General features: G+C 48.2%; 12 protein-coding genes across 12 annotated transcripts; 7 read left to right on the top strand and 5 right to left on the bottom strand.

Annotated features, from left to right (window-relative positions):
- Positions 1–17,858: 17,858 nt before the first annotated feature.
- LOC128270035 (uncharacterized) lies at positions 17,859–39,416 on the bottom strand. The gene is made up of 5 exons (XM_053007437.1): positions 39,304–39,416; positions 19,314–19,495; positions 18,950–19,172; positions 18,209–18,598; positions 17,859–18,132 (listed from the first exon to the last, which is right to left on the bottom strand). The coding sequence occupies exons 1-5, from the start codon at positions 39,414–39,416 to the stop codon at positions 17,859–17,861; spliced, it is 1,182 nt and encodes a 393-aa protein (XP_052863397.1).
- Positions 39,417–55,179: 15,763 nt separating this feature from the next.
- On the top strand, positions 55,180–56,909 carry LOC128273022 (protein farnesyltransferase subunit beta). Its single transcript, XM_053010926.1, has 3 exons — positions 55,180–55,364; positions 55,458–56,395; positions 56,475–56,909. The coding sequence occupies exons 1-3, from the start codon at positions 55,263–55,265 to the stop codon at positions 56,860–56,862; spliced, it is 1,428 nt and encodes a 475-aa protein (XP_052866886.1). The 5' UTR covers positions 55,180–55,262; the 3' UTR covers positions 56,863–56,909.
- A 2,369-nt stretch (positions 56,910–59,278) lies between these two features.
- LOC128274472 (cyclin G) lies at positions 59,279–82,798 on the top strand. Its single transcript, XM_053012687.1, has 6 exons — positions 59,279–59,857; positions 65,485–66,110; positions 73,533–73,775; positions 75,444–75,818; positions 75,945–76,165; positions 76,270–82,798. The coding sequence occupies exons 2-6, from the start codon at positions 65,505–65,507 to the stop codon at positions 76,355–76,357; spliced, it is 1,533 nt and encodes a 510-aa protein (XP_052868647.1). The 5' UTR covers positions 59,279–59,857; positions 65,485–65,504; the 3' UTR covers positions 76,358–82,798.
- Positions 82,799–85,709: 2,911 nt separating this feature from the next.
- Positions 85,710–92,420, top strand: LOC128272107 (F-box only protein 11). The gene is made up of 6 exons (XM_053009842.1): positions 85,710–85,800; positions 87,833–90,301; positions 90,378–90,622; positions 90,710–90,890; positions 91,054–92,128; positions 92,208–92,420. The coding sequence occupies exons 1-6, from the start codon at positions 85,710–85,712 to the stop codon at positions 92,335–92,337; spliced, it is 4,191 nt and encodes a 1,396-aa protein (XP_052865802.1). The 3' UTR covers positions 92,338–92,420.
- A 6,306-nt stretch (positions 92,421–98,726) lies between these two features.
- Positions 98,727–100,359, bottom strand: LOC128270034 (adipocyte plasma membrane-associated protein Hemomucin-like). The gene is made up of 2 exons (XM_053007436.1): positions 99,854–100,359; positions 98,727–99,775 (listed from the first exon to the last, which is right to left on the bottom strand). The coding sequence occupies exons 1-2, from the start codon at positions 100,161–100,163 to the stop codon at positions 98,727–98,729; spliced, it is 1,359 nt and encodes a 452-aa protein (XP_052863396.1). The 5' UTR covers positions 100,164–100,359.
- A 1,292-nt stretch (positions 100,360–101,651) lies between these two features.
- Positions 101,652–104,858, top strand: LOC128272498 (exocyst complex component 2). The gene is made up of 5 exons (XM_053010320.1): positions 101,652–101,777; positions 101,839–102,668; positions 102,743–104,388; positions 104,467–104,523; positions 104,586–104,858. Exons 1-5 carry the CDS (start codon positions 101,669–101,671, stop codon positions 104,659–104,661), a joined length of 2,718 nt encoding a protein of 905 aa, XP_052866280.1. The 5' UTR covers positions 101,652–101,668; the 3' UTR covers positions 104,662–104,858.
- A 367-nt stretch (positions 104,859–105,225) lies between these two features.
- LOC128272464 (nicastrin) lies at positions 105,226–107,914 on the top strand. Its single transcript, XM_053010279.1, has 4 exons — positions 105,226–105,280; positions 105,348–105,443; positions 105,539–107,483; positions 107,777–107,914. Exons 1-4 carry the CDS (start codon positions 105,259–105,261, stop codon positions 107,802–107,804), a joined length of 2,091 nt encoding a protein of 696 aa, XP_052866239.1. The 5' UTR covers positions 105,226–105,258; the 3' UTR covers positions 107,805–107,914.
- A 248-nt stretch (positions 107,915–108,162) lies between these two features.
- Positions 108,163–109,386, bottom strand: LOC128273932 (RIB43A-like with coiled-coils protein 2). Its single transcript, XM_053012005.1, has 2 exons — positions 109,264–109,386; positions 108,163–109,185 (listed from the first exon to the last, which is right to left on the bottom strand). Exons 1-2 carry the CDS (start codon positions 109,384–109,386, stop codon positions 108,163–108,165), a joined length of 1,146 nt encoding a protein of 381 aa, XP_052867965.1.
- A 221-nt stretch (positions 109,387–109,607) lies between these two features.
- On the bottom strand, positions 109,608–111,113 carry LOC128272530 (histone deacetylase 11). Its single transcript, XM_053010354.1, has 3 exons — positions 110,734–111,113; positions 110,188–110,660; positions 109,608–110,119 (listed from the first exon to the last, which is right to left on the bottom strand). The coding sequence occupies exons 1-3, from the start codon at positions 111,058–111,060 to the stop codon at positions 109,849–109,851; spliced, it is 1,071 nt and encodes a 356-aa protein (XP_052866314.1). The 5' UTR covers positions 111,061–111,113; the 3' UTR covers positions 109,608–109,848.
- A 219-nt stretch (positions 111,114–111,332) lies between these two features.
- Positions 111,333–113,359, bottom strand: LOC128275227 (adenylyltransferase and sulfurtransferase MOCS3). Its single transcript, XM_053013651.1, has 3 exons — positions 113,259–113,359; positions 112,912–113,208; positions 111,333–112,622 (listed from the first exon to the last, which is right to left on the bottom strand). The coding sequence occupies exons 2-3, from the start codon at positions 113,053–113,055 to the stop codon at positions 111,411–111,413; spliced, it is 1,356 nt and encodes a 451-aa protein (XP_052869611.1). The 5' UTR covers positions 113,056–113,208; positions 113,259–113,359; the 3' UTR covers positions 111,333–111,410.
- LOC128275228 (50S ribosomal protein L1) lies at positions 113,114–114,868 on the top strand. Its single transcript, XM_053013652.1, has 3 exons — positions 113,114–113,756; positions 113,822–114,440; positions 114,510–114,868. The coding sequence occupies exons 1-3, from the start codon at positions 113,560–113,562 to the stop codon at positions 114,771–114,773; spliced, it is 1,080 nt and encodes a 359-aa protein (XP_052869612.1). The 5' UTR covers positions 113,114–113,559; the 3' UTR covers positions 114,774–114,868.
- A 2,560-nt stretch (positions 114,869–117,428) lies between these two features.
- Positions 117,429–134,860, top strand: LOC128273569 (uncharacterized). The gene is made up of 11 exons (XM_053011563.1): positions 117,429–118,031; positions 118,097–118,251; positions 118,316–118,555; positions 118,625–118,803; positions 129,246–129,364; positions 129,434–130,496; positions 130,581–130,738; positions 130,803–130,959; positions 131,021–131,512; positions 131,575–131,896; positions 131,953–134,860. Exons 1-11 carry the CDS (start codon positions 117,429–117,431, stop codon positions 134,858–134,860), a joined length of 6,396 nt encoding a protein of 2,131 aa, XP_052867523.1.
- Positions 134,861–139,673: the final 4,813 nt, after the last annotated feature.

Genomic DNA, 139,673 nt, shown 5'->3' with positions numbered 1-139,673 from the left:
TGCCGTTTATGGCGGGCATTTTCCACGGCCAACTTTACCGTGTTGCGGTTGCTCAGAGGATGAAAAAAACAGAACACTCCACGCACAGTGAAACACGGCCACCAAAGTCCATTTGTCAACAATCAGGCCGCGCGCGGATCGAACCGTAACTGACAAAAACAAATGCTCGGCTTGAGAAGGGACGCGAACGGTGCGCGTCGTACTCACGCACACTCCCGCCCGGTTTGTGTTCTTTGAATGAAAACAGGCTGCCAACGGCCAACAGCTGCCGCCAGCATAAGCATAGCGTGTCGTGCTCACGCATCATGCTCGCGCGCATATTAAGCGCAAACACGCACACACACCCAAGCAACCACTAATGTGCCCATGCAGCAAAATATGCTTGCTGCTTCAGAGTGTACAATTTGTTATCCCTTTCGGCGACCTGGTCCCGCATGAAATTGGCTCACGTAGCGTAAAGTTTTCACCTCGCCTCGGGACACCATTTTATCCCCGGGGACTGGTGGGATTTTCCGGTAAGAATCCGGTGGTCGGAACGGGGACGGAAACGAAAATCCAACTGGATTTATTGGTCGTCAGCGCGAGCCCGCAACGAAAAATTCATCATTTATGTTGCAGCATGAATTCAGCAGAGAGCTCAGAGCTGAACAGCGGAAAGTGAAAAATGGTGCGGTGTGCATTGGGCCCAACTGGCACATACACGCCGCCGTGAAACGTAAAGCTGATGGCCTCGCCGATGCGGTGGCTTTAAAGTTGCTCAGTTTTTACCGGTTCGCCCAGGTCCAAAAATATCATTCCTACAACCTGAAAGAGTCAAAAGAGTGGCGGCAGCCCAACTCCGTTTGATGCGATTTTGAAATAGAAAGGTGAGGCAAGACCTTCGCGTCTTCGCGGAAACGAGGGTGCAAAATTTGGGTAAAAGGATGGATTGGTGCACGCCCACGCAACGCACGGCCAGGAAGTTCCGTTCCGTCGAAGAAGCGATTTTGGCGCCCCGATTTTGTGCAGTAATATTCACGGAAGGATGTTGCGATTCTTACCAAACGTGAAAAATGTTCGCCGTATTTTACACATCTTCCCGGCGCCGGCGTGTTTCGCTGGAACTCGATGGCTGCCGAATGCCCAGGCCCGACACAGCCAATTTGTTTTTCACTCGAGGAGAAGCACTTTTAAAGGTCTTAAAGTGGCCGACGAAAATACGGTGCCGGTGCTTGGTTACCTTGGGTGGGGGGGACACTGAACTTCAATATTTGCTCTTCCCGACGACGGAGCAGGTGGCCTTCTTTGATGTGATGGTTTTCTACCGTCCGGTGGAGCTCACGGAAAAGGTAAGTACATTTGGGGTGACTTAACCGGAAGAATGGGGCACCGTTTGGAAGGAGCTTTTATCAACAAATATTATTTTTGGCCAGGCAAAAAGCTACAAAAGTCGTTTCTATGTTTGTTTCCCACTGCCAGCTTGTCATCTTTCTTCGTTCCATTTTTTTTCAAGGGCACATCTGTCAATCGTTGGAAACATTTTTTCGATAATAAAGAGAATCGTAAGGAAGAAATCGCATTCTCCTTCGCTCGGAATCGCCAACGGTGATTCTGATTACCGTCGGAGCACGTCGGCTGCATTTTTAACCTTCAGCGACACTGTCAGGAATGATCGTCGTGCCGAGAGTAGCGTGAATAAATTCCATAACTCGAAAAGCGAGAGACGAGAGGCGTTGTCGAGCAAGCCGTTTTCCAGTGCAAAGGACATTCCGTCCCGTACCGTGAACAGAACAGCATCCTGAGCGGACTGCAATTTGAACAGCTTCCGCACGATCGGACCCCAACGGGTGGCCAACGACAGTTTATTTGGTTGAAGCAACAAACCCACGTCCGGCGCAATGCACCAGCGCTGTCGTCCTGCCGCTTCCGCTTCCCGACGTACGATCGGCTTTAGGTATCGATTTTACCATCCGTAAACATACGTGCTGATATGTGGAGAAAACGGCGCAACGTTTACCGGGAATCCTTCGCTCCGTTACTTTTCTGAGGCGCTCTACCATTTCACCAGAACTCAATTAGAATTGGCGATTTGCGAGCGTTGCTGAAGGTGGACGATGCAGGATGCTGGCACATCCTTCAGAAGGCGACATCCGTGCCGTCGGACGTGTTGTTGGTTTAACATAAAAAAATGTTGCTTTCAGTCACTTAACGATGAACGTTTTTTATTTGATCGAGAAACGATACTTTTTCAAAACGGGAGCTTTTTGCACGAGATAAGTTTTCGCTCGTTCGGTTGACCCACCGAGTCGGCCTGCGGCAATGAACTTTTATGTTTTACGCGTGTAGCAATACTTCGAGAAATTTGTTAAATATTCGTAAATACCGTCCACAGTGCTCAAAGCTATCATACCACATCCTGAAAGCTGTGTAACCCTGTCTCCGGCCCATTATCTCCAGATCGTGCACCTAGCGGAACGTGGCACAATTAGTACCAACAATTAATTTTCCTCGTCGAAACGAAATTTCGTTTTCATGACCAACTGTACCCGTTGTTCCGTTGGTAGCATCGCGTGAGTGGGCCAAATGGAAGGAGCACCCACAACACATTGACACGCATTTCTCACAAAAATGGGCCAAAAGAAAAACAATTGCTCCATGAAAACCGGAACTGGCCATAAAATGGTCCGCGGTCAGCGACGAAAATCGACGCCAACGAACCATTAAAACGGGGCGTCCATTAAAGTACCAACGAACGACGACATGCTGTTGTTGTGTTCCTGGCCTCCGGTAATCGTTAGTCGAGTAGAAGGACCGGCACCGGCCGACGGCGGATGCTGCAGTATCGAGCAGCGGCTGTTATGAGCACGTGCCGGTGTGTATTTATATGTTGTAATGCGATTTGGTGTCCTGGTGCGGTGCGCGGTTCAAGTGCGATGATCGGTTCGGCCGGCACGACTATCGCCGCGAGCCCATCATTCGATACACGATGTTTGCTAACCTACAGACTGACTGCCCTTGGCATGTAATCAATTTGAGCGGCCGTTTAATTGACTGGCCGCGCAAACAACGAGTGTAGCGAGCGAGTTTCCATGGACCATGAATGGCTTTGAAAATGCTTCCCTGTTCGGCTAGCAGCTGGAATTGAGGAACGATTACAGTAGCTAACATTTTAAACGATAACCACTAAACTAGACGGCCGCCTCTGGACACTTTTACACACATTTACACTTTTCATGTTAAATACCCGGAACGTAACTTGCTTTAGCATTCTAGACAGAATAATAGGACCCGTAGGATCTAGTAACAAAAAGTAATTCTTATAAGAAACTGAGGAAATTAAAATTGAAGTTTGAGTTTAGGATTTTTGTATGTTGTTTCTCTTCTTCTTCACAGAATCCTTAATGAGATTATTGCAAAATAATTTTCTTCTGTGTTTCCATGTTTAAGTCCGGCTCCATGTCGGTTTGAGGGGCGAAATTGGGCGAAAGAATCTACTTCATGCACAGTTTCGCAACCCATTACGACCTTTCGTGCACGAAACGACACATTCATTTACTCCCGAAGACCGGCCCGTTCATTGCCAAACGATACATGCCACAGACTCAGGCAGTCGAGGCAAGTAACGATAATAAATTGGAAATAAATGCCGCACAGACGCGTTCGAGTGGCTTTGGCTCTCTACGTAGCCGTAGCGCGCCATTCAATAACCAATTGATGGCGAATAAATTGAATAATTATTGACATTAATAACTAATGCCCAGCTGGATCACCGGCTCACGTTGCAGTGTGCTCGCTCCCTTCAGCGTGTCCGCCGGGAACGCACCCAACCGAACCAAACCTCTATCCTATCTATCCGGAGTCGATAGGAATCTTGCCCGTGACCGGCGAGAAAGTTGCCATATTGCAGCGCGAAAGGAAGATTTCTCCTCCATTCGTGAGCGTGAATCTCTTGGGTCTTGGTGCCGTGCCGAAGCGGAACAATACGAGCGTCGAGTCTTATCTTTGCTAATTGTGCTTACACAGGTCACTGCGCATGATGTGTAGGATTTTCACAGGGCATATTTGCATTTGCGTCCCCCGGCCCGGCTCGTTGACGATTGATGGGAGCGATTGCTTAGTGAATCGATCAGTTCCGGCGACCGGCAATCCCTTGCTGGGCCCCGGTGGTAGCCTTAAAATAACAGGCCGCCTCACTCGGATGGAGCAGTCAGCCCAGCGTTAAATTTAGGATAACGCGCGATGTCACAACCAGCCATGCACAGATCGATCCGATTCGATTTGAGCGACAACATCACGGTGGAATTGAACGACCGAATGTTTGTCCACTCCAGTTCCCCAGCGGCGTGAAGGTGTGTGTCTATAATTTTAACGGCAATTTATTTAAATAGACAGAGAGAGAGAGAGAGTTTCAACCACACGGGCATCGAAAGCCACGAACTACATAAATTCTGTGTTATCCCCGTGGCCGAGAAGTTGCAAGTCGGTTCGGTTTAGCTAAAGCGCGCACATAAATCGTGCCACTATCGGGCTGGAGGGCGCCTAACAGGACACGCCAAAAGTTGCCCCCGTGCTCCCGGAATACCACCCGGTTCCAACGAATGCAAACTCAAATTTCCTTTTCACGACCATAAATAACGTGGCGCGCAACCTGCCGGCCTCACACTGGCGGAAAGAGTACCGGGGAGTTGTACCATTTTTTCGCGTTCAACGATCATCAAAGTAACGTACCATATGGAACGCGTAAGACCGCACCTGTAATAAAGCCACCACCCCACAGACCTTCGGCCGAGGCGAAGGTCCGCGGGAAGTAAGTGTCGTGTAGATATCTTAATAATAACGTTCGGCACGGTACGGCACTATCGCTTGAACCCTTCGGACCTTGGATTACACCAGACACCGGACCGTGTCCGGTGCACGGTTTTGCTCCGCACCCCGCACCGCACAGTACGAGTTTTGAGGCGATAGCAAATGGCCATCGCCGCCGTCGGCGCAATATCTACCACCGGGGGCCATTTATCATAATTTTACCCACCAACTTTACCCACCGCCACGCCAAAGTATCGCTTACAAGTGGGTCGGCTTCGCTTCCCGGGCCTGATGCAAAACTTAGACACCCCCACCCGGGTCCGGTCACGAACGTCCGGACCCCATCGGAAAGGAATAACTCTTGTCATCGGTCCCGATGCGGCCGCGGGTTCTGCGGTGTTGGGTTGCGAAAGCCATTACAATTAGTGGCGAGTGATAAAGCGCCCCCGGGTGAACGGGGCTGGATGCTAGAAGCTTGCCACGTGATATCACATTCACGATAGCTCAACTTCACACCCAGAGTCGGGCCCGGAAACCCGGCTACGTCCCCAGTAACTTGAGCTCCACCGGAAATATATCTTCAAGCGCGGAACACGTCGGACCACTATGCGCGAAACTCGGAACCATCAGCCGCGGTCGGTGGTCACCTTGTTCCGTTCTCGTTCTCGGGAGTAGCCTTTGAGTCCGGAAAGTGTCTATTAACTAATTATAACACTTTGCACCCGCACACGCAAACTTCCTACGGAACACCTGGCAGTTGGAGTCACGGTGTGTCACCCGGTGGTCCGAAAAGTACCACCAGATTCAAGGCACAGGATGGGACCTTAAATGTGCGAACAAATACGATCAAGGCTCGCACCTAGACACGGCGTGCGCGAACTGTAGACTTTCCGGACGTTCCGACACTAACTGCACCATCGATGATCAGGGTGTGATGATGTAGAGCAGCGAGAGCCCAACGCCCAGGGCACCTGATTCTAATGAAGGTGCGCCCTCGCTGACCACCTGAGCCAGCGAGCGGCTCCAACCTCCAAAAGTGACGCACAACTTCACGTCCCAGGCCCAGGTCTACGTTCGATCTCTGACTACCTCTCTCTCTTTCTCTCGCGAACTAATCGACGTGGGAGAATCGCCCGCCCGCGGGGCCTGTTGGCGATGCGCTATTAGTGCCCATTAGGTCGGCCGCCGTCACCCTCACCCTTCGAAGGTTTTCCCCACGATACTGGAGGCACTCGTAGACGGCACTTTGATTGATTGCATCGATTTCGGTGCGCGGTTAAGGCGTCGCGCGCCTGAACTGGGCAGCGCCACCTAGCGGCGATTCAAATTGCCGGTGTGCTGTGATAGCCTTGCGGCCACAACCGGGGTGTAGGGTGAAAATTGCAGGCCACACCATTCGTGCGACAGATTGCTGCAGCGGACAGATCGTCACGTGGCCGTTGCGAAATTGGATCCACGATTAGAAGCTGCCAAGTTGATTTATTTCGATTGTCACCCGCGGCGGGGAGAGAGAGGGCCCCGCTATCAGTGGTCCAGTAAAATAAATATCTAACTCAGCAGAAACAAAGGCGATAAACATAGCAAACGCTCGATTCGTTCGTTCAGCTGATGTATCGCATCGGGAGCCTCTAAATTCATAACCGTCCATCGGTTGGGTAAAATATCGACGATAAAAAGGAGTGTCGTTACCAGCCCGACGACTGGGCTAGTCCAGAACGACACCTCCCTGGTAGTGGTCCTATTTGCAGCCCAGAATCGATCGTCGAGTCGATTGGGTGCGGGCAGTTTTGCGGGCAGAGATGCTCCGGCATGTTCTGCACGCTCATCGAGAAATTGTGAAAATTTATAGCTCGTTAAAAAAGCGAATTTACAGAACCAATGGTCCGAAATCCGCCAGCTCCGCCCTATTGAATGTAAATGACGTATGAATAACATTAAAGGAACGTTCGCATCGGTTTTCCACCACCGGCGTTTTCTGTATCTCTGGGGGAATATTTTTATGTTGGGTTGCGTTTTCGACAGCATCCTTTGTAAGTTGGCACATTTTGCCATAACTTTGAAACCGAGTTTTTTTTTAATAATTTTTAATGTACATTCAGGACTGGACTGCTCATTGGTCAACCGATTTATTATTCATCGCTCAAAGCAATTGTCTACCACTTCCGTCATTAAACGGAACACTTTTCAATAACCATTAGGCGTTTGAAAATTATTCGTGTTCAATTTACTTTCCCATCACATTTCCAACAACCGTTCCCTTTTGGGGATTCGCCTCACACGAACTCCACAGTGGGTTCACCGGAAACTTTTCTTTTCACTTCAATTACACATAATCGATTGTCCCTTTCCGCTAACCCGCTAGCAGGGCCGGTTATGGCACGAAGAACCGCGCCGTCCCCTAGGTCTAGGAGTCTTCGATGGGTCTAATCATTTATTCCGCACAAACAGTTTTTACTGTCCAGCAAAACTTTACACCCGTCACCCGCCACGGGTCCGAATTCCACACTACGGCAACGGACAGCAATGGACAAGTTTCGCACGCCCCGGAAGAAACTTGTTCCTGTCCCCGCCGGCCTTTACGGGAAGCGCCTCCACCGGTGAGCTTTGCATCCCCCCTCCGAAAGGACGAAAAGCCGAACCGTTTCTGAGTGACCCAATCCGTGTTCCGTGTGTTGGTCTCGTCCGGGCTCGTCCGTTTCCAAATGGAGGCGCTCGGTTCGGGTTTCCGCCATTAAAAGACACATTTTATTGGATAACGCAGGCGGCTTACGGTGGTGGGCTGCTGGCGATTATGGAGGCAGAAGATTCGCCGCTGTGCGTCATAAGTTTGGGGCCGGATTATTGTTTTGCTTTTTCGCTATCCCTCTCCAGTGACCGCAATGCTGGTCATCGTCGGGGTTTACAGGCCCGACACAACTGGGCAGTCCGCGAGCAGAGCGCCGTGCGCCGTGGCGATCCTTGGTGGGCTGTTAACACATCGCACGGCATCGCATAAAGTTGGCGAAGAAATGGTGCTGCTGGTGCGTGAATAAATGTTTTAACAAGCCAGTTTTAGGAAACGCTAGCATAAGTGGGTTGTTATCCAGCTGTTTCGGGGTCGCTCGGGGATGGCCCGATTGTCCTATTTTACGCCGCCGTCGCCGCCGCAGACGAAAATGCTTCACCACAAACGATGTGGCTAAAAATGGAACCCAGCGAAACTGGGCCTGGGGGTTAGTGTGCTGATAAACGCGAAGTTCCACATGCCGGTACTAGCTGTTAGCGGGTTTAACGTTTCATAAGCTGACACCACGAGACAGATGGACAAACAATGGCAGTTTTAACAGCACTTTTAGTAGACTCAACATTACAGACGGTTCATGAATGGTATTTATTTTCAAAATACAGTTCTCAGAGCATTGTAGACTCTCGAGTTCCCAAAACTTATCTAAACGACTCCGAAGCGAAGAAATTACGGATTAAAATATCGGATTCGAGTATAATTTTTCATTTAACACCGCTGCTCGAGTCAGTCTCCAATTAAACGTAAACCGTATAAATCGTGTCCTTCCGAACCCAGCTTGCAACTTGCTGTGGCGAACGGCAAACCGCATTTGCGTAAAAGTCCTCGCAAGGGCAATCATTTAGGGATCGCGGTTTCAAGGATGGCGATGGCGAGTCATGAATGATAGAGTAGCGCGTTCCATGAATCACTTGCCACCGCCAATAAAATGCGAACAGCGAGCCTGCATAATTATTTAATTGCCATTCAATCACGCCAAACCCGCGCGGTTGAAGATAATACGATAAATTGCTGCCGATAGTGCACGCTGCAGGGCGGATGGCAAATGCATTTTTGTTTCAAATGTGTGTGAAATGCATTTTAATCTTCGCACCGCACTTCCGGATCGAGCGCCCAAGATTAATGGCCTGCGGCGGTGCGTTATTTTGCCCCGTCCCAGCGTCATCTGCATGTCGCCGCTTTTCCAATTGAGTCCAATAAAAGTCGAAATTAATCAAACTTCCATCAATCACTGAACGCAGCCAGAAGCGTCCTATCTTGTCGAGCTGATCGCTGGACTCCGCGTGCTGCGTGGTTCGCCCGAAACCCGAGCACTAGGTCCGGAGGTCATAAATCAACGATTACCGGGCGTCTTTTCCGGCCACGGGAGTACGTTGAAAGGATCCACAAACGACCTACCGGCGAAAGGATCTCCACGTGGTGTTGCTTCTTCATCGTTCACGGGGCTGACTCTATAATCGAAATCGAAATATGAAACTGTATCAATCAAGCGATGTCAGAACGCGAGCTATCCACTGGCCGTTCCCTGGGTTGCAGTTCACCGGAATTAGCTGGCAAACGGGCGAAGCGAAAAATTACCGCAGTTACCGCGTGCTTTGCTTGGTCATCTTAGTTCCGTTGGAAAAATCCATCCATCGGGTGGTCGCTTTTCAAACGCAACCATTCTCTCGTTATCCACTGTTCCATTAATTTACTGTTCCCACACCGAATCGGGCGTAACGGTCTCATAACGCCCCATCGTAACCGACCGCCAACACTTCCCGCAGCATTCTCGCGTTCCATCTCTGATTACGATCGATCTCAACTTTGGCCGCGAGCAAGAAATCTGAAGCTCGGGAAAGCGACACTCGGGGGCGGCCCGGGGTTCGACGACGTGGTGGGCGGGCGGCGATCCCACCGAGACAGTGGCGTCTTCTGCCATCGTCTTAATTCAATCTAGTTTAGAAACTCGACCGGTGCCGCGCATCCGACCCACAGCGCGCCGGAAGCAGTAAATTTTATAATTTCGTTAGACGGACAACCTCCGGGCGTCTCCGGTGTTCCGTTGGCCGGTGGACGTCACGAAGGACACGGTGCTGATACGGGTGCCGTGGGAAAGGGAGGGCTCTGCTGGATCTTCAGAACCCCTTTCGGGGGTTGCTCCTGCGTTTCAAATTGTTTCAATTGGCAATTGTGCGACGAAATGCTCCGTTGCCATATTTTAGACCGAAGCAGCAATCCGGGCCACTTGAAGTCAATTACCTTACCGACCGACGTCCCTTCACAGCACGCTGGCGTCCGCCGGTTCTTTGCCCGAGACAAAGAACGATGATGGTAATTATGCTCGTAAGCTACGATTCGAGGGACAGGGTCGCCAAACCGCCGCCAAATGCTCCAGAATCGCCAAAGCGGAGTGGTTCCTACTTCATTGCACTAGCAATTAGATTCAATTTACGACCGCTTACTCGATCGCGGTGTGTGTGCTATGATTTAACGCTGAACATAAGTCTTTATGTGTAACATGTGTCCACATCAAAATGACCCAATCAACGCAGCTCATGAAATCGGAACTAATGCGTGACTAATCGTCAAGATTATTATCGCATTATCAAAATTCGATAAACCATAGTTTATGATTTCGGCATCTGTTAGGCGAAAGGTAATTAAAAAATAATTGTCATTTATGACCAAAGGGGACAGGGTTCAGCACTGTCGCTTATGGTGGCAGTAAATCTGTTTCATGTTTATGGCGATGCGACACGCAACGATTTGTTTGATTCAATTAACCTAATCATATCGTCTCAATAAAAAAAATAAATGGTCCCCACATAAATACTGGGAATTCTACAGCAAAACGTTATTTAAGCACAATAATACAAATTTACGCAACATTACACACTTTCGTTACATTACATTACACACAAAAGCGAAAAATTTACCAAAAAGTTGCGCATTCGCGTACAATTCTAAACAGTCGAATACTTGTTCGTAAAAACAAATAAGTTTTGTGCTTGTGCCAAGAATGTAATATTCATCGCCATCCGCATCGTGAACTCGACGGCGGACAAAGAATCTGTTCCGAATCCAGCACGGACAACGAACGGGTAGCAGAGCTACTTAGCACAACGAATGCTTCAATTTCCATCCCTCGATATGCATCGGTCGTCCGATGCTCCGGGATCGCGCTGAAAACTGCCCGACAGCCACCGCAGCTGTGTGTGTGGCTCGTAAATTTCTGACTTCCGCGAACATACAGTGGATGGCGAAATTAACCTTAGTTCAAGAACACAAAAGATTTCTGGAAATACGAGGATGAAAAATTTGCTTTAGTCATTAAAAAATCAATCAAAAACATTAAATAAGATGTGTAAATGTTAATTTTGGTGTATTTAGGGATGATTGATACAAGAGCAAAATTTTGGTCAAACATATTTGGAACAAGCCAAATTTCCCTTCGGCGAAAATAACCTTAGTATCCGCAATACATACCATTCCGCCCAGGCAGTGTAGCCAAACATCCTGGTTTTGTTATGTGGCCTTTTCTACAGTCCTCATGTATTGTTTTGGTATAGATTGGTCCGATTAATTTAGCTAATTCTGTTAAATTGAGTGATATCTTTACGCATACTCTAAAGCTCATGAATAACCACATGTTTTCAGTGGTTGGCCGGTCTGGACAAAGATAGTTATACCCTAAAACTTTGATATTATCATCCACGAGATACTACATGACTAGTTCTGGCTTGTGGATTGCCGCACTATCCTGTGGTGCGGGGAAATCTTCACCTATAAGACTTGTTCCTTCTTGAATGATTTTTCTTTCGTCTATTTATGACCAACTTTCGAGTCAGCATGACCAGGAATGGTCAACAACTTGTAAGTTTCATGTAAATAATGCATTCCTGGAACATAATACCGTTGTAATTTGTTTCCTAATTGATGATTCAGGTCCTTATAGCAGAAAGTTTCAACTCCTTATAATGAGAGGTGAATCATACCAAAGATTCATCACTCCAAATCAGCTTTTCTCACAATAAACGAGGTTTCAAAGCATGCAGATAGTAAAATACTGTTCTTTTTTCGTATTGGCCATCGTTAGGTGCGGAATTTTGTTGAAAAGAATGCCAGATTTGTCTACATGCTATAGGCTACGTCGAATGATATGCACGGAATCGAGTTGTATACATTCTGATTTTCGTTTTTGGCCAATATTTTAGGCAGATCCGGCGGCGGATGTAGATGGTTTGTGGAGAAGATATTCAGTATACGTTTATTAACTCGTTTTGGTGTTGATTTCTTGCGGCCACAAACCTTAATATAATGATTACGACCTTCATTTGCATGCATCTTGATTATTGCTGCCGATTGCTTGCTCGCATTTGTCGAAAATTCGTGCAATATCCCTTTTATTTTTACCACTAATACTCAAATTAATAACTAATTTACGTTATTAATTGGTTAACTTGGGATATTTAAAGGGTTCTACCATATTTCAAGCTGAGAAACAGCATAATGTCTTGTGAATTCTTCACCATGCGTTTCTCAGCTTTAATTCTGCATTTGACATATTAAAACATGTAAAATATCATGTTATTATTGCTCATAAATTTAAAAAATGTACTCTAGTTGCTTTATTACTAAACAAAACGAAGGAAATTGGTTTGAAAAATAAAAACTTCAAGCTTCCAAATGAAACTAAGGTTAATTTCGCCGTGTTCAAATTGACCTATGACCACAAATGGCCGCACCAGTCTACTAGATTACATCTAAATATCATTTTATCGCCCACATTTTAGTCTTAGAACCTCAATCTAATATTCAACGTCTCAAAAGCGGCATTTAAATAGAAGATGTACTCATATTTTCACATATTATTTAAATGTTCATGAGCTAAGGTTAATTTCGCCATCCACTGTAGGCCAAACACGAAAACCAAGCAACGGAGTTGTGGTATACCGACGGACGATGGTGCTGATATGGAGCCATTGTTTGCGTCTACCAGGGAAAACCGTGGGCCGTAACACGAGACACTAGTACCCGCCAACAACCTAAGCAGGGTGGGCGAAAAGATGCATACAAATGATGCTGGCCCTGAAGGTGAGAAATGTAACCGTAGGTTGTGGATAAAGTTCCTACCGAAGACAAACCGCGGCGTAATGTCTCGCTCAACGGTAGTTGCCAACTACCAGCAAGCCTTTTTCTATGTGCTTCTATTCAGGGAACTACTCTTGCTTTCACTATTCAGCACGTTTTGTAGAACTTCTGTCATATTAACGCTTCAATAACAAACCCGCATTTTATTTAAATCGTCAGTTCAAATACGGAGTATGTTGCAATCAACTACCAAAAGGCGAACACGTTCAACCGGCGACCGGGTGTTTGCGAAATAAAATTCAGCTACAACTTTTTATGACCATAGCCACGTGTGCGCCAGGCACACTGTTCCGTCTACGGCGGTTGGCCGTTTTAAAAACATACTTCCTGCGCCACCATACTGATTTGCGTTTCCGACGCAAGCGGTTTTCTTTGCCGCACCTTGGAGAGGGGTTTTGCTTCGTCAACGGCTTCACCTTCCTATTCCATTGCATTCAATCGCACTGTTTCACGCTACCCGATACCCGATTAGCATTGTCGTGTGCTCCCCGTCGGTCCCGTATTCGCGGTGTCTAGCGGCCATCAAGTGGTATGCAAAAATGGCAAAATAATCACGTGAAACCGTGGCCATCATCGTACACGGTGCGTGCCGAGCCCGTGACGCCGTTATGCGGAGGGTTTCGTGATGTTATCCGACGGGAACTTCGAAACTGAGAGCGACTCCCAAGGCAGGGCAGGTCTCGCGGTAAGCATTTTACGACAACGCCGAGCGTAGGTATGATGATAGACCGTCAACCGACACCGGAAGTGGCACGAACAAAACGGCCTGAACCGAGCCCGTTTAAAAAAAAAGGGTTTCGGCGGTATTGTAATGGGCCACCGGGAAACCGTGCGACTGCGATCGCACCCAAATGATCAACCGGAAGGGATTCTTCACTATGATGTGTCTTCTTTTCCGGGGAAGCGTTTGTTTTCTTGCATTCCGTTGCCCAAACGCTGAAACAGGATGCCTGGAGGAAGTGATTAGAAAGGGTGCGAAAAATGGCCCAAAAGCGCGTAATAAGCTGCTAAAAAGCTGTTAAAAGGTTTCGGGATGGCAATGGGTTAAAGCCGCACCTTAGGCCGCATGTAACAATCACGGATCGATCGTACCGATTTGAAGGATCGGAGCACCATAAATGATGTCTGTCATGAACTTATCGTACCAATCCACCTTCCGTTAGGACAAAGGGTCACGCGAATTGATCCGAATGGAATAGAGTGTCCTTTCCCTACCTGTGGCCAGCATTTTCTTCTCAAGCGATCCTTCTCAATTTCCTTACATCATCATCGATCGGCAACCGGATTCAGGTGTGTCATCTGTAGCCCTTTTCCCGTGAACCCTTTCCACGGTATTACAGCTGTTGCCTACCGCTCGCATGCTGGCTAATCCGTTATTATCATCACAACAATAATGATAACAATAATCACGGCCATCATCGGCACAGCTTTCTTTCTGTTTTTTTGTTGTTGCTCCTGCCGTGTCGAATCGACGCGTAGGCGGCTTGTTGGGCGCGAAATTCTGTACCTAGTAGGACCAACGCGGATCAGGTCCCAAGGACAACCGGTTCGCCCTCGTTGTGCGGATTACAACGACGCTAGAGACGGCGATGACGACAGCCTGACAGATATTATTATCATTAGTTTCACCCAGGGATTACAGCGCCAAACGGGGCATTATCTGCATCGGTTGATTATCTGCTTCGTTAGCCATTTCTGGCGAAAAAAAGGACGAAAAAGTATCACGGAGCGAGCGTTAGGGTTTTCTGTGATTTGGCAACTCTGGGGCCCCATGTTCACGCACCGGGTCATCGATTTGCACCAGCCGTGCCCTTGGTTAGCGCGGCGGATCCTCTCTTTATCCTTCCCGCTAAGTCGACTGTAACCGGTGAATGATTCATTTACGAAATCCGAAGCTCGTGACAAAAATTGAGCGGCCAGAGCGTGGGTTTACAATCTTATTCTTGCTTTCTCTTATTTTTAAGAGGAAAGCGCTTTGATTTGAATTTGTAATGCCACTCAAGCAATCAAGCAATTTTAACGATTGCGGTTGGCTTTCATTTTTATTCTACCGCAAGTTTTGTATTTCGGAACGAAGCACATAAATCTTTGCTCGAACTTGGGACAGAAAATTCTATTAGCATTCTATTATACGACTATTTAAGCACTTTTCAAATGCTAATAAAAGCATTAGTTTAGCAATTTTATTAAATCTTTCAAAGTTTTCATAAGATTGATCACTATCTGGATTTATAATGAGCCAGAAATGATTATTCCACAGCTTAATTTTGGAGAGCATTTTACTAACCAATTTTCGTAATTTAGTAAATTGTATGTAATTGTATGTAAACACAGTGCGACGCACGCTTAAAAATAACCTAGAATCAGCTCAGACCGTTACATTTTCAATCGAAACTACTAGTTACGGTAAAGTGGGCCGACCCACTAAGAATTAATTAGCAAATATACCTGCAGATAGATGGTTCCGCGCATCGTTTGCAATCTTTGGCAGTTGCTGGTGGCGAAACGGCGTGTGAGAAATCCAGTTACGTTTTCCACCACTTCTCTGCTATGGTTTGATAGCGTCGAGTCACACACAACCACACCAAACACTCCCTGTGGGGCTAGCAAAAGATCATTCCAAACCACTCAGCAGAGCATATTTCCACATGATGATTGCCTTCCATGCTCGCCAATGCTGCCGAGAGGCTGCCAACGGAGTGAACCCGGTGATCGATCGATTGATCGATTGCACACTCCTGGGACGCACGGATTCTGCCGATTCGCGGATACACTTTGCTTTACACCGCGAAAACACTTGCAAACCGAGCACAAAGACGATTCCAACAGGTCATGACGAAATCGGCAATATTTCTATTCTTTTCTTGTTGCAGCCGAACATAAATCTCGAAAGCTGCGAGAAGTACGTCGAATGTCGGTGGTGCGCCAAAAAAGGAAAACCCTTCCAACGTAAAACGATAAACAATTCAAAATGTGCGGGGAATTTGCAGCACGATTGCGTGTGTATGAGAGTACGCGGCACACGGGATCGATCTGGAGCTTTCAACTGGATTTGGGGACTTTTTACTTCGAGGGCCGCCGGTTCTTGGCGTGCTCCCGATCTGCGTGATCTTCGCGTTTTTTTGCGACGATCCTTGTGGTGGATGCGCACCACCAACACACAAACAGGCGCGCGTTTTAGCGCTTACACATCACCATACGTTTACAACTTACGAGAGGCATCTCACAGCGAGACCGAATGTTCGATTCGGTTCTGCGCAACTTTCACTTCGAAGATTTATGAGTCGAACTTCGATGGGCCTGCTTCTTCTTCACTCGAGCTGGCGGCCAAAATGATTCAATTTTGCACTTTCATATACTCTCCGTTGTTGTTGTTATTATCATTTGAGAGATTTTGATCTCCACGATACACACCACACAAATCATGCACGATCAGCCAACAAGGCGGGGAGCTTTTGGGGCAAGCTTTGTACAATCTATTTTGATTATGTCTGTTTGATTATGTTATGAAAGGACCAGAAAGCTACCACACATGATACAAACGATTTGCAAGGACAGCTTTAGGAAACACCATCTGGTCAATCAAAACACGATTGTCAACACACCGAAGTCTTGGCTTCACGAAAGCGCAGCCGCACGAAAAACAAGCGCTCAAAACGCGATCGCGACCATCACTGGTTTTGGTTTTGGCGTCTCTGCTTGGATCTTGCGGTACGCGCAGATTGCCGTCATCAGCAGCGAAACCGTCATCATCGTCATCGGCGTGGTTTCCAGAGATCACTCACACCAACGCGCCAAACCAATACATACGCATACGTTACGAACAAATTCATTCCTATGGGCAAATTCATTCCTACGGACAAATTCATTCATTCAGTGGCGTAGTCAAATGGAAGGGTCTTAAAGCTGCATTTTAGATAATTAAAAATAAGCTCCAAATACTTTGAAATATGAAGCTGGATTTTGGAAACATACGGTATTTTGTATGTTATGAGGTATTATGTATTTTGAGGTAAACTCTTAAGTTCGTTCGAACGACTTGTGGTGACCTTTTCTTTGGATGTTTGCAAGATCGGACAAGTTTGATTATTTACGTTGTACCTTTAAGGGACCCAAAAGCCTTATTCTAAGATCTTCTTTGCAAGAACTTGTAGAGTTGTTAACACTTATTGTTAGGAACCCATAACAACCGAGAAGAAACCGCTTCTCTTAAATCGTTCTCACTTTTTACACGGAGCTTCCATTTTCATTTGAATCCACAACTTCTCGAAACTGTTTCCAAACATAATTAAATAAAGCTCTTTCGAAACCACCTCGTTCGCTTCACAAACAACATCAGCACTCTTAATGAAGCGAATAATTTTTCAACAACCCTCGGTCGCTCATCGACAACGAGAACTTTCAACCAGTCTAACGAGTAGCCCAATTCAAACTCAATTGTGCGTCGCAACACGGCACATCTCGATGCGGTTCGGTATGCAAATAAAAAGCACTTGACCGAAGCGTCCAATTTCTGCTGCACGTGTCCAGTTGCATTTTCATTGCGGAGAGAATACCGTTCGTTAGGCCCTCGCCGCGCATTAGTGCAGGAGGCCAATTAGCAACATTTTCATCCCAGATCGAACAAATTAAATACGAAACACTATACGTGCCGCTTTTTGCGGACGAAAATGGAAAAACAAGACAACCTCCGGTCACCGGTCTGTCCCAGCGTGTAGCCGGGCGTAATTATTGGCGTTCTTTTTTTCTCGGTGCCTTAGTTGGAAAATGAACGATGACCACAACCATGACCAGGCACGTAAACCGCCAATCAATGCCGAGTGGTAGAATCAGCAACACTAACCTCAACGGCCACCCGATGACAATTCGGACCGTGGCATTACGGTGCTGGGTGGTAACCGCATCATGCGCTCATGGGCAAACGCAAACCTAATGCGCCCTTCAACAAATCGGACTGTGAAACTGCACCAGATTTATCCATCGCTTGGTTCATGCCCGTATACGGCCCGATCGATGCTGCCTGGCCTGCTAATGGCCGATGGCTCGTTATCGGGTGTTGTCGTTGATAATCGAAGTATTCAATGCACTTGCCCCAGAGGCAACCGAGCCATCCGAGGGTTAGAACGGATTGTTATGGGTTCCGTACCGGACGCCGGATTTACATCCGGGAGTCACCCCAGCAGGATTCACGCGCCGAAAAGTTGTACTCACCAAATATGCCCCGTTGTTGCTTCGTCCGCCTGTTGGACGAAGGGCTGAGCATGCTCTCGCGGCGCGTCGTCCCGAGGAAGATGTTGAGATTCGACGGGGGCTGGGTGGAGACGGAGTTCCGGGCGCTTCCCGGGGTGCTCGGTGGGAATTCGCTCCATACCGCATCGACCATCGAGTCGATGCTGGACGAGCGCGGTATCGGTTTGTTGGTTTTATCACGTCTGTGTCGATGAGAGGTGAGAGGTCCATGCCGTCACTGAGGGCTGGAGTGGCGCCGATCGGATGTGTTTGACTTACCTTTCCCAGGACAGCCGGCGAGCACTGTCATCGTTGACCGTGTGCTGCAGGCTGTTGCTATTGGTTTTCGTTGTCTGGTTGATAATGCGGGCCAGCCGGTAGATGGCACTGTTTGTGCTGTTGCTTATCAGTTGCGCCGACCCACCGGTAACGCTCACGTCACTTCCGCGCTTCGGACCGGCTCCGGCACTGCCGTATCCACTGCTTCCGGCTAATCCCGCACTGCCCGCTAGGTTACAACTTTGCCCTGCGGTACTGCCGAAGAAGCCTCCACCGACCGTGGACGGTGTTCCACTGTTGGCTACATTATTGAAATTGACAAAATTTAACGACGAAAGGCCAAAGGATTTCGACGTCGGTATCGGTGGATACGTCCCGGGCGAGGTGATACTAGCAGAGAAGGATCGAAAATGAGAGCAGAAGCAAACAGAAGTAGATGTTTACATTACGGATCCAACTAAATCAAATTGAATTAACGACATTTCGATGGTTCCCGGCCCGGAAGGATGCCGTGGTGTCACTCGGCGGTGACTTTGTGACATTCAGCAAAAGTACAACCATACTAAAACTAAACACACTGGGCACGCTGTCATCCCCATGGATGGTCTACCGGCTCGAGAGATGCTCGATAAAACACCGGCATATTGCATTAGTCCCACTGCAGAACTTCTTGCTCTACCAAGGCGCGGCCATTATTTACTCGGCGCGGGGAAACAAAAAGAGAGAAGAAAAAAGTCTCACCTGATAACAACCGAACCATCGCCGCTGGACCGTTTCTCATCGAACTCGTAGATGTGCGGTTCCGACGGTCCGAGGACGGAGCTTCCGGCGGCGAAGATGCTGCTCCCGCCGGACGACTTCCTACGGTAGTCGAACGTGTTGTCGTCAGCCGTTAGGAGGATTTTCGGGCTGCTACTGATCGGGGTGGTGCTAGTGGCGAGCTTCGACTCATACAGGAAGTTATCTGCAGAAGACCGACGGAAACAGAAGGAAGGGAACGACTTTAGCGCCTATACGCCAATCATCCACGCTAGTCGTTCGGAAATTAGTTGCTGGCGGGCTGTGTGAATATTTCATTCCGCTCCAGTGTCGGAAAAGTACTCACTGGAGGATGCCTTGAAGGGAGTGTTTTCCGGTGGTTGCGGCTTGCTGAATGCTCCGGCGCCGGGGAAGTTGAACAGGGGCAGGGTGAGGGAACGCGAGAGCCGTGCCCGCTTCTCCAAGGCGCGGCTGCCGCAAACCGAGGGCCGAGCTCCACCGACGGGTTCGCCGACATTTTGTAGGGTCCTGAGGGGTTGAAGAAGAAGCCAATGCGGTGTTAGCGAAAGTGCGGTCCGACCATTAACCTACATTTCGGCTAAGATGTTTGTTTGTTTCAAATCATTGCTAGGCCCACTTATGCTACCGCACGCCGCCAACGCTGGCAAAAGTTTGTTCCTCATTAGCGATTAACGGCCCGGCAATCATGTCGACCGTTGATAAGTGGGATGTATCTGCCGGAATTCATTCCATTAGGTCCCAATTGAGCAACTTCAAACCAACACTGGGTCGTTCAGGTCCAGGACCGAAGCACACTCTCTAAGCCCATGGCTTAGGGTGTGCTGACTCTTGTCCATAACTCGGACAACGCGTCGCTACGGCACTAGCGCGGCAGTGATTAACGCTAATTAATTTCATCAACCCCTGGCCACTTGACGGTCTTACGTGGTCACGGCGGTGGTGACCATCGCGATCCGACAGGAGCGCCCTAGTTCGAACGGCGAATACCCAAACGTGGGTCAATTAATCGCACAGATTATACACCATTGGCAACAAATTGAAACTTTATCGATTACAACTTCCCAGCGACTACCGAAGATCACGAACCTAACAAAACATTGCCACATCGACTCACGTCACGTGGGCACTCTCGCTGTCAAAGTTATGTGTGCGAGCCGCTTTGGCATTGCTCTGCTCAATCGGGCAGCTCACCCTTTCAATGAACTGATAAATTATGGACCATCGCGGGTGAAGGTTCGCAGAAAGGCTTCGTTCTGAACATCCCAGCGTATCCTTACCGTATTTTTCCGGATTCTGCGCCAAAGATAGCTCCATCGATTCGCCATCTACTCCGAGAAAGATCAAGGATGAGCTGACGATAAATCGATTTTGTAGATCATCGAATTAGTGGTTCGAGGGTCGATTTTCTCGCGACACAATTTCAAGGTGATTGAATTGTCCCACTTTTCATGAACCGTTAACCTTAACACATTTATGGACTCAACCCGTATCACACGAAACGGTCACTGTCCGAATGGGAACGAAATGTGTGAAAATTGTTTCCGAAATTTGAATCCCGAAATACCTCGAAGCATCCTTTTTGGTGTGCCAACCTCGGAAGAAGCGAGTTAATTGATTTTGTCATTTATTAGCACTGTCGTTGATTCCCAGACCCCTAGATCAAAAGGCTTGCGTTCCTGTCAACAAATTAGCTTACTAGTGACAGCATAGTCTCCCTGGCAACAACAGGAGATATTGATTTTGTCCTCTAGGAAAGGTCACCCATCGCTGCAGACATACGGACATTCTAGCTAACAAAAATTGAATCCTTCCTTGGAATCCCTGGCAGGTCTGGTGCGACAGGTGTAGAAGCATTCAAATTCTCAAAATTTCAAGCCACTGCATGGGTGTGTGGGCTTAGGCAGACGTCAGTGTCAGGGAAAGGTATGAAAACCGTCATCGCTTCTTCCGGTGCGTCTTCCGGATACACGATCCGAGGAATGAGACATTTCTCAAGCATGCCAAGAAGACCTACGGCGGCCCTTTTGTGTGATAACTTCCGCACACCCTCACACATGGGACTCCGGATTATTCGGAGTTGTCTCGGGGGTGAAGTTCAGTTGGTTTCGCTATCTCCATTCGGGATACCTTACGGTCATTGCCGGTGGTGGGTGGCCTACCGGGTTCAGGTCCAGAGGGAGTTTGTGAACCGAACCGAACTGCCTTCTGGTCGATGGCGTTGGCCCGACGACGGACAAGAATCTTCATTAGTCAGTTAATTGAGATATAAACAACAGAAACATTTCCCCTGTACCTGACCGTTACAACATTTCCATCGACAAGTGTTGGACTACAGGCGTAGGCTAGAGAACTCGTGTCTCCGATTCCGTTCGAGAGTGAAATAGTTTTGCTCAGTCGGCAATGACGTCGGCCATTCTCTGGTGCTAAATAGCCGGATATGAGTGATCGGGACACCGGTAGAGGTCAACGGAATTGCATGCTAGCAGGCCGTTACGGGGTTACGAGATATTCATTCATCCGTGATTCATTGACCAGAACGCCGCAGGGTATTCTGAAGTCCTTCATTTGGATGCTTTGGGGTTGGCAAAACTATTCCTCGCGATGTTGGTCCGGTGACGAGCACAGAGAGTATTTGCAGTTTGGCATTGCCTCTCATTCAAACTTGGCATGTGCTTAAATTAAGTTGTCTAACGACAAACTCGTTTTAGACAAGATCCAGGCCAATTTACTATTCTGGCGGGTGTTTTTACGTTGAGCGTAATCTTTACAGTTATTGGTCAACAGAAAGATTTTGGCATTATTTCGATTATTAGTTAATCGTAAGAATTCGGAATCGGTGGCTTCTTACAAGAGACCGTATCTTAACGCAAAAGCTTGATTATCGTACCGCTATATTCCACGATAGCCGAAGGCCACATAAATTATCAATATCCTAAAGAAGGCCCGAATGTTGTCCCAGTGTGAATGTGTGTGTGTTCGAATTTGAAACAGGGACCAAATCCATTTCTGTCTAGGAACTCCCCATGAATCGTTTTGAGTGAACACCCAAAAAGGACGATGTCAGAAGTAAACAAACACAAGCGGGAGCGGCGGCCCGAAGGAAATGTTGACACTGATGCAAAAGCAAGTTGCCGGAATGGTAGGTTCGTGTTTGAATAGGACAAACAATTTCGAACGAGAATAAAATTGATATTTGGAGCATTCGTTTCGTTTCGCCGAATCTTGCCTAAAGCATGCGTTTTGGTGGTCTACAACTTCCGCGTTTTATTTCGCATTTAATTAAGACATTCATCACGGCATTCACTAACGGTTCCTTCTTCGCTTTTCGATTTCCTTTTGGGACTGACACGATGGAATGCTGCTACTATCGATTGTTCGAGGCGCGCCTGGCTCAAGAAGAAGTTTTTCCACACCGCCCGAAGGCAAGTTAAGGACGCTACTTAAATCATTCCTCCATTTCATCTTTCCCTCGGTTCGATGCAGAAAATAGAAATTCTCAGATCAGCCCGCGGCACGCGAAAAACTTTACAGAGTGCACACACACACACACACACACACACACACACACACAGTTCCGGGTGCTATCACCAGCGCCATCGGAAGCCTGGATCTTACAATTTCAATTACGATCAGGATCGTTGAAAAATGGCTAGCCATGCTTCGTGTGCCCACCGCCACCGGCACTGCTTACGGTCGGAGTAATGAAGTTTTACCAACTCAACTCTCGTCCGTGGCTTCGATTGTCTTTCGGACCTTTGCCTGAGACCGTTAGAGAGGTAGTTAAAGGTGCAACGCGAGATTGTGCAGGGTTCCCAGATCTGCGCACTTTTAGCTCGGTCTGGCTCGGGATGCATTTAAAGCATTTTTAGAGCATCCTTATAAATTCGTCTACAGTTTCCTTTTTTGCCACTACAGCTTCATCATACTAAATTCTTTTCAGTACTTTAACCAGCTGTGACCCGGGTGTACTGCGCTGTTTTTATTCCACCAACCCACCTTGCTGGTTCTCGCAGTTAAATTATTCTGAATACGAAAGTTAAGCAAGTTTTTTGTGACCCTGCAGTGCTCTACAGTTGGGCGCGGATTGATATGCTCTTCGCTAGAGCGGAGACCGAAACAATGGGTCCGGGTGAAGCATTTTGTGCTCCTAATTGGTTTTTCAGTTTTGAATTATGGCCATTTTAATGGGTTGTGTCACGTGACAGAGAAGAAAAACACAATTTTCCAATTAAATTGGCCTCCAATGCCGTGCTATGACAGAAAATATGAAACCGATTTTACAGTTTTTGCCAAAACATTTTGTTGGCAATAATATCCTAACGAATGTAAGTGGGTTTGAATTGATGGGCATTTCGTAGTTTTGACACGGATCAAAAAACATTTATTTCCCTTTTTTAAGTAGTTTTGACATGGTTCAAAAAACATTTATTTCCCTTTTTTAAATATCCTTTTAAAGAAGGGAATATAAAACCTTTGAACACGAACACAACTACATAACGGTTTTCCTCGCTTAAACGACTGTAGAATTTGCTGCACACAGCGAATAAAGGTACAATAACCGTCAATTATGGAGATTTACTTTCCTTACCGGTGGCGGTCTCGTACCCAAATTCAATCGATGCTGAATTCGAATAATACCCGCTGAGCCGACAAATCGGGATTGTAGAAATGGATTTTTTTGTTTCGCGACGGCTCAAGTGAAATCCATTTACCGGCTTTACGGTATTCGCCAAATGTACGGACGTGAGCCATGTCTCACAGTATGTGGGTCGGACACTCAACCTGCACGAAACTGACCCTTGGGCCGTGCTTTAGTGGGCGTACCGGAAGTAGGAATATTTTTGGCCCACGGCAGCCGCTCACTGGCGAAGATCCGAAACAATGTGTTCTAAAATTAGGCAGCTCTGCCACTAGATGGAGGAACTAGGCATCGTCTGGGAGTGGTTTCGAAGTTGGCAGTGGCAAGTTTGTGCTCGCGTCCGGGACCTAATGACAGGAGTAAATATTTCATGCAACCGGAAACAGTGTGCTGCATTTGCCGAGAACCTGCCCGCCACCTGCCAGGCAGCAGGGTGCGGTTTCTGCTTTCAGAGTTCATTACCATTTCGGTTTTCCGCTTCCGCTTCCCACGCTGATCGCGTGTATGTTTCGCGACGGAAAATAAATGGATTCACCATTCATACTGGCTTGGCTAGGGAAAGCGAAAACCTGGCCTCATGAAGATCGATAGTCGGTTTCGCTAACCGGAAGAGATGCTTCCATCAATCAGACCACACACGCCAACACAAACAGGCGGCCCGGAAGCAGGCGACCGGGGCTCTGCCGGCCAGTCTCGGCCCGGGAAAGGGGGCAAGGATCGTGACGAAAAGCGAACGTAGTCAATTACGGCGAACTGAGTTTACGTTAAGAAATGAGCCATAAAAATGCGGAGCCCATGCGACGGAGTCGATGGCCTCCGGTTGGCCTAGGAAAACCACAGCACTCTGGCGGGCCCCGAGTGACAGTATGCTCCAGCGACATCCGGTAACACGGCCCGAATTGAGGAAGTATCCGACAGCACTGGCGCCACGGGATTATACCAAATTGGACCCATTTTTGAAGTGATTTTTTTACGCGCCAAGCAAATACGTGTTTTGTTATTATTTTGCGTGCCAACGTTACATCAGAGTTCGTTAGCCCCAACTTCTGTGGGCCTGACGTTTGTTGATCACGCGGCTGAACGTTTAAATTTAAGTTTTAAAGTTTAAAATTCTAATCTATTGCGCAAAGTCCAAATGAACGTAGTTACATCTAACTTTATCAACTCATCAAACAACACACATATATTTGAGGCATTTCATTGTATGCTCCATATTTAATTGTTCCCAACAACACCCAAAAAGGATGGAACGTTTTGGAAGATTCAACCGATTCAATCGCTTGGAATGTGGATACATTTATTTAAATTACTCGAAAGCACCTGTAATAAGTTAAAAACCAAAATAAAGATCATCGCCAACCTACGCGAAAGATTACTGTCTTCCGGGCGTCCGGCTGACTGGCGTGTGGGCCATTCATTTCCGGTCGCCCTCAACCAACGGCCGCTATCTGGCGTTTATCTTCGTTCGATCGAGCAGAGAGCTATCATTTCACTTTTAGCGCCGGAAAAGTGCTTCCGATCGCTCACAGGGCCCAAGGAACGGACCGCAGGCACTAAACAACGACCGGGAGCTTTGAGAATGCTAAATTGTTATTTTTGGGTACCACTGCGAGGGGGTTTCTACCTTCTAGGGCACTACCGTCGGGCCGCAGCCTGATCTTGCCTGTGTGCCTTGGTATCGTGAGGTACCAGGGCCCAGCAAACGGTGGTTACGGGTTATTTACTCACTAATTTATTGCATTATAAGCAGAACGCCGGCGGTACGGCGAAGAACTCCTCAAGGTTCGCAGCCATTCGACCGATGGTTGCGAGAAATGATTTACATTTTAAATTGGAGTTTGGTTGCCGGTCGGGGCCGGAAAGTTTGTTGTCGGCGACGAGCGACTGGTAGTGCCCGTGTACGGCAAGTTCGGTCCAGTACATCACTGAACGCTGGGCTTCTTTCTGGGAGCATTCATCTTGGAGCTTGGCGGTTCCATCTGGCCGCACGTTGTGGTTTGTCACTTGACAAATAAAAACCAATAGATTTGAAACCGTGGAACGGAACGGGGTGGATGGTTGATTGAAACGCCCCACGGTGTCCGAGGAGTGAAAGTGGGTTTGGAGTGACGCGTCTGTTCCAGTTACACAGCCGAAGTCCCGACGGAGCGAAGGGTAGTAATGAAGACGACAATTTGTCGCCACCAGGCGCCTCCACCGGGACCGGCTGGCTGGCTGCATCGACGGCCCGGGGAAACAGCAGGTCGCTCCTTCTACAGCCACGCAGCAGGATGGCGGATGAGGCCGACGATTGCTGTGGGCCCATCCGCCCATGTGCGCTGCCTCGGGTCCTAAGGCCACGTGTACGACGCCATCGATGCAGCCGACAGTCGCGACGGTCGCTGTCACTTTGACGTTGCGCTTGAAGTGTGTGCCCCTTTCTTGCGAGGCCCCGTCCTCTCCGTGCTGGTGATGGTGAGTGATGGTGGGTGGTGGGTGGAACTGGGACGGCTCACTCGAGGCCACACTCACCCAGACGAGGGCGCCCAGCTGGCCAAACCAAGGAATGACGCCTCACGCGAACTGTTGGGTGGCAACTTGAAACACACCCAGTGTTTACCCAGCCAAACGTGTAGCTGTGTGTGTGTGTGCCGCTGAGAAGAGACGTGGTCACCAGGCTCCGACCTCAACGGCTCCACGGTGTGCCGAGCGCATGATGAGCCACTTGTGCTCGTCGCCAGGGGACGTTATACATATTTTCGGTTCATTTTCTCTTCCGTTTCTTCCCATTTTCTTACCAGCTGCCGATCCGCCGAAGGCAACGGTGCGTTTGTGTGTGTCTCCCGGAGGAGAAACCAGGGGACCGGAAATTTGATCAGCACAACACATCCCCGGCGGGGTGAGCGCAGAAAAACCTTGGCCACGCTGGTGCGTTGTTGTTGTTGTGCACTGCTGCTAATAAATTTCCGCAACGCCGTTTGAGTCACCGAACGTATGGTGGTGGTGGTGGTGAGCTGCTGCGGAATCGAACTCACACCAAAGCGCACCACTGAAGGTCCACGTGGTCCGAAATGACTTCAACGTAATTGTGGCAACGGAAACTCTTCTCGTTTTTCTTACTTAGAGGCGCCGCTGTTATTGGACGGTGGTTATTTATTTTTCCTTCTCGCACTCTCTCTCTCTCTCTCTGTCTCTCTCTCTCTCCGCACGAGACACACCATGCCACGACGGTGGAAACTTTTGGCTGCAATTTCGTTTCGCCCACGTCTGGGCAACGCTCGCAGATTTAGGATGGACCGAAGGCTGCCGCTGCTTAAATGTCCCACTTGTTGGCAACCAGCAACCGATGTTGTTCAACATAGCGAATGGCTTTATTAGGTGTTGAGCAAAGGTTTTGTTTGTGCTTTGTCTGTTATTGTTTGGAGTCTAGAAACCTAACAATTTCCAGAGACTATCTGTCAGAAGCTAAATATTTTGTTTCAGAACAGCAAGAGAATCATAAATGCGGCCCAGTCCATTCTTCTAAGATAAAAAAGCAGCATAAAAAGCAGAATTTAATAAATATATTCATTTATCCTTTAAAATGGTTATGGTTTTCATTAAAAATGTAAGAATCTCAGTAAACATCGACCAAGGTAGCGGAAAGTTTTGAGCGAAAACGATCAAGTTGCCAGAGACTTCGCATCAAGCTACTCAGTGAACGATGAAAACCGGTTAGTCTGAAATCTTCCGTCCACTACAAACATCCTCAAATATGTCCTCGGCTCAAGAACGGAAAATTCGCCGAGAACAATTGTTGGAAGAACTGCAAAAGCTGTGCACCACTTCAGATCGTCACAACGGAGCCGCAGGTGATGGCGGGACCGGGATAGACAACACTTCTACGTACGTTTACACCCCAATGCGAGCCCGTGGTCGTGGTCGGCACTTGTTTCAGCCTATGCCATCGGACGCCGAGGATAGCAATGGAACCGACGGTGATATCGACGATGCCGCATCCGAAATGCCCAGTTACCGATCACGTCGGCGGCCCCAACGGTTCTCGATGATGCGACCTGCTACGGTCGACAAACTGCACGGACTGCTGGACCGCGCAAATCCAAAGGATTGCGATTCAAACGTGAAACCCAGGCAAAACTGTTCGCTGCAACCAAAATTGGAAAACTATTGTGACCGGAAAACCGCCGAACAACAGGAAGAAAAACTTATCGATGGTGAGCGTGGCACCAGAGTCGCAGAAGAAAAGCCTAAGAATACTGCATCCGAGAAGGACGGGTCGGGCAAGCATAGACCGCGCAAAACAAGGTTCCAGATGATCGCCGATGTGATGCTTCTAGTGTTGCAACTACTTGAACTGTTGCTGACCCAATCTGTCAAAGTCCTGGCCCTCTTCAAGGAATCCCTAGAGTCGATCCTGAACCTCTGCCGAGTGCACCTTCCACGATTAAGCGCTATGTGTTCGCCCAACAGTGAGGCAATACCCAACACGAAGAAAGCTGCAGCGATTGTCATCTTCTGTCTAGCTATTCCATTGGTTGTGGTACTTGTTTTGGCCTACATTGTCGTTTGGGTACTGTACGGTTTGAATCGCTTTTTGCTGGTAGAGATGAACGTAGAAGTGCCAATTTGACGTCGTTAGTTCTAAGTAACTTCTTCCTGTGTGTGGTTTGTGAGTGTAAATCAATAATAATCTCTCATCAGCTGGGTATCGGTTTCTTGCATTGATTATTAGGGTAGTTTGTAGGATGTATCTGAATATGCTTGCTAACTAATCTGATTCCTTAATGTTTTTTTCTTCGTTCTTAGTCGCTAAGATGTACTTTTTAATCAATAAGGCCCGGTCCGTTCTTCGAAGACTAAAAAATATATACCTTTTAGATTGAAAATGTTTCAATGCAACAGCACGTAACTGTTTTATGTTATGAATAACTAAGATGCTAGAGGTTTTTTATCATAACATCGTTTTAATGTTCGGTTTCCGATTGTTGTCATAGTGTGCTTCATACCTTAAACAGCAGTTTCTCAAGAAAATTTACTATCTTCAACCGATCAACGACTTGGTATTTTCTTACCCTTAGTGTTTATTGAAAATTGCAGTCTACTGCAGTTCGCAAGAGGTTGTTTTTGCTAATAAAATTTCCTCATTTTTGAGCGACCACCAGATCTTATCTCCTATTATATTCATTCGAACACCTACTCTCCTGTTCCCAACTGAGTGTGGAGTGTCGAGTGTGTGGAGTGCGAACGTGTGGATCAACATCGTCTTGACACCCGGAGAAGCTGTTGTCGATGGCCAAACAAAGCACGTATCGAATTCACAGCTGGATGTGGTAGTGAGTCCGTGTAGACCGTACTTATTACCAGCCATGGTTTGGGGTACACCATTGCCGAATGGTAAACCTTCCGAACTGCCAACCCTTCACTGCGCAGAGTAGCAGCAAAGACACATGGCACACATGCAGTACAGATCCACTTTCGTCTTCTTGAGAAAATCCCTGATCCTATCTGCGGCGAGTTCTCGAGTGTCGAGACGAGTTGTTTATCGACGGAAAATGATACTCGAGGGTGTTGTCTAGTGGTCGACGAATGACAGCAAACATTGTGAAGCATCGGTAAGTCCGGCGTAAACTAACCAGTGATGGATGTTATGTAAAACTACGTAGTTTTCCTTTTTATGAGCACATTCGTAGCGATCCGTGTAACGATCTATCCATTGATTTCGAATAAATCTTTAGCTTGTTTATTTGATATCAGAAAGGAACGAGAACGATAACGGAACATTGGAACAGCTCTTTTGATGCTCCATTGAATGTTTCAACTCGTATGAGTACAACGTGTGGAACTTGGGCACAACTGTAGAACGTCTTCAACTGTTGTACCATAAATGAATGCTAAATAAAATGAATTTTATTTTTATGGTATCCCATTATCTTATTCAGTTTAATTTTAGTGTTGAAAGTTTAAAAAAGTTTTCATTGCCTTCTTTCACTTCCGGCGGGGTCGATTGTTTGTCGGTCCCATCAGAGGAGTGTCGTTTCTTTTCTAGCTTTTCGATTAACTGTTTCTCGTTCGTGATGGCCGTTTTATAGCCTTCGTACATGTTTTTCAACTTCTGTATCTTGTGTTTCATGTGCTCGTGCTCCTCGATTGCTTGCACGTTGTGAGCGATGAAATGATCCAGTTTACTTATCTGAAACTGATAGACTTTCGCAACATTCGTCATCTGCTCGGAGTGATTCACGAAATACGCCTTCACCGGCGCTGGTAGGGATTGGTTGATCAACGCAACACGACATGATTTGCCACAAAAACTGCAACTGCTAGTGCTCTTCGAGCATTTTCGGCAGCAAACGTGACAACAAGACGAAACAAAAAAGTTTGCGTCCCCAGATTTTCTTTCCTCGTGGCACAATTCGCAGAAAACCTGCATCTTGATTGGCGCTTCCTTGCAGAACAGAACGGTGTATGACAGGCAGTGCACAGAAATTATACCATGTATAGCATTCTTGGATGGCAATTATCAAAGCATAGAAATATTTGAAGTAGAAACGTTAGCATCTCTGTACCTTTGCATCGTACCTTACCTTCTCTATCCATCGTGAAGCATGTAAATGCTACTTGGTCAGAACATTTTTCATTTCAAAAAGTACTCGCACGGAGCAGAATCTGAAGACCGTTTTACCTAAAATGTGCCCGAGACTATTCAAAATAATCTGTGAATGCATCAGTTCTTATTGTTTACACTTGTACTTGTATGTGAGCTTACCGACAAAGATTACGTTTGATTTGAGTGGTTTATAAAGGATCACATTGAGAAGTTCTCTGATTTTAGGTTTTTCGTAATCTTTCACTCCTGTTATCATTGAGTTTTAAGTTAATAAGTTAGTTTATACAGTGCGATGGATCCTTAAAATAAAATAACAAAAGTTGTTAGCGACGGAGAAAATCGATACACTGAGACAGCTGATAAGAGATTATTATTGATTTACACTCACAAAGCACACACAGGAGCAAGTTTCCGAGAACTAACGACGTCAAATTGGCACCCCATTAGGTATTACCCCGCTATTTGGAGGGCACATAGCGCTGAAAGCTAATTAATTTTATAATGTATTGATGTGAAATGTTCTACGTAACAATCGTAACTAAGTGCACTGTTTACCTGCAAATAGTAAATCTGTTTATTTTTTTCTCAAAGTTCATCATTTTATATACCTCCATGTTACATAGAACTGGACTACTGCTGTTTTTTTATATCTATTAGTTCATTCAAAGCTGCGTCGGTTGTTTTACTACCGATTGCGCGCAATAAACCAAATGCCAGAACCAGGCCATTTGAAGTTTAATTTTCTTTACAACAGCTCACCCACACATGGCATGGGGTGCCAGCAACATGTACGGAAACTGGGCCAAACCATGACTGGGACTCCACAAACCATCCATTTCCATAATCGTTTTTCACAAACCAATCAAAACTTCAGTACCTTCGCTTCACTGCAGTAGCGATTTCCAACTAGGTGAACCGAAAAAGCCCCGGTTTTGGGGGAAAACCAACCACCTCTGTGACTCAGCAACCGGTAGAGATTGCACGGGAAATTGTGCTGAGCATTGGCTGTGCACTTTCTGGTGGCGAACTGTGGAACTGTGCGATAAGTAAACCATCGGTGTATAGTACTTCTAACCCGTTCCCGGCGCACTGCGTGCCGTGTTATTTTTTACGTCTGAATGCATGAAAGCTTTCTCGTGTGGGTCACTATTTCAACTGTGAGTCGGAAAAACGAAGGCATAAACAAGTGAGTAAAGTTTTATTGGAATGGCAAAAGTGCTGATGTACGAAGTTCCACGCCTACACGCCAGAGATACCAGGCGCCTCCATTATCGGTCGCTAGTGGTCGAACGTCCGACCAGCGGTTTCATTTGTTTTCCCCTAGTCAACGGTGGGTGGGTGCCGTTTTTCTAACCCATTCGAATGTTCTTCGGCCCGATGGCATCAAAATTAAACGCACGGTTGACTATCGGAACGCTTCTTCCACGCTGAAACAGGACCACTGTTTTCCTCCATCTCATTTCACTGGCAATCTGTAATGCCGGGAATGGACGAAACTTGAGCAATTCAAAAACTATCCGTTAGCTGTGTGCGTTTATTGTTCCTATTCTTCTGTGCAAATGGTAAGCAAATGCACATGTATTTGTTATCCACTCGACGGTAGCAGGAAATCGGTGCACTTATATTGAGTCGAGGTTTTTGTCATTTGGAAAACTTCCGTAAATTGCATTGATTAAGTTTGGACATTGCATTGGAAGTCAACAAATGAAAATGTATGTTTCTAATGTACTAGTGATTATCTAGTAGCTATGAAAACCTTCGAAAATTCCAAAAACCAAATTTTATAAGCTTACAAAGTATATATTTTTAGTATATACTATTTAATACATGGAACCTCTTGGCCCATTCTATGGTAGAAAGGAGTTTACAATAACTCAATTACACTGCTAGCTCATTAGCCAATCATGTCAGATCAAAATGATTCATATCCCAGATAAATTCGTATCCCAGCACTAATCGTATGGCAATGCTGATTAATTGAGGCGTTTTAATTATTTACCTTTCATCAACACATCATCGTAGATTGACCAACCTGTTGGCCGAAAGTACAAGACAAACATTGGTCGGCAAGTGGATGCAAAACAGGACAACCAACGTCCTCAATGCACTGAAAGTGGATGCAGTGGATTACGGCACAATGTGGCATAGCACGAGCGGTTAATTAGTTTGGAACCTCACGGAGATTGATGTCGACAGTGATGAATATTATTTCTGCTACTTTTCTCGCACTTTCCGCCATGCATAATTCCGTTGGCATTTTCTCGAGTTCTCTCCGCTCGAAAGCCCGTTCGAATCAAATATTTATCAGCATTAACGGTGATGGCTCGCTTGAAGGGCAAAATACCAGTGACGAATCGTTTGAAGTACGTCTGCCCTGCCGTCCGGGCGTTGTTAAATATTTTACTTAATGTTTTCGGTCTCTTATCCTTGGTTGCTATGGTAGCTATGGTTGCATCAACCGAGCCGAAGGCACGTAAAGATAACGAGCTCTCTGGAAATTAATGAGTAAACGGGAAAAGGGTTTGGTGTGACTGGGAAACTGTGAAACCTTCTTAATTTTTGCAGCAATTCATCAGCTCGGGCTTAATTTAATAGTGAGCTACGAGCGGGCCCCATCAAAATGATTTTTACTTTTACTTTGGCCGACGGTTCAATGGACCCGTAAGTATTTGCGAGAGCGTGAATTTTTTTTTACTCCCTATTTACCCTTAATAGTATTAGCCTGACTCTCTCTCTCTCAGAGGCTGATCGCGTGACACGTTTATTTATTAATATGAAGTGAAATTAAATTGAGTCCAAAATCAGTGCAGTGAAAGCTCCATTGGCCATCACTGTCGATCGCAAAGAACCGCCTGGAACTACAAAACTTATTCATAACGAATTTGAAAATATGCAAAAGGTCATGTTCATCACCTTATTGAACCCAAAGGTGAAACGATAAATCTGTAATAAGAACAAGTTTGGCCTACCGATGTAATGTAATGTAATCGTAAGGCCTCAATTTGCTAACCATGCATAGGGCGCTCATCGTTAATAAGCACAATGTTGTCGCATCCAAACCTTACAGCACAGTTCCGGGAGCTGTCACATATCGTTAACGTTAAAAAGGTGTGCGTCTTTGGCTGGCATTTTCATCCAAGCGTCAAGGACTTTGAAGTCTCTTCGGGGAAAAACGAGTAGCGTAAATTTTAAAACGGCGCAAGCATTTCTACCATATCAATAGGCTCATGGCTTTATTTATACAACATTCACATTCAAATGCGCTACAACGCATAATTCTTTTCAATGTAGAAGCCAACATATTATGTCACTTCCAATATTATTACTTAAGATAAACAATAAGAACCTTGTGGATTCTTCAAAAGAAAATTACAATTATCGCCTACAAAAACTGAAAGTTGAAAGAACTGTTTTTCATTACTTGATTTTTTTCTCTTTCTTTACAAGCATATACGCCAAAATAAAGCAGACGAACGGTGGACCTTTGATTGTTAGTTATTTGTTGGCTTTCCGGAAAAAAAGATTCTCTGACCAACTCAAGGTTTCCAAGGGGTTGTACTCCAGACGTCAATAAATCTACCATACGACACGTTGGCGACCGGTTGCCAAACGAACGATTTGCCATCCGTGCCCAACGAACGGTGCCCCGACTGTCAGCATTGTAAACGAATAACGGTGACCGAGCAACATTCACTGGACAAATCCAATAAACGGCATTAAAACCTATTCGATTTGTGGCTGGCAAAAAAAAAAACAATCAATCGGTTCGAGAAACACCCATTTCGAGACGCCCGACTTGAGCTCCCACCGGAAGTAGGTGATTTTTCATAATCACCTCCGCGCCTCGTGACACGCTCCCGCTTCCTGCAGCTCCCGGAGCGATCGATGCGAATTGTGTAAATCATCAAGCTGTGGTCAGTAAGATGATTGCTGTTGAGCTAAGTAAAGGCCAGCGTTCAATTATCACACTAACCACCACAAAGGGGTAAGTGTCACCGGCACGCACGACATGTGAATGTTGTGGCCTTTGTAATTATTTCACTTCGTCTGCCTGCGACGTCTTTCTCAACGCGCTAACGGCCTAACGCAACGAGTGCTTCAGTACGTGGTAGTAATGGTATCGGATCACCGGTCCACAGCAAGAGCACGTCTCCAATGAATGACCTTGCGCTGTCGAAGGCTAGTAGTGCGAATCGCCTTCGAATCCTGTGCATCCTTACGGGGCGACCGAAGCGGCTGGAGAAACGATGAGAGGACGAGAAAATTGCAAATGCATGTACGACATAAATGTTCCTGGCGCTCCGTCCCCATTCGGCTCGTGTGTGAGGACGCCATGATTAGTCTATGATTGCTCGACTGCTATCGGTAGGCATTCCAGACGATTCAAGGATAATGGTAAAGGTCAGTTCGCAGCACGACACATCACCTTGATGGCGAACTGAACACTCGGTACCGCTTTAACAGCACCCACTGGAAGGAGTTATGCATGAAACCGACCGGATAAGTGAGAAGAATTACGCAATTTACAATCACCGAGTCCTGATTCAGCTGCAGTGCAAAATGTCGGCTTATAATTCTCTATACAAAAGACACACTTTTTACACATTCCTTATCCAAAATCCTTTTCTGTTTCACAACTGTTGGATAATAGTTGGAGCTGTGAAACTCGTTTCACCATTTCATTCTCACAGCGTATCCTCATAGTGCCGAATTCCTGGCTCCTTTTCCTTTCCTTAGAACAACGCTCGGTGCAGTGAACTGGAACGCTCGTTGCCCTGCGCGACAGATTACGTCGTTTGCGCCAAGATTTATGGTACTTTTGATATTAAGTTTCCTCCCGTCAGTGGTCAGCGAGACCATAACGATGGCTTCGTGTGTAGTAAAAGTTCCATGTAACTTGTCTTTATGCTCCCCGACGGAATAAGTGATTAGATGTTTGTTTGGACACACGCGTTCTGCGTAGGTGAAACCGGGAGTTCAACGGCCGATGTTCGGACCCAATTGTTCCATTGGATTTATTGACGATGTTTGTTCAGAAATAGAAAGGGCACTGATTGGTTTGTTGACTTGTGTTTCTCTATTTTAAGCACAGAACGAGTTGCGTGATCAAACTTGTTTAGGGAAGAGTATACAAACGTTGCTTTCGGTAGAAAATAGACACAAAAAGTATTTGGTTAAATAACTGACGTCAACGGACGCAACAAAAGAGAACGGTTCAAAGTAAGGTTTTGCTCTTCAATTAACTTATTTTCGTATCCTCGGTTTTTAAATGCCAGTCCAAAACCACAAATTATCGTTCAGATTGTGTTCCTTTTTATACCATGCTCAAAATTAAACTCATTACTCTCGCTTTGCGTTTCTGGTGCTTATCCTTAATTATTGTAAAAACCTCGTGCAGGCAGATGCAGGCAAGTATGACAAAATATAATTAATTACAGCAACTGATAAAATAGTTTATCGTGTAATTGACTGCTCTGCCCAGCCTTCGATCCAACGTTTCAATCACATCGAACCACACGTGGAAGCTAGCGCTGCTCCACACTGCGTTCCACACACTGCAGCACAAACTACCTAATTGCCTGTCGTTGGGCGTGCGCAGCCTGGCGTTAAAGGGACACCGAAAGCCCGCGAACTAGTTCTAAACGACGGAAGGAGCGTAACCGAGCGCAAGCCAAAGGCGCGTCCGGGAAAATTTACGACACATTGAGTGAAAAATCTTGCTCTCGTCGCGCGCCTCGCTCATTTGCCTACATTATTCATCGTCGCGTGCCCCGCACGACTTGCACGGGCCACCATAACGACACTGGCGCGAGTGAATGGATCGACACAAAAAAGTCCCCAGGCGAAATAATCCAGCCGCTTAAAATATGAGCCACCAGGGGACCGAGACATAAAGCAACGGCACAGAAAGGACATAGAAAAACAACGGATACACAAAAAGACTGACAGTAATTTGTGTGACTGACAATGTTTTTTTTCCTTCTGCTCATGTTTTCTGGTGCGGTACTCTCTCGCTCTTCCGCCTCACTTGCGTTGTTTTATTTTGGTTCACCCGCGACGAAAGAACTTGAACCGGAATGTCCTTGAAAGCTGGTCCGACACACACACACGCGCACTGCCAAAGCCAAGGCTATTCGAAGCCTCATTGTTCTTCGTGTGGGAAGGCAACGGATACAAATGATGTACATTAATCAAAGACTCGTTAGTATGTAAAGTATGCTAAGGTGTAATGTTTGAATATGGTATCATCGTACGGTTTACGCGCTCCGGCCATCTAACGCCTCCACGGATGGTAAGTATCGATATCACTTTTATTGGAAACAAAAACTCCATCGCTGGTCTTTTAGGGTTGGCGAGGTTAATGAATCCCCAAAACGGATCCTCAATACACTATTACGTCGATAGGGTGGTCGGTTGGGAAATTTCGTTTATCACTGCGCTTCACAAATTAATGCTTCACATCCCAATTAATTCCATTACACTGCATGCGTTCCCATGTTCTACAAAGGTTTACAACAGACTGGACAACGGTATTTACGATGTAAATATAGTCGCAGCGCTATCTTTGGACACCGCACGTGCAACATCCTTCCAAAAATATCAGAGTGTAGGGATAAGGTCATTTTTTTGCTAACTGCTTGTGTTCTTTAAATACCCTTTCACATGCCGCGTAATATTCAACATATTTAACTTTCGTTACAAATTGATAAGATAATTGATAAACTTTGATGACTTTACACATGAATTTTAAAATAGTTAGGAGTTCTCTTACAATTTTAAATTAGCGAACGACCAGAAAACCGATGATAGGTTTAAAAACAAATGGTAGATATAACTTAGGTTAATTTGACAGTAAAAGTATGAGAAAAGTTAAACTTTTTTTCAGAAATATCGGAATAGTTGAATATAATCAAGTTTTTCCCCAATATATTTCAAGTCCGCATTCCTCATCTAAGAATTGTAGAGTGTAGAAAAGAGTTTAGACTCTTTCGCCAGTTATGGAGTTATTAGTAATTGTTTCATAGAAGTTATCCTTTACCTTTTCTTCTGCAATCCCGAAGCATCTTAATCATTCAGTAGCTTCAATCACGGAACATCTCTTTTGATTGGTGAACGAGTGTTAATGTTTGTGAACAATTGCATGCGATTGGTATTCGAGACCCATCGCAAACTGGACCCCATCTTGCCGTCTTTCGCCTTTCAAGAGAAGGAAATCATTCCACCGTTTTCACCCGTACGTGACCCAAACTCCTTCGCCTCCGGAGCGGTGCCACGTTCGGCAGACACCTATCCGGGCTGCTCGTGCTGCATCCCAAACTCGTACAAACCACCGTGCACGTTCGCCAAACCATGGCAACGATTTATCACGATGCCTTAGCAACAACCGAGCAGCCAATGGTCCCAAAACAAACCCGACACGTATGTCGGGCCATAGCACGGAAGCGGTTGGGATTATTTTTATCCTGCCGCGCTTTCCCGGTCGATTTTCCGTTTTGTTTTCCATTGTGCGGCGTTCACGTCCTAAACGTTCCCAGGCGCCAGAACGAAACGGTAATCCGCTGTTCCTCGTGCTAACAATACCCCTTCGCTAAGAGACCACTTGCCGTGGAGGATAAGTTAATTCTATACCTACCGCCGCCAGGAGATCACCGGTTGACGTGCCTGGAAATATGATTGAAATGACCCGAGCCGAAGTCTGGCCCGCCCCCCTGGTGGTTGGAACAACGTCCTCCGTACGGGAACACCCGATGTTATGCCGTGCACCGTGGCGTGGGATAAGAGAGTGCAATAAATTATGCGAGCTTATGGCGGGATCGAAGCTTGAAGTCAGGCCGTAATACTGCCGAGTGTCAAGTAAGCACGTGGTGAAGGTGCGCAGAATGGTAATCGAAACCTGCCTAGCACTTGGCCCATGTGCATTATGCAAATGTTTAGCATCCATCCTGGAATTTTATCATATTTCTAGTGTTCTTTTCTGCATCATAATTGTTACAAAAATGTTTAGTTAATTCCATGTTACCATACCTTTCGACCATGGCATTAAGAAGCAACGACTATGCCATTTTTGAGCAACAACAATATAATAGGTTGTTGGGTTTACGGCAGCAATTGAATATTATGATCAATTTGTCGTGTTTCTGTTTTTTAATCTTAGAAGAACGGACCGGGCCGTATTTATCAGATTGTCGTGTTATTTAGTAAGAATTTCGCTGCACAACTAACGCAATTTGCTTAACAGCAACTTTAGACCTTCCGGGTTTCGTAGGGAAATGTGGCAGTTATACGAAACGTTTACTTCGGAAAAACTCTCCAGAGAAAGCTGAAGTACCCGTTAAAAGTGAAGTAAAATCTAGAAACTCGACCACTTTCAACGCCCTCTGTTTGGGTGCACTTTAGTGGTCTTCTCGTTTTTTTCTCTCGAAACCACTCTTCTGATTTCTAAGAAGAATTCCACAACAAAGACCGAAACAGGTACAAGGCACAACGAGCCTTGACGCTTCCAACCATTGGAGGCTGTCGTACCAATTAGGACGCGTCGCCAAAAATATCCATAACTTCTTAATCTGTACCTTAGCGTGGTCCAATCTTTTGCCGTCCGTCCCGTAAGGATTCTATGTAAAAGAATTTCTCGGAAGGACACCTCCGATTGGGTAGAAGCTAGCGCGAGCGGATAACAAAGTTAGCAATGTTTATAGCAACAGGAAGCTCTACTGACGGTGGACGCTCTTCCATAAAAATAATTACAAACTCTTTTGTAACAGTTTTTATTCAAGTATTAATAATCCAAACTTCGCAGGGTGCAGGTTGCAGAGATCAATCAAACAAATTGAAAGACAATTTAGATTTTTAGTCTCTTTTATGAGCTTACTAGTAATATTTTTACCTAAAACACTCACGATTCATTTGCTACTTAGTAAAGAAAGTGTGCGTATTGGAAAGTACATATTTGAAGTTCACAAAGTCAAATATTGATTGTATCAAATCAGTAAATTCCCCTAATGATTCGAACATTCGTTCGAAAAGGTCAATGTAGCATCAAGTTTAAGGCCGTTGGTTAAAGTTCCACCGGCAAACGTATACGGTACTTACAGTTTGTCTTTCCGCTGCTGTCGCTTTTTCTTGAAGGCCTTCTTGACGCGCAGCAGCAGAAACGCGGCCCGGTCAATGCTCAGCGAACTCTTCCGCGGTGGAGCATCGTCCATGGTGTCGTCTGCCGGGCCACCCGCCGGTGGATCCCGCCGCACGCACGCACCCAACGAATTCACGATTTTTACCGAGTCTTGCAACCGGAAACGGGAAGAACTTTCCCTATGCCGGCCAGTCAGCGAACCAGCCAGCTGACGTTTGAGGCCAGACGGTAACTAGCCGCGTTGTCCACCAGCAATCTGACACCACACTATCGGTGAGCCATGCTGGAAGCTCACAAACACTCATACGGCTCACTCACCTCACTGCAGGCTTCGAAAACTTTGCCTAGTTCTACGCCACATCATCCGCGGGCCAAACCCATGATGGCGGTAGGATGATTCGACGCGTTCCGTTTCGCCTCCATTTTGGCCCGGTTGGCCTTGACTCGGATTAAGCCGACCATCACACTATCAGCCGGACCGGCCACATCCTTTCATTCAATCCGCCGCTGCACTAATCGCTCTTTAATTGTGTTTTCACTGGTCCAGGGAGTCGGGCCTTGGAAGTCGTTGGCCCTTTTTTGTGCCACTGAGAACCCGGATGCTGGTAGCCCAACAAACGATCGTTAGCCGCCTCAACCGTTTATTCTTGCATTTCCGCTGTCACTGAATGGGACTTTAATTATTACGAGCTTTCGTGCCGGTCCGCTAGTCGACCATATTCTACGGGAGCGTTTCGTGCCATGGAACGAAACCCGATCACTCCGAAAGCGTTTTGTTGGTTTTACTTTTCTAAGCCACACAAAGACGCTTATCCTTGCCGATCATCTCGGCAGCGTGTCCAGAACCCCAGAACTGTCGCTGCGTGTGCGAGTTGCGTGTCATGCCCCCAGCACGTATGTGTTGGATTGCCTAACTTTCAGGCGCTGTCAAGCCGCGTTCGAACCGCTTCATTACTCGTTCAATGTTATCCTGTGAAATGAGGTAGAAGAAAAGTAGACCACACATGAGCGCATTAGGTTCAGCAGATTTGGAGGAAGAAAAACACTCCAAAACACGGAACCCCGAACACCACTAATTTCTCCCGCTCGGTGGTGCACCCGACGTAATAGGATACACGGTTTACCACCTCCGGCTTTGCTTTGCTGACGACTCCGAAACCGAAACACTCTCCCAGTGCGGCCAGATGCCACTGGGACGCAAAGGGCAAAATTTGAATAAATTTTGATGAAAATTAATGTTACCCGGCTTTGGAAGTTTTCGCTAAATTTAGCAATTTACGGACCGAATTTTCTCGCACATTCTCGCACCACAAATGGAACACGCAGCTGTAGAACGGTTTTAGCGGACGGATTCGCCAGTCAACATTGCGAGACGCGACAACACTGCTTTTGTGTGTCAGTCGGGTTTTTGTTTGTGTTCATCCGTTTCTTTCCCTCCTTCGCGCAGGAACCACACTTTATCAATTTATCCTCGATTGCTGTCATTTGGCACACCATGGGCTTCGAGCAATGACTTTCTCAAAACAAACCACCGCCCACTGCGTTAACTTCCCGCTATGGACAGTGCTCCAAATAAGTTCTCAGAAGCGAAGAATACCATATATTTCATAATTCCGATCATTTTCGCAACATGTATTTTGTGTTGCGATTGGAAAGTAATTTTAATGATACTGAAAAGCGATGGTAATTTTTTCAGCTTCCGTCAAGCAAACGGGTATGATGAAGGTAAATTAACTTTACAATAAATGGAACAAATGTGCAATTAGGTACAATTGAAGACAAATTTATGACAACTTACTAGCCTCACTGTGCTCCCACAATTGCTTACTGCTGAATTTCTCCAATGGGAATTGCCACGCTACGTTGCGTGCGGTGTTATGTCAATTGCTTGACTCCGTGTGTATGTGTCACGGATGGGGAAATAACTTTGGACATAAATTACTCGAATCCCTTCGGAATGGATGGCCAAAAGGGCAAAATAACAATTGATAGTATCCATCGGCCCAGATAGCTCTCGCGCCGTGCCATAATAATGTGCCATTTGTATTCCCTGCCGATGTTTTCCATCAAATCAATCCGATCGCCGGAACGTGGGGTGCAAACCGACAATGATCGAAATTTGATCTTCACTTTGGGCAGATTTGCGTCACTAACGGAAACACGGACGATGACTTGTCAAATTTCATTTGTCTTTGATGTTCGCTTCTGTGAGTTGCAGCTTGAAGCAGCCTCCTTGCTGTGTGTGTAAATTTAGCCCTACCGTCGGCTCGTCGATTCTTGTTCGCAAAAAACTAGGCCGTTTCTTGGAAATTTTGTCTAATCCAATTAAAGCAGAATGGGTTTCGGTGCAGTCTTGCTGCAGGTACGTATTTTTCAATCAAAACTCTTCGTAACCAGTGAGTAAACTTCTAAGGTCGGAAGCTCGTAGAAGATACTGGCAACGATCCTTATTGGGCCCTGATATGCTGGTGACAGGCAATAACCCATATTCAGGCCATTTGCTGTCAGTCCCGGGGTGGCATCCATGTTTGCGAAACGATAAGTTCGCCCTGGGCATCGTCGCTGCGCTGTGGGTAACGCAAGCAGCGCAAGTGGCCCATCCACTGGACCCAGAAGGTAAGGACGGAGCACAGCCTGACGAGGGATTGTCATCTCTATGCTAAGCGTCGCACATCACAACACCTCGCTCGATGCCGAAAAACCACCGGACAACTAACCCGGGCCAACATCCGGTCCGGACACCTTTGCGACCGACCGACCGGACCACCGGTGACAGGCTCCATCCAGCCGTCAGATAAATTATGGTCTGGAACGCCCAGGTCTGCGGCCCTCCGACCAAGGTGAAGTAAAAATTCAATTTCGAAACTTTCGAATAACCATATTTCTAGTGTTGTCACACTGCCTGGCCGGGGACCCCGTAAGGTCTCTTACGCACCGGTGGGCCGATTCTGGGCAGCGGGAAAGCAACGACGAGCACCGCATGATGGAGATCCTTTTTCCGATCGTTTACACCCAACATCAACAACGCAACTCCGGCGAAACTTGGCCGCTTGACTGCACAATCTTCTTGGGCCCGGACGGGCGCGCGAGAAGCGTTGGCCATCGTCGGGCGTGGATTGTTAATAATTCCATTATGCAAAGTAAGATCCCGAACCCGGCAGCGCCAGGGTGTATGGGTGCGCGTGTAGTGCGTGCCCGTTTTCCGAGTGTATTATAATTGTGTGACGAAAGCTTCGTTCGAAGCTTCTGATTTTCCGTCGCCCGAGCACACGTTTTATAATGGTACGAACGCCCGTAAGCAGATTTCCACCAATCAGGGCGCTCTCTGTGTACGATGTTCGCCACCTGCTCAAGGGAACTCGTTCGTTTTCGTCTAATTTAATTTATCTTACTAATGCGCCACCCTTGACAAAGGCGTGCTTGATTAATTAGCGTGAGTCTTATGCGTGTCAAAGTTGTTTTGACAGGCCTATTCATTGGTGAGACGTGTTTCATCTTCTTTTCCAATTGGGTTTTATTCGTACATTATACCGAATTCATTTGTTTATACGGGACAAACCATATTGTTTAACTTCACAAATAGTTTAAGGGATTACATGTAACTGAAGTAATTAAGTAATACAATACCAAATAGTAGTAGCATAATAAGCATAATGAACCTCGCTTCACTTCTTTTTAATTAACATCACACACATCATGGTACTTTATTACATTCCCTGAGCCCTATTTGTTATGCTCTTTAATAAGGCTCCGTAATACGGAAAACAAAAACAGTTTTTCCCTCGGCACCGAAAGCGAAACTCACAGCCATACTACGGTTTTACGGAGGAAAGCCATTAGCCTGGCGGCCTTTTCCCTAATTTACAGTGGCACTGAAAGCCTTTGTGTGATTCTTTTTATTGTTCATTATGCTCCATACGTTATTTAATATGCTGCATTAGTCAAGCTTTCGTCGGAGTCCTGCTTTCCTACGAGCTCACCGTGTTTACAATGCACTCTTACCGTCGGACCCCAAATAAAAAAGCAGAAGAGTAAGTACACAGAGAGAATAAAAAATAAATAAACGAAAAGCTTGCAGTGCGGTAGACACCAAAGTGTCACAAAGTGCAACACCGTTACTACCACCGGGTCCAGGCGAGCGAACGGTTGATGTCGGTTTCTGTTTTCTCGGCCCAGCGTATGCAGTTGACGTGTGTGTGTGTGTGTGTTTGTGTATGGGTCGGGAATTTGTTGTCGCATCATAAATCATCATGCTTCATCCGCATGGCCCACACGGTTGATGGAGCTTGACAGTCACATTAAAGCACCGCACCAGCAGTCGGTAAGCCAACGCGGGTCCGACAGCGGTCGGCAGCACCGGAATCGAGCGAACCCGTGTCGTGTCTAATTTGTCTAACGCCCGAAGCGAGGCCTCAGATTCACTCAGAGCTATGTTGACACACGGGCGAGCTTCGTTTCATATTTTCCTTCACCGTCACCTCCATTATGGATTTTGCGGAATGTCGCCATACTTTTTTGGTTCTACCCACTGATGACAAACGCGAACATTTGTGCAACAGACTACGACCGCGATTTTTGTTTTGCCATTTTATCCAACGATTAGAGTTTTAGCCGCTTTCGGTTGCGCCGCAAACACCACAAAACGACGATCAGGTAATCGGTTTTTAAACACTTTCCCATTTTCCCATACGAATCCAAAACCCTGATGAATACGTACGGTGAAAAGAAACCAAGTGCCAGGCGTGGCCACGGTGCCTGAATCCTGTTCCGAACGAGACAAATTGGACAAATTGGAATTCTATTCCTTTCTCGGCATGCTTGCCGCTGTTGGTGGGAGCATGTTGACGTACCACGTTTTCTGTCGCTACCACAAAATTGATCGGGAATGCATTAGTATTGGCACGTAAATTGGCAACCGGTAGAGGGGACGGTAAAAAATGGTATGCCATGCTCCCTCATCTGCCGATGCTTCCAAACACATGTTTCGGGCATGCTTCCGTTCACTGCTCCATCCGACCTCACCTGGATGACGGCAACCCTGACTGTCTGAACCGTTTTGTGACGTGTGACCTTGACGGGCTGTGTTTGAATGCCAAACAGCCAAGGTGACCTCCAAAACTGTACTAAAATAAAGTGCTTAAAGCTTCATCGAGCAGTCTTCGAATAATTAGGTGTTACAAGAAAATGTTACAACTAGAGGGACTACCGGTGGAAAGCGCATGTAAACACGTTGCCCCGTCACTAATACGTCATACCCTTGCCGAGGGCGTGAAAGTCGCACTCGGCGTACAGAGTATTGGAAGACATGTGCAACCGTCAATCATCAGCCAATCACGCCCGTCATAACATCAAACGAAACGTAACCCCTCGTCGAGGGCACGCACGCAGTTAGTGACGGTGAAGTGACGGTTCTCAACTCCTTTTCAACTCAGTTCAACGCAAGCTTCTGACAAGAATGGTTTGATCCACGTCCACAAGGGTGAGGCGTATGTCAAAAGCGGACTTCGCTTGCGTCCGAAGCAAACACCCGGCTCCATGGCGCTCAGGAAACGGGGTTCGCCGATACGGCTGCACTATATCTCGCATCCCGGAAGTTCGGTGCCGTCGGCACGCGTCCTTCTGCTGCGTCCTATTTTTGGCTTCCGAAGCCCCCCAAAAAACCATCGACCGAGGCCATCGACGGCGAGGGCAGATTAGCGTTTGAAGAATGGAACCCCCCTAATGGATGTTAACTGTGGATTTAGGTTACTGCGGAGCGGTGGTGACGGTACTTGTTGTTGTCGGGCTTTTGTCGCCCGAAAAGTGCCTTGAATGTTGTTTTCTGGTGGGTGGAGTAGCGATAGAATTAAGGACATGATGAGTTTCACTTCCACCGATTGTAATGCGGGCAGCAGTTGTTGTCGGTGTTTCACGTCGGGGCGTTTTTAACACTTAATAATATGAGTTGGCAAAATTTGCACCCCAACTTAAACAGTTTGATTTCGATAGACGGAGAAATGAGGTGCCGTAATTGCCACTCGACGTTGTTTCCTGTCGGTCCTTGTAGAAAATGCCATTTTTGAACACTGCAAAAAACAGTTGATGGCAGTGGAGAAAGTAAAGCGGTTCTGTCATGCCCCAGCTCTATATGCTCAAAATACAGGAAATATATTCGAGAAGCATCTAGGCTGCTTTCCAGCCCCATCGACATGAAGGGGAAGTGGCAGCAACTGCACAGTCGCTAGAATTGTTCGCACAGGCACAATAGTTTGATTTACAATTTATATACACCGCGTAACGAATGTTACGTTGGGCGAGAAACAACACTTTTAAACAATGGAGTTAACAATGAACGAGTTCATGGAATTGAACAACTGCAGATCCTGCGCCATAATTAGGGTGGCGGTAAATCAACAGAGAAAGGCCAGCAATTTTACCGCTTTGCAAAACAGCGCCGGTCGGTAGTCGCTACCTGGGACCTGGGAGGCACAAGTGCTTCCATTTGAGCGCTTCAGCAGTTTGACTGACTTGTTTGCTTGTTGGCTGAACTTTTCACCGTCTGGCTGTCACGTCCGGGTTGCCAGTCTGCGACGCGACCAGCACGCTACAGTGCACTACATTTTGGCACACGCACTCAGAAACAGTGCTCTTAACCTTCGCATGTCCTTCGCCCCGGTCGGATGCGAAATTTCAACAACATTTACCAACGAGAACACTCTGCGAAATGAGTCGGTGGGTGTGGAAACTAAAACATATTATCCTCTCAAGTTCGCAAGATCATGTTAATGTGCACCATGGCGTGTGAAAAGCTTCGCCGCGAACCCTGTTTAGGCGTGCACGGCCGACGTTCATTTGCCAAAAAGGAGCCGCCAAATAAATGCTCGTTACCGGCAGACCACTTTTGCCCAGCGAGAGCGGTGGAAATCGCGAATAAAGTTGCACGAACTTCCAGTGCCATCGTATGAAACTCCACCTTAGTGCAACGAGTGACTGAAGCTCTATCTTCCATCCGGAAACGAGTATGTTGAATCAATTTGGTTTTGATGGAACGCTGGTTTTGATGGAACGCTAATTCATAGCTTCGTGTTGATGATTCGCATGATGAGAACGCTTTATTGGCAGAAAAACTATCTAAGAAGTTTTGTTGTTCGCACAATCATATAGATATCTCTTACCAGCCCTATTTTCTTCGTCAGACACCATGCGCCTCCATCACCGACCAAAGACCACGCGTCTCCATCGAACGTCAGCTGAGTGTTTGAAACCGAAAATCCCATTCGCCCTTTATAGTGCATCTTAACAATGGACGTAATATGCAACAGTTCAAATATCAATGTATTAAAACCTAAGGCAGCCGGCAATGGTAGCGCGTTTCGGTTCAGAGAACTCAACAGATTACCTGCTCTGCAATGGTTGCGCCGGCAACCCACTATCCAAACCGACACAAGGAAGATTACATGGGTGCATCCGAGCATATCAAAGGCATACCGGTATGGCATGAAAGATGACTACATGTGTAAGCGATTGGCAGCAAGGTGCAACCGGAACAGTCGTCTCGTACTTCGGTGTGAACCCTTCGAATCGGTTCCACTGGCCAAGCAAACTGAAGAAACTGAATGCCAAACTTCCCCACTTCTCCGTAAGCTCAACGCAGGTACAAACATACCCGTTCCACATACTATGCGGTGAGATAGGACCACCAGAATGAACGACCCGTAAGTACGCTTTCCTTTTAAATGGCTTTCCCTGTGTTTGGCGCCATGTGGATCATCTCGGGAGATGGGAAACGGAATGATGTTTGAGCACATTTCATCATCATCCAACTACGATCACCATCATCATCCTTCATTTCGTTGTGTAGTCTCTGCCATCTTCTGGCACACTGCTCGTAACTCGTTCAAGTATTCCCGTTTTTATCACAGGCCAAAGAAAACGAAGGTTCCTTGCCAACCAGTTATTTTTTTTTTCTTCGTGTTCCTCAATTCAAAATGCCGGTCTGCCCAACCGGAAGAAACTCAGATCACAAGACGGAAAATAGTTATAATTTCCGGAGCAACATAAAGCTCGGGGCCCACGAGCACAGCCGAGCTCAGTTTTCCATGGTTGAAGGCGAAGCGTAGTGCTCTCAAGACGTAGACTTCGGAAGAAAGAATCGATTGTAATTATATAAGAAGGATAATCTAGTAAAGAAAATGTACTTCACGTTAGTGGTAGGGAAAGGCTTAGAGCGAAGAAATGCTTTTTTGCTACAGTCGCCCATTGAAAGAGAGCTTTGATTGCAAAGCCCGTTAGGTGGATGTCTGTTAATTGAACAAATCCTAATGATCATTTTCTGGGTTGTTCGATGAGGCATCCAATAGTGTTTAATTCGAGCCAGTCGACACGAAACCGTCTATCGTTAAGCTGGGGCTGATTCTATTTACTCGGGATGAAGTCTTCATTTATTTTAATTAAATGAGAACCAATGAGTGTCATAAACACGGTGGCACTACATTGCATTGCTCGACATTACTACAAATCACACCGATTACGCCCCCGGAAGGGACACAATTTAATACTATTTCCGTCAGTCCACCCCAACACAATGCCACAGTATTTCCTGACTTCCCGGAACTTTGTGACAAGGAACAATGTCGAACCACACTAATGTATTTCTGCCTCCTTATGGCTGGTGCTCCCTGGCCTTATTCGGTCAGGGCCACTTGTTCAACGCAAGGAGTTTCTTTGTTTTTCAGTTAACGCCATTTTTCTATTCCTTTAGTCAATATTTACCATCGCAATAGTGAAAGTACTCGGCACTTCAAGCTACAAAAAGTCCCCGAATCGGTTCGGGTCGCTATTCATCTCGCAAATGCCTTTAAATCAAGTACAGGAACAAAAAATAGTTTGACCCGATTATAGTTTTGGTGGCCGCCGGTTTGATTTACCCGACTGACGGAGGTCACCTTCATAGCTACCATTAAAGTGGGGCTCCTTCATCGTTCAGAAGACTCCCGAATGTGGCCTAATTGACCGCTATTAATTGCCTCTGGCATAAATGGGACGGTGACGGCGTTGATGGATGATAAGAATCGTCCTGACTTCATTGAATCGTCCTGTGTTTTGCATAGCACCACAAAACAATACCACTTAATTCCTATTCTTCCTATTCTTCTAATCATCCTTCTTTCTTCAATCTTCTTCTGAGAACATAATACAAAATAACTTCAATGCAGTGTCAATTTAAGCTTTTGCCATTCGTCAAATTATAGTACTAGCACTTCTCAGGGTTTTCTTTACCGATTTCACTATATCTGTAGTCCTCCTCCAACCTCAACCCTACCGATCATTCCATAATCCTTCCCTTGAACCGCTTAGCAGCGATACGATCATTGTGTGAGATAAAAGGTACATTGAAAAGAGAGAAGTAGTGTATCCCTCCGTTACGAGTGTTCTTACCTTCAGTACTTGAGAGCCGCAGCAGAGGATTAAACTTGACTTGACTGCCCATCTCTCGACTTGCACTTGAAAGGAGTGAATCGGTTTCAAACGCGTTTAGCCTCAAGAGATGCTGTTGAACGAAGAAAGCTTCGCGGCAGCTCCTTTAAAAGTAGCTTACCGTAAATCCAGCCAATCCGGGCCCCCGTTAGTTTCATTATTATCTTTCACCTACAGAAACAGCTTGCAACGGTCTCCAACCCATCTCGCAAACCACCTTAAGGACGATCCCGTTTTCGGGCTCCCGTTATACGGTGGTGAATGGTGAAAGAAACCACCTTCATGTAATGAAGGTGGCTGCTTTCACCAGAAACGATGTAACAATTTACATATAGCTACAGGCCCAACGATCATGCTTCATTAGCCATCAAATTTGGGACCAAACGGTTAATCAACTTCGCTCTAGCTGCTTGTTATCAAAACGTGCGCACAATTTTGTGAACCTTCTTCTTTACACAAAAGTAGTTTTCTACACTCACTTCCACGCAATCAGAAGATAGTAACTTCAATGAATTACTAATTCCTAAGACCTATGCTTTTTACTATACTTTAGGAGGATCCAACAATGATAATCTATTTGTCGGGATATCCAACATCTAGAAACTCATTTCTTTTATTGGAATCTTAAATATTTTAACACTACCATAAATATTGAGCATAAGAATTCTGAAACTATAACTAGCTATTAATCGCTACTAGCATTTTTTAACGAAAGGGCTTAACATTGTTTCCGTTAAACATAGATTTTATCGCTCCTCGTTACATTAACTACTTTATCTTTCCCAACACACTGTTGAACTGCACATAATCGCGATAGATTATAACCAATTTTTTCCTATAATTCTTGACTAAGCCTCATAAAAAATTCTAACAAGCTTCATTCACTTTGCTCACAAAACGAACTTTATTTTTGGCTGACTTTTTGTTTTAATAAGCAATTCAAATAAAAAACAGCTCCAAACAGCTTAATGCACACCTTCTTGAGGGCGTAAATAAGTACGCACGTTGTCCCTGATGAGTTCAATCAATTCTTTTCCTTGTGCGTGAACACATTGGTGCGTAAATTCTGACCCGCATACTAATTTGCCGAAAGAATTTACAATTCACGGCACACAAAAGCTGAACCGCGACAGCCCGATTCAACCGGGCTGGAGTTTTGCACGTGTGAAGGACTGCAAGAAAGTGAATCAAAACATCTCATGCATATTTAAACTGACGGAAATTCGGTACGGAAAAATCAGTTCGACTATCTGCGACGCGTGTCGCTCTCGAAGAAATCTCAAGTGTGTGTACGCTGTTGATCTAATTCGTTTTTTCCCCTAGATGTGATTTTTTGTGAAAATAGAATTCACCAGCACTATTCAGAAACCTAACGAGACGATGATTTTTTTGGTTAACATGATGGATCGAAATCAAGCAAACATCCCGCAGCAAGAGATCCACTTTCATCGCTTTTATCGGACGGTTCCATTCGGCCCACGAAACAGGCACCAACAGGAGACGAAGTACCACACAGTCGGAACTTTGGCCGGTTTTGTGAAAGTAAAAGTTCAGCAAAGTTATAAAAAAGGAAAAGTTTCGCTAAGCCATTGGGAAGCGTATCTCCAGCGGTTTCAAGGCGACAGGCAGGATACTAAAGCGTCGTTGTGGTCAAGTTGGGTTGCTGGTTCATATTTGTTTCTTGTGTTATTTAGTTAAGCGAACGAATTGGTGTTTTAAAACGAGCCCCTGTTTGTTCGAGCGCGATACCATGCTTCAAGATGTTTTTTGGTCAATTTTTTACAGTGACCATGAAGCAGTTTGGTCAGTGAACTCCGCTCACATTCTCGCCAGGAACCTCACTTGTGTTCCACGAACTCACGATTTTCAAGCTTGTTGCTACGGAATTAGTTTGAAAAATTTCTCAACACGAAAGGATCCCAGTTGAGCGAGTTTGAACTGGAGCGTGTTTCAACTGCCGCACCGCTATGCTGGTAACATGGGACCCTGAACTTTGAGAATGTTGAAAACCATGAATGTGAGGATCATGACGATAGAGTATTTTCAGTCTCAATCTGAGCAAACCAAACGGTAAAAATGGCTTCCGAGAATCTCGTTACGCTAACGAGATATAAACTAAACAACCCTTTTGAATGGAATCGGCATGTACAAGCGATTTTCGGGTGGTGTCGTGGTGAAGTATTAATTGCTAGCGGCACACGCGATTGTATTTTCGTTATGTTGCTTGCAAACAACACACATTTCACTCTTTCGGTCCGTTTACTTTAAACATCGTGCGGTGCGATGGTTCTCTTTTAGGTCGGCTTGCTTTCAAATATACACAATTTTGATGATCCTCTCCTAAAGTCAAAACTTAAATTTATAAAATGAATTAAATTTATTTATTATTTATTATTAAATTTATTTCCATTAAAGTTGTGTATAGTTGCTATTCTAGATTTTGTACCAATTCAACCGACCAGTGTGGAATATAATTGAACACTGTGAATAACAGCAGCAACTAATAATTTTTATGTTCCTAAACATTGCCCTATTTAATAATATCTTAGTCATCATGAACACATGAACACCTTTCAGTTGTTAACCTGCGCCTTATAGTGTCTGAGCAATGAGCAATTACAAGCAGTATCCCTCGCCTATTCAACGCGTGGATTCGAATTTTCATGGTCGCGATTAAGAGAATGATTTAACCTGCCCCTTACAGTATAGCAAAAAGCTCTTGCAGTTCATTTAATCTAAATTCGTCTACTGCTTTATTTAAGACCTGGTATAAGGATTAATTAATAGGATTTGTTGACATTAATACCATTAATCGGTCGCTGTGCCGTCAGTTGAGTTACGCTTCACTTCTCGCTACGAGTGATGTAGCTTAAGCCAAACTTAAGGATGGATTCCCTTCAGGTGCAGAAGGGCTGCGAACTCATCTAACAGCCGTTGAAACCATGGATTGTCGTGTTCTGTAGCCCGTGAACTCTACGGTCTATAGCTCAAAAACGCTTCATTAAATTGCGCAACGAATTGGTGTCACTTCGCAGGACGGACAGTTTTCATGCCATTTTGACAAACTTGGTGCTGCGTGCTAAGGAATTCAATTAAAACCCGGTACCGGAATGAAATAAAATTGAAATGTACTTCCGGCCCGAAAATGCGCAATCGTTCCGTGGTTTCGCGAACGCTTCGCCCATCAACGGAAGCTCGCGCGATAACCTTCCCCATTCGGAGGTTGCGTAAAAAATGTTAATGTAAAACTGAAAGATAGGATATTTTACCAAGCCAGGGACATGCAGCATTCCAAGCGCGACAAGCTTGTGGCGTTGGCAATTTCGAAAAGTGTCTTTAGGCCGATTCATAGAAATAAACATCCGAAGATTCCAACGATTGACTGCAAACGCGGGATTTGAGCCACCCGTTTTAAGCCCCTCCATCGATCGACATCTCTGCGAGGGTGAATTTCTATCGGTGCTCTTCTTGTTCGTGTTTAGGGTCAGGCAAGGGCACAGGATCCCCTGGTTGGTGAATTCTATGTTGCAGTGTACGAAGGACAAGAGAAAAGAAATGTGTTGCCCGAAGGGCCATTTGGTAGAACATGGCTTTGGGTCGTTATTTGATGACGGAAACGTGGAAAATTACGTTTCGACGAACTTTCACCGAATCATCGGAATACTAATGAAATGCAAACATATCATTAAAAAGCCAAAACACACACACGTACAACACCACCAAGCGAAACAAATTAGCCAACTATAAGCTTTAGTCTTTGTAAAAAAATAATTTCAAAACAGATGGCGGATGGCGAAATGTGTTTTCAGGATTTTAAAAGACTATATTAAGCTCTACGCTTCTAGTTGCTTTGTTTGATGAATAGCGTGTTCATTAACCAAAAATTAAATTAACTTTTAAACTTCTTTTCCGTGCCGACAAAAGGCAACATACAAAAGAAAAAGAAGCTCTTTGGGGACAGTTTGGGCCGCAAAGAAAAAGTAAATTGATATCCACTAGCCACCGCCATCCATTCGTCGAACCCAGTTCGTTTCCAGAGCAGACGAAGTTTAACCCGGGTTTTCTGCAGGTTACATTACTACTAGTCCCTCGGAAATACACTACTCGTCCATTTTGTCAGCCTAGGAAGCTACGCGCAACGTCCCTTCACTTTTGAAAGCATTCCACTAGTTCGTGACGAGTTTATTTTAATTGTTTGCATTCTTCGGAATTCCGGACGATGGAGCTTGTTCTGGAACGGAGCGTTTTGCGTACCTTCGGACACACCGGACTCGGTTCTGGTCACCGACTCGACGGGCGCACGTTTCGAGAAAGACCAGAAAACACGAACAACAGTGAGGAGCAGGAATCGTGCCAAGGTGTGACGACACCTTGAGGACGATGAGGGATCCTCGGTGCCGTTGCTGCTGCTATGCGTGAAAGAGAGATAGCTGGTGTTTGTTTTTCTTCGTCTCTCTTTCTTACACACTCTCGGTTACGCTGGGGAATTTTATCATGTAAATTTCTTTACACAACTCATTAGCACCGCAAAACGGTCGGGTCACAAACTGAGTGGTCATCTCTATTTCACACTGAACACGAGCCTGCACTTTACTGCTGGGGATTTTTTTGTATCAATCACTTTTTTTAGTTACCACAACTACCGGCCGTCGGTCACCGTTCCCTTTGAGGGCAATCACTAGCGACACACTCACCGGGACCGCAGAATGATTCAGGAAACACCGAGGAAGACTTCGTCCCAGGATATGAGCGATCCGGAATCTGAACGATCCGTGATTCCCTGACGGGCTGTGGCTAACGATTAATTGATTCCGTGTTACGGCGGTTCAGCGCAGTGAGCGTGAAGATGGATCAATCGGAATGTAACGTAAATAAAGTCCGGCAGAAATGAATAGCTCACCGGGCCGGAACGATGGATTTCAAATGGGATTGAATTTTCGCCACTACCCCGCACACCCCGCCGCCGCCGAGTATCCGGGAAATAAAAACCGATCTCGGTGTCCAGAGAGGGTGAAGGCCAGGTCTTGCGGTCCCCGGTCGGACGGTAGCAGAACGACACGAGTTCCGAAAACCGCTACCACCGACGGAAGACGGACACCGGAAACTTCGCCGTAGCTCGCTAATGGCGCTCGATTATCGGGGAGTTTATTGCACCCATCAACAGCTCTACCTCCGACCGCCGTCCTTGCCGCCAAACTTATCCTTATCGCTTTGACCGTATCCGACCTTCCGGTCAGGTGGTGGCTACCCGAGCTACCGGCGTTTCACGTGTGTCGAGAGTATGGACCGTTTTTTGTTTGTTCTGGGAGAGTACTGTTGAGTAGTGAAGTACGTATGAGTTACGTTCACACAAAACCGGAACAAGCTCACACCGGTTCAGAATCCGCGACGAAACTGACGATGGCCGCTTGGCCAACTCTTAGCGTAGCTGGAAATGAGCTACGCCTCGAGACACTCACGGCTGCAGAGTGGAAATGAGTTGCTCTCAGTGCGAAAACTTACGGAGCTTTAAGTATACGACAAAGCTCCCCAGAACCGAGAACTGCTTTCGCAGGATCTATTGTTCAACATGTTTCAATACGTTTTAAAAGGATAATTTATAGATTTTAACCTTTTGGAGTATGCTAACAGTTTTCAGCGAATAATTATATAGAACCCTCGAGAACTGGAAAACGCTAAAGTTCGAACTGTTTCGTACCTGCAGTTTTCCACTGTACGATCTTCTAGTTGAAAACGTTTGCCCTTATCATTAGTTTGTCTTCGCCTGTTTGTAATTTCCCAGACCTCATTGATGTTTTCTTCAGAAAATTCCAAAAGCGATTTACACAGCAATCAAACGCTCCGTATCCGAAAAGGCAACGTAGCTGAGTGTGGTACGATTTCCCTTATCTTCAATCGGTTTCCCTAATCTCAACCTTTTCATGTTGGTTTGTTTTATTTTCCACCAGCACTAGTTGGTATCTAAACTCTGACTAATTTTAGTATCACTTGGAGTAATATTTCATTTTTTACATTGCTAGTTGAAGAAAAGAGCTGCTTTTCTGTGACTCTTGAACTTTTATTCGCTCTTGTACTGAACTTGCTTCACTTTCTATTGTTCGGTCTGAACTGCCGTTCAAAGCTTCGAGCGGCTATTTTCGAACATCGATTCGAGTTCGAGATGATTAATGATTAATGATGATTCGAGATTTCCTTAACAAAAACATTATTTTCCCATACAAACTTTCATTTCATTTCGCCAGAAACTTATCGATCCATGAAGTTTCCACTGAAGTTCATGAATGTTTCCGCTAGGTGGCGCTACCATAGCAAGCTGTCACATGACAACAGCTGTCAACTTCCACTTCTAAAACGAAAAAACAAACACTTCAAAACGAAAAAGCAAAACACGCAAAGCAAAAACCGCAACAAGCAAATCATATTTAGTGATTGTGATCGTAGGTACAGCCAAATCGGAATCGGAATGGCATCTTCGGAAGAACAACCACGAAACTTGTCGCAGTTCAAACGCTACCGCCTAAATGAAAATGAGGAAGGACGCGAAACGTTTTCCTCCATCGATCAGGTGCTGAAAAGGCCGCCAAACGTGCTCGCTGCCGGTCTAGGCTAAGACGGTATTATAAAAATAGAACAATCGTGTTTTTCCGTTTCGCCGCAGATCAAAACGGAAGCATCAATCGAACGCATTTACAACCGCTACGAACAGATGGTTGCCCTCGATCCCAGCTTACCAAAACTCTATCGCAACGACCACGCACGATATTTGCAGATGTCACTCGAACACCTGTCCAGCAGCTACGAGTGTTTGGACAGCAGCCGGCCGTGGATGGTCTACTGGATTCTCAACGCCGCCAGTATTCTGAGCTTGCGCTTCGACGACGAATTGCTCGATAGGGCGGTGGACTTTCTGGTCAAATGCCGCAGCAAAGACGGTGGTTTTGGTGGAGGTCCAGGACAAGATCCACATCTGGCCACCACCTATGCGGCCGTCAATGCTTTGTGCATCATCGGCACAGAAAAGGCACTGGATGCCATCGATCGACGGTCGTTGAAACAATTCCTTGGCGCAGTCCGTGAAAATAGCGGTGCTTTCCGGATGCATGTCGGAGGCGAGCTGGACGTCCGCGGTGCTTACTGTGCCATTTCGTCCGCCAAACTGGTGTCCTTCACACCTGAAGAAGAACTAAAGCTATTCGAAGGGACGGCGGCGTGGATAGCAGAATGTCAAACGTATGAAGGGGGTTTCGGTGGAGCTCCCGACCTAGAAGCGCATGGCGGATATTCGTTCTGTGCCGCGGCCGCCCTCATGATGCTGGGAGGTGAGGAACGATGCGATCTGGATGCGCTGCTTCGCTGGACAGTCAACCGGCAGATGGCATACGAAGGTGGATTTCAGGGTCGCACGAACAAGCTGGTGGACGGATGCTACTCTTTCTGGCAAGGCGCACTGGTGCCGATCGTGCAGAGCCTTATCGCACGAAAAGAACATAATCAGGACATTCTAAACGTAAGCCTCTTCCATCGTTTAGCACTGCAGGAGTATGTGATGATCTGTTGCCAAAGACCCAACGGCGGACTAATCGACAAACCGGGAAAGTAAGTGCCTATCAAAACTATCAAACTCAAACTATTGAATTGATTTAACTATTTCCGTTTCCCTCTCGAACCATTTCAGACCGGCCGATCTCTACCATACTTGTTACGCGCTGAGCGGACTAGCCGTCGCACAACACTGCGAATCCCACAGTTTGCCCTTAGTCCTGGGAACCGATGAAAGAAATGAGGTGCTCCCTACGCACCCGGTGCACAACATACCGCCAAAGGCAGCGCTGGACGCGTGTCGCTACTTTATCCAGTTTGATCAGATGGAAACGGAATTCGAAAAAGACACGCAAGAAAGCAACCTGAAGCAGAAAGCAACCGCTCCTGCCGAAGATACGCCCGAAAACGGTTCCGAAGTTCGATCCACGTCGTCACGCATGTCCGAGGACGGTGGTAGCACTAGTAACAACAGTCAATGTACAAGCAGTCGGGCATCGGAAGACCGATCGATGGGTTCCTAAGTGCGTTCTTTCATCCTTCGTGCGGATAAAATAAAACTCGTTACTCTGTGGCCTATTTTCGGCGAAATAAAATGCGGCTCGTGCTTTTCAACTGTGTGATTGTTCTATTTTTGAATAAACCGCTATTTAAACACCCGGTTCGATAATGGTTGTTACTACCGAACAAACATTTCAAGACATTTCTTCCTTCGGAGTTGAGTAAAGGATGGGAATTAGATGCAAACATAGGATTTTTTTTTTCAAACAATAAAGGAAGATCACGAAAGTCTCCACACGAAACAACCAATCAGAAAGAGGCAACACTTGCGATTACACCAACACATTCGCATGCAAACATCTCGAACAGCACTTTAAAGCTAGCTTCAAATGCCTGAAAAACAGGTTGTACGCACAAGGTACATGCATTTGAATCCGGCTTGAACTCGCGAGCCACCAGATATGTATTGATGCAACATTGTTTACAGCCTACAATACAGCCAGTGCGTTGCACAGACCCAAGGCTTCTGGCGACATTCTTTGTTTGACTTTTGTCAAAGGCGTAGGCTGAACGCCCGTGCGCTGCGTCCTTGCGTGTGAGGACCTAACACTTTGTACCTTATCGAGCAACGCTTAGATGAGTTGTGAAATCGTTTAGTACCACTCAGTACTCTGCTCAGTAGTAAAACAGCGGACAACGTGCGACCAGTGATGGAATAATTGAAAGTGTGTCGGACGCGCGACGGGACGCGCTCCATTCTTGTATCCTGCTGGGGGCCAACCATTCACATCGCGCATCGCGTCACTCCCTGGAACTTGGAGATGACCCAGAAGCTGCTTCTTGTGCAATCACAGTAGCCGCCATCGCACCATGTACCATAGTGCATTCTGTGTCACCGTCCTGTGAGAGAAAAGCATCCATCGTCCTCAAGTCTTTCCTTCGGCTCAGCTGTGATACATTTTTCTACTCCATCGTCTAAACCGTATTACTTCGTACACTCCGTTCTGTCTTCTGTGCGTTTCAGGCACATTGATAAAGCAACATAAAGCCAGCTACCAAGCCGTAGTTGGATGATGAAATAGTTGGAGCCTTTTTGTTTATTGACGGAAGGAAACAAGCTCTCTCCGATGCTCTCTTTCCTGCGCGTTTAGACAAACACAACGCGTAGGAGTACAGCAAGCCAGAAAGGGGTTGTGTTGTGTTGTGTGCGTTTGCATCACGTACAATATAACGGATTCGTCGATCGAAACGACGCATACTTTCGCAGGGCGGGTCGGAAGTCCAATCAGAGAACCATCGGATCAGCCGAGGTGCCCGAAAAGGACAGAGCGAGAAAGCCTAAGCCTACTTCGACAGGAGAGCGAAACGAACACGAAATGCACAGCTGCTTTTGTGTTGCTCCCAAACAACAGTCGACCACGGCAATACCAAACAAACTCCGCAATCAAGCGCTGAGCGCTTGAGAGGAAAAGAGAACGCGTACGCGTTGAAGAGAGCGAGCAAAGCGAATCACAAACAGCCGAGGCGAGAGCCTGTTTTGGCTGGCTTCGAAGAAGGCGACAAACGGCAACGCAGTAGAAGCGTACAGCCCGAAGCAACAACAGCGAAAGCACAAGGATATGGAGATGGTCCGCGTAGGTGAAAGCTGATAATAGAGGACCGAAAGAAAGCCCCACAACACAACAAACATCATCTGTGATATATGCGCGCGCGCACTCTCTCGTTCAGTGCATTTCTGAAACGCGCTTCGGTCAAGAGAAGGAGAAACAAAAGCCAACCACTCGATGCCAGACGCAGCGTCGTAAGATAAGCCGGAGATCCACCAGAGGATGCATTAGGAAATAGTTTAATTTATTTGGCCGTTCTATGTAGCCCGCGAAGTGGTTTTTAATTTTTTATTTCGCCGCGATTAGTGTGTGCTGTGCATAAGTGTATGAATTTTAGCCTTGGTTTAATGTTAAGTGTGCGCTTGTGATAACACGAACGCTGTACATCGTCACTAGTCGAGCGCCTTTCGCAAACACTTTCCGGCACCAGTTTTCAAGGCACGAATTCGTGCAGCCATTTATAACAAATCCGATGTGAACGGCCAACGATTCCAAAGGTAAGCAATGCTGGGGCTGGGGAAACTGGGTAAAGGTTGATCCAATGTTCTCACAAATATTTTAAGGAGACAAAATATTTGTCTCTCAGAAGGACAGTTCTGCGCGGATGCAACCCGAATAGGAGTGTATTTGCGGAGAGAGCTGTGCAAACTGGAAGTACGCGTATGATGCAATAGGGGAGAGAGGGAGCAACAGCATCCCAGCACCAGCTGACATTGAGCGAACAGTTGAAGGTAGTAGCGATGCCCAGGAGAGGACAGAAGGACATAATAACGATGCGCACGCCTTGTGGAGATGACTGTTTACAAAATAGAAAATAGTATTCTCATCATTAACCCTCGCTTCGCTTTTATCAACATGACGTATCTTTCAGTGATTATTTGTTTTGGTTTGTTTATTTTTCTATATATCTGATATTTAGACCGTTCACGTATGCATACAGAATCTACGGCCAACGATGGGAACCCGGCAGTGAGCCAATAACCGAAAAAGATGAACAACCTCTAAACGCAACTGACGCAACATTTTCAACGACTATTTCCAAATACGAAAACTGTCTGCTCGCCCAAACAGCACCCAAAGCAATTGTAGCATCACTTCGCATCGAAACAACACACACACAAAAGTAGCGGTCGAAAACCACAGCTTTTGGAGAGTTTGCCGTGCTGTGTAGAGTTTCGTATGTCAGGCGAGCCTTGGTGTGCATGATCGCGAGAGATTTGCCTACGGAGCTCACCAACACACCGCTACTGGATTTCATGGCTGCTTCGAGTGGCCGTGCGCTCGAGCGTTGAACACGACCAACTCTCCACAAGTCCCGTCATTGTAGAATCTAATACCGAGTTGAATAGTTCTTTATTGCTGGAAACTGGGGTGAAGCAAAAGTGAGAGCCACAATCACGGAAGCATCCGGGTAAGTTAACGCTTTATTCCCCCTAAATATCGTCCCGAAAACCGTCTTGCTCTCGTAACCTGTGACAATCAAATTAGAAACTGTGAAAGTGGTGTTTCGCTAACGCAATTCGCAAACACGGTCGCGCCTGACACAAGCGTGGTCACGGGAGCGCGCCGCCATTTTGAATTGCTTAGGAGTGAAGTTAGAAGTGCGTAGCAGTGTGTGCATGGGGCTCGCCATGAGGTAGAGTTGGTATTTACGAATTTGTGTAATCAGCGCGTAAAACTGTCACCGCGACAGCTCGGCGCTATTCTAGCGATTTAAATCCTAAATATGAAATATTGCTTTGGAAAGCGAAATATTTGTCATGCGCGTTGTGTAAGGAAACTCTGTAGAGAGTTGATGTTTATGTTGCATTTTTTTTACTGGATGGGAATCGCGGAAATAAATCAGTGGAACGAATATTTAGTTAAGCAACAGTAGATAACACAGAAAAGAGACACCTTGCAACATCCAAACGAGTGGTCGTGCAATTCACAGAAGGAGCGAGAAAGTTCGTGATCTCACCGTAGGCCACTTGCTCACAGCGGATGAGCAGGTTCGAAAACCGTGTGCACTGTAACAGGATTGGACATGAAATTTCGTCAGCCAACTAACGATTGAACGCAATGTTTGTGTGAACGGGGTATGTGTGTACCACCAGCAGCTTCAACGTGCGACAACCGTAGCTGCAAGACGATGATGCGCCGAGGAACCGCGGTTGGTGACGGTGTTGGTGTGTTGCTGTTGCCAAGTGAAAACAGAAAAACGCAGAAAAGTATAAGAAAAGCGATGAAATCGGCAGAAGACACCACCAACACGCTCTTTCGTACGAAGTGTCCCAGGCAACAAAGCAACCGTTTGCTGCGGGATGGGTGGTGGTGGGATGCGCGCGTACTTATTTTTGCCCACTAACCGTTCGCGGAGCTGCGGAGCGAGCAACCCCTTCCGAATCCCTCCTATCCAGCCGCGGTTGGACGGCGCAGGTGACTGTGGTAGTGTGCGTTGGCAACGGTAGTAGTGTGGGAGGGAAATTATGCTCGGGAGAGGGTGGTGAAATAAAATCATCTGTTTCAACTCGAAACGAACGCTAATTGAAGAGCCTACCAACACTAGTGGAGAAATAAACAACGAATCGCTTATAAACACGCGAAACCTATACATCTACTCTCTGTCTCCATTGTGCAAGCTCACCCCATTTAGGAGGACAATTTAAATTATATTTAAACAGTTTCTGTTTAACTAAAAAAGTATATCTAATTTTGAATTAGTACAACTGGTATAAACAGTTAGAAATGTTCGACCTTGCAATTTTGATTTTTTTTTAAAAAGATTTGTTTTTGTTGTTTTGCGGCTTTCTGATTTCAGTATAAACTTGTGAAATCAATGCTCCCTTCAAAAGGAGGCCACGAAAAATAGGGGAAAACGGGAATAAATTAACATACAATAGTAACTCGGATGATTTCGCACTTCAGGCGAGAATGAATAAACATGACGGGAACAATAGTAACAGAGTTAGAGCGAGAGAGAGAGAGAGAGGGAATGGGAGAGGAATAGGGGAAGCAAAAGAGAGAAAGAGAGAGAGGCAGAACAAGAGAGAGAGAGAGAGAGAGAGAGAAATAAACCTGTTCTGTTCTTTTGTATTTTAGAGATTTTGAGCTGCAATAAGAAATAAACCTACATCAGTTTATAGAGTAAACCGAAAAGTGCCAATGAAAACACAGCAAATTGTTAACGAGAGAGACATGATGAGCAGTAGATAGCAAAATGAGAGAAAAGCTATGCATAAAAGGAGAGGAAGGGTATTCAAAGTAGTTCTCATACTTGTGAGGGGCCTTCTGCTCCTCACACAGCGAGAAACCGAAAGGTTTCGTCTCCCGCAAGGGGGCGCTGGAAGATTTCTCCTCCCTTATCAAAAAAAAAAAAAAAAAAAAAAATATATTTCACATACTTAAAAAAGTTCAAACTCCTATTTTTAATTACGGATAGGTGGTCTTCCCTCAAGCTTCTCTGTAAATATCTGTCACCATTAACTCAATTTCTCTTGCAGTAAATAATAAGTAACCAGTAAAAGCGCAATAGCAAGAGTAAGAGTGCACGGAAAATGGAAGAAGCATAACACAGAGCTGCTCTAGCTTATTTTATTTTGTTTTTTTTTAACGGAACGAATGAAACATGGTACCCGACATTGATAAGCTCAAATGTTCACCAGCGAAATCGATGCCCGGTATGCGTTGACCGTTGGTGGCGTGTTGACTCACGTTCCACTTCCACGGCACTCGAACCACCGCTTCGTCATGCTTCCTCGTATCGATCCACAAACCGAGGGTTAGCGTAATTTTGTTCCTTAAACCGTGGACGGCCCATTATCACCACAAACCCCCTTTTGCACGCGTTCGTGTGATGGTTCAAACGTTGTTGTGGTCATGATAACTAATGAAGCTGATGCCTATATATTAGGAAACACTGCACTCCGGGACACGGAGCTCGCAGGCCGGTGTACGTGCGTGACGCGTGACCAACCCTTAAAAGCACTTATCAGCACCACCACCACCATCAGGATCGGTAACGGGCAGTAGCTTACCGTACTTGCGGCTGTTAGTTGAACCTTTTTGAGGGTCGCATGGAAGTTTATTTGTTTGGTAGTTACGGCTAAGGCAAAGTAGGGTGTTCAAACAGTAGGCTGAGTCAAAACATGGTTAAAATTTACCATATCGTTTGTGGTAACGGAATCCCTAGCGGAAGGGTTGCAAAACTGCCAAACAACAGTTCCTATGAAGCCACAACCAAGTAGAATGAGCGCATAATTCAACACTGATAGCGACTGGCCAGCGCTTGCATTATTGTTCATGTGAGCTCTGCGCCGGGTATTGAAAGGCAGTTACAGGAGGAGCTTGGTAATGATCCGGACCGATGATAGTGATTCTGTTGTAACATGGGCCACGATGGTCACATTTGCTTACGATCGCATCTTCCAACCAACGGACACGGATGCGAAACGAAAGGGCGATTAGGGGTGCCCCAATGGGTAACCCAACTGCTAGTTTGCATAACAATTGCAACGAAAAGATTGCGTGATCAGGAGAGAGTATGGTTGTGCGCAAACATTACGATGCAGCTTTTCTGCACGACGTAGACTACACAAAGTGCAATTTTAACCATAAGCGTTTTTCCTGTGATTGCGAGATTAGAACAGCAAAATTTAATTTGACTCGGGCTCATGAAGGAGGCACAGAACTTTGTTTCTATAGTTTTACTCTTTGCTTTGCATTTTATCCCCAATGCAGTGTTTTCACCATGCATTGTGCAAGCGAAGCGAAAGGCAATGCAGTTATCTAACCATTACGACGATGCTTCAAGGACGTTGCACCCGGTCTGATCGTAACTGTTCTGGATGCGGCCGAGTATCGTATCCAGCTCGTCCGTGATCAAGTTTTGTATAGAGTCCTTGAAATCAAACAATCACCCGTCAGGCGGCGTGTCGTACGGTGTACTGACACACGAAACGGGTTATGGAAAACGCGATCGTTTCTTTCCTTTTTCGCCGACTCGGGATGTAATTGATTCAGTTTGCTTCCAGCGAGTGTAAGATAAAGGCCATCTTTTGTAAGATTATTCACGAGCTCGTGATTGACATGGAAGGATAGTTTTTTGATTACGGCCGCTGTAATATAGACATCTTTTGTAAACATTTAGGAAGAATAGTACAAAACATTTCCTTTTCCAAAAATACTCGTTCGACATTGCTTAGGTATAATTTTCTTTTACTGTGAAGGCTTATGCTTTCCTCTTTGTTAATGTGTTTGTGTAGCGGTGGTCGAGTGTTATCACACGCTCAGCTTAATGAGTCACCATTACGGTGCATGCTTGTTGTGGAATGCACAGTGCATTAGTAAGTTGCAGAGGGCACCATTGGCTGCCAGACAGAGTTCCTGTAAGATTGTTTAATGGCACCACCATTCAGACAGGCCGCCATCATATCTAACCTGACCCGTGTTAAGCGATTTGTACCCAACTGAATTCTTTCTTCCCCTCATTCTAGGTTCTTTGAAAATGGACATTTTCGTCTACCTTTATTTACCTTCTCTCAAGCACATGAATTAACCATTTGCATCCAAATTTTCCAGATTTTAAAGTAAGTGGACGGAAAAACTCGCAAACCTGATTGCGGGAAGACTGCACAGGGTAGAAGACAGACTCGTAAACAGACAGATAGTACCTAGCCGCGTGTTGGTTCACGTTGTTGGTTCCTTGGCGGTTGAGAGACAGACTTCTCGGGCTCTCCTCTTTCCGTGTTGCGTTTGTGTGTCAATAGTTGTTTGGAAAACAGATTTGCCAACACCACTCCACTCAGCGCTCTGCTGGTTTGTAGAATCCGTTCAGAAACCAGTACAGTGACCACAGTGGTAGAGTGGCGCGCCGCACTCTGATAGAGTTTTTCAAAATTTTAGTAATTGTGCAAAACACACCAACTACAAAACGGGTGAGAGTGCAGTGTCCGAGATCTTCTCTAGCACCCAGCGTCCCTCCCAGCTTCACCGCTATTGGAGATAATACAGACCCCAGGACCAAGTGAAACCCAAGTAAAGCGAAGGCTAACCATAAATATCGTACGAAGGTCTTTAAATCGATTACGTTCTGTATTCCGGGGGTGCTCGGAACAAAACACTGCTACACACCGCACGTCTTTTGCGGTCGCTATCCTTGGGATCGCGTCAAGGCAAAGACTGAACGAGATTTAATTGACCGTTGTGTACGAAGGAAGGAACATTGTTGAACCATCGAGAAGATATCCTCCGGGAGCCATAGCACCTCGCACTTGCTTTTGTCGGGTCGGGAAATCCGTTCGCGGTGCAAGGCGGTCTAAAAGTACGTTAAAAAGAGTATTAAAGTTTGTTCTCGAACACTCGCTGAACAAACTGGTGTATACTCAGACCAGCAGAGCATCTCTATCTGTTGTGTACTGCCGCAACTGCACCGCGTCCTTTCTCACAGCCAATAGAGGAGCCCCAAGCAAACGAGGAAAGTGAGGGTTTTTCTGAGTGTCACATTTCAGAAAAAGGTTGGAAGGGTAGGCAGAGACCGGTTGGTTGCGCACGATCACCACTTCTGCATTGCTTTTCCCAACGACAAAAAGCGCCAATAGTACCTATATAGATATCGTTTCGCAATTTGCACAATCTCTGAGGCAGACACGGAGCACAAACGGAACGAACAGCACACCACCACGCAGCAGGGTCCCAGTTGTTGAGCATCGATTCTTGATTGAATCTTCCCGTTCGCGAGAATCGATATTGATCAATTGGAAGACACCCGCGTGTGCCGCTGGTTAACACGATCCGTTAGTGGTGTCTCGCCCGTGCAGCAGCAATACAAGAGCAAGAAGGAGTCGGATACTTTCCAAAAGTCACCCTAAAAAGCAAACAACAACGTTCTACGACAATCGAATCTCTTGTTCTTGTTCTCCTACCAAATCTAAATCCCGTTCGGCTCGCGGGGCGTCGTGTTACACCTTCTGTGCGACGGAAAAAAATTCTCACATCGGTGGGCCCTTTTCCGGGTTTCCGTTCGGACGCGCTGTTTGCAAACGGTACATTAAACAATAGGTACTAGGCCAGCCCTCAGTATGTCTGTCCCTGTGCGCTGCTACTCTGTCGATAGCATGAACAACATCGACCAGCAGCCCATCGGCATCAGCGGCCACGGTCTACACTCTTCCATGATGATGATGGAAGAGGACGACGACGTGCCAATGATGGTGATGAGCCCAAAGACGAACGTTCATGTCTCCGGCAAGACGATGCATCACGATCAGCGGATGTCGTCAGAGGAGGGCCGGCTTGGGAGACCGGATGCTGCTGATGGAGTTTTGTTGGCGTCCCACGGCTGCCGCGGTGGTGGTAACAGCAGTCATCAGGCGGCGTACCGCTTGATGATGGATACCGCGGGTGGCCCTGGTACCGCCAATCATGACGATGGCCAGGACTTAGCTGGAGCCTCAGCTAAGTGCACCTCACCGCAGAAGCTGTCACCATCCCACACCACCACGCATGCATCATCATCATTATCATCATCCCCACCAACAACAACCACCAATCTCGGGGCAGCAGCAGCAGCAGCACCACCACCGCAGCCAGCGATGTCGTTCGACCAGATGATGGCCAAGCTGAGCGAGCTGCTAGCGCTGGAACCGAAATATCAACCGAACCTTTACCTGCCGCAACAATCAATGGTAAGTCTTGCTTGACCCTTGTTGTTCCATGCAACAGACATCAACATTTTTCCCAGCCTTCCAACAGCGTATCGTTCCAACCACCCACTCGTCCGTGTGCGGTGCGGTCCGTGACCATGTAAAACATTTATCAACCTCAGAACTTTCATTTTTTTGTTTTGCAAAGCACCACAACAGCGATTTTCATTTTGAAACACTTGTTGCTCATTATCGTAACAAATATTTCGATCGTGCCCAGACATATTCCGCAACAACGGAATTTCGTTCGAGGAGAAGGTGGAAAAAACGAAAGTTACCAGCCGCGCCGCGCCGCGCCTTTTTCGTCGGTGTTTCTCCCGGAGCGCTCATCTTGTTGGCTGGCTGGCCCCGTCGGCGATCATCGATCGCCGTTCGTTCGCCCAGCGCCGCCGATATGTGTGTGACCGACGTATGTCCACCGGCGGCATAGCTGGCACGCCCCAGCGCGGGTATAGCGGGTTTGTTTCACACTCTCTTGAACACGTGCTTCAATTTGGAGATGGCCGTTTTGTTTTTCTTTTTCGCTACTACAGGCACGTGCGTAAAGCCGGTGGCGTGTACGTGCATTTTGCGTTTGATAATTGCCCGTGGCATGCCACGGGAAGAGGACGCGCCGGCTGCCGACTCAACTAATTCGCCGTAGCCCGTGATGCTACACAGAGCTCTGGTCGGTCGGTCTGTGGGTTGTTTGTGGGGAATGTAGAAAGAGAAAATGTTTGAATGTAACATTCACCAGAGAACACATGTTGGGGTGGTTGGTGGTGTGTGAAACATGGTAAACGTACTTTTCGATTGAATGATTCAGTGGAACTTCCACATGAAATGCTAATAACATTCCGCCTTCCCATTGACCACAACATCTCCCCGTCGTATTCTAATATTTTATGCCAAAAGCATGTCTTCGAAACATTGGATAGATTGCGTCGCACCTTTGGAGAACCCCACGCCCCATAAGCTTCTACCGTCATGTTTCTGATAATTTTGATTGCAAATAGAGGAAAGAACCCGCTCGAGGACGTTGAGAAACGGATGGTTTCGGAATGATTGATGTGTCAACACGGTCATGATCATTCAATTATCGGGGTCTAATCAGTGCAAGATGATTGAACGCCCTACGGGTTGTCCCATAATCTAACATCAATACTCGCTAGCGCTTTGAAGGCGGGGCAAATATGTTTTGATGGTGTTTTTTCGGAAACACCGTGAAACCTTAGTTGGCAGGTTGGTGGCAGCATTAAAGCAGATCATACTGCTTCTTGTGTTGTCGTCCGTCCCACTTGCTTGGCTTCAGCCATTTGTTTGGCTCACAAAAGGGCTTATGGTTAAGCGGTCCCCAAAAGCAGCCTGAAAAAAGGGGGCTCACCTGAAGGGTTTCACCAAAATTCATCGTCCCTACTGCCGCTTCCGTTTGGCCTCGGGTGGCGAATATAATTAATTTGTGTAGCTTTTTTTCCAAACTAACACAAAATCCCTTGAACCTGTTTTGCTGCCCGTCGGAAATCGGCTCGTCGGGCAACGCCGAAAACACAAATCCAGACGCGCGTCACTCGATTCCAAGTTGTTGTGTGTGTGATCCAAAGTCCATGCTTTTTACCGTCGTGATCGTCGTGTGCGTAATGGGTTGTGCGATCACGTAGTCACTTATTTTTAGAGCGATGCCTTATTGCCGTGAGCATAAGCAGCATTTTTTGCTGCCTGATGGTCGTTTAACCTCGAAAAGTTTGCTACAGCCTCTCACGATCAGGAGAAGTGAAAATGGTTGATGTTCGCTGGCCCAGAGACACGGCCGGCCATGACGCGCTGTGTCCGCGCGGATCAAGGCTGTAATCGCGCAAGAGATGGATGCGCATAAAAAAGTTCCGCCACAGATCCGCAAGAGGCGGTTGGCCGGGCCGGGCCCCTCTGCCTTGTCTACATTGTAACTTATTTTGAATTGCATTTCTGGTCGGTTGTTTGATCAATTTGTGCACGACCTGCAGCAGCCTTTGCGCCCATCGGGCTGTGGCCAGCCGGGTGGTGGTCTTGTGCGTTGTTTGCTTCGCTCCACATCCAGAGTGGTGCAGTTTCTTTGTTTACTTGCAACTCTGTGGACCACTGTCGGCATCTAGCCTGGCTGGCACGAAGAAGAAGACGATGGTAATCACCAGTCTATAGCGGGCTCGAGTGCTGATTGGCACATTTCGTTATCATCGTCACACCATCGTAACCCAGTTGACGCACATCGCGATTACCTTTAACCAGTTCGGCTGTATGTTCTTCGACACCACAGCACTGAATGCCGGTTAAATCGAACGCTAAAGCATGTTAACACTTTTTAAACTTTTTATAACTTGTGAAGAACATCGCCACCAATCGCCTGACACTTTATTGTGTGTTAAATCGATACGCGTTAGATTCGCTTCTTCTTTCAGCGTCGCACTTGAAAGAGGTCTTCACCGACGATAAGAAGAACCATGAGCCCACCCAAGCCTGCCCGTCTGTCTGTCAATGGTTGGGCACGATGATAATGAGCCACGGTATAAACAGGCCAGACACTTTCGGGCACTGCTCTTGCAATCGCGAATTGCTTGCTGTGCTCGAATCGAACTTTTGACGTTTGCTGACAGGCGAGTCAACTGCGCTTGTTCCCAGAACAACACCTCCCGAGAAGAGGTGTGTTTGGGTTCTTCGTAAAGCCCAAACAATCAGCAATTTTCTTATACGAAACAATCGGCGTGACGCACACAACCCACTGTTGGTGGCAGAGGCAGCAGCTGAGCGCGCTCAGCATGATTGTACTGTTTTTGGTTTATCATTATCAGCTCGCGCGTCGCGCACCATATCTTCCACCAAGCGCGCCCAGCGGACTGACAGAGAGTGCTTTAATATAAGGTTAACGACCGGGTTCGTGAGGAAGAGGACACACCGAAGCGATACGGCGGCGGCGGTGGCAATCAAGAGCTCCGGTCGAATGACGGAAGAAGGGATAAGAGATAAACGAATGTGCGATGGAACTGTTTGAGTACGAAAACAAGAGTCCGTCCTGTTTTCGAGACCACCGAAGCCCTGTCATCGTCGCTGCAAAGTCTCGCTGCTCCTCCACTGGAGTCCGTTGATCAAATATGGTGAACATAAATCTAAGACGGTCGCGGGGGTGTAGAACATGAGATAAGATAATAGATTGTTACCGAATGATGAGCATCGGTTTGTGAACGTACGAAGAAGAGTACGTGTTCGTCCCTCTAGCGTTCCACCATAGCGCGTTTGCAAAAGCCGAACACACTGTGAGGCTGGACACCGAGAAACATAGCCTCGAACTCCTCTCAAACAGTCAACCAACCGGTGGCCTAATAAGGGGTGCTTATGAGCAGCAGCATGTCTAATGATTACGATTAGCATCGGATCAGATCACGAAGCTCTCCCCCCGGAGGACGGTAGGGTGAAGCGTGCAGGCAAAAAGTACACATCTGCTGTTGATTCACTTTTCGAGTGCGCGATTAATGTTGTTCTGCAGGGTGGTCAATTCTAGGTTCTTTTTTTCATTTTGTTGTAAGAAACGATGCTTTTGAACATTTATTCGAAAGGTTCATTCATGATTTTGTTTTATGAAAACCAACGTTGGTCCAATGTCCACCACAAAATATCGATTGTGCCTGACGATGAACCAGACGTCGAAACCAGATGTCGTCTAAGTTCTTAGCTTCAATTTCGTCGAAGAACCAGTGTCGGTCTCGGGCTCCTTTTTCCTTTTCGAAAAAAAAATAGGCCGATAGGCAGACCCAAAATCCGCACCAAACAGTCACCCGGTTGGGGGTGCATTGGTTTCTCTTGCACGACGTGTGGGTTTTCCGAACCCCGTCAAAAACGTCAATTCTGCTTATTAACAAAACCACCGAGGTGAACTTTAAACCAAATAAAAAAAAGAACATTGAATTGACCACCCTGTATGTTTGTCCGATGTGTTTTTTCTTCCCCGATGTCTTCGCTATGTGCTTCGGTGCCTTGTGCCTTAATATATCTTTTCGCCCATCCTGCGCACTACTTTGCTGCGAAATAGTGAGATAAGCAGCGAAACATAAATACTTTTTCCCGTTTCTCGTCACTATTTCCTGTCCCCGTCAACACATCTTGCGATTTGGCGACGTCGGGTAGCTCATGTTGGCGTTGTTGTGAGAAGAAATCGTGACGGCTAACAACAACGCGCCGGGTGGTGGGTGGTCTGATTACTTCACCATTAGTTCAAGGCTTAAGATTGTTGGTGATAATGGTAGAGAAACGCGCCATAATTATGATGTTGCACTGTTGTGGCACTATACTTGGCGGAATAGCGGCAATAGTCCCGCAGAATGGGTGAGTTCAGCGCACGCGCCGCACGTCAAGTGGCGCGGAAACATAGAATGTTCCGAACCCATACTTTGTGAACTTTCTTCTTCTTGTTGAGCTAAGCCTTTTTTTGGGAGACTTTGTCTGTGATTGTGGCAAGAATGATCGCCTATAGTGGAAGAAACCAGTAGACTGCAAACTATTAGCTGCTAGCATTCTTGCTCAGCATTGTTTTCTACTTTCAGCCATTTTATGCCTACTTTCACACATGATGGCAGGGTTGATGTTGCCTACCTGCGCCGCCGCCATGCTGTGTTCACCGTGCAGTGGTCGCCAAAGAGTGGCGCTGTTTCCCGGCGGAGATCGGGAGTACCGTTTGCCTAGCGATAGCGGGATGCAGCCATGCTTAGGCGATAAATTTCCATATGAATGGAAGAGAAACCAACTCGGAACAGAAAATGGGTGGAAAAGGTGTAGCGCAGTGTTATTTATTTACACAAAACCAACGACGGGGAGGGTATCTAATTTTCATCATTTTATCGCATCGGTTGTTGGTGCCCTGGAAAGCCGAGAGGTTCATCTAAATGATCGTCAAGATGAGGGTTTATTATTATATCAGTTTGTATCCTGTAGCGCGCATTGCGCCGTTGGAACTATGCTTTTGTTACTCCCCACCCCGTTTGTTATGCTTCGATCACTCGCGATTTTGCGCCAGTGAATGGAAGAATCGCACTGTTCTCGAGTTTATAGCTTCCGTTAGTCAAGTCATTCAGTAGTCAAATGTGACCGTCGTCGTATGACCATGTGATGCTTGTTGCGCCCTGCGTCAGTTTCGCTTGTCGCTGCCGCCATGCGTGTTGTGCGTGGGGAAGCGTGACCGTCACGCACCGCGCGGTCGCTCGCTAGTTGATGGTTTCGGTTCAGGCCACCGAATGAGACTGGGGAGGGAAACAAATAGAATAAAACAATGGCAAATGTGCGCGCAACCGTTTGACATCACCACTTGACATGACAGGAAAGGTGTTTATTCGCTAGCATATAAGTGACACCCTGTGGCATCGATCGGTTCGAACGAAATCCGTGCGCTTAGCATCAATTAGGGGATTGTGTTCCAAAATAGAAGCAAATCCTCCTCGACGTCGTCGTTGGTCGGCTGTTCCCTCCTCCCCGGTGAGGGGCCCGGTTTTGTTGTATCAGATGTCCGCAAACAAATTGGTTTTAAGTCTCGGGATATGTGGATGTCGGTGGCGGCAGGGTCCGACTCGCAAAATTCGGAACTGGAAGAACCAGTTTACGGTGACCGTGTTGTGGCTACTGACACGCACATACACAAACACACGTAGCAGGCCGCTGGTGACGCCATGCAAAGCTTTACTGTGCAAGCAAAAGATAGATGGCCGTAAGCGAATCCGCGGCGGGGCGGACTCACGAAACGAGACTACACCGCGGGGCGTAGGAAAAGGGAGTCATTACGTTCGACGCGCTTGCGAAGATCTTGAAGCGCATGGGATACGAGGGGACAACCTGAAGGTTGTTGGAGAGAAAGGAGGAAGCGTGTCGAGTTGTGTCGGGCATATTGGATTTATTTTCGGTTTCAATGTCAACCACTGTGCTCGAGACCTGCTTCGTCGCCCTGTACACACCACCGCCCCAAGTTGTACGTTACGTCTTGTCCGTCCTGGGACCGTCGTTATCTCCTTTTAGTTTCATTTGGCTATGTTTGGCCTTGTTTCGGACGAAAACCATGGTCGAAGCTTATGCATCATCCAAACAGTTTTGATGGCAATCCTGAGCCCCCGCCGTCGTCGGAGGAAGGATGGTACAGTAAACAGCAGCTGGTAATCGCTAGTGACACCGGGTGGTCTTCGATGGATGTCGCTACTGCGGCGGTGCTGCACCTACACATCTAGGCTTCGTTTAACATTCACGCTTGACTCGTTCGATCATTTGCGTATTCATGCGTGACGACGTAACCTCACTGCCCACCCGCCGCCACCGCCGCATCCCGTAACCTTCGCTCGCACTTCGGGCCACTGGTCCTAGTGAGCCACTTTTGGCTTGGCAGATCACCTGATTGGAAGGGACGCTGAAAGCCGTGAATGCCCTTCGTCGTTAACTTTAAGACACAACACCACCTCGTTCCCTTAGTGGTTGGCTGCCGTAGCGCCGTGTCGCAAAAGTCCTTCCGTTTTGTATATTCGTGTCTCTTCGTATCCCGCATCAACAAACAGCTGAGTAGGTTTGTTTTTGGTGCTGCGCCCCCCTCGGCACTGGCCGCCCGGGGCCCCTCTGTGTGTAGCAATGTAACATCACCCAAGGCAACAATTTGCCTGTGCGATATTAATAATTGTTCGCTTTCAGCTGTTATTTAAATCCCGAAAGCTACCACCACCGTGCTGTTTTTGTATTGCAGAAAGAGAAGCGATAATCATCAGTATTTGTTAATTGGTGGGGGCCAGGCCACAACATTCGAATCGGGGGGGCGCCGCATGCACGGCCTTATCCGATCCGTGTATCCCGCTTCGTTGCGTGTTGGTGGGCCCCGCGCGATACGAAGAAAGGACCGGGGCGCGGATCGTCTTCTCGGTGGGTGTGTTGGTGTCGTCGGTCGGGAAGTTGTTGACAATGTTGCCACCAGTTTCGAGTTTCGAATCGTTTCTGACCTCAATTTTCTGTTCACCAATACGGACGGCTCGCGACAATCATAACATGCAGATACACTCACGCTCTGCGCGCTCGGTTGTTGATGACCCCCGGATTGTTACGATGATGCGCTCACATATGTTGCCTATACTGTTTATTTATAAAGTCGCATCCGTTACATTTTTATGCAGATAAGTTCCGCCGTAGTCGCGTCTAATCCTTTAACGTACGACTTCTAGTCGAAAAGATTAATGGGTTAAGAGATTGTAGAAGATGAGCCACATACATATTGTTACATTCGCCCCAAACTGGACTTTTTTTATACCCATCTCTTATCAGCACGATAGCGGGATTTCAAACTTTAGTCCATTAGCCCATTAGCCCATTTTATTTTAATTCGTAACTGTATTCTGTTCGCCTGCCAGTTGTATTAACCTCTTGTGTGATGTATCTTTACAGAATGGCGAAATCACGATTGGCACCCGCGACGGAGCCGCTCATGTGCTGCGCTGTCTGAAGGTTTGGTACGAGCTGCCCAACGATGTACTGTTCGCTGCCATTAACTTGGTAGATCGCTTCCTGACCAAGATGAAGGTCCGCCCAAAGCACATGGCCTGCATTTCGGTCAGCTCCTTTCATCTGGCAGTACAGCAGCTGAGCATGCCCATCATCGATACGGAAGACTTGGTTGCTATCTCCCAGGTAAGATTGGATCCCTTCTGTGCCCTTATTCTATTCCCTATTATGCATCGTGGGGCTTGTTTGGTGTCATTGTTGTCCAGAGCCATGATCAAAAGTGGAGCATTCATTGATGGCGAGTTTCCATTTCTCACAAGTCATCCAACTAGTACGCCTTTCATCATGAACCCAGTGGATCCTGTGACCTGGAACACTAGTTCAAATCGCGTCATTTCGCCCCGATGCTAAGAGAACCCAAACTGTCGTTCCAGCCAAGTAATTGCGCCTTGAAATTAAAGTCTTTTCTGAGCGGTGATGGCGTCGCAAAAAAGCATCTGTCTAAACGAGACACAGCAAACAATTTGAGAATTGGAATTTTAATGCATTGTTTTCGTAATTATTGAGATATTTTTATTTAACTTCATCAAGCCATCATCTTACTACTGATGGGAGCTCAAGTATCTTCTGGGTGGAAACGCATCATGATGTGCTTACGACAATTGAAACCATCTGTTGTCACAGTGCTTGATGGAAGACGGACAGCAACTGTAATGTACCGTATTGTGTTGCATCAACAACCACCACATGGCCGTAATCTCAGCAGGCAGCTTGAGAGCCGCGACAATGTTTATGTTACCATGGAAGCTACAGCCAAGCTGAAAGACAGAGAGAGACCCAGTGTTCTGTTGTTGCTCCTAATGTATCGTACGAAGGAAAATTAGAAACCCACGAAGAAGAACTGATGGTGCCCCCTGTGTAACGGTCGATGGTCTAGGCGTGGAGTGATCGAACACAGCAGAAGAAGCTGGATAATACTGTTCTCATTTGCCCCATAGCGCAGCATCACGATGGTTGAACCTCGATAATTGGACAAATTGTGTTTATGTGTGTCTCGGCAATGCAAGTGAATGGTTTGAGAAAAGGGGTTCGTAGATTTTATCTACCAAACGGGGGGTTCCACATGTGTATGCTTCGATTATGTACCCCACGATCGTTCCTTCGTTTCCGTTTGTTTAGGCATCATCTTGTAAAGCAACTTGGTCGTCGCTACAGTGGCTGGCCAAGTACGCAAAATTGATCCCCTGCTTAGAGATGTCAGAATATGGCCCAATGAGTTGATGATTTCATTCGTTGAGGGGAACAGCCCAATGATTGCCGATTTGAACGCAGCAGAAACGATTTGTTTGTCTCTATTCGATGATTGTACGTGATGAATTTAAATTGATGGCGAACTAAACACTTGTTCAGTGATGAGGGAGATTCGTTTCATCACATACGACAAGGGGTAACGTCGAAATAGGACTTTGTGAGTGTGAGATTATAGTGTTCACTGTGCAGCGTGAACAAATATATGGAATCGATTCTCTTAGGCTCTTGCTAAACTCCTACACGATCGTTTTCTGTGTGGCTCGCATACTCGCTCGTTCGATTTCTATTTTAATTTTTACGTCTTCACAAATATGGCCACCAAAGTGTGGTGTAAACGCATCGCACGCACCAATATAAACACCGTCCAAATGGTTCACTATAAGGAAACTTAAATTGTTTACTGATCACTGTCCGATAGTGATAGTGGGATTCGTACAATTACTTCACGCATGTGGTACTCAGTGTCGGTAGCACTCATTTACGATCGATGCTTTTCCCGTCCTACGTCATAATTATAATATCTTGCTTTTCTTCTGATCATAGTGTCGCTGTACATCACGAGATCTCGTACGAATGGCCGACATCGTCGCCAATAAGCTTGGTGTCCAGATGAATCTGGCCCCGGTAACGGCACTGTCGTTTATTCGGCTGTTCTACTACATCTTTGAGAACGCGGCAAAGGCCCTCGGACTGTCCGATATTTTCAAGTCGGCTATATCACTAGCGGATCTTGAGATGCGGCTGGAGATACTCGCCTGCGACGCCAGCTGCGCCAGCATCCGCCCGTCCGAGCTTGCCCTGGTGATGATCTTCACCCAGATGGATGTGTACGTCAGTGCGAACAAGGACAACGGTCTGGTACACCAGCAGATCCACGATCTCGTTGACTACGCCATTCAGCTGCAAAAGTTCTGCCGTGTAAGTATGAGCATCATTAGAATGCCATGTAGCGAACGACCCGACCCCGTCGTCGTCGTTACAAGTATGCGTCGCCGGTCAACTACAATTACTCATGGCGTCTTTTTGTCTTTTCTTTTACCACAGATCCCGGACAGCAGCTTCCTTTACAGTAACAGCATTGTGTCGAAAATTCTATCGCTCTACAATGGTCAGCACAAGATCCCCTACAAGCAGCGGCTGGTATGGAAGCTTTCCTCTCGTACTATGCGCGTGCTGCGTCCCACTGACAAGTTGACCTCCTATTTGCCAACGATCGCTGAACACCACCATGCCAACGGTCACGTTAACAATAATCTCAGATTCAGGTACGTAGGATCTAAGAGGCATTTTTTGCGAAAATTGTCGTGGGTTAGCTCATATAAATGTTTTATTGGATTTTACCCAATTCCTCCTTATTACACGCAAACAGAACTGGCAGCGTCAGCTCGGAAGATGATGGCGAAGATTGGCCCACATCACCAATTGTGGCAGTTTGTGAACAATTCGTTGATGAGTAGAACGCTGAACGCGGAACAATGCTTCTCTTTCGAGTGCGAATGCAGCTAGCTCTTTCGAAGCAACGAAGTACGATCAACAATACACGATGCTTGACACAACATCAGCAAGAGATGAAGAGAGATTATTTGCACCTGTACTACCTTCTACTACTATTGCTACATCATTCACTACTGTTAAAACTTCGGCACCCGCCACGCGTAACAACTGCTGCCCACTGATCAGTACTAATCTAGTTCCGTTGCCTTACGTTCATCGATGCAGCGCATGCCTAGAAACGATCGCACGCACCCTTCCACTCGTGTTGGACTTTTTCACAGAAATGTACAAATGTACGCTGAGGAGAAGAGACAACTGCAAACTGCACCAACCATATTGTTTCAATTTGTCTCGGAAAGAAACCGTTCCGAGATACACACACAAATGGTGGTTAACTTGAAAAGTGTTGCTCCGATGGACGTAGAGACGAGCGAGCGGCTATTGCTTCACTTCATCTGAACCGCCGCGTGAATGGCAGAATATTGCATCTGACGTAGTGCCCCGCGATATTTGTGTGAGCAATGATAACAGCGCTACAGAAAGATAAAGAGCGGACGAAAACATCGGATGCGGTTGCAGAAGTGAAAAAAGGAAAATTTGACGACGGAATTAGATCTGAGCACAGGTTACGATAGCAAGTTACTAATGATTATGCCGCGTTGAGCCGCAGTGACCGACCGCAGATTTGGTAGACGATGGTTCAGTGCCGGATATTTCACGAAGAACCCCAATGCTAGCCGCAAACAACATCATCTACAACTACACGGTTTACAACAACATCTGGACGTTTTTGAATGGAAGCGCCATGGAGAAGGAACGGCGAGAACGCTCCACCGGTCGGTAATGTTTATTTTTACTTTGTTTTCCTCCCTTTTTAAATGCATATTTCTAGCGCTTATTTAATACTTGTGCGAAAAGGAAAATCAGAAAACAAAACTAAAAAGGAACAGTCTAATTCGCTGGATAAGAGATCTATCAATGATAAGTAATCAATGGTATAGAAGAGTGTTCTTGAAGTCGGTGTCAGTAAGTAGCACAGTAAGCCTAAATTGGTAATGGAAAAATCAACAATTTGCCCAGCTCTAGCAAGTATGAAAACGTGAAACTATGCTGAGATAACGGCGCGGTTGAAGAAAGGACTTGACCTGCACTATGACAAAACGCCACACGAAGGCGCTTGAGAACAGGAACAAAGTTTACTCGAACCACCACCGGAAGCAAAAGAAAATAATGGAAAAAACAAGCAAAATTTGAAACATCAAAAAAATCTTAAAAATCTCCCCAAAAAAGTCACACGCAAGTATATGCAAGCATAAAAAGAAAGATAAAAGGAAAATCAAAAAAAGTACAAAATATACAAAACGGTTAAAAAAATCCTAGCAGTTAAGTTGTGTAGGGTTTATAACGGTGGAAAAGTGAAACAAAACGCGTGACATTGAAAAGCCAACTATAAATCAACTGGCGGTAAATGAATTTCATCAGAACAGCATAACTAAACTGGCAAAAGGGCATAAGAATTCTATAGCTCAAGTCATGATTATTCTGTCCTGTTGAAAAGGTTACTTCTGCTAGCAAATGAGCAAACGGGCGTATGATTACTTAGGAATCATTAAACACGGAACGACGAGAATTACGCGACTCAATTTACTGACAATGATAAAGTCAATGGGCGAGTAAAGGCGCTCCTTGGCATCAGCTCTACAAGAGGATGCAAACACAAGATAATGTCGGATAAATGTGTGAATGTGAATGTGCGTTAGCCCCGCACCGAAAGCAGGAAATCGATTAGAAATAATTTTACTCATGTTTGCCCTTGTTTTTTGTTATGTGAAAATTTTTGTGGAAAATCGATATTGTTTTGGAAACTAATATGGATTACGTCTATTTCTTCGTTTTCCAATGAACGGAAATTAAATTCAAATTCTGGTGCGTGAACTAAAATCGCGTACGAACGATACGTGTACCACTGAAGAAACTGAAAGAATACCAGCAATCCAGAAAAGGACAAGCGCAACGGACACCAGAAAATTATATTACTATCGTGAAGCCAGTACTGAATGTGTTATTAGTATGTAATGTGCAACAACGCAAACACGGTTTGGAAAACAGGGAACTGAAAAGTGCACGAACAATAGCACACCCTTAGAGCCACCATCCTTCACCCATTCCGAGACTCGATGACAGCCGCAATGCAATCAACAAGTAGCACATAAACAGAGCAACATCACGTGATGACTTTTGGCACATGGAAACAAGGACAATATCGTTTTGCAAACATTATTCGTTCTTGGTTTGCCAATCGAAAGGCAACGAGTGCTACTGCTGCTACTAAAACAACCATTATTTATCAAACTAGCTAATTGAACATACACACATAGATATCGATAGATAAGTAGGGTTCATCTTCAAACCACAAATGAACACACGATCGAGAACGTGTCACTTCGTTAACTGTTTTCAACCCCGTAGGCAAACAAACATCGTTCCATGTGTCCAATCGTGTGCGTGCTGCTGAAAAGTACCGATAAATGTTGAAAACGAATACGCAACAGCAGCAAACACCAGCCAGTCAAATTTAAGCAAAACTTTTTTCCTATGTTGGGCTTGGATTCATCCTTTGCAAACCCACTAGTAGTTGTGTTTGTGTAGAGGAATGTGTTTGTTGTGTAGGTGTGAAGCTAAACCAAAAACAAAGAACTACTATCTTGAACAAAGGAAAATTTAAAACAAGTCAAGCGATAAAGAAAGCATCTTACTGATACCCACAACCAGTATGGAGTTTGACGATGAAAAATGCAAAACAATGGTATACACAATCAAAGCATAGCTTATGTGCAAAAAGATCGACTACATGAGCCCCAGCGGTAGGCAACAGATCTCGTAAGGCACAGCTGCACAGAAGGAGCTCAACAGCTATGGGTTTGGTTGTCATAGCTGCTTGAGTTGTTGCAAATGACGCATTTTCGGCACGCCTTGTCTGTCCTGTGACTACGAAGGAAGAGCACACAAAAAAGTGATGGCTGGAAGTGCACTAACGATCATTCCGCCATTGAGATCCTTCGTACTTCCGATGCTGGTTTTTGTTTACTCGTGCCGTTTTTCACTGTAATACGATGTGTGCTTGAAAGGCATCGATGATGAAGCCCAGAAGAACCGCATGAGAGTAATAACTGATCTCGAATATTTTTGTTCACACAAAAGAAGTGTTTCCAACCTTTCCAACATTGTTGCATGACGGATTTTAATTTCCTCATCTGCGTCGTTGAGGCGCAAAGAGGGACAAAGGAAATTATAAGTGTATTTTTGTCAAAAAATATCAACAAGCGTAGAAAGAGCACAATCCCCAAGTAAAAAGCTATACAAGTGCAAAAACAATCGCAACAAACACCATCACACCACAACAGAGACTTGTGGAAGAGAACTGACCAAGAAGACGAACACAAAGAGAGAGAGAGAGCGGTAGGTCAGTGCTGGTGCTGATGCTTAAAATCTACAAAACAAACATGAGAAAAAACGTTTGGAAAGAAGTATTTTTTATCTGATAAATAATATTAATTTATGAGAAACTGAAACAAAAAACGAGAGAAGCATATTGTAAAAATGACGAAAACACAGTGGGAGAAAAAATTGTGATTACATTTATTTAAAAAAGAAGAGGAAGGGACACAGAGTTAATGAAAAGTAAAGAGAAGCTAGAATGAACGATAGAAATGAAGCAAAAGAGAGAACCAAGGAAATCATCGAACATTAAGGAACACAGGGTGGGCTTCTTGTGTTTAACCCTGGCAAGGTGTGTGTGTGTGTGAGGTTGTGTCGGTTGTTGCTCGCAAGAAGAAGAATGTGGACGAGTTTAGTAACAAAATGCGTCCTTGATAACGCTTAAAATCGCAATAAGAATCTTGAGTTTTAGCGGATCATTCGGAAACGTGTGTACGATTTCTATTTTGTTTACACGATAAGCAGGTTGGCGAACTAGTCAAGCTTCTCCAGTCAGTGTCCATTGCTAAAGGCAAGCGAGGGAAACAGTTTAGCCAGCACAGCCGCCTACTTTTTGCACTATTGGTCATTTCTAGTTAACACCTTTTTTCTCCCAATCCGCTTTTTTTGGAAACTAAGAGAGGAATGACAATAGTATTTTGTTTTAAGCTGTGTTATCAAGGCTAGGGTTCGACTGTTCTATCTACAGCGATACGTCGAACTCTATTGATAGAACTAACTCAAAGTGAAGGCCCCCGGAAGAAGGAGACACGCTCTCACGTTCCACGCACCACACTCCTCATAACCTTATCCTGGACAACCGCCACACGAGAGGTGAGCTACGCACAGAAGAATCGCCGCATGCCCTCAGCAAACATCTTGCGACCTTAAAAATCAATCCATCCATGAAAGAAGGATCTCCTGATGGTGGAAATTTTCCATTTTTTTTTGCTTCATTTTGTTGGACATTTTTTCGAACCCTTTAGGAGAGGAAACTTCTTGACAAACGATAAACGTTGAATATATTTTACAAAAGCCACCTCTTGGTAATATTATCTCTTTTTTGTAAATTATTTTTCTACACCTGCGCCCTGTAGTGGGAGCGCTTCGTCGCGCTGCAGAGCAATTTTAAACAAATTAACTTATTTATTACAAAAATCCCAATTGCCCATCCCCAATCCCATCCCTCTGCCTTATTCCCTTGATTGACGACACACCTCCCGAATTCCCGGCCCCCAAGGAGTACTGAAGTGAAACAGTTTGAAGAAGAAAAAGCATTGTGATCATCGAGACGAGTGTGTGCGTGTTTACGTGCAAGTGTGTAAAATCCGTCACGCGAAAGTGACGGAAGACGCAGAAAGAAGGTAGAGAGGCCGCCTTGCCCATGATTATGCAAACAAACCGATGGCGTTCTTTTGGGGAAATGAGAGGCTCATTTGCGCAACACGAAGAACAAAACTATGCACGAGACGGACATCGGGGATTCTCTGTCCCGATCTCGATACGCTAGCGATACATATTCGTCAATGAAGAGCGCGATACTAAAAGAAAAGAGGATTTGGAAAGGCAAAACCGAAAACACACATCCTTTGTCGTAATTCTCGTTCGTTTCATAACAGTACGATAGTTTATCATTGTATATTATAGTATCCATATTTTTGTAGCTCATAATTTAGTGGTTCCTCAAAACAACCCCTCCCTTCCCTCTAACCATGTGTGTCCTTATACCTTATCTTCTCGGCCGCTCCGAACAACAATGCTACAATCACTAACTTTGTGCAATCGATCTTATTAGCCTCCGAGCATGCTCCGGGGTCCAGTTCTTAGAACTATGAAGAGGAGGACCATTTGCAACTATCCTCTTTCCCAAGGGTTTCCCCTCTTCCTTCACATCCTTATTTTAGTGGTTAAGAGAACACAACACGTAGCATTAGTGTACGGACCACACGACATCAGCAACTTATCTTATCCCCCTTGAACGGATATGGAAGTTCGTTAAAATAGCAACGCAATCTTACGTTGAGTTTTCCTTCCCCGTTGGTGGCCATCTCATCTCATCCCTGCGCTGCCACTTTGCGGAGGATGATCTTTGCTAGGACAGGAGTATGTATTCCTCTCAAGGGTCGAGTGAGAAAGATTAATGGAAAACAAATCTTTTCTGCTATTAAATAGAACAAACACAGAAACTAAAAGAAAATTACGCCTTAAAGTTTCCATTAATGATTAAAAAGTATGACAGAGACAGTGAAGAAGAGCATGCGTGAAAAAGCAAGATGTTTGAACAATTGTTTTAAGAATCTGTTTTTTCCCTTTTTTATATACACACACATTCTTCTTATTGCTATGATCTAAGCACCCCGGAAAGGCTCCCAGCTCCCGAAATCGATCGATCGATAATGCGACAAGGTAGTAGAGCTTTTATTTTCGCAAACCCAACAAGCTTTGTGCGATCGATAAACAATTGGATGGCGAACTCGTGAGCATCGAGTAGTGTGCGTCGTTGAGAGTTAAAAATTAGATTTGGGGGAGCAGAACAAAATGAGAAGAAACAAACGCCACCAAAAACGGGGAGAAAAGGATGAGCACGAATGGGGAGAGAGAGTACGTTTATCTATTCATTTCTGTGTATAATTTTACTATCTCAACCCGTGTGTGAAACAAAACGAGGAAGATGGTCAAAGGCGGCAATTGCAGAATGTGAGAAATAAGAAACGAATATATTAGAGAAGCATTGCGTCGCAGCAGTGCGCTGCCTATGTATGTATGTGTGACAAGAAAAGGCACATAGGTCTGAGGGAGGAAAACATGCAATTATAAAATACATTTCGACACACATGGCAATGAAGATAAACGTGGAAATAAACACAAAAAACTCCATAAACAAAAAGCCATGTGAGAAGTGTAAGAAAAAATAAAATCATTGATTTATTTATAAAAAAAAACATGTGTGTATTTCAATTCACGGCTTGAACACGTGTTGCAGTTTTAAACGTGCTAATGGGACAGATGTGAGTATGGTGAGTATTTGGTTCATTAGTAGTTTTGAGTAATAAACATCCCACGAAAAGCTCATGACAGCATTAGCAACATTTAACTATTCATAAATTGCAAGTTAAAACTATTCTAACCGCGCTTGTACTGAAAAGAAATAGTTCGGAGCGTTGGACATCATTTGTCCACATCGTGCATTGAATACTAAATCTTGTTTCTCAAAGATTAATGGTAATAGTTTGAATTGAGGTGTAAGTAGATCATCAAGTAGAGAAATTGTAAATAGCGGAAAAAGAATCCACTTGATTAAAAACCAACTCTTACCTTCTGATTCTTCTTTAAGTCCATTGTTGTTGTTAGCATTCTATAAATTTTATCTAAATTCGAAACAGGCACTTCTGCTGTTCCTATTGATGATTGTTCAAATCTCCGTGACTCAGAAAAGAATGACTTTAGGACAAGCCAGTCTTTGTCGCGTTTTTAAACATTTGAAAATTTTGATTAGGAGCCTTTTCTAGCGATTCTAGCGTATTTGATATTTTCAATTGCACTGAAACGATTCGAAATTAGAGGCGAAAACGTAATTCAAAAACGTTTGTCGCGATTCGATGACGGACCAAACGAAACGCTTTCACAGCCGCTAGGCACGCTGATCGCGGTCGGACGTCAAAGTGGCGTTTCGAATTAACCGCACCCCTACGGTAGCCGTAAGTGAGACGGGTAGCCGTTGTAGCGGTGCCTCAGCCTCGCTCTGAAAATCTTTTGTGTTTGACTGCTTTCTGTGTGCCCGTGGCCGTGTGCGAAAAGTCTGTGGAAAATTATGCAATTTGCATCACGATTTTCGCACCGTTCGTGAACGTAACATACGGCAACCGGGGCAGAAACATGTCGGGCGTGTGATTGTGGTGTCATTCGCGCGTGTGACTGTTAATTTAGGGCCTAAAATTGGGCGAAAACAGAGCAAGATTTTTGTGTATGGTATGTGTCTGGATAGGGCTTAGTGCGCTTGTGGAAGAAGGGTCGCAGCGTGAGGAAGTGGGGCATCGCCGCGCAGGGCAGGGAAGTAAGCAATGAGAGCGATGAGGAAGTGAAACAAGGCGAGCCAACGCGAAGCCGACGGAGTGAGCGAGACTGTGTGTGACTGCGGGGATGGAATGAAAGCTAGGACTTACAGGCACACGGACTGTGACTTCGGAGTGTGCGTGCCTATGTTTTGTGTTTTTGGAAAGGCAACGGGCGCATGGACCTGGTAGGATTGCGAGAGAGCAAACGAGACCGATCGAGTCCCGCGCGACAGAGACAGCGAGTGCGTGTGTGTGCCTACCAAGCGCATCGTGCACCACTACGGTAAAGGCTGAAGTATTTTCCTCCGCTTCGTTGGTGTTTGTGTAACGGTGCGCACCTTTTGTACGTACATGCGTATGTTTCTCCACGGCACGGCATACTCCGTTTAGGGTTGGCTGGCGACGGGCTCTGACAGTACGATTCATCTCGATTTCGATAGTCGTTTTCGGGACGAATAATTGGAGCCAGTTGTGTGTGAAAATGGATTGGTGAAGGAAAGCGTATCGAGCGATGGTACACAGGCGGACGGGGGAGCAGCGGAAAGCAGTGCAACAGCGCCTCGCATCGACCGCGGCGACAGGATCAATGAAAATTTCCTGCGAAGAAAGGCCAACGATCTACGGATGCAACCAACAAGAATAGCAGCAGCAGAATCAGGAGCTGGAGCAGGATCCGAAAGCAGCTGAATAAAACGATGTTTAAAAATTAAAACATGGCCGCGCCGATGGCAACATTGTCACTGCAAACGTCATTTCCATCATCGCTACGACTGGCTGCGGCCCTTTGTTCGGTGAAGCTGTGAAAGAGAAACGACCCAAAAAAATTAATGAAGAAAAGAAATACTAGCTGCGACTGTGGCAAGGCTAACGAAAGCGGACAAATGCAAAAAAGGTCTGCCCGTTCCAACTACACACAAAAGTCTCCTTTTGCTCCGAATCCGGAAAGTTGTCGGAAGGCCAGCCTTTTCCTTCAGCAATCAACATTGGCACACCTTGGCGCTGAGGAGACATAGTAAATGTGTTCGGTGAAAATGGTTTGTTCCCATTTCGCGTGCGAACATTGAAACAACATATCACCGTTAAACAATCTCAGCAGAGGCACTCTTCGTGGGCGTTTTCATCAGTAGCTTGCGAAGTGGATCAGCATCGTTTGGAGAAACCAAGTGGCATTCACTTCGGCAATGTCGGAAAGTGCCAACAGCTCACCGTTCGCATAACAGCCCAATCTCATGATAATCCGTGAATGGATGTGGAATCATGCAAGACGTATCAATTGTAAAAACACCCTGGTGAGATCTGTTCGACCGTTACTATGCCAACTAATGCAGAGTGACCATTGAAAGGTGTCCTGTGTAACCAGCATCAGTCCAAGTTTCCATATCGAACAACGCCGGTGATTTGTACGGGCCACCGGGGCGCTCCACTGAAAATATTGATTTCTGGTCGTGTATCCCCAAGAGACACACTTGCCTCCGGTCACACTATTGGCAGATAATTCGGCCACGACGAGCAACATAACACCGATCCGTGGCTGGTGAATTCAGGATGTGCACAAACGGGAAACAGTGGCTGTCGAGAAAGTTTGCTTAATACATTGGCAAGCGTTTCAGGAATCGGCCGACATTTGTCAAACGTTTGCTTTAAAATCCTTAAACGGAAATCAAGACCACCGTCAGGCGCCACAACAAGGATTAACATAATCGACTGCCATCCGACGACCAATCGCGTAAGGGGTTGGATACGCCGTAATCTGTCGAATTGTAAAACAACAAATAATCAGAAGATGCCTAGCGCCTCGTTTTCATCATCACGATCCTACGTTCGGCGGTCCCGGCGAAAGGGGAATCGAATTCCGCTACCTTCCAGGACTTCCGGTAAGTACGATAAACGCCATGTAAACTGAGGTAGATTGTGTGGCCAGTGCCTGGTAGGCTGGGAGATAAAAAAAACCTGTTTGACTCTTTTTGGATCTTCAGTGGACGAACATGTGCATTTGGCATTACCAGGCATACTGCGTTCTCTAGTTTCGAACTAAGTATAGTTGGACACATTTATTGCCCGTCTATCTTTCACTATCAGACGCATATGACAATCGAATGCCATGGATTACTGGAGTTTACGATACATTAGTGGTCCGCCGGGTGGACCATCGGGAGATGTGTCGAATGGTTTGCAGTCAGTGAATGAGCAAAACCTATCCCGGTTGGAGTAGAGAAAAGATACTCTTCGATTTTCTTACGCCTGTTCCGGATACCTGCTCGCTCGAAAGGATGTTGTTGGAAAATGTCTCACGAGGATTTGTTCTCGATATTGAAGAATTTTGTTGGAAAACTGTTTTCAAAAATAAGGTTCTCTATCAAAGTTAAAAAAATTCGGCAAGTCGATTGCTTTGGAAATTATCCGAACGATACTTGTGGCACGGCATCATCTAATTTGTTAGCCAATGGGTTAGTCTGTAAATTAGGTTCGATGCTTTTGTCGCACTGGTGTCACCACAGATGTTTATTGTTCATACAATGGTTGTAACGTGAAAAATGAAGCTAATTGAGGACCGTTCGCGTTGGCAGATGCTACTGAAAACCGAGATTCGTATGCGTCAAGAAATATGTTACACTTTCTATCCCTCTTTTGATTCACATCGCCACCGCCTGCGAACCACTCCCCGAGCCGCGCATGACGCTGCGGTCGGTATATTAAATATATTTGTCATAAAAACGGATATACAGTTTGCAGAGCGAGAAACTGGTACACCGGGCTGGGGCTGCAGTGTGCCAGCGACAGAGGCCATAAGCGAGTGGGGCCAGTTTTAAACAGATTTTAAAATAGAGCATGCGAAATGGAGAGGAATGAACTTATCTATCTTTCCCCGCCTTGGATTTTCCTCGGGAACCCCTTCCCGGCCCCGGAGTGGCCCTTCGTACATGGGACACCGAGGTGACAACCCTATTGGTTGGTGGTGCGTTGAAGGAAAAGTGTGAAAATTGCATCGCGCCGTAGCACGGTGAAAATGAGTGTCCCGGGAATCGGGCGCCCGATACATTACAGTAACAAGCGGCGTCATTGAAACGAAAAAACATTAAACATACCGAAGGATAAGCTTTTGAAGGTCGTGCTATCGAAACAAAACAGCTTTTTTCCGGACCCGTTGTGAGCAAAAACAGAATCCATGCCAGATGTACCATTTGGTCGATGTTGACTGATAAAAAAAATTACCAAAAAATTTGTCAAGTTATTGAATTTTGGTCATCATTGACATAGTTTGTGGGACGTCGTTTTGCACATTTCCGGTTTGTCGGAATGGAAACCCCACCGACCCCTACATAAACGTGGCACGATGATCGGAGTGCAGGAAGTGTTCGTGTCGGATGCAAAGTTGCATTTTTGAACGGTTTTTACGGGCCGGGGGAACGAGTCCAACGAGCAGCAAAGCGCGAGGCGCCGAACGCTCATTATTAATAGTTTCCGGACGCGTGCACGCTCAGTCGCAACCGGTGCCTTATTCCGCCACTACGATATTCCGACCGGCAAGCTTCCGTGGTCCCGATGGACCACTGTGAGTGGGCGGCGTTCAAACAGCTGAAGGTGTGTTCGGTAACGACCAAGAAGGGAGAGCATCTTCCTACATCTTCGGACACTCCGCAGTGTTTGGACAAAAATAAACTCCAACTTCCAACGCACGACCAAGGCGCCCACCAACGATCACAGGGATTCCTAAGGGAGAGAGCGAGCAAAAAGTGTCACGGGATTCCCCCTCCGGAACCGTTTTCCAGCGTGTAACGCATTGTAAGGGGGCCACTCTGCTGCCGCCACGTGTTTGGATGCGAGGAGATGTAGTCCTTTTTTCATAATGTCTGTCAGATGTGGAGCGGTTACTAATTGTCGTTCTGGTTTTTCCTTTTTTCGTAGCACTGTGCGAGCCTCCGGGACAGAACATTCCAGCGCCCAATGTCGGAGCAGCACTGTCTTCGAACGGGGCAGGTAGTAGTGGAGGCGGTGGTGGGCCCGCCGTAACAGCTGCGGCACCGCCCGCTCCGGGTGGAACAGCCAGCTCCGTGACAGGCGTTAACACTACGATCGGTTCCGTCGGCGGATCGAACAGTAGTTCCTCCTCCAGCAGCAGTAGCAGCAGCAGCAGCAGCAGTAGCAGCAGCAGTTCTAGCAGCGGCAGTAGCGGGTCTTCCACAACGAATGCTTCTTCCACGAATGTCACCGCAACGTCATCCTCACCGCTCGGCTCTTTGGTCGCCTCCTCGTCTGCTTCTTCGGTGGGCGGCTCCTCGTCAACTTTGACCGTTGGAGCTGGAGGTGTGGCGTCGTCCTCGGGGATGGTCAGCTCTGCTCCCTTGGCGCTTCATCTGGGCGATGGATGTGGTGCCGGTGGCACTTTCAGTAGCTACGGTAATGCCACCACCACCAATACCAACGTCAGCAGCAACGATCCAGCGTCGATCGCCTCTGCCACGGTGACCGGATCTTCCTCAACCGTTTCGATGTCGCTATCGGCCATGTCGGCCTCAATGTACGGCCTCGGAGGCACCGGTGGATCTTCCACATCGATCACGACAGCTTTCGGCTGTTTAGCAGGTAGCTCCTCCACATCTTCGACCAGCTGCACCACCACCGGGGCATCGTCCTCCTCGACCGGTGCCGCCGTCTCTTCGGTGACACTGTCGGAGGTGAAACAATGTTCCAACTCGCCGTACGATTTGCGCAAAAAGTCTCCACTAACCGCACACGATTCGGTCACCGGTGCTGGTGCGGGCAGCGGCGGGTGGTTAGGAGGTGGCGGAACAACGCCGACGACCACTACCTCTTCACCGTCGGCGGTAGGAGGAGGGGGTCTTGTGGTGGCCGGAAACTCATCGGTCGTCTTGGGGTGCTGCACGAACGTGGCCACTTCTTCGTCCTCGTCGTCATCGGCCTCCTCCTCCTCATCGTCAACTGTGCCAGCATCAGTGTCCTCGGGTGGGGCGCTAGGTGGGATTGGAATCGGATGTTCGAGCGGTTCGTCCTCTTCTGGTTCGGGCAGCGGCATTGGACCACCGGCCGGAGGAAGCGGTGGAGCGATTAGTGGCACCAGTAGCAGCTTGTTGCATCCTCATCACCATCCGCACCACCATCACCACAACCACCACCATCCGTCACACTATCAGTCGATAGGGTACGATCCGAATGCGGCCGCCTATATGCTGCCGGCCCGGAAGCGGCCCCGACGCACCTATTCCGCCAGTAACGAGATCGGGGGAGGGCTGGGCGGTGGCGGCGCCTCGATGGCCGCCGTCACGATGCAACCTCAGCAACCGTTGCCAGCCACCGGTGCTGCTTCCCCGTCGGCGGGCTTCGGCCGCACAGGGACGGCTGCGTCCGCGGTCGTTTCGCTTACCTCACCCGCCACACCGTCACCGCCGATGGCGGCTTGCGCCGCGGCAGTGGCCGCCGTAGCCGTTGCCGGCACAATGTGCATGCAGTCGGCCGCCCACTACCTGCAGTACGAGATGCCGGACGAGGTGCTGCTGACGATCCTCTCCTACCTGTACGAACAGGACCTCTGCCGGGTGGCCCTCGTCTGCAAGCGCTTCCAAACGATCGCCAACGACAAGGAGCTGTGGAAGCGGCTCTACCAGAGCGTGTACGAGTACGATCAGCCACTGTTCCATCCGGAGCCGTGCAAGTTCAGCTTCGTCAAGCCGGACGAATCGGAGTACGCGAACCCGTGGAAGGAAAGCTTCCGGCAGCTGTACCGCGGCATCCACGTGCGGCCCGGCTACCAGGACCGGCGCTGTCAGGGGCGTGCGATCGCGTACTTCAACACGGTGCAGGGTGCGCTGGACTATGCGGACGAGAAAAGCTCCGCCAGCAACAGCGCCTTGGGGGGAGCCAGCTGTGGCGGGATCAACGGTGGCAGCGGGAGTGGCAACAATAATGTACTGGCCAACAATAGCAATAACAGTGGCAGCAACAATGGCGCCGCTGCTGGTAGCAATAATAATGGCGATGACAATGGAACGTCCGCCGCCGGTGGGATGGGTGGCGGGGCCGGTGTCGGCCCCGGATCGGCGGAGGTGCTGCTGGGCGGTAGCTTAATTTTTCTACATGCCGGCACCTACCGGGGCGAGTTTCTGGTGATCGATTCCGATGTCGCGCTGATCGGTGCGGCGACGGGCAACGTGGCCGAGTCGATCATCCTCGAGCGTGAGTCGGAATCGACCGTAATGTTCGTGGAAGGCGCCAAGCAAGCGTACGTGGGCCACATGACGTTGAAGTTTTCCCCGGACGTCACGTCGACGGTGCCCCACCACAAACACTACTGTCTGGAAGTGAGCGAAAACTGTAGTCCCACGATCGACCACTGTATCATCCGGAGCACATCGGTCGGTAAGTGTCGTGCAGCTTGTGTTTTTCGTTTCCAGACCCCTTTATGACACACATTTCCACACTCCCTCCGGGACAGTTGGGGCAGCCGTTTGCGTTAGTGGCGTCGGAGCGAACCCGCTGATTAAATATTGCGACATCAGTGACTGCGAGAACGTCGGTTTGTACGTGACGGACTATGCGCAGGGCACGTACGAGCATAATGAGATCAGTCGCAATGCGCTGGCCGGCATCTGGGTAAAGAACTACGCTAGTCCAATAATGCGCGAAAATCACATCCATCATGGGCGCGACGTCGGCATCTTCACGTTCGACAATGGCATGGTACGTTTGCTCGCTCCTCTTTAAGCCGTGCCCCGTTGCGTTGGACCATCTTGTGATGTATCAATCCTTGTTCTGAAACATTTGTAGGGTTACTTTGAGAAAAACGATATCCACAACAATCGAATAGCCGGCTTCGAGGTGAAGGCGGGCGCCAATCCGACGGTAGTCAAATGTGAAATCCATCACGGGCAAACGGGCGGTATTTACGTGCACGAAAACGGACTCGGCCAGTTTATAGAGAACAAAATCCATTCCAACAATTTTGCCGGTAAGTACGCAGGTTAAGTTCGATGTCCGAGGCTGTGTTATCGGCAACTTAATGTTGTGCAGATGAATGATAAACAGATGAAACGCAGATACCTAGTGTTTGGTAGCATCGGGAAAAGATCCTTCATTAAGCCAATCCGTTCTATTCATTGTGATCGTGCCAGGTGTGTGGATAACGTCAAACAGCAATCCGACGATCAGGAAAAACGAAATCTACAATGGCCATCAAGGCGGCGTGTACATCTTTGGCGAGGGACGCGGGCTAATTGAGCACAACAACATTTACGGCAACGCGCTGGCCGGCATCCAAATACGCACAACGAGCGATCCGATCGTGCGACACAACAAGATTCACCATGGGCAGCACGGGGGCATCTACGTACACGAGAAGGGCCAGGGATTGATCGAGGAAAACGAAGTGTACGCCAACACGCTGGCGGGCGTATGGATCACTACCGGCAGCACGCCCGTGCTCCGGCGGAATCGTATCCATTCCGGGAAGCAGGTTGGCGTCTACTTCTACGATAACGGGCACGGCAAGCTGGAGGACAACGATATCTTCAACCATCTCTACTCGGGTGTTCAGATACGCACCGGTAGCAATCCGGTAATACGGGGTAACAAAATCTGGGGCGGCCAGAACGGTGGGGTTCTCGTGTACAACGGTGGGCTCGGATTGCTGGAGCAGAACGAAATCTTCGACAATGCGATGGCGGGCGTGTGGATCAAGACGGACTCCAATCCGACGCTGCGCCGGAACAAAATCTACGACGGCCGGGACGGAGGCATCTGCATCTTTAACGGTGGCAAGGGTATCTTGGAGGAGAATGACATCTTTCGGAACACCCAGGCGGGCGTACTCATCTCGACCCAAAGCCACCCGGTGCTGAAGCGCAACCGGATCTTCGATGGGTTGGCGGCGGGCGTCGAGATCACGAACAATGCCACTGCCACGCTGGAGTACAATCAGATCTTCAACAACAAGTTCGGCGGTCTGTGCTTAGCGAGCGGCGTCCAGCCGATCGTTGGTGGCAACAAGATTTTCAACAACCAGGACGAGGTGGAGAAGGCCGTCTCGGGAGGCCAGTGTTTGTACAAAATCTCGTCGTACACGTCGTTCCCGATGCATGACTTTTATCGCTGCCATACCTGCAACACCACCGATCGGAATGCGATTTGCGTGAATTGCATCAAAACTTGCCACTCGGGCCACGACGTCGAGTTCATTCGGCATGATAGGTAAGAAAGGGGAACCCCCAGCCCAGAACCGCGCCCAATGCTTAGCCACACATGCTGACCTGTCTGTATTCTTCGACAGATTTTTCTGCGATTGTGGCGCTGGAACGCTCACTAATCAGTGCCAGCTGCAGGGTGAACCGACGCAGGACACGGACACGCTTTACGATTCGGCCGCACCGATGGAATCGCACACGCTTATGGTTAACTAGAAGCAGATTGCTGCGCTCATCGTACTCTGCTAAACTTCCGTGGCCATCCCGTTCCATGTTCCATACTTCAGTTGCCGTGCATAGATCGAATACCGAGTGTGCAGTGTCCCCCCGCAGTCTCACAGTAATGATACCGAAGAATGGCACAGAAACAGTCCCTGATGATGCAGCACGCGGCAATTAGCAGCTGCTTGCGGTCTACTGTGTACAGTCCAGGTTCCGTGTGGGAAACGTTTCTAATTAAACGAACTGACATTGAACGCGCCGCAACTATGATAACGGAATATGGCTAATTTAAATGAAAACCAGAGAGAGTGCGAGGGAAGAGGCGTGTGGAGAGGAAAACAGACCCCTGGCAGTGCCAGGGAAGGAAAACAGCATGGCAAATGAAGCGATAGGCCGGTGTTTAGTAGTAGTGCCGTAGTAGTAGACGTAATGCTAGCAGTAAGTCGAGTGAAAGTATTTTTATCGTACTATTAGCAACGCGTTCAATCAAGTAGTCGTCGATAAACGAAAACGAACAGAAGAAGGAGAGAAAGAGCAGCTGCGAGGATCGTAACAGGGGTGTGTGGGTCTCCGCCGCCCCCCACCTATGTGCTCTAGTTAACCTGTGTCCTGTGCTTGTGGCCATTTCACTGTGTACGTGCGTGCGTGCGTGTGGTAATCAAATTTGTTTCTCTGTAGAGTGCGTGGTACTACGTCTAAGATTAAGCTAAGTAAAAACCGCATGCTCCTTTGATCGCAACCATTTACGGCAAACACAATGATTCCTTTCCCCCTTCGGGTTGTCTCTCTTTCTCTCTGCTTCCCTCTACCTCTTCGTTGATTGTCGTTCGAACGCTCGCGCGCCCCGTGCACCGTAGTATTATTATTGTGTTATTGCTTTATTTAGTTTTGTAATTTAAATGAATGGCACGGAACGGCCGGCCGGTTCCTTCATTTTTTTTTATTTTAGCAGAAAACGGAAGAGAAAAAAACACAATATTCAAATGAAAACACCAGCCTTCGGCGGAGGAACGATGCGCTCCACAAATGGGTTCTCCAAATGGTCGCGAGTGGGCCACAACTGATATTATTCACAAATGAAAAGTTAGACCTAGGCAGAGAGGTATTTTTATTTGTTTCGTTAGCTAGCTAAGTTTCTAACTGGTCGTAAAAGCGATCAGTAAATAATCTGTGAAAATGCAGTGCAAATTTTGGGGCCCCATTAGACGAGTGAGACGTTAGTAATAGGTGAGATAATTTTCTTCGTTCTACCAGATGCTTTCTCCTCGTGAAAGTGGTTTAGAACTTGCATTGAATGCGCGGTAAACGGCAGCTCCTCAATTCTGATACTATTTTAACTCATGCATCCTCATCATTCTGAATGATTATTTGCCCCACCTGACGAGCAGCTTTTGATCGGGTCGAGCAATCTTCATTGCATGGCCACGAAAAATGATGGACAATTAATAGCATTATTTTGTCTTGGATCGAACCCAATTGGACAAATTTTCGACTGAATCTCCCATTGCCAGCAGGCCAACAACTGTGTCCAGGCAGCGGCTAGTTTTCGTTACTACGCCTTATCGTCCGGCAGGATGTGCATTTTTTCTACCAAGCTTTAGTGTTACTTTGCCCAAATAGTCCGGAGCCGCTTCAGGAGTTTCTACAAATGACGACATTTTCGCCAATACTTTGTTCTTCCCGCAAACGGTTTGAACGAGACGAATCAGGAATTATGTATACGTAATATTTGCTTCCTTTATTAGTAACGCAGGTTAAACAAAACACACCGCAGGTACGCTCAAACCTCTTACACGACTCGTGATAAAAAATTCTCGCTTCTTTACCGACTGTAAACGCAGTACGAAATATGCAACCCCTTTTTGGCGTATTGGCGATGGCCGTTCGCGCCATAGTGCATGCCAATGGATGTTCAGCGATCAGCAATCCATCCAGCAGCTCTGGAATTAACTGAATCTGGATACGGCTTCCATCGTACACGATTTGGTAGCTTACAATTCTCTGGCTTCCCCTCCAATAAGACTGGTTTGAAGTTATTTTACTACACACAGGCAATCAATAATCCTTGTATCGATTTTTCGATTCACGATTAAAAAAAACTCTCAAGACCATCGTTACTGATGGTATTTATTAATTTTTTGTAGTTTGATAGGTTGCATACAGGATGCATATTTTTAATGCTGGCTGCGTGTGTTGCTGTTCGGCTGCAAAAAAAACTCCCGAACGTTGGAGTATTTCGGGCAGTAACGTTGAATGGAAAACGTGTTGTAAACGAAGATAGGAAATGCCTCTTTAATTCGCAACACGAAACATCTATTCAGCCCTGGTCAAGTAGTTATCGGAAGCGAAAACACTTCTGGCACAACCGTGTAACAAGTTAAGTTTCTCTAAGTACAAATCGGAGAGGATCAACGGAGATCATCCTACAAACACAAACACACAGAGACACACACAAACTACACAAACAATTCATAACGGACGAACACAGGAAGCGGAACGAACGTGAATGGCATAAAAAAAAATTTAACTGCGTCCCAGTGCATTTATCTGTGTTACTACAGGATCTTGCGAACAATTCGTGATGTATTTCAATAATTGATAGTTTTTTTTTTCATTAGGGTTTATTGCTAACACTAACCACGAGGGGCTTCGCCTTCCTGTTCTCTTCCGCGATACTTCCTGTGCGTTCGCATCACGAGCGAGCGATAAACGGGATTAGAAAGGATTTCCACACCCATCAACCAAGCAAAAGGACGAACGTGTTTTGGGCAACAGCAAACAAAACAAAACAAAACAAAAACCAATATAGAACGTAATAGCTGTAAACTTACTTCCGTACGAAACCGAGCTCGCAAGGGGCTGATGAACTGTAATTCGAATGGTATTTAGGTGTTTTTACTACTGTGTTACAATGATTTTAACCTTAATGTTCCACGTGCGTGTGTCGTAAGAGGAAAATGGCACAAAAGCGGCCACGGTCGGTCGGTTGTTTCATTAGCTTTCACCTTCGCGCCATCGAGAGCGAACCTCTCCGGCGGTCGCCATTGTATTAACGTGTATGTAATGTGTTACGCTTTTATTCTTTCCATTCACTAAATTTTAATGGTGCGCGCCTCGCTTTATGGTTGATGGAAGAAACGAAGAGCGATCGCGACGATCAACAAGCGACTTAGCACGAGAAACCAACGGTGTAAATTATTTTCTTGCGTTTTTTGTTTTTATTTCTTCCGTGAGTTTTTGGGTTTCTCTGTCTCTGTCAAGCTGCATAGGGAAAAATATTTATAGACTCGCGTTCATTTATATCCCGTTTTATACATAAAGATATATAGAGATAAACGTCTACATTATACCCGCATTGACCATTCATCCCGCATGTGCACCACAACGTTGTCTCTCTAACGCGTATTCTGTAATGTAAACTGATCCTTCGCACGTGTGCAGCACGCGCAACTAGAGAAGACAGGACGACGCGAGGAATGCAGTGGAAACGTGTTTCGATCGTCAAAAACAAGGATAAATTGCTTATCAGTTTACTTTTTTATATTTGTGTACAAAACAAGTCTTGTGTTTTATTGTTGCTTTACGTTTCACTCCTTTCCTATTTGGGATTGCGCTGTTAGTTTTCTGGTCGTGTGCATTGGTTTTCTTCTCTTTTCCTTCGCCACCTAAATTCGTTCTTCGGTTGGTTTGTTGTTTCGTTCCATTTCAATTCGTTTCCAATGGTGGGTATAAATGGGAGGGAAATGTACGATCATGCACTGAAAGAAATTTTTATAAATTATCACCGATAACACAAGAACAGCGGCCCAATGCGCAACACCGATAGGCGTTGTTGGCGCGGCATTAATATTCGATATCACAAGCATCCAAACGAAACAATGGCAGCAATTTGCAAACAGTGTGCTTTTGAATTACGCAGAGTTCTACAAGCAAAACCAGATAAGCAATTCTTAAATCGCACATAATCGATATAAAACAATATAACGAAGAAAACAAAAAAAGCATACAAAACATATTTGCCGCCGGTGAAACGAAATTAAATTTCGTCTTTCGAAAGTAAAAACAGAAACTTGCACAAGCACATATACACTTTAAAACGACATAACGAAGTAAACAAGAAAATCAACTAAACGTATTACAACACAGTACTGCACCCTTGGGCTATTTTGGCAGTAAGCAAAAGGAAAAAAGCGCCAATTTTATTCTCATTCTGTAACCCTCCTGCTCATACGTTTGATCATTTGTTTGATCAGTGATTCACTCCAACCGATGACTCGATAAATAATTCTGGGGCATTTTATCCAGCATGGCTCAAATCTATCGATCGGTTAAAATATCCCAAAGAAAGCAAATGAAACCAACAACCACTGTTGAACCGCTTCGTGAAGCTTACACGATGGAGATGGAAGCACTAAAGAGTCGTATTTTAGCTAAAGAATGTTGCATTTGAAGATAATGTGACGGTATTAAGTGACTAAACATTTTGAACAAAACGATGTTTCTGCTTGTGTGTTTGTAGAATGGTCAAAATCTGCTACGTAGCCTCCCCCGGAAACAGAGCCAACCTTTGATGTCATAATTGGGCCCGCAAAAACGATCAACCGACATTTTATTCTCTGTTTCGACCGGAACACTCTATGAATGAATACCAATGCACGGATTTCTGCAATTGCTCCTTCCAGTACGGGACAAAAGGCGGTCAATTGCCCAGACTCCAGGCGGCACTGACATTCACCGTGCAGTAGTTCCCAGTTTCGTTAAACTTTACAAATGTTTGCTAGTTAATAGAAAGCTGAGTGGTAGCCGCTGTGTGTGGGTATTGCGATATCTGTCCAGCAATTTGTGTAACGCTTTCAACTATTTTGTAAATACACAATAGTGATTTCCAGGGAGTGGAATACTAAATACAAAAGAAAACAACCACATTCTGTGGGCGTTGATAGGCACTCTCTGAACTAACACGATGTGCGGCTCCCTTCTTGTATTTCGCAAAGAAATACACAAGTATTAGAGGTAACGTTTCACTTGATCTAACGAAGCTAGAATTAACTATGATTACTGATATGGTTCTATATCCTCACTGTAAATGTGTATGTGTTTGAATGATCGATAACAGAAAGCAAATTAAATACGGTCCTAGAGGATCCTCTCTACACCTTTGACAGGTCATAGTATAAAATTAATAAACCAAAAACACAAAATGGATTCGTTCGAAATGTAGTTATTCTACGATAATGAAAAGTAAAACTACATTAAACAACATTAATGCAAGAGAAAGCGAATAAGCAGGGAGGAAGAGTTGTGGTGACACGAATTGATAGAAAGAAATGGCACTGAAGCGGAGGAGCCCTTTGTAAGAGGCCATACACGTGATCGAAACAATTATATCATGACAAGTATCTAAGCCAAGTGGCAGGAGCGGAAGTACCAGGAGATGGTAAAGTCGGGAAGCGAAACCGGATTTTTAACATTGATACGCAAAGCAAACCTAAGCACCAACGAACGCCAAGACACTGCACGAACCGATACACTATAATGAATGAATTGATCGAACTGCAAATAGTATTCTTATATTAACTCAAGCGAAGAACGGAAAAGCGATTAGCCAACGACGGACAGCCAAAGGTGGAATAGAATGAAAAATGAGCAAGCGTAGAACAGGCAACAACAAGCAAATACTCACCTAAAAATGCCAATAGTGTGCAAAAGCCCGACCCTTTACAACATGGACCGCCGGGTTTGGTAAACTTGGGAGTGTCGCAAATGAAGCAACAAAAATAGATAAGCTTAACAAACGAATAAATATGTGTATCAACCAGTAAGCTGTCGACAGAAAGTAAAACATAAGGTAGCGCTCTGAAACCGGGAGCTTCCCTCAAAGTGTGGCATGTGACACGATCAGAATTTGACGACGGATGGATCATAATAATGAAATTGAAATATGTTGGAGAAGCGTCCTTGGACCCGAAGACTAAATATGGAATAAACAAAAAGCAAAGAACGCAACAGAGACAAATATGGCATGAAAATGTGAATGGATGCAGTGTGCATCATGGCTCAACAACCAACCGAAGAACGAAAGCTAACTGATCGAAAGAAAGCGGACGGAACCGACGGAAGCTCACCCGAACATGCACTGAAAGCGGAGAAGGGAAAGTGAAAAAATGGCTTAAGAGACAAACATAAGAAACACGCAAACACCGAACAAACAGAGTAGAAGAAAAACCGGTACGGGGACGATCGCAGCAATGGAAAACTGGTATTTATAAACTAAAAACAAAAGAAAACTAAATAAATGTAAATTGTACTTTGCGTGTTGTGCGTTATCCTTTTGGGTTTTATTGAGGAAAAAACGAGGGATCAACTCACAACAAAACACTGCTCTACAGCTCCTCCCGTACTGGCGCTGCCGTCGTCGAAGAGGGTTGTTTCAGTTCCGGAGATGTTTTCGTTTGTCCCTTCAACAGTGCCAGCGTTTCGGGCGATAGTTTGACCCTTCCGAGCCACGGATTAACGGGTGAACCGAGCAGCAGGTGCTCCTTGCCTTGCGGGACGGCCTGCGAAATCACGTGGCTGGATCGGTCGTCGTTGTGCAGTGCAAACACAATGTTCCCGTCCCAGTCCACCCGCAGCACGGTGCCCCGGTCGGGGAACAGGCCTACCAGGCCACCCAAATTTCCAATGTGATGAGAAGCCCAAAGGGCGTACCGGCTTCCGGTGAAATCATACAGAAACCGGAACGGTGCCTCGATCAGCACAAACAACCGAACGATCAGTTGCCGGAGGTTCGGGAATGGTGCAAGCATTGCGACAAAGGAGGGATTACTCTCGTCCGCCGCGATGACCAGGGCCACCCAGAACCCATTTGCGTCCCCATTCAGATTGTCGACCGAGCCAGGCAAACCGTCCAGAAACACATCGTGTGTTCCGGCCTGAGCACCCTTCAGGAAGTACCGACGGATCAGCTGTCCACCGAGCTCACCGACCAGCACGAAGCTTTCGTCCGGGCTGAGAACCACGCCGTTCGCACCGTACACCTGGTCGAGCAGGACACGGCTCTTCCCCTCCGCCCGGGAGTAGTGCAACAGGCGACCGGAAGGATTGCACAACAGTGCCTGGACGGCATCCTCGAAGCTGAAGTCCGATGCCGTGTCCGTCCAGTAGAAGTCGCCGTTGCGGGCCACGGCCACCCCGTTCGGAATCTTCGGCTTCCGGGAGGTCACTGCTGCCTTGCGGCGCTCGTCACCCGCCTTCCGGGCCGTTCCGTCCTCAATGATGGCTTTCTCCAACGAGACCAGCAGCTTCGGTTCGCCCGTTTTTATGTGCACCTGCCAGATGCCGAGGTACGGATCTAGCACTATCAGCGCGTTACTTTTCGTGTCGAAATCCAACCCCAACGGGCGGCCGCACACACGCTCCGAGTAAGTACCGACTAGTAGGGGGTTGAAAGCATAAGAAAGCCAGTTAGAAAACCGCGGCCCACCTGTTCCGCCGCTGGCTCCAGCCTTACCACACTCGGGGCCCAGCTTGACCACCGTACGAACGGTACCGTCGATCAGCTCCAATACCTTGCCACCGTAGACCGTGACGTAGGTAGCGTTACCGCGTACCAACACACTCTCCGGCTGGAGCACCACGTTTTCGTACAGACGTTCGGCACCGTTGAGTAGTTGGTTCGGGGCCAGCACTCCGGTCAGGGTCCGCATTTGACCGATCGCTATCGGTCGAAAGGGGAACACCGTCCGCGGCGGCAGCCCCGGCAGCACCGCGATCAGCATCAGCACTAGGACCACCTTGAACAGCTTTCTTTTGAAACCCATCACGCTTCCGGTGGCGCAGCGGATCAATCTGAAGCCAGCAAATACGCAATTACCCGAACACACGGTCGACGATGGAGCTGCAGGATGTGCACCGCAAGGTTACAAGACGCGGTATGCGCTTTGTTTCGATTGTAATTATTATTTTTAAACTTCTCTTCCAGCCGGCTTGCGGGTTGCTGTGTTTGTTGGACTGCTGGTTATTTTGGACTGATTACATCACCGGGTGGGGTGTACGATAAATAATCGATATGCGTGCGCGGATTGAACGCACACTTGACTTACGCCTCACGCGACTCGCTGCCGAAACGGCATCGAATGGACTAACCGGCCGAAAGGGTGGCTAATACTCGGTACCTGCCGTTGCTTCGGGTCGCTTACCTTAGCCACCGATCGTTCCAAAGCGGGTTCTAACCAGCGGAGCATACAGCGAAGAAGATCGAGATCGTCTTCAACGCTGGGCTGTGTGCGAGAATACGTTGCTGCTGTGCGTAGGCTCAGCGTCTTATGGTGAAGGTAATGAGTACCGGTTGGACTCTTCAAACCAAAAAACCACTCGACGACCAGCCGTGTGCGTTTCTAGTTGTTACGGTCCGCTGTTCAGACGGTATCAAAAGATGATGATGGAAATGGATGGGAAGCGGATTCCATCGGGGGATCACTGTAAGAGTTAACTGAATTTATGTTTGTTTGAAAACTTATGCTTGCGGACCGATTCATTTTCTCTCTCCAGAGTTAAAAGAATCTCCAAGGAACTTCCAAGGTCAGTATTCCATTGCATATCTAAGTCGCATGTCCAAATTTAGAATATAACGTGTGGTAATTTTTATAACTAACCTAGACAAACCAGTCTGGAAAGTTTGTTCGCAAAGCTTGCCTTAAGAAAACATGTGAGGAACTGGCAAACAGAGGTACATTAAGGTACAGAAAGACCGACTTTTGTGAACTGCTACAAACGAATGGCTCTACTCCAATGAAAGTTTCAACGGATTAAGTAGCTCCGCGAGTGTCGCGTTCATACGAGCAGTCGCGAAAAGCAAATGGTACATTAAATTAAATTTGGATTAAGAGTTGTGACTTTACTCTGTTGCGTGAATAAAAATTTATTGTGAGATCGACTGGGAATGGGAATAGCATGGCAGATTCAATAAGCAGAGACACCGAAACCGAAGGATCTCTTTACTTAGTACTGAATCGGTGGCATTTAAAGTTTTCGTCTTGATTGTGTTATCGTTATCATTTTGCTTACTTTTCTAGTTTAATTTTTCGTTAGTTTTAGTTTTTTCTACTTTGTTATCTGAGCTATTTACTTTCTCCCAGCTGACAGCTGCTGTCAGTGGGGAAATGAATAAAATTTGTTTGTTTATGTTTCACAGTAGAAACGGATCGTCGAAGAACACTTTTCGTAATCGGTGATCGTGTTTCGCTTACTTCTGCGGAAATATCCTTCTCGACCGCTGAATCACATTCGTTCCCCGTTTTCGCTAACGGTTTACGATTTACGAAAGATGGTGAAAAGTCCGGTTGTGACTGGTATTTCGCCGAAAGAAGGACCGCCTGGGACACGGGTTACGATACGTGGCGAATTTCTAGGCAACAAATCGACAGATCTTATCAGTAAGTTCCACAAGCTGCGGATGAAAATTACAGCCCTTGTTTTACTCTTTATCCTCCTCAGGTCTCACGATTTGTGGGTGCGATTGTTTGTTGTCAGCGGAATGGAAGTCGGATAAGAAAATTATTGCCCGCACCGGTGCGGCGAAAGGTAAGGGTGACATTATTGTGAGCACACGGAACGGTGGAAACGGCACTTCTACGGTACAGTTCCGGGCGTACTACGAAACGATCGGCCCGATGAAAGAATCTGCAGTGTGGATCGAAGAATCGCCAATGCAATCGTTAGCTTGGGGCCGACGTTCTCTGGCTCCGACGGGCTATACCCAGGAAGACCCGCTCGGTCTTTCGAACGAGGGTAACGAGAAAAAGTTTCCGGAAGATTTGCGTGACCTCTTTCCGGACGGATCGGGAGATTTGTCACAGGAAAACTTTACGCCTGGTTGGTTTCTGTTGGAAAATCATCATGCCACCTCGTTCGAGGATCTGAAGGCGGGCCTCTCATATCTGCGACGGCGTGTCGAGAGCCAGAAAGAGGGTCAGCTGTCGTTTCTAAAGTCGAACGCTGGCTCGGTGATTGATCAGCTAGATACGCTGATGACGTTGCGTGATCGTATTACGCAGGACAACCGGGTGCATGGAAAGGAACCGGTGGCAAAACTCGACAAAGGCATCCATGGTTCGATCGATGCATCGCACGAGCTGTTTAAGGATGTTTTGGTGCGAAAGGAGAAGGCGGATGCAACGCGAGCTGCCCTTTCGGCCATGTCACGGCACAAATTTCTGTTCTGCCTTCCCAACACGGTGGAGAAGGCGGCATCAAAGAACGAGTTTGACATAGTGGTGAATGATTATGCACGAGTTAAGAATCTGTTTGGCAAAACGGACGTACCGGTAAGCCGTCAAACGGGAACCGTTTTTAGTATTCAGCTCGCACTGCCCTAAAATAATGTGTCTTGTTATTTTAGATTTTCCGAAAGGTGCTCGAAGAAGTGGACATTAAAATATTGGGCATCCGTCATCAACTGCACGGGAAAATTAAAGAAATGCCACAAGGCGTCGATCAGCAGAAGCGAATGATCAAAGCACTGATCAGTCTGGAAGCACAACAAGCCGGCACGAGTGTGGCTGGAAAGCTGAAGGTAGACGATCCGGCTTGGGACGCAATCGATGCACGGGCCAAGTATCTCGAGGAAACATTCCACAAAGCATATGAACAGTACTCGGAGAAAGAAACGCACGGCAACGATTCAAAATCGCGCATCGATCCTACCGTTACTCCAATGAGGGTACAGTTTTGTGAGGAAATGACCGAAATCGCTGCGAGCCAGTTTCCGGATCTGTGGCGCCTCGGGCAAGCCTACTTCACAGGCGAACTAAGAGGTGCAGCCCAACCAAAGCCGGGAAATTTCAAACGCATCATTCTGACGGCGATCGAGCAGTTTTGCTCATACCTTCGATCAGCTTTACTTGCGTCGTCCGGAGCCCACCGATCATTGGCCACAGTTGCCGCTCCTAAGGGCTTACCGACCTGGCCATCGGTTAACCCATCGTTAAACTTTCTCATCACCTGGCTCCCACACTGCCTGCGTTACGTTCGGGTTTCGTACGCTACTCTCATACGACTCGATCTTCCCAACGAGGCCCTTGACATCGTGATGAAGTTGATCGACGAGTTGCGGCTGTACTGCCTTTCCACGATACTGCGAAAGGCAAACGAGCGCGTGAAGAAACTGCACGAACGGGAAACGTGGGAGCTGACGGTAACCGAGTTTGCGGGAGCAACCAGTTTGCCTGGCAAATTGCGTGACATCTTGGTCGAAGCGATCGACGATGCACAAGCGGCTTGTCTCACACCGGAGGTGCGAGAGTCAACCCTCCTCGAACCGCAGTCCGATGGCCAACGGGAACTTTCAAAGCGTTTCCAAGACATTCTGGGATCGTTTTGTACGGTGCTCGAAACGCTTGCCTTGCAGCGCTCAGATGAGGATCCGCAGCAGGCACCGATGTTGTCACAGCTGATCGGTTTCCCCGGAACACTGCTATTGCAGCAACAGCAACAGCATTTGGGTGGCGATGAAGATAAGCGTGACAACAACGTTTCCATCACCTGGGAGCAACGGTTGCTATGCTGTCTTTCGAATTGCATCTACTGCAATCGGCACTTCTTCCCGCAGTTGGGTGATCTTTTCACGCGCCACAATTTCCCCGTACCAACGCTTGCGATCGAAAATTCTCGCTCGACCGTTAATGCACTGTTTGGCACTTTGCTAGATATGTACGTGGAACACAAAAGCGATCCCCTGGTCGGTACGATCGAACCATCGATGTACCTGGGTCGGTTCCAGTGGGATCAGGTGGCGCCCTCGGAGAAACTCAGCCCTTATGCACACGAGTGTCTGGACAATCTTGTTTCGGTTTACTCGGAGATTTTCGCCGTTTCACCTTTTCTGCTGCGGCCCATCCTGGAGCCAATCGTGCAAACGGTCGCTGAAGAGCTGGCCCGACTGATGACGTGTGTACAGAAGTTTAACGTAGACGGAGCGTTGCAGGCACGCGTCGACATTAACGTGATTCGGGATGCGGTGCGCGTTTACAGCAACGAAACGGCCAAGTGAGTGTGCAGCAAATGAAACGTTACAATTTGGCTGGAATTTATGCTTTGTTTTGTTTATCCCCCTCCGATCACTAGGTCTTTCTTTGTCGAAGCACTCGAAACAATTCCTGCAGTGCCGGAAAGCGAGGCAAGGTAAGATCCAAAGCTGCGGTATACTGATGCCAGTGAGCTCAACGTCTAAAATTACTTTGCAGAATCACAGAGGCGGTGAAAACGATCAAGAACAACATCCGTTTGCAGATCATGTGCCTTCAGGTGGTGGATCCTTGATGTGATGCTTTTGTGTGGATTTCCTATCGTTCAACGAAAAAATCCACACGTGACCAATTACGTACAGGGGCAAATGTCTGCAAGGTATCTGGTGCAAAAAGTTTAACCCGTGCTGACTGAACTGCTCCGCTGTTAGCATCAACACTAAAAATCGTACATTCGTGAACCAACGGCTTAAAATAATCGATTAAATATAACATGACAATATGATATTATTCAAGGCGTTCGCGTTGCACAGTTTTCAATTGGCTGTAAATTATTAAAAAAAAACATTCGTTCCGAAGGATACGCGTAAAGCGATTTTGAAAACATCCCGGGCCTACGCAGCCACTGACAGCTTACGATCACTGACAGCTGTCAATGTGTGCCATTTTCCCAGGATTTTTTTTTTTTTTGTAAACACCGAGACCTGGGAAAACTCGGTTCTCAATCTGAGGTTTGGGCGTTTCACAAAGTGTTTTCCTTTGGCTCCGTCCTTAGTGGCCGTCGGTGTCCCAGTAATAGTGGTCCTTAAACCTGCCGCGGTGTACTTGCGCGTGTCTGCCGAAAATGGCTTCCTCAAAACGATGGACCGGTAGTTGGAATCTGTTTACTGTGATGCTGGTACTGGCACATGAAGGTGAGTCAGCAAATGCAATGTCTTTTACGGCTACGCTAAAATCTAAATCAATTCTTTGATTTCCTAGTGAGCGGACAGCGTATCAAGGACGACATGTACACACAGGTGACGGGTGCGCACTGCTTTCGTCGCCTGAATGGAACACACGTAACGGGATGCAGTTGTAAGCGGAGCTACATTGCAACATAAGAACAGTGACAAAGAACACACAAAATGGACCAGCTAATGGGTTTAATTTTCTACTTTCCTCACTGATAGCCAAAAACGGTGGCTCTGTTGGAGTGCTGCATCTGATCGAAGGCCCTGAGGATATTGATTTCCTCGTCAACAGCCATCCGTCCCCGCCGTATGCAGCGATTATTTCACCGGCGCTATACACGCGCGAAAACATCCTTCGGTTACGTGACCAGGCCGGACAGTATATTTCGGTGCTTGTGCTCATTAACAACGTGACCGGGATGGATCATTTTAGTCAAGAGTCACCGTGCCCCAACGAATTCAGCAGTCTTCTTGTTGGACAACCCGGTGAAAATGATGAACGATGTAGCGCAGCTCGACCCGAGCAAAGTTGGAATCCATGGGGCAGCGGATTGCTTCAGGAAGACTTTCCCTTTCCCGTTTACTACGTTTATGAAGCGGAGGAGATAGACAAATTGCGGGATTGTTACTTCAAATTCAACGCGCATGATCTCGAGAGGCAGCGTGAACGCAGTTTATGTAGCATTGAAGTGAAATCGTTCATGTCGGCAGCAGTTAGTAGTGCCAACTGTATCCGACGATCGAATTTTTACAACTCATTTATCCCAGCGACGAAATACTGTGATCCACTGCAGGGCAAAAACGTGTATGCTACACTGTTCCCTCGCCCCACACAGAGTACCACGGAGGAGGGATGGAGAGAGCGCGATGCCAACGAACGGATCGTACTGGTGTCGACCCGCACAGACACTACGACCATGTTTGACGGGAGGGGCCAAGGAGCGATGGATTCGGTGCTTCCGTTCACTGTGCTCATATCCGTGGCACACTTTTTAGCCAAAGTGCTACCAAGCAGTGCCCGCAACGTGTTGTTCGTGTTCTTCAACGGAGAATCATATGATTATATCGGTTCGCAACGCTTTGTGTATGACCTGCAGACGGGTGCGTTCCCGACGCGCCTGACCCAAACGAAATCGATTTCAATGGACAACATCGAGCTGATGATAGATATCGGTACATTGGATGATCTCACCAACTTGGAGATTTACCAAGCAACCCCACAGCCGATGGGTCTCAAAATGTCTGCGTTGTTTGATAAAATCAATCAGAATTGCTCATTCGGCATCAAGACGGGTCACCCGCTACAAACCACCAACCTGCCGCCAGTGTCGGCACAGTCGTTTCTTCGCGAGAATGCTAGCTTTCCGGCCATCATTATAACATCTCCACCTGGCAACCGATACTATCACTCAGTGTACGATGGTGCGCATAACTTACGTTATCGCTACGGAAACCACTCGAAACGTGTCGACTTTACGCAGCTTGAAGACTTAGGGTCCAATCTATTCGGTCCGAATTCGCTGCAGATGGAAATTCGCAACGTCTCATCACTGATCGCGATGAGCATCTACGAGCTGCTCGAAGCCCACAAGTACGAACCCCGTTATGGCACGAACAGTGTGCTGATCGACGAGTTCCTACACTGTTTCCTCGAGACATCCGATTGCCCGCTGTTCCGGGCAACTCTGCGACCGGAAACATCGATCGCACGGCTCACGGCACCACCCTCGCGGTACATCAGCGTACACAACAGTATCACAGCCGATATGACGATCTGGACGTATCAGGTGCTTGGTTTGCTTGTCGGCCAGCGGCTTGAAAATGTCACCAAAGATGAATGTCTAGATCGACACCTACCCTACCAATGGATGGCCGGTTACAGCGGGACGGGCGAATGTCACTACAGTACACAAAACACTAGCCTAGCGCTGTCGCCCGCGTTCCTGAATGAAACGTACGACTGGACGTCGTACCGTTACTCGACGTGGACCGAGTCAACCTGGTCCGAAATGTCGGCCCGCATCTTTCTGCGTCCCTCCCCCGCCCACGAAACTCTGACGCTTTCGATCGGGTTCGTGGTAATGGTGATCTCCTTCGTGCTGGTGTTTTTGATCAACAGCCGATCGGATGTGCTATTCAACCAGGGGTCAACTTCGACGATACCGTAAGTTTATGAGATCAATTTTTACTTTCGTGTAGAGCATTACCAATAGATAGAGCATTACGATCACTGCAATACAGGAAGAGTTCAAACAAACAAATCAAATCACGTAGCTCAATAAATCAACCAGATCTGCAAACAAATATTTTCCTACGCTTCCATCAAAGCTATGATTGTCGGGAACATTCTTCACCGACGGTTCCATGTTTGCAGTGCCTGTCACTACTAGCATTCCTGTAACCATGGCAACCATTTGTGACGATACAAATAAAAAAAACGTGTTCTTCTCTTTTTAGAATCGCCGCGCAACCGACACAATGTTGAACACATCAATCCCAATCCCTCCATGGTTCGCCGGTATTTCCGTATCAGGGGTGTTAACAATCATCTTTCCATCTCATGTGCACATCATGTCAACGTTTCGCTGTTCGATGGTAACCGTAATTCCATTAACGTTTAGAATACTTAAACAAAAGAATCCTAATACTAACGCTAAATCATATTGTAATAAAATTGATATTTATAATATTTCCAAGTGATTCTTTCTAGAAATGACTAACTTTCTCCTGTATCTTTCAGCCACACTTTCCGGATTTATTATTCATTCGTCCAAAAGAAGGAATATATTACACTCGTTGTTACAAATGTTTCAATAAGAGAACGTCACAACCAGAGTGCGTGCTTAACGCGTACAAGTGTTGAACTGATCGAAGTAGGCCTGCGTCGGGCGATTTTGATAGATCACTTTGTCCAGGTGCTCGATCTTGCGATGCTGCTCAAGTGCAAGTAGACGATTTTCGTGGCGAATCTGTTCGGCTAATGCGTGTCGTCTGCGGGTTAGTTCGTTTTCCTTCGTCATAACCGCCTTATCGAAATCGATGGCCAGCTGATCCCAAGCATGGCGCGTGTTGGCTTCCTCCTGCCGTTTGCGTTCCAGCGCTTCCAGCTGCTGTTGCTGCGTGTGGCGTATCTGGTCAATTTCCTCCGGAGACATTCCTTTGTATTGGGCCGTGATTACCCGGTTCGGTCCGAAACTGCTCTTGGCCGCGTCCGGATTTTCCGTCAGGATGTCGCTGGTCAGATTGTTGTATATTTCGGCCAAGTTATCCTCCTGCTCTTCGCGATCCTTGCACTGGCGCTGCTGTTCCTGTTCGTGGGTCAGCCGTCGGTTGAACTCGTTGACGGCTTCGTGGATCTTCTCACGTGCGTAGCGTTCCTGTGAAGTGAGCTGATGTAGGTGAGTTTCGCGTGCCATTAGTGCCTCTTCCAGAAAACGTTCGGCAGCGCGACGATCAATCTCTGCCTGACGCTTCTCGCGTATTTGCTGCTCCAACCAGGAGCGTTGCTGTTCGCACTGCACTTTCCGCCTGTGGCGCTCTTGCAGATCTTCGCCATCGAACAGCTGGGCACCGGACACGCTCAAACGTGGATCGTTGTCGCCGGTGCGGGCTGGCAATGCTTTCTTAAGCGCGTCTGGATCAAACAGATCAAAATCACGCGACTGTTCCGGTCGCTGGTGAGTGGCCCGGAAGCGATTCAGTTCATCTTCCTGGCGCACACGCTCTTGTCGTTGTTCACGTTGTTTCAGTAACAGAACGTGCTCCTGTCGGCGTACTTCTTCTGCCAACTTACGACTTTGCTCGGCCTTCGCTTGCTTTGCCTCTTGCTTTTCCTGCACTTGATAACCGAGGGCATCCGTGTCAACCTAGGGCGTGAAATGGATTAGTGTCCGGAACCTGACGGTTGAAAGCGAGCAACACTTTTTCAGTTTCTTGCACTTTACCCCAATCACTCGGCGCCGGGCATTGAAAATGCGCTGCTTTCGTGACTCTTCGAACCGTCGCCGACGCTCGATGGCCAGCGCTTCCTTTTGATCCTGGCAGTTAACGAAGAGAGAATTTAGCATCTTTCCAGGAAGGCGTTTAAAGTGCGACAGAATTGTGGAGCCACGATGACTTAGTGTGCCGTTTGGTTGAATGCACACAACTTATACCAGCAACCTAAACGCCTCACCATGGTAACGGCGTCGCAGTTTTGATCGATATTGGAGAACGTTTACGGCCTTTGTACACACACAACTAAAATCGAATCGAGCAGAATAGACTGCATTGTGAAAATACTAAAATGCACGATAAAATACTGTTTTATTCTTGTATATGTATTTTGATTTAAACAATCACAATTCAAACCAGTATTTGGTTATGGTTTATTGAGCTAAAAAATGTTAGGAAACGAAGCTTGGAACTGTTAGGAAGCTTCACGGCCCTGCCAAACCACCTATCTTTCCGTTAAATACATTCAATCATGGCCCTTGTCTGGCGGGAGGCGGAAAAGCACAAGCACGTGACGGAATTTCGTCATTTTTCGTCTACTGTACGATCGACAGCAGAGCTTTGTCGCGTAGATTAAGGATCGAGTTTGCAATCACCCTCGCAGAGCTGCGCAGATAACCTCCACTCAGCAGCATTACCAGAGGAATGGATCGTTCAATAGCTGCTCGAAACACGATTTCATCGCGTTCCGTCACACCTTCCGGTGTTATGTCGAGCAGTCCTAATGGATCGCCCTTTAGAACATCCGTACCAGCATTGTAGATAATAAAGTTTGGTTCAAACTCGGCCAACGACTGGTGCAAGCATCTAGAAGGTGAAAGAAAAGCATAGTCATGTTCTGCTAGACTGTCCTTCGCCTGACTCCTTGTAATTACTTTCTTAGCTTTCTCAGGTACTCCTCATCGTTCGTGTGGGGTTTCAGTTCAACTGCACATCGGATGGCGAGTTTCGCCTCGTGATCACGCGGATAGATGTGATAGTTGTACATATCGATTATGTACACCGACTCATTGCCCATTAGATCGCGTTCGTAGCCATTGCCTTGGTGAGCGTCGAGATCAACAATCAGTATTCGTTCGACTCCACTCCCGCTCGATTGCAGCATCCGGACCGCGAGCGTAATATCGGCATACGGACAGAAACCACCGCCTCGGTCGGCACTGCAATGATGAAACCCACCGCCCAAGTTTATAGCCCACCCGAGGCCGGACTGGAGGGCGATTCGTGCCGCCAAAAGCGTCCCACCCGTTTGGAAGCGCATCGGTCGCAGATAGCTTCGCTGTACGAAGCAGTTTGGCACAAACATTAGCGGTGGAATTTCGGCTATCCTGGCTACGTTGAGACTCCACTGAAAACCAGAAACAAGGACAATACTGCTGACCATCTCGGAACATTCGGGAGATGGCTATGAAGGATCTCACCTGTAAACTTTCGATGTACCGTTTCGTGTGAACTTCGAGCAGCTCGTCGAGGGTGATCTCGGCTGGCGAGTAAATTGCCTCGTCGTTCGGGATTAGCTTTCCCGCCTTAAGCAACCGATAAATGTTTCCACCCTTAGCCGCATCAAAAGGGTGAAGCTTCTGCAGGCCGCAGAATCGCACCGAATACTCGGACCGATAAACAATCGGCAGCCGATCCCGGCTGATGGCCACCGTTCGGCCAGCTAGCGATTCCGATTCGTCATCATTTTCGTCCTCCGTGCTGCTCATCGAATAGTTGTTTGTCCCCGAACCGGACCTGAAGCACATTTCTACATCCTTTTCTAGTCACCGTTTCCACCGGTATCAACGTACGACGCACTTGCCACTGAGCAACGACGATAAAACGTTGAATCCTGATTTTCAAGGTCAATGTTGCGCATCCTGTACGAAACTTTGACAGTTTGCTGTTGTGTTTACATTTTTTTCTGTAGAAAGAAAAGCTTCGGCTCTGTAATCTGACCCAAACTCCTCAAATTGGCCTTTTTGTTGTAACCAAGCGTAGCGAACGATATCGATTGTGTTTTTGTTCAAAAGATGTGGCCTTCTAAATTTTATTGTGCTTTCAAATGCAAAACAGGTAAAGAGTACATAAACAACAAAGTTTACCGCGTCCCTCTTCAGTAGATGGGGAACGCTGGATCGATCGTTTTGGTCCACGCGTGCAGTCCTCCGATCAGGTCACGGGGTGGTGGAAGATTTCGTTCTTTAAAGAGGGGCTCAAGATGGCGCACGGCCAGCTGCGAGTCATTGCCCCGGCGGCAGACGACGTACACCGGTAGCGAGTCACCCGTGGCCTGAACCTGGGCAATGATCTCATCCGTACGCCGATCGTGTAGAATATCTTCGATTGGTATGTTGATCGGTGTCCCCGGCAGCTGACACATCTCGTACTGATTGGCCCCTCGCACATCGATGAGCAGGTGCTGCCGGCCTGTCGTTAACCAGTTGTCGTGATACTCACGGACGGTGATCCTTTCCTGTGGCTCGAGCAGCGTGAGGGCCGTGTCTTTGTCCGTGGCGCGCATTCCGCAAAACTGTTCGTAGTCGATCAGCTTCGTAAGGGTGGGCGTTGTGGAGCAAACGGCACAGTCCGGCTTCTTGGATCGCAGTTTCAGATTCCGAAAAACGCTCTGTTGTCCGTCGAACAGCAGCAAACGGCCACTTAGGACACCCGCATTGGAGAGAATGATTTTGATCGTTTCCAGTGCTTGCAGGGCGCCAATGACTCCGGTGATTACTCCAAGCACTCCGCCATCACCACAGTTCGTAACGGCCTCGGGTGGCGGTGGGATTGGATAGAGACACCGATAACAAGGTCCATTCCGGTGGTTGTACACGGTCAACTGACCCTCGAGTTGCAATGCACTGCCGGAGACGAGCGGTTTGCCAAGCATTACGCACGCATCGTTCAATAGGTAGCGAGTGGCCACATTGTCCGTTGCGTCGACCACCACGTCGTACGGCGTAAGAATGGTGAGCGCATTTTCGCTCGTCAGCTGCACGTGATGCGTTTCGATTTCGATCTGGGAGTTTAGTTGTTCCAGGTAAGACTGTACCGATGCCACCTTCGTAAGGCCGACGGTCGCTTCCGTGTGCAACAGCTGGCGATGAAGATTCGTTAGCTCAACCTCGTCGTAGTCTAGTACTCCAATACGCCCGATTCCGGCTCCGGCCAGGTAGAGCGCCGATGGACAACCGAGCCCTCCGGCACCCACCACCAGCACGGACGCTTTTTTCAGCTTCAACTGTCCCTGAACGCCAATCTCGGAAAGAATGATCTGACGACTGTAGCGCGCGATTTCGTCATTGTTCAGTTTGGTAATGCAGTTCTAAATGGAAGAACAATACAGGGAGTTAAAAAACACCTCTACAGCATATTTGGAAATAATGTTGCAACGCAACAGTGGTGCGTGTGGCAGTAATAAGCTAATTTGCATGCCACATAAATCAACGGTACGAGAAATCAGAAAAGTTTCCTCTGTCAAGGCCATACCGATCGAGTTGCGCCGATGTTGCAAGCCGCGAACGGGGCACTGTTTTGCAACAGCCACCAAGCAGGCCGTGTGATTCGCACCTACCATGCTGGCAGCACCCATAGCAACGCTAACGGTAACTTACTTTCTGAAAATGTTTTTTCAAGGCCTTCAACTGCTGAACCTTCTCTTGCAGCTGCTTTCGCAACGTGCGTATGTCGTTCTCCAGCACTTCGATCTCCATTCCCTCCTCGATCGAGGGACGCGGCACAGGATTTTCGCCCGTCATACCGATATCCTGGAGTTTGGTTTCCGTTTGCGCTATCCGAATTCGGGATCAACACCGAGCCTTTCATCACCAGACACGAAAACACTCCGATCCTTCGAGTACGATCCGCATCCGATTCGGTTTCTTCACTAGCCTCGTCCTCTACTTGAACGTCTGGAAATATCCAATGAAATCATTAAAAAAACAAAGCTGTTTCTTTTTACCATTGGATTCTGCTTTTGCGTGGTCAAGTCCAAGTAAATCTTCCTGAACAAACGATCAAATCGTTCGTTTGTTATTATTTCAGCGTGTTATTTCAGCGACAATGTCCTATTTGTGAGCTAAAGTCAGTAAAACGGCAATGAGCTATGAGATGTGAAAATGTGAAACTCAACTCACGTCTCACAATCTGTCAGATTGCTCAGCTCACTTGCTCACTTTAAGACCGGTCGCTGTCAAAACAAACCGGATCGCCAAAAGGAGTCGTCGCTCGGTTATCCAATCCGAAAAGTATTTTCTACAAAAATGCTCGCCCTTACCAGTGTTGCTTTTGTGCGGTGGACAACCTCGTCTCTGCTAGTTAATGGTGCCCGGTTGCTGCAAACCACTCCCGTCGATTTGGCCGCCCGGAAAGGTACACGTGAAAAGGCTCGCAAAGCAAAGGTCAAGAAGGTGGTCGAAAAAGTGGGATTCGTCCGACACGATCTGAGGAAAAAGGGCAAGTGAGTACGATCGGGCTGCCGCTGGTTTCAGTTTGATGTTAATCCTTCGAATCACTTTCGGCCAGGCTCAACATAATTGCAGAAAATAAACACATCAACGACAGTTGGAAGCAAGACCCGAAGGACAACTGCTGGGTGAGCAAGTACTACAAGTGGCGCGTGTACTCTGTCGAGGAAGCGATCAACTGCCACCGGGAATCGCACCACCCCACTGTCTACAATCTGCCGAATGCCCCGCTCTATGCACACGTTGAGCTGAACATGCAGGCGGAAAAAGTGACTCGCTTCGTGGACAACTTCCAGAGAATGGTCGCGATACAGCATCCGTTCCCTCATGGCGAAAATCGAAACATAATCGTGTTCGCGAAGGGCCAAGAGCCATTGCAGGAAGCTAAAGGGGCTGGCGCTTCGCTGGTCGGGGGCCTGGAGTTGATAAAGGAAATTCAGAACGGTGATCTGCAGCTGTCGGAGTATCCGTTCGTGCTGGCCCATCCTAACATTCTCCCGGAGCTGGTGGTTATCCGTGGTTTGCTGAAAAAGAACAAGTTTCCAAATCCACGATCCGGCACGTTGGGTGTGAATTTGGCAGAAATGATAGAAAAGTACGCCCACGGCATCAACTACAGTGCAGCAAAGGACGAGCAGCAGAAAGATTTTGGTTCCATCGTCGCCTGCATCGGGACGGTAGGCCAAGTGTTTCCCCATCTCTGTTTTACCTTCTTTTTCATTCTTTTCATGTTTGTCCGCTTCTAGCTCGAAATGGACGAGAAACACCTAGAAAATAATTTGATCGCGCTGCTCAAGGATGTTAACACGATGCGACCGAAGCGTGAAGGAAAGTTTGTGACACGCGTCCTGCTGAAAAGTCCTCCATCGGGAGAGAATCTGAAGATCGATCCGTTCCTGTACATCCCGGCGGAAACCACCTTAACCAAAAAGTCATCGAAAGCGGATGCTGTCGCTGAAGAGGACGATGACGTGGAGGAGCAACCGCAAGTGGCCAGTGGAGCCGCGTGAAGTCGGCAGCGGCTCAACGTTTGACCTGTTTTCTACGGGGATCGGTTCCGGAAACCGTGTGCCTGTAGTGGAATTGAATAAAGATGAAAATTGTACCACCACATGCGAAGGCTACGTTTTTCCGCTCGGGAGGGAGGTACTATCCCGCCCCAGGAGAAAAACGATGCCATTTTCCGTGAGAGCGATCGTTCTCGATCGTCGTCATCATTGGTCGTGTTGTTTTGCCCACCGTGCCAAGAACGAGCGCAGCTGAAGGGGACATGCTGGTCAGTCGATCGAGAACATTAGCGATGTGAAGACGTACCGGTTCGCAGTGTCCTTTGCCATTCGGGTGTAATTTTCTCTGTGCTGTGTATGGCGGCGCGCGTGTTTGAATTCGCTTTGTTCCTGAATTATGTTCTTCGTTTTCTTTCCCATCCTCGGGATGTTCAAATTTTTGCACTTTTATACTGCCACCTTGCTCCGAAAGTTACCCACGTCCAACAATAAATAGTGAGAGAATTGGTGCGCGCGTGGGAGAGAGAGAGAGCGAGGGCGCCCTAGGAACGGCCGGGCGCGTGCGCGGTCACATTTCACGCCGCGCGGTCAATTTTCGACGGCGACGAGTACCGGCCCTGCTGGCGGCCGTGAAGCGCAGGGTGTTCGCTGCGCTGTGAGCTCTGCGATCCGTGCGCGATCGAGCTAACTGATCGCCACTTCGGCATTCTCAGCTCAATTCCAATGCAGACGTCGCAGACGGTGCACCATGCGTTCCACGTGTCGCGTACGGGTTCCGCAGTTCGATCTATCAGTGCTGATCCGGTACGACGGTCGGCTTCAGCGCAATCGATCGGTGGCGCTCTAGGGCAGGTGGTTGTGCTGTGCTAGTTCGCGACATCCCGCCCGATATTCTACGGCCATTTTGTGAAAAATTCTCACCGTAGTGAACGTGGCGTAAAGAAAATCAACGACTCCACGAGAAAACGTAGAGGATCGAGAGTCGCCGTCGTTTATCCCAAAGGTGAGCGTGATTCGCTGGAGGAGTAAACTAGCTAGACAGTTTGTCCGACCGTCAGTTCGATGTTGTGTGGTCATTTTCACTTCACACTGGCCCAAAAAGTCGACTGTGAGTCGTGCGTGTGTTCGAGAAAGTGTGCTCACCGGCCAGCGAGTAGCGGAGAAGATATCAATAAACCGGCGATCAAGTGGTTCCGTGCGCAGGAGTTAACTGAACGAGAATGAGTGTGAGCGTGTGCGTTTCGGTGTCGGCAAGGATCGGAGAGACAGTTTGGTGGGCGGTCCGCTTGTGGCGACTGTCCACGCCTTGACAGCTCTTGGATGACGACGGGACTGGCGGGTGAAAATTGTGCCAGTTAACGGATTAACTGCCAAAGCGATCGTGAGGGCGCGATCGATCAGCAACGAAAAGGTCATGGAGAAGCCTGGTATTTGAGCGTTCGCCAGTTTGCCGACCAACGATCGAATAGGTCGCCAGCACCAGGGCAGAACGGATCAGAGAGAAGAATCCTCGGTCTAGGCGGAGGGATTTAATTGGCTTCTTGTAGCGGCAGGAAAGCGAGCCAGGTTTCCGTTACCACCATCGCGGCACAACCGGAAACCGGTGATCCCCCCCAGAAGAATGTTTTGGGCCACTTGAAAGGTTAATTTATTTGCTGCGATCATCCCGCGCACGTTGGTATGCCGTGTAAAGGTTTCGGAACCACCGTACAGGAATGTGCTAAAGTTAGACTCAAACGTGCGTTTGTGACGGACTGGTTCGCCCATTATGTCACTCGATTGAATGTGTGCAGTCTTTACGGCCAGGCGCTAGCTTTCGACCGTTTCCAATTGAAACTCCATGTAGTGTTGCTCCATCTGGTGCTATGTTGTGTTTGGTTAGCACGCGGCCAACGCTGCTCCGCCAGCAGTAACACTAGCGTTCGTAATTTATGGACACTCCTGGTTTTGAGATCATTCCGCTGAGTTACGGCAGTTCCACAACCTGGGGAGCCGTGATCCGATCCACTCCACTGCCCTTGTCACACGCATAGCCTCCGACGAGGGCTCGACACTGGAGCCCTCGGCCAGGAATGCTACCGTCAAGCACCGCAATCAAACGTAACACCACTAAGCGAAACTTGCTGACGTTGTGTCTTCTCGTCTGCACGTTGCATTTTGCAGCGTAGACTGTCTCGTAGATTAGATACAAACGACCTTTTTGGCTCGCGCCGTCCAACGCAAGGTACGCAAAGTTCCAACGCTTCTTCCTTCTACGGTTCAAACGTGCTCCGGAGGCACAAAGTGGCACGCGGCTCTCGATAAGGGCGGTGGGGGACCGAAAACAAAAAAAAATCTCAGTTCTTCCAGTGGACTATATGGGGCATGGAATGGAGATTGCAGGGTTTCGATGGTGAGGTTCTAGTGTGTTGTCGGCCCAGTTGCCAACGCCTTCAATGAAGGTCTTGGGAAGTGAAAATGACCGGTTGAAGTTTTGTCGAGTAGAAGATTCAAGTTGAGAAGTGTGAGAACAATGCCCAATTTCCGAATCTCTTCAGCTGTTCCAGTTTGATGGTGCAGCTTCCAACGCTGCGTGACGTGCCCGGAACCGACGCTGACACAAGACAGGAGAGCGTGTGACTGGCGCCCGTGACAAAAGTGCAGCCCTCAGTGTGTTCTATGGAGAGGAAAGAGGAAAAGGAAAAGGTGAAAGCACATCGCAAACGTTCCGGGGACCATTCCGTGCGGAGAGAAAATCTGCCGACCCCACCGCCAGATCCGACGATCGATCGGCGGCCGGAGGTCAGCGGGCCCACCGATGGTTGCGCCGGGTTGGCAGCGAACGAACCGTCGCCACCGTGCGACTCGTACGGCGGTTATCACGAGACGGATCCGTTCAAGCGGCTCTACACGTACCGAGAACGGGAGGCCCAATTTTTGCGCCTGTTGTGTGATAATGAGCCCGCGTGTAGACAGACGGCGGCGGCGGCGGCGGCGGCGGCGGCGGCGGCCCCCGCAGTGCCGGCCGGCGAGCAGCAGGAGAAGGATGCTTGGCTTGGCGCCGACCCCGGGTTCGAGTCGGCCAACGACTTTCTGATGCTGATGAACCGCGCCGGACCGTCGGTGGCGGCCGCCCTGTCGACGAAGGACGCCATAGACCAGCTGGACCGGTTGCACGAGCTGATCGGTCAGTTCCTGACCGTGCAGGAGCAGAACATGCGGATGGCATGGCAGTTGAAAAACGTGGAAACGTTGCGCAAGCTAAAGTTGATGCAAATAGCGGTAAGTCTGGTGGCGTCGCGTTGGCGTTGTGTCCGGTGGTGACCCTTACGCAATCCTTCCACTAGATCGCGAAAGATCCGGAATCGTTCATTGCCGGTCAGGGGGACGACCCGTCCGACAACGATCTGTTGGACAACGAGATCGAACAGAACTTGGCGTTGCTGGAGACGATCCTGGCCGCTGGCAACACTGCCAGCAGCAAGCGTTCCAGCTCCAAGAGGTGCGTACTTTTGGGCCGTGCTGTGCCATAGTGGAAGGGGCCGTAATGGATTGTTACATTACAGGGAGCGTAGCAAATCGGTGATCAACGAGGAGATTGCCAACTTCCAGTTGGCCAGGAAGGAGTCGAGTGGTCGGAACTACTCGCTGCGGCGCCAGAGCGCCATCTCCGACTTCAAACCGAAGGTGTCCAAATGGACGAAAGTGAAGGCGGCCTTCAAGTGGGAAAAGACTAGTGCACTGCCAGCGAACGAAATCAAGAGCTCGGAGGCGATGATGATACCGGTGAACAACGAGGTGGCCCGGTAGGTGGTCCAGTGGTGCGTGAGGCTCACGGAATGTTTCTAACCCGCCACACGGTTGACTCTCCGCAGATACCTTCGGGTGCCGTCGATTCCCTGTGTCGGCAGTTCCGGCGACTCTGTGTTTAGCTCCTCGTCCGGGATCGTCGTAAGCGGCGGATCGGCTCCCGGTACGCCTGGTGAGAACAGTTTGGCCAGCTCCACGGAAAACCTTACCGACATGAACGAGGAACCGGCCGGCCGAGATAAACGTAAGCGCCACATACAGCAGCCTTTGTTATTGCTTCCCTGTGCTCTCCTCACGATGTTGACGATCAGGTGATCCTGGCGCGCGCCACGAATAAGTTTGTCTACATTTACCTCGGTTGCTTCGACCGAAATCGGGTTTTTGAGGAGTTGCCACGTTGCAATGCTGTCCATATGCACTTAAAATCAATCATGTGGATTTGTTTGTGTTTGCTGTAGTTTTGTTTGAACTGTTGAATTGTGTACCAATTTAATCGCTGGATCGTACTAGATTTTACTTAAAATGTTCCCTAACGTGTGCCGGTGTATTTAAGCTTCAACATAGTAATGTGTTCATCGATCGTGGTCATCTATTTGGCCCTCGAGTTTGTCTCTCCTGAGCCACATTGCATCAATTGGTTGGATTCAGTGCGATTTGACAAACAGATTTGATGCGGAATTGTTTCCCATATCTGCCCGAAGAAGGCCCGCTGCTGGGCCGCGGGACGAAGCGCGCACTGTTTATTTTCGCTGCTAAGTAACGGATCATCTCAAAACACTGTCGAGAGAATGAAGGGGCCTTCGAATTAATCCTCAAATCGCTGGTCCCACACGGGAATCCGCAACGGGGAATGCAAAATGTGCTGTACGTTGAAATTTGAACTGTTCTTTTTTGGGTGTTTCGAACAACGACGAACAACGCTGGACGCGGCTGCAGGCTCTTCTGGAAAAGCAGGATTCCTGTCTGCCGGCCGGAATTTGGATAAATATTTGTACGAAAGGCACCGGGCAGGCAGCACCGATCCGCGATCGGACTTCTTCCAAGAAGTTCGCGCCGCACACCGCGCTATCGGGGGGCTATTTTGGTTGTCAAAACGAGGGAAAGCAAACTTTTGGACGAAAACCAACAAAGACCACGGGCAGCGCCGGCAAGAAAAATGAACAGCACAAAAGTGGAAAAAATCACAAATTACGCCGTGCGTGTCGGGATGAGAGTTCGTGCTAAGAGGTGGGCACGTTCGGCGGTTCCTAGCGTTCCGTTCCGTCCCCCGGGTTGGCCGACCCGCGCGATCGCGGTTGGGTGGTTTGTTTAGAGTAGCGCGCCAAACAGTAGCCCGGCGCTAATGGGCGAGCGTTACCTGGCGCCAGGCGCGTTGGTGCTTAAAGGCGGTTCCCCGCCGACGATCAGACGGCCACGCGGCACATTTGGGGTGTGATTTACGTCAAAACCGAAGATACGATGGTCCTCGGAGAAATCTGGGGCGCCTCCACTCGGCCGACTAAGGGGTTGGTAAGCGTCTACGTGTGTGTGTGTGATGCAATTCAGTTGCTCCCGAGTGTTGCTCTTGCTAAAGTGATTATGATCTCATTATCTTCACGCACCAACTGTTTTCTGTCCTGGACCAAAACGGATCCAAGGTGGTCGCATTGGTTGAAACTCTTGGAAATGCTCTATTGAGAGGAACTTGCGTAACTTTCATAGGCACTAAAAGGTAGCATAGGTAGGGTAGGTCGAAGCGTTATCCTGGTCGGTGCACTCGAACTCTTCACACATTGGTTGCGTCTGGCGCTGCTTACGGGCACCGAATTCGGCCACCGGCTCAGGGGAAAAACTCTCGTGCCCACCCGCACGGCCATTGAATACCGCCGGGCCAACGAAACCCCAAAATACCAGGTCGAATGGAGCGTGAAAGGAATTTTCCTGGCGCGGGGAGCGGTTGGGAAGCTATTTTTAAACCTTCTCACACGGCCCCCTGGGTAGCTCTCTTGCAGTACGCCGGGGTGTGTAGTACGCCACACCTGTAAGAGTGGACGAGCATGGATTCGCCAGTCGACGGGCGTGGGCTGCAGATAGTGGCCTTTTCCGTGGCCCTTTTCCCTTTCAAGTCTACCAGGCGGTTGTGGACCGTGGTCTTTTGAAGTTGTTGGAATTTATCCTTGGTCAGATGTGGTGTTGTTCCAATTGGACCTAGTTTTTCCTATACGTGTAATATCTAGATTTAAATGGTTCTCGACTATTTTGTGCTTTTGCAGATGGGCGAATGTCCTGAAATGGACCAGAACCTTCAAGAGGAGAGCTGTCCAAACTTTCTCCAGCTTTAGTTTCGAATCATATCTAGACGCGGAGTCAAGTTCCATTCTTCTGATTCCCCTTGTATGCATCTACGACAGTTGATGGCCCAGAAAAAAGGGTAAACAGACAAAACCGTTTAGGATGTCACACCCAGGCGAACGAAATGCAATGAATTGGCGATGCATGCAGCCGAGGCAGGGAGACTGCAACCAAGCCAGTTGCAACGCCACCCGGCAACGGCATTGACCGGCACGGCACGAGCACGAGAGGGCGTTTGGAGTGATTTTATAAATAATCCCTCAACCAGCGACACGGTGGCAACGCGGTTGCAAGAACGCCACAACAACGTAACACGCCACCGGTTCATGCCGTGGGCCGTGGGGTACGCTCGGTGCAATGCGTGCGAAGCGATGCGGTTCCGGGTTCACGGCGAGCACAGTTGGGGAGCACGATTTGGGCCGTTCTCGACCCACTCGAGTCCGGCGAGGTACGCGGCGCGGGTTCAGCATTCCCGTGGATTCGCCTTGGAGTTGCCACGGCGTGCCGTTGCCAGGGCTAATCGTAGTAGCAACGAGGAGCCGACCCTGGACACCCCCGGTAGGGCGTTCCCCGCCTCGCCTGGCGTACGATGCGTGGTCGCGTCGCCCCTGTGCGCCGCGTGTGCGTTTGAAAATATGCTATGACATAATCGGGCTATTTATAGACCACCGAGAAGCGATGCTGCCAATTCGCTGGCTCCTTTCCGTGATCGCTCGGCGCTGCACTCCGTCGGGTAGACTTGTTGGGTTTTCCGAGACACACCCCCGGCCCCGTCCCGGCCTCTCGTGGCGGATCAGTCTCCCCTGAGGTCGGTGTTTCCGGTGCGGCCATGCGGCTCTAAGTGTGATGACGCGATCCACAAGCAGTCTGCCGGAGGGCGTACCAGCTCTCCACAGAGACCACGCACTCACTCTCTCTTTCTCTCTCTGGTCGAGTAGAAACAGGTGATTTTACTTTCAATTGACACACCGGCGCGCATCATTAGGGGTAAACTAGGTCAAACCGTTGGTGACGACGAGCTCGTCAATCGCAGGACTGGACCCGAACGAGACGACCAGCGGCCAGCAGACCAGCGCGTTTCTTTCCCTACGCCCGGTCCTGATTTCCCGTTGCTTTTCCGAGTTTCCGAACCGTCCTCTCCGGCCAGCCGCTGACTGGTTGGCTACGGGAACAATAAACAAACTTAAAATAATCGCAAAACCGATCATCAGCTTCTCCGACAGCGATAGGGTTCTGGTTTGTATCAGCCGACACTTCGGTCACACACGGCCGCCAATCGACTTCCACACTAGCGTCAAAGGTGAAACATCTTTATGCTGCTAATACTTGGCAGCTATCGGTCTAGATGCCGAAGAATTTGAGGTTCGCAGGAAAAGTCCATCTTGCTAGTCGCGTTCGAAGTCGCAGTGCCGGCTACGGGCCTGCATGTATCACTCAATTTTAGATGAAGATCAACGATCGCAACTGCTTTACGGTTTTTTCGTTTGATTTAACTTTCTGCATGTTATCAATGGAACGTTTGAAGGTTTCTTTTGTTCTGGAAGTCGTATGCAGAAAGGTACGTGGTATGTTTGCGCGAGTTTAGCACAGTATGCCCCGTAGACAGAAGGGCGTACAGAATTGAGTGGTTTGAATGGCAAACGTGGACAAATTATGTGAAACAAAATGTTGAAAGAAACAATAGGGACATGCAGTGGGCATCTTCCGAAGGTGCCAATACGTAACGCTTATTAATGAGGTGTGTCTATTTCCATCGACTTCGCCGGGAACGAGGAAAAGGGTTTGGATTTAGTAAATAACAGCAGCGGCGGAATGGACCAGCAGCAACCAAACAACGTCCGACAAAATTATGTGACCTTTGAACATTTCCGCCCCACATCCTTGGGTGGAGTGTGTGTATGGGGCGATCGTTATTTATGATCGCGGGACGTATGTTTTCCATTTGCCAGCCCGGTGCGGTACCGATGAAAAGGCTTTTCCGGCTTCTCGCCCGGTTCGCTTCTCGCTAATGGAAGCCAACTGTTACCTCGGGGGGGTTGCTCGTTCACTATTGTACGTTCCAACCACCGTTGCCGCTGGTCTTCGAATTGGAAAAGGAATGAATTCGATTGCATTTCGGCATCCGATGGGTGCAATATTGTTGCAACGTGTGCGCGTCATCGATCAGCACGATTTGTGTCATTTACTGGTCTGGCACGATCGATAGTTGATCGGTGAAGAGCCGAGTTTAAATCGTCCGCCACTCTTTGGTTGTGTTCTGTTTCACTATCCTCTAGCACAGCATCTTATAGACTTTGTTAAGCGTTCCTGAACTCACCGTGCTTAATCTGCGCCATTTTATGCAATGATATCTTTGACTAATTCGCTGGCTGAAATATTTGGTAGTGTATAACGGTTATGAAAATGTAACAAAAGTGTGAATAAATCCAACCGACCATTGAGGAAAACAATTGTTTAAAACTTGTGAAACTTTCAAATTATTTCTTGAAGTTTCTCACGTTTTCCAAGTTGTCTATTCTATTATAACTATTCTATACTGTATTTTATAACAACTGGACAATGGCAATGGCAATAACAATTGAAAGATCGAACCATTAAACAATTGAACTTTGAGTTTGAAATACGATTCAGTTACGGCTTCCAATTCTTCAACAGATCCGTATTGGTTCACTATGTGCTACATGTTGTAAATTTTACTTCTATTATTTTCCTCACAATCTGCTACATTTGTAAGCTATGTTGGAGCATTCAGCAACGCTAGGTATTTATTAAACTACATAGGGATAAGTCGTTTATGGTAAGATTTTTTGCAGTACATTAAAATGCATTGTAGACTAACCATAATGCTGCACTAATCGACTCTTAAACCGAGGATGTCTCTAAAATAGTCACTGTTGAATATGATGTTTTCTTTTCACACACATTATTGCTAATAAATTGAAGTTCTACCTAGCTTTATGCTTTAAAGTTATGGTAAACTTGCTCAATTTTTCGCTTTTCGCCGCGGTATGGGTGCCCCCAAACAAACGTGGCAGAACAAATTGATCGTGTATCGGCCGCGGTGCAAGTAGCCAGTTGGGCAATCGGACCACTTCCGTAGGCGTCAGTCGCGGGGTCGGGCCGCGAAGTAGACAGCGAAACGATCGGAACGATCTGTGGAAAACTCGGAAAGCAAATCTCGGGAAGTGTCGGCGCTATTGCAAAATTTTCGCAATAGCTCCACTCCGGCAGCCCGGCCGGAGTGGAGCGTGGGTCCGAATGCAGGAGACTGTGTGTAGTACTTTCGTCCGCGAGCAGCTCATAAATCAAAGGCAAAGCAATCGGCCCACCGGTCGCGAACTACGACGCGGAACCGTGGCCGCCGCTACCTCATCCGCGGTGGCAATAAATAATGGTTGCAGGACTTTTCTTTTTCCCAGCCGTTGCCGTTCCGCGTGTGTGGCCAAGGAAAGTGTTGCCATTTTGGCCATTCGCAACTTTTCTGCCATCTTCTGCTTCGTTTTCTAATGCTCGGAGTTTTCGGTGAGACATCGACCGAAGTGGGCCGACGAAAAGAAAATGGCCAAGGTACAACACTCGCGCAATGCTGAAAGGCCGGTTTCTTCATTTTTTGCCTCCATAAACACTCGCCAGGCGCACCCCCGTTGTGTGTCGGGGGTGGAAGCACTGGGAAGTGAAATATTTCAAGTGGTGCTCCTGGTGCACCGGGAAAACCTTGAGCCGATTTTTATAACTTTCCACTGATGGAGGAACCCATCATTGTTTAGACGCAAACGTTTGCGTCGAATATCGAAGTCAAAGTCACGCAAGCCAGCCGTTTGCAAACACCGCAGGCCACAAGTGCGAACGAAAATATTGCAACCAAGGATCATAATCCACAGTAAACGAGGCGAATTTTCCGGGACTTTGGATTAGTGATTTTTGATCCAAAAAAAAAAAAAAAAAAATCGCAACCAACTGCACGCTCGAATCCGCGGTGAGCTCTATCCTCCGAGCGCGGCTCGCCAATTTGCCGACAGACAGTGAGTCGGGACATGTTTATGTTTATTTATTTTTCGCGCAGCTCGTAGTTCCGTACCACGCTGCACCGTTTTTCACACACAATGCCCGAACGCCCGCCGCCCGTCTGTCGCCGTGCGTGATCGTGTTTGTTTGCCTTGGGATGGAAATTTTGACTTGCGGCCGACCGCTCCGATTGTCACCACTCTCTCTCACTCTTGCTCACTCTTTGACTGGCGGCCATGTTGGCTGACGGTTAACGCTTCCGGATGACGACGAAATTTTCCGACGAACGCCGAGCGTGCCCTTGGGGTTTGGAGTTTTCCTCGAAACAGTAGCCGCCGGGTCCGGAGAGGATATTAAAACCTCAAACAATGCTCAGTGCGACTTGGGGCGACATGCGGCGATATGCGTCACTGGCTAGTGGCCCAATTACATGGGATGATCTTTATGATCCCGACGAGATGCTCTTGATCGTGTTTTTTGTGTGTCAAAATTGGATCTTAATAGGTTTTGAATTATGGGAACAAAAGTGTGAGCAATCATTAAACAGAATCATATAAATCAGTGTGGCCAACGTGACGCTACGAATAGATTGATGCCGTTTTGGGTTGCATTGTTTATGCATGCTGCCGTGCCGAGTGATGTAACCGTTTGTAATGCGTTGCCATTAGACTTGCATTGTCGATTGGCACAAAATTGGCCAACAAGAATATCAACTTGTCCCGCCCCCATCTGTTTCTCTCTCTCTCTCTCGCTCCCTATGACTCCCTTTCATTTTCCCGCCACAATTTGCCCCAGCTGCCAAGACCAGGACGAGGAATGCATTCGATCAATAAATAAATCGACCCACTATGAGGCCATCATCGATCAGCACGTTTGATCGATGCTAAATGGCGTTCGGCGCAGAGTGTGTTAGCATTACAAGCGGCTCTGTTGGCCCCACTCTGCTCTGGGCCCAACTCTGCTCCGCCCTCGGCCAAAGAAAATAGACCGCCGCACGGGGGACTTTGATTTTCAAACCCACGTCATCGCACGCACTGCTCTAGATGTCATGTAAAAATAGTAACCTGCAGTACACCGCAATAGAAGCATCGTAAGTAAGAGCTGAATTAAGACATACCCCAGATGAAAGTGCAAGGACCCATCGTGCGTAAAAACGAGGAAGCTAAATCGAGCAAAGCGCGTTGGTGGTTGGACCTGAATCGAAAGATAAATCAAAGCCGGTGCACGTGGGACGCGCACTTACCGTGAACCGGGACAATGCCAAGCCGTGGTGGCGTGGTGTGCAGCTCCGAACTGACGCACGCACCGCGCGTATCGGGTGCAGGTGTGGCGATCCTTTCGCTTAGCGGAACAATGACCGAAAGATCCCCCAGAGGGCGAATCGTCCACTTTTCCGGTGTGGTGTGTTTTACATTTTCTAGAAATTCGCGTCCGGTTGGCACGGGAATGAGAAGAACCAGATGATGGGACATCCGATCTGGACGGATCGGTGCCATTCGCAGTTCAAAGAGCGTTTACTGGCCAGCATGATCTCGTAAGTCGTAAACCCGGTGCCCGGCATTCCGTGGCTGGTAAAATAAATTGGCGGAATCATGGCGCTCCGGCGTACTGGAGGACTATTCTTGGAACATGCCCGGGTAGACATAGTAAGGGGCAAACTTTTAAACGGAACCGGCACCGGCACGAACCCGTCCGTTGCGCAATGATACGGTTCCTGTGTACGTACATCAGCTGCTCGCTGGAAGGATCGAAAAGTACAGCTTATTTCGTCAATGGCCGAAAGACCGTAAACCGAGTTTACGACTTTCGGCGAGCCGAGCGCACCGAACGGATATTTATGAACGGTGTGTTTTTGGAAGCATTTTATACGGCTTTCGTACCACGACGCAAGCTTCTTAACGGCCGCGGCTAGTATAAATAAGCCGCGCGGGAACCCTTCCATCTGTTGCTTGCTCCTCCTATTGCAGCGGCATTCCACATTCACACATTCGGCATCCACATTCGGCCGCTTTCCGGCAGCACATTCCAACACGTGCAATTGGGAGCAACACTACTGGGAGGCCAGGAACACGCAGACATTTTTTATGTTATTTTATTGAGACCTCCGCACGCACCGGTCAAGCTGATGCTGAAACTCAGATCTGAAATCAAATCAATTGCTTCTTGGTTCTTACGGCAGAAAGTGCATAAAACTCCCAGTCTAGTTGGGTATAGTTGGGGTGGGGCGATTTCCGGCCCTTAACGGCCCTTCCGGAGGTTTCCAGTATGGCAGACTGGCGAGTCTATAATTTTTCATTCGAACCTTGTGTGGAATTAACCAGAAGGGCCCACAAATCACAAACACGAACAGTGTTTTACATAGTGTTAGCACCCGCTGATAGAGCAGTCGGTAACGCTCGTCGATGTCACGCAGCTGGCCTAGGTTCGAATCCCCCCAGATATCGGCGTGACTGGGGGGTTGGCGCGAACCAATAACCCCGCCCGTAAAAACTGAACCGTTACAGAGAGCATCAGAGATTAACATTGTCTCTGGTGCAGGCTCAGACCGCTCAGCGGTTGTTGTCCAGTAAGAAGAAGTTTTACATAGTGACGTGAGCAGGCCTATGACTCTCCCATTATATCCGGATTTTAACTGGATCTGGGTTATTAAAATGAAACGGATTGTAAATGCTAAAGAAACCGTCTGTAGGATTTTCATACTTAGTATCGAATACTATCAATTCCTCTATTCATTGTTACCGACTTTCGCTGGCTTAAGCTTGCCCTAGCGAGAATAACTTCACAGCGAGAATAACTCTCCCATCTAGTAGTCCTTCTCGTTGTATTTTAAACACTGTTTCTTCGGGATATCCTCAGGTCGGATATGGTCTATTGGACGGGTGTGCTAAGGAAGTGAAGTCAATGGAAATTTAGCTCACCAAGAAGTCGAATTGGGACGCTTCTATATTTGGGATCCAACTAAAAGTCCAACAATCCGTCAAGTAATTGTCCCATTTAACATTTGGTTATCAACTCTGATTTTACTACTTGATGTGTTTGAATTTGGAATGGTTCTATGTTGCAATAGTGCAAGCTGGGACTGAATATGGAGTTGAAATGGACAGTTCAGCCGAAACCAGACGATCTTTAGGGGCAGGTTAAAATGAATGCATTAGCAACATTACCTTTCAATTTCTGTTGCAACCCACAGCAATTAGTGCCAACAAATAACACCAGACATCGTGGAACTGCTTACGTAACCGCTCTATTAATCAATTCCTATGCGAAAGACGTCACTTGAATGCAAAAATGCGGCTTCAAAAATATCAGCAATCTGAACACACCAATGCAGCGCAATGTTATTATTCTTTATTCAGAAGGTAAACCACCAGAGGAGAGCCAGACAATTGCAAAAAATGGCGGCCGCACATGCGGATGCACGTAAGTGGAGTGTGAAAAAAAAGGCACCGAGTCATGCTGCGAAAGAACGGCGGCCTGGCCACACCAATAATGCGCGATCATTTAATCGCACTAAAAAGCGCGCTCACACATTAACAGTTTCGGGGCCTGTGTAAAGTAAACAAGTCGTAAACCCGAGACGAAACTCCCGAAACCCCCAACGGCGGCGCGGTCCCTGATCGCGGCGGCCCGTTCGTAGCAGGATTCTGCGAGTGACTGTTGGTGTATGTGTGTGGGGGGAGTGTGGGGCTGCAAGCTTGGGCAAGTCGCAAAGTGCCGCCCGCGTCGGCAGAGTGGCCGCAAAACGGAGCACACTTTTGTTGTTGTTTGGTTGGTTGGAAAAGTGAAAACATATGGTTCCGGTCCGGGCGGCCGCTTGTGGACTACGCGTACCAAACCCGCTATTGTTCGAGTTCGACGGGTGTGGGGGTAAAAAAAGGAAAGAAAACGCATGCACGCACCGATCGTCTTGGCTCTAGATCCCTCTGGAGGTGATCCTCACGCTCCGCTCGCTTTCTCTCTCGATGGCTGCGCGTTGCGTGGGGATCCGATAAAAATATTTCGATCACGCTAAATATAGTCCGGCGTGGCCTTACGCGCTCATTTTCACGACCAGCGGCACACCAACCCAAGTCGGAGTCGGCCGCCTCGCGCGAGAGTGGTGAGGTAGAGGTGGGGTGCGTTCGAAACCGACGGGACCAAACACGAGCACGGGCGGAATTGGTCGATCGTCGATCGCGCTGCGCTTGTGGGCGATGTCGTTGTGTCTTCATCATCATCGTCGTCGTAGTCGTCGTCAATTTAGTTAATTGTTTACTAGCTGACGACGACAACGGATCTTCGTCAGGCCACCGCCGATAGACAGTCTGGTGTCACACGCTGTCTCTCTGCTCTCTCTCTCTCCGTTGACAGACGGCAAGCGAGACTCGGTGAAGAGCGCGTCGGAGCGAGGCAGCCAGGAGGAGGACGCCCGCCGCTCACGGTCCCTCGATGGCGAAGCAATTCTCGAACCGATCCGGCAAATGGATAAGGTAAGCCAGCGGCCGACGGGCCCTTCGGATCCGATCATTGTCCTAACTTTTGTTTTATTCGCTTCGCAGAACAAAAACAAGTCCGCCTGGAGTAAGGTGAAGGGCATCGTGAAGAACCACCGGGGGTCGCTGAAGTCGAACGAATCGCGTCGGAACGCGACGAAACCGTCCAACAGTGTCGGCTGCAGCCGGGAGGCGAGTCCGTGCGAGTCGATGGAGGCCTGCGAGCTGATGACGCACGGGCGCGATCGCTCGGATTCGTTCTCGTCCAGCCAAACTTCGCCCGGCCACCGAACGGCGACGACCCCGACGTTTCTGCTGCTCCCTGGAGCGGGAACCGGCGGCGAAACCCAAAGTGTCCCGAGTGGTCCCAACTCACCGTGCGGCTCGATACCGACCGGTCCGACGATCTCCAGCGGCGACGATGCCGACTGGAAACCGGCGACGGTGCCGGAGTACCGGACCAGCCGCAGTGGCAGCGGCGACAAGGGGGTGCCACCGGCCGCGAAGGCGACGCAGCCGGCCCCGCCGACGACCACCCGAAGTTCGCGCAAAAGCAAACACATACCTGATATCGAATCCGTACCTGAGGGCGTTCCGGTCGAGACCAACAACAGCAGTATTAGTAGTAGGCTAAGAAAGTCGCCCCCGAAGCCGCTGAGTTTGCGGCAGGAAGCGATCGACCTGCCCGGGCCGCTGGACCACTCGCTTGGAAGCGCCGACGGGCCCGCCTCACTGTCCCTGTCGTCGTCGTCGCCCGGTGCCCGGCATTCGCCGAAGCGCCGGAGCTACGCCGGCATTACGTTCGAGCCGGACGGATCGCTTCCGGCGAGCCCGTCCGGGAAGCATTTCACGTTCTTCGGTGCCATCCCAGCGCCCACGGCGCCAGTGTCGGGGTCGGATCAGCGCGTGGTCGAAGTGCCGGAAGGTGATTACTCAAGCGGGGACGTATCGGATCAGACGACACCGAAGCGGCGGCCGTCGCCCAAGAACCGAACGCTGCAGCGCCAGCGGGAGGAAATCGAGCGGCGCTACCAGGAGCTGCAGCAGAAGCTCCAGCGAGAGTTTGACGCCAAACAGCAGGAATGGGAACGGATGCGCCCGGCTGCGCTGCTCCTCAACACCAACCCCCGTAAGTACCCGATCAAATCCGGCGGTCCTGGTGGCTGAACCACTAACGCGAACGCGGGGTTGCGGCGGTTGGTACACGCTTCAGTATTGCTTCTAGTGCACCAGCTGCTGAAGGACGACCCGGGAGGCGGACACGGAGCGATCGGTGGTGGCTCGGCGTCGTCCAAGGCGCAACCCACACCGATCGTGGAGGACAACTTGACGCCGGACTTTAAGAAGAAGCTCAACGAATGGCGCTCGAAGGTAGGAAGAACGGCGGTGTACTGGACAAGCCTTTATCCTTGACCTCGGTGTCCATGTTTTCCAGCACCAGCCCCAGTCGTCGAAGGATGGGGCCGACGGCAAGAAGAAACCCATCACCGACTGGCAGCTGTGGAAGACGGGACAGATCAAGCTCGAGGGCCAAGGATTGAAGCAGCTGCCCGACGCCAAAGACCTGCCGGAGGATTTCCAGAAAAAGCTATGTAAGTAGAGCCCGACCGCCACAGCGACTTTTCCGTTAACCTTATACTCCCTTCTCCGTAGCCGAGTGGAAACAGATGAAGGCCGCAAACAAGGTGCCACCGTACACCAACCAAACGTCGCCGGGTGTGGCATGCGGATCGGGGTCGGCAACGGGCAATGGCGACGGCTCGATGAAACGGCACCAAGCGAAGGCGTGCGGTGGGGCTGTCAAGAAATCGAAAACCGCCGACGAACTGGAGAAGGACAAACATCAGTCGCAGTTCCATCAGCAGCAGCAGCAACAACAACAGCAACAGCAGCACAAGGCCGAAGGGCTGTCGAAGCTCAAGGCGCTGGTCAGTACCTCGGAGGCGCCCAAAAAGGAGCTGGTCGTGCAAACGACGAAGGGCTTCATCAAGTTCGAGGGTATCTCGCGCAAGTTCACGCGCAAGCTGTTCGAGTGGGAGAAGGCGAAAAACATCGCCCCGGAAGCGTCGACCATCGCGCTGCTACATCCGGGCTACGCACCGGTCGTGGTGGAGAGCCGGGGCGTTCTACTGGTGGACACAAAGCGTAAGTTCCCGTTGGTTTCGACGAACTGGCGGTGAACTTTAAATTTCTGTTTGGTTTTGTAGGTGAAAAGTCACCGGGGCTGGTGCGATCGCTCTCCATGGACAGCATTGCGCCGAACCCGTCCGCCTCGTCCATCTCGCACCAACCGTCGAGCCTCTCGCTGAACGATGCCGACGAGCTGAAGGACCCGGATAAGGACAGCGCGTCCAACAACCGGCGCGTGTCGTCGAACCCGGAGCTTGAGCTGAGCGCCGAACGGGAGGAGCCCGGTGCCGTGCTGGTGGAAGTGGAAGACGACGTGCTCGAGATGGCCGATCCCTTGCCGGCAACGGCCGTCGATCGGAGGCAATCGACAACGCTCAGCCCGAACCAGAAAGCCAAAGAGTAAGTGTAGAGGAGTGATGGCGGCAGCCGCAGGTTTAACGGTGCGCTCTTTGTAGGCCTGGCTATGCGTCGAGACCTTCCAGCAACAGCAGCACGATCCTGAAGGATTCCACCAAGCTGCTGATCCGGCTGAGCGAACAGGACTCGGTCGACCGGGACGAGGTGCGTCGGCTGAAGATCGTGCTCCGGGCGCTGATCGCCACGCTGCCCGAGTTTGTTGAGACCGGCTCGCGGGACAGCATCGCGTTTTTCGCCTACATGAAGGACCTGGCACTAGACGTGCTCCGCCAGTTGCACCGCTTCGACGACGGCACGCCGAAGGATGCGGGTGAGGTGCTCGCCAACGTGCTGTCCATCAACGGGCTGGTGGCGGAGCTGAAGAAGTCGCTCCACGCGTACATGAAGTACGCGACGGGCGGTGCGAATGGGCGCAACGACGAGGAGATACCGCAGATCAGTATTACGCCGGCGGCCATCGGAGCCCAGGCGACGACCTCCATCCAGCGGACGGAAGACTCGTTCCGCAGCATGGCCACCATCAACGTGACCCCGACTTTCGTGTGCAATGCGGTGCGCGTGAAAACCGTTGACGTGGCGGTGTCCAGCCCGGTGCACCGGTTAGTACCCGTGAGCTCCGAATCGGACCCGGTACCGGTGACGTCACCCGACGATTCATCGGCCCCGCGCAAGGAGTTGGTCCCGCGCAAGGAGTCTCCCGAGAAGGAGGCACGGGAGCCGACGGGTGGCAAAAAGCTGCAGCGCAACCTGAGCAACGGCAGCCGCCGGAAGACGCGCATCAAGCGGATGGGCTCGCGGCAGAGCAGCAAAACGGAGAGTGACAGTGACGACAGCGCGCCGAACTGTGCGCTGGATGTGCCGCGCAAGACGAAACGGAAGACGAGTCGGGCGAAAAAGTCGTCCTTCGATTCGACGGAACGGCTGGCCACCGGCGAGCGGTCGGCCGGCGGCGAGGACGTGGTGTACGTGTTGAAGATCAAACCGGGCCAGAAGATCGAGCAGGTGGAGCACCCGCTGCCACAGAACGCGCTCATGACGATGGCCGGCCCAGAAGAGGGGCTCATCTCGCCGCCGGGAGCCTGCGGGGAGCTCCTAATCGAGGAGCCGGCCATCGTGACCACAGTGGCCACTGCGGTCACGACGAGTGTGCTGGTGAAAACGAAACGAAAAATTTTCACCACACTCGAGGCCGGGCCGCTCCCGCCTGGTGAGTTGCTTCCGAAGGTCGCCATCAGCCAGGAGCTCGAGTCCGGCTCGGGTGCCTCGGATCGGAACGAAGCGGAAACGGTCGCGACGGTGCCGTACGGTGCGGCCGAGCAGAGTCGCGTCACCAATCTGCCGCCGTTGCCACAGTCGCCGGGCATGCAGCGACGACTTCATGACCACCACGGCCTCCACCAGAAGGCCCCGAACAAGGAGCTGTCGCCGAACATACGGATCATGATCGCCAAGTACAACCAGCGGCTCTCGACGGAGAAGCCGGGGACCTCGCCGCACAGTTCGGGCTCCTGCTCACCGGTCGCCTGGCGGTCGCCCGTTCTCGACCGGCGCGTGCGCAAGCAGACGGAAAAGTACCAGGACGCGATCCAGCTCTCCAAGTCGGCCAGTGCCGGCAGCTTACGCAAGTCCCTGCGGCACCTGGAAGACGCTTCGGGGCTGCCGGGCGGGCAGGGCTTGACTCTGCTTAGTGGGCGCGATCGGCTAGGGACCGAGGATCGAGCGCCGGTGATCAAATCGTCCAGCACGAGCAAAATCGAGGGTACGACCAGCAAGGCGGCAGAACTGCGCGATTGTCCGAAGGCCAAGGAAGAATCTCCCGAACTCCTGGCCACCTTCTTGGCGTGCGACAGTTTGCGGAGGCGCGACACGCTGTCGCGCCTGGAAAGCCGCCGCGAGGCAGCCCAATCGAAATCTGCCGATCCGCCCTCCGCGGCCAGCGTTCCGTCAGCGTCGGCTACCGGTACGATCCGCAAGGAGCGATTGTACAAGAAGCGCACGGAGTCCCCCATTGCGGCGAGCGGATCAGCGATGGTGTCCCGGGGGGAGAAGTTCTCCCGCTGTCGGTCCGTGCCGAACGAGGAGTGCGCACCGGAGGCGCCGATTTCGTCCAAAGCCCTGAAACCGCCCAGTCCGCGTTTGATTGCCCGCCGGCGGCACCTGGAGCTGCAGCAGCGGACGGGCGAGTGTTCGCGATCGGCGCCGACGACACCGCTCGACGAGAACCGGAGTATCCTCGTGCCGCTGAGCCAGCGGGCGCTGAAGTTGCAGAAGGCCAAGGAAGAGTTTCTTCTGCGGGCACCACTGGCCACTGGCGATCGGTCGGCCGTGTCCACGCCCGAGCCGGTCGCATCCGATTGGAGCAACCGGATGAGTCAGATCAGTGCCACCACCAGCACGGCCTCGAGCGCCCTGGATGCGGGCTGTCCGGATCTACTGCTGATGAAGAGTGCCAGTGCGGGCGTGGTCGACGGTACCTCGGTTACCGACGCCGAGTCGGAGCTCTCGTTGCGCCGCAACGAATCCGGCGAGGTGCGAACGGATGTCGGTGGCGGATCGTCGTCACGCCATAGTATCAGCACCGCGAGTGGTGGCCGCTTCGGAGGACTCTCGAACCTGGCGTCGAAGCTGCGCAAGGTGAAGCTACGGCGCAGCAGCAAGGATCTCAGCAAGATGCACGCCGTCTCGGCCCTCTGCCGCCAGAGTCTGATGGTGGACATCAGTGGGGAGGCCGCGAAACTGGGTAGCGCCCACAGTCTGGGATCGCCGCGAAGCAGCCTCGGTGCCACCGATGAAGCGGATCGCGAAGGTGACAGTGAACCGCTCAAAAAGTCTGGCAGCGTGCAGGCAATCTGTAATCGGTTCCGGCGAACCGGTGATCGCAGCGACGAGCTCAAGAAGAGCCGCAGTTTGGGATTTCTGGAACCCGAGCGGAAGGGTTCCGGATGAAGGTATAGCACGGGGCTGCGCCTGCACCCTGGAGATGTGAAAATATTATCTCGCTTCTGTACTTAGCCGAGGCCGACGTTGCGGTTGGTTAGTTGTACACTTCCCTACGAGCGGACCGGCGACAGTTCCGTTCCGGTTCCGTTGTGTATCTTATTTCTCTTACAATCTGAAGCGCACCCCGGGGGAGCGCGAGGACGCGATTGATTGGCCGGGGATGTCCTCGAGCTTATTACCCGGGTGCGCGTATTACTAGTCGTTTTCACAGACTCTAGCTTGTCTTACGTTAGGGAGCGAATCGAGGGAAATGATATTAGGCACTGCCGCGTCTCGTCTCGTTGGTCGTTTTACTACGTGCTTTGCCCTTCAATGGGGCAAATAGTAGATGTTTCGTTTTTATTAGTTCAAACCACAAGGAAAATAAATGAGATTATGAGCCAAACGTTAATACTACGTCACCAGAGTGTTGCTTTTCTTCAAATGTTATGTTCAATGGTTCAACCGGTGGGCAAAACAGCACAGTTTAGCTCGTGTACGTTGGAGCTTATCGAATAATCTTAGATCCCTCTCCGGTACGGGGCGTGTTTAATTTGGGAACAAGTGATGTGGCAAACGCCGAAAACTGGCTCTCGCCCTTGAGACTGGCGGAGCGATTGCACTTGGGAATGACTGGCGGACGATAAGCATGCAGGCATCAAGGTAAAATCCCCTATCGACCGCCATGTCACCGGCTGCAGGGCTTATCAGCAGGTGGGAACTACTAGGGGAGGGCAGAGAGGATCAACAACGTACATGGGTCGACCTGCTGTATTTTGCTGTATAGTGGGGCGAGTCGTGTTAAGTTTCGCTCCCTGTGTAGTTTCCAACAACTTTGGTTCGGATATAAAACATTTTTGGTTTCCCAATGTTGCCGTTTTATGATACCGTTCCAGAAATACGATGATGATTATGTTTGCCCCCAGAAGGCTCCGGGTCTGGCTTAGGCCAACTTAGAAGGTACCATTGATTTGAGATACCGCCATATCTTATCGGCAGGGTAGAACTGGATTAACACACTGTTGAAAACGGCACGGCGGGGACGCGAGCCGGATGTCCGTGTTGCGGTTTCGGTAGAGTCACTGCCACCCCTTTTTAGGATGTTTTATCCGAAGCCGCAAACGTTGGTTTGCGAAATGGGACAGACAAATAGGAAATGAGATCGGAAACCAAATTGAGGTGAGAAAGTTTCCAACAACGCGCCGGAACAACGCGGCCAAGAAGAGGGTCCGCGGGCACAAACACAGCCGACGGTTGGCCATGGCTTTGGGAAAAAGCGGTATTTACACCAAGACAACCACCACGGCGGCCGTACACTGCCGGCCGTTAAACTCCAGCAAAACTTGTCACTTGAACGTTTCGACGGCCACAGGGGAAAAAAGAACACATTCGGTTTATCTTATCAGTTTCAGTGTTTACTTAGGGCGAGTGGAAGCTGAGAAAGGCAGGCGGTGGCGGCGGCGGTGGTCACAAATAGAATGGATCGGTGCACGCAACCCAAAATGGACAGACCGAATAGCTTTCGGTTTTATGGCAGAAAAAAGTAGCGCGCTATGTATCAATCATTTTACAGACCGATAAAAGAATTCCCTCCTGTTATTGGGCACGGTGCTGCGATTCCAGACCGAACATTCCCGAGCCGTCGGCATCGAAATTGCGCGAACCGATGATGGCGATGATTGGACAGCATTTTGCTGTAACCCGAGAGCCTTACTGCTTAGGGAATGAAATGCTTAATATACGACTAAGGCTACGATAGGTCTCAAGACATTTTTAAGGAACAGCGATCACCACACGAAACTGTGTCTGATGATCACAACTCTTACTCGAAAGTAATGTATTTTATGTTGTGTGTGACTATTGAACCACTAAATGAGCCTCTTGTCATTACATCATTAACTTCAATCCTAACCTAATTAACTACTAGTACTCAACTACTATTATATTTAACTTGACCCGCTACTACCCACGTTACCAAATGCATGTAACCTAATCTTCAACAGTGCAGCAAAGCTTATCGTTCAATGCGGTAAATGAGTGTAAGATAAAACGGACAGTACTGGTGGTCAATGGTGATCACTTGCGGACTTTACTCTACCCAGAGGACGCCAGGATGGCTCAAGGACACTCGGGTGAAGATTTTGGGGATCGATTTCTTATCCTTTCGCCCGCCGAGGCCGAGCCTGAATGATTCTTGCACAATCGCAGATCGAACGACAACTGTGCCCCGTAAAACGATAAGCTCCCACCGCCCTAGAAACCCTTTAGTGTCTTTGTGACCCATGTCTAGGAGTTGCGCAATGGCATGATGGAATTTTATATCCTACCACCCTCCCCCTTGCCGAAACCAGCCAGGGCTAAAGCTAAAGCCGGTGTTTCGCTCAACCTGACCCGACGCCGCCGTATCGGTATCGATGGGCGAGGGAACTCTTTTCGCCGCCCAAAGCCTTCCCTGGTCTCGGAGTGTCCTCTGGCGCAACGCTGCTATCGATGACCGTGTGCGTGTGTGTGCGTGCTTGTGTGTAGCGCTGGTTGGTGTGTTGTCAACCTGCAACTCATGGTTTCGTCGTGTGATTTCGATAACGACACCATTTCGGTCAATTTCGCAACGCCACGGTTTGTTTGAGTAAGGTTAGCGGACATCTATCGACGTAGTTTTCGGGAATCACATTACTTACCGACGGGGGCTCAAATCGAGGTGCTTTACTTAGAAACCTCCGTTGCTTCACCGTCTACAATCGATGGGTTTACGACCGAAAGTCGCTCGTGGTGGTGTCGCCTTCGCCGTTGGACCTACGGGCTCAGCAAAATGTCGCCTAACGGTGCGGCCGTCGGGATCGATGGCTGATCTACACGAATGAGTTGGGGTGTGGTTTTATCAGTCTTTCGCGGTGGGGACGTACGGAGGATGATGGAGGCAGATATGAGTGATTGCCGGCCGGGTATGGGTGACGCACGGTTCGCGGTGGCGGCGCACAACGTATCGGCCGTTTCTTATCTATTGGGCCGCCCAGCTATTGAGTCAACCCTCCAGGTGATGCGTGTTGGTGTGTGCCAGTGCCGGTTCGATTCCGCAACACCGGCAAAGGATTGATAACGTTCGTCAACCGATCGGACACACCAACACAGGAAGCGAAGCCAGGCCATTGATTGGTGGAGACGTACGACTCACAGGCGGCCGGAACCACGCACGCCAGACGTTGCATAAAAAGCGATGAAAAGTTTAAAACTCTCCTAGAACCGCGGATCAGTCGGCGCAGAACGGATCGGAGCGGCATTAGTGTCCTCGGAATATCGGCCGTTTAGGCCAGTAGCAGTACCCCGGGGGGTGCCGACGTGGCACACCGTTTTGAAAGTGCCGAAGGTGACCAGACGGTCGGGTCGGGCACTTCACGTCCACATCCCGGGCCGCGTTGCGTAAGGGTACCGAGAGGTGCGATAACAAGACTTTGGGATGTCGGTGTAGTGAACGCCTTTGTGACGGTAGAGTTCTGTGATTCACTGCTAACTGGTTCGTGACAACTCCAGGAGGTGTTTGGCCGTTTCGTGAGCGGATCAGCACCAACGCACAAGAATCACGCTACGATCGTGGGTATTTTGGGTCGTCGACAAATACATTTTCGAAGGCTCTCGCGGTAGCTGCTCCGGACACTGGCATACCTTTGCCAGTTCCAGGTGGTCGCCACCGGAGCTTTTCCATTTGTCAGATCTACTTCATACCCATGAATGGTGGCGTGGTGGGCATCGTCGTCGGAAGGCTCCCGTTCCGGCTCTGGTGCGTGCTGTAACCGGTGACAGGGGTGGCGAACCCGAAGGCGGTCCCGAGAAGCGCTCCCAAAAATCACGATATGGAATAAGTGGAGTAGTGGTCTCATCGCTTAGTTTCAGAAAAGTGAGATTCTACTTCTCCGACTTAATTCATACTAGTTGAATCAACGATCGAAGTGAGCGCCGCTCGGGCTTTCGCGAGACAAGTGAACCGCCAGCATCGCTGACCCCTGAAAGTAGGCAACTTGTGCAGCTTTCAACCGGTTCGGAGCCGACCGAACCGGTTCACTATCTACACTGTCAAAAATCTATCATTTTTCATACGTTTGACGAAGCAAACATTGAGTTTCAGCCAATAAAACGTATTTCTCAGTTACCAGAAAAAGAAGCTTAAACTTTACGTTAACTCTTGGAAATCTCTTCTAAATCTGTTCATTTAGAAAGTTTTTTTTTTCGTGATCAACGAAACAACCATGGCGGTAACATGAGGTGCAAAGTTAGAATGTAGATTACGTTGTTTGTTTAAGATCACGTACTGTGTGGAACCTCTTTCTGCCGGCCATTCGAAAGGAACTAGCGGAGCGCTGTGTGTCCTTAACGCCGTGCCGCGGTAAATTTGAGGTTAGCAGTCAACCGCCAGGTAGGAAGCGGCCCAACCGCAGGATAATTATACGACCGTGTACCGCACGCACTGCGCGCGATAAAAGCCAACGCGACCGCTCTCGTGTTGCGGTAATCGTTTCGGGACGCCGTAGAGTAGTTTTGTTAATATCCTGCTCCCAAAATAAAAATAAACATTCCACTCGCCCACACGCCCGTGCCACGCCCGGGGCTGCCCGGCTCTTCGTTTATGATGGACCGCCTTGGCCGGAGCTCGGGGAGATTAATAACTCAAGTTTTACGATCCATCCCGACCCAGCCGCCGCAAGGAGGACAGCCCCCGCGGAAAGGGGTTCACGCGGCCAGGACCTTGCCGCGTAAGGAAAGGATACGCCAGCCAGCCAGCGAGCCA

This window comes from Anopheles cruzii, chromosome 3 (genome assembly GCF_943734635.1).
Source record: "Anopheles cruzii chromosome 3, idAnoCruzAS_RS32_06, whole genome shotgun sequence".
Lineage (NCBI taxonomy): Eukaryota > Metazoa > Arthropoda > Insecta > Diptera > Culicidae > Anopheles > Anopheles cruzii.
This window is presented reverse-complemented; position numbering and strand designations above follow the sequence as displayed.

What these genes read in the sequence shown, in the direction of transcription:
- LOC128270035 (XM_053007437.1), bottom strand. Translation starts at nt 39,416, where the DNA reads ATGGACGATGCTCCACCGCGGAAGAGTTCGCTGAGCATTGACCGGGCC. An exon ending in GATGGTTCGGTTGTTATCAG is followed by an intron (nt 18,599 to 18,949) that starts GTGAGACTTTTT and finishes CTTCTCTGCTAG; the next exon opens with TATCACCTCGCCCGGGACGT. An exon ending in CGCCGGCTGTCCTGGGAAAG is followed by an intron (nt 18,133 to 18,208) that starts GTAAGTCAAACA and finishes TCATCGACACAG; the next exon opens with ACGTGATAAAACCAACAAAC.
- LOC128273022 (XM_053010926.1), top strand. Translation starts at nt 55,263, where the DNA reads ATGGCATCTTCGGAAGAACAACCACGAAACTTGTCGCAGTTCAAACGC. An exon ending in CGTTTTCCTCCATCGATCAG is followed by an intron (nt 55,365 to 55,457) that starts GTGCTGAAAAGG and finishes GTTTCGCCGCAG; the next exon opens with ATCAAAACGGAAGCATCAAT. An exon ending in CTAATCGACAAACCGGGAAA is followed by an intron (nt 56,396 to 56,474) that starts GTAAGTGCCTAT and finishes GAACCATTTCAG; the next exon opens with ACCGGCCGATCTCTACCATA.
- LOC128274472 (XM_053012687.1), top strand. Translation starts at nt 65,505, where the DNA reads ATGTCTGTCCCTGTGCGCTGCTACTCTGTCGATAGCATGAACAACATC. An exon ending in ACCTGCCGCAACAATCAATG is followed by an intron (nt 66,111 to 73,532) that starts GTAAGTCTTGCT and finishes GTATCTTTACAG; the next exon opens with AATGGCGAAATCACGATTGG. An exon ending in AGCTGCAAAAGTTCTGCCGT is followed by an intron (nt 75,819 to 75,944) that starts GTAAGTATGAGC and finishes CTTTTACCACAG; the next exon opens with ATCCCGGACAGCAGCTTCCT.
- LOC128272107 (XM_053009842.1), top strand. Translation starts at nt 85,710, where the DNA reads ATGCCTAGCGCCTCGTTTTCATCATCACGATCCTACGTTCGGCGGTCC. An exon ending in TCACGTTCGACAATGGCATG is followed by an intron (nt 90,623 to 90,709) that starts GTACGTTTGCTC and finishes AAACATTTGTAG; the next exon opens with GGTTACTTTGAGAAAAACGA. An exon ending in CCATTCCAACAATTTTGCCG is followed by an intron (nt 90,891 to 91,053) that starts GTAAGTACGCAG and finishes TGATCGTGCCAG; the next exon opens with GTGTGTGGATAACGTCAAAC.
- LOC128270034 (XM_053007436.1), bottom strand. Translation starts at nt 100,163, where the DNA reads ATGGGTTTCAAAAGAAAGCTGTTCAAGGTGGTCCTAGTGCTGATGCTG. An exon ending in CAAGCTGGGCCCCGAGTGTG is followed by an intron (nt 99,776 to 99,853) that starts GTAAGGCTGGAG and finishes ACCCCCTACTAG; the next exon opens with TCGGTACTTACTCGGAGCGT.
- LOC128272498 (XM_053010320.1), top strand. Translation starts at nt 101,669, where the DNA reads ATGGTGAAAAGTCCGGTTGTGACTGGTATTTCGCCGAAAGAAGGACCG. An exon ending in TTGGCAAAACGGACGTACCG is followed by an intron (nt 102,669 to 102,742) that starts GTAAGCCGTCAA and finishes TTGTTATTTTAG; the next exon opens with ATTTTCCGAAAGGTGCTCGA. An exon ending in TACAGCAACGAAACGGCCAA is followed by an intron (nt 104,389 to 104,466) that starts GTGAGTGTGCAG and finishes TCCGATCACTAG; the next exon opens with GTCTTTCTTTGTCGAAGCAC.
- LOC128272464 (XM_053010279.1), top strand. Translation starts at nt 105,259, where the DNA reads ATGCTGGTACTGGCACATGAAG. An exon ending in ACACGTAACGGGATGCAGTT is followed by an intron (nt 105,444 to 105,538) that starts GTAAGCGGAGCT and finishes CCTCACTGATAG; the next exon opens with CCAAAAACGGTGGCTCTGTT. An exon ending in GGGTCAACTTCGACGATACC is followed by an intron (nt 107,484 to 107,776) that starts GTAAGTTTATGA and finishes TTCTCTTTTTAG; the next exon opens with AATCGCCGCGCAACCGACAC.
- LOC128273932 (XM_053012005.1), bottom strand. Translation starts at nt 109,386, where the DNA reads ATGCTAAATTCTCTCTTCGTTAACTGCCAGGATCAAAAGGAAGCGCTG. An exon ending in CCCGGCGCCGAGTGATTGGG is followed by an intron (nt 109,186 to 109,263) that starts GTAAAGTGCAAG and finishes TTCACGCCCTAG; the next exon opens with GTTGACACGGATGCCCTCGG.
- LOC128272530 (XM_053010354.1), bottom strand. Translation starts at nt 111,060, where the DNA reads ATGTGCTTCAGGTCCGGTTCGGGGACAAACAACTATTCGATGAGCAGC. An exon ending in GGTACATCGAAAGTTTACAG is followed by an intron (nt 110,661 to 110,733) that starts GTGAGATCCTTC and finishes TCTGGTTTTCAG; the next exon opens with TGGAGTCTCAACGTAGCCAG. An exon ending in TACCTGAGAAAGCTAAGAAA is followed by an intron (nt 110,120 to 110,187) that starts GTAATTACAAGG and finishes TTCACCTTCTAG; the next exon opens with ATGCTTGCACCAGTCGTTGG.
- LOC128275227 (XM_053013651.1), bottom strand. Translation starts at nt 113,055, where the DNA reads ATGACGGGCGAAAATCCTGTGCCGCGTCCCTCGATCGAGGAGGGAATG. An exon ending in TGAAAAAACATTTTCAGAAA is followed by an intron (nt 112,623 to 112,911) that starts GTAAGTTACCGT and finishes TCTTCCATTTAG; the next exon opens with AACTGCATTACCAAACTGAA.
- LOC128275228 (XM_053013652.1), top strand. Translation starts at nt 113,560, where the DNA reads ATGCTCGCCCTTACCAGTGTTGCTTTTGTGCGGTGGACAACCTCGTCT. An exon ending in GATCTGAGGAAAAAGGGCAA is followed by an intron (nt 113,757 to 113,821) that starts GTGAGTACGATC and finishes ACTTTCGGCCAG; the next exon opens with GCTCAACATAATTGCAGAAA. An exon ending in TCGTCGCCTGCATCGGGACG is followed by an intron (nt 114,441 to 114,509) that starts GTAGGCCAAGTG and finishes GTCCGCTTCTAG; the next exon opens with CTCGAAATGGACGAGAAACA.
- LOC128273569 (XM_053011563.1), top strand. Translation starts at nt 117,429, where the DNA reads ATGGAGAGGAAAGAGGAAAAGGAAAAGGTGAAAGCACATCGCAAACGT. An exon ending in TAAAGTTGATGCAAATAGCG is followed by an intron (nt 118,032 to 118,096) that starts GTAAGTCTGGTG and finishes TCCTTCCACTAG; the next exon opens with ATCGCGAAAGATCCGGAATC. An exon ending in CCGAACCAGAAAGCCAAAGA is followed by an intron (nt 131,897 to 131,952) that starts GTAAGTGTAGAG and finishes CGCTCTTTGTAG; the next exon opens with GCCTGGCTATGCGTCGAGAC.